Genomic DNA, 106,790 nt, shown 5'->3' with positions numbered 1-106,790 from the left:
GCATTTTAATCGGTGAAAAGCTCAGTACAGTACAGCCACACAGTCTTTTCGCTCCACGTCTGCTCAGTTAACTGGATTACTCCCAGTGTTGCTGCGAGCTGATGAATAGCCGGCGGTAGGTGTTAGGTAACATGTTGGGGGAAAGCGAGTTCTGGGCATCCATCATAATCATCGCCGCCCGGGGAGGTCTGCTCTGGATGCTGATGCTGAGTTGGATGGCATTCAGCTGTGGAGCGAAGGGCTGGCAGAAACAAGCCTTGTGGAGGGGAAAAGTGAACCACCTGTTCTACTCATAAGTTTTGGGGAATGGATTTTTCGTTCCGAAACGCAGTCACTGGTGTTGACTGACAAAATCCATCGACTTTCATGCATTCCTTCTTTTTTTCCAGGGGAGAGCAGTAAATCGTGGATACAAGAAATACTTTGTGTGACAAACTGGCACCCACAAACTTGAAGAAATAAATATTTTTTTAAACAGCGAGAGTCTATTTAAGGTTGAATCTATGAAATACATACGATCCCAAAGTAGAGGACTAGCTATTTTACTAACTTTTCGAAGGGTATTAAAATTGCCTTATGGTATTTTGTCATGATGAGAGTTGTTAGTTTGGGGTCACAAATTAGGGTCTAAATAAGCATTAACTAATCCGTCAATCACCATCCTCTTCACCCTCGTTCCCCAGACAAGTACGGCAAAAAAAAAAATGTATGATCATGTATCCAATAATATTTAACTTTGTTTGATACAAAAAGGACGCCTTACTTTCCACACCATTGGATGTAAATGATGAGTTGCAAATCAATGCTACTTTTTGGTTTGGGTCAGTCTTGTTGTTCATGTCAATCTGGTTTAGAGCAAAAGCAGGGAGGTATTTTTCACTTAGGAGCTCTGATAAATCCACTGTACACTGCATGCTCAGCCACGGAAGACTAGTAAGAACTAGCATTTAGCATTTTCTTAGTCTGGAAACCACACCACTGAGCTGACTCATGTTCATTTTGTCTTGCGGATGGGTCTGGCCTCCCCTCCTATTCAGAACGATTTTAATTTACCCTAACAATGGTCAGAACAATCGCAGGTTTGCTAGAGGAGCCCCTGATGGGAGCACCGTTGTAGCAATTTGTGTAAGCGCCAAGTCTTTTGAGTAATTTCCTTAGTAGTGACGTCTGTGTTTTCACGTGTTTTATAGTCAGACTGCAGAAAAAACATTGTAAGAATGACACAGACAAATGCATAATGTGGTTCTGTATCTTCTGGATATATGTTAACTGGCAACAAATCATTTATAAAAGTGTGTTATCTTTAGTTTGCTGTGGAGCCAAAAGATGATGAATTAATGCAAATATTGTTGAAATGAACTCGTACTGACATACTCACAGGCAACAGACTGAATTAGAGAGTAATCTGATGTATACAATTAATTTATCAATGTGTATCTCAGCCATAAAGGAATGTGAATAAATATTATCCTATAAATTAAACTGTGCAAAAGAACTAACATCAGACTAACACTGGACATGAAACTGTAAGAACATACCAACAAGGAGTAGTTTATATAATATGTGTTACCTTTTGAACTTTTAAGCACTGGTCTGGAGCTTACTTATTATTAGTGATAAGGTGTAGCTGTAAATCTTTGTCTCCAACCTCATGTCATGGCCATAATAACATATCAAATTATTCACCTTCCTCCCGCAGCCCTGACATTGTGTCCGTTCTCACCCATTCCCAGATTTAATAAATCAGATTCCCGGTTCACGTAATGGCGTCGTCTGGCTAATACCTCACCTCTGCAGCGGAAACATGTCCTAGATTCTACACACTAGCCAGCTGGCTCTGGTCTGCTATAATAGCCCCTGATAGATACCATGGAGAATGTGGTCTGCTCAGTGTAAGTCATATTTTAGACACAGTGATCTGTCAAGGCTTTCCCGGAGTTGATGTCAAAACTCGCCAGAGGTGTTTAAGTGTGAAGCAGAGGCAAACTGTCCTCCTGAGTAGTGTGACCTGAAGACGTGAATGAAAACCTATACTTTCTGAGAAGTTTCTAATAAAGTCTGCCACATTTAGCCGGATTCTAGATTAGGTAAATGAAGCATACGGCAGCTTTTCCACATAGGTTCACTTCATTCCACTTCTGCCCCTCTCTCCCCGGGTTACCGTTTTTCTTCTACATCTCATCTCATTTTTGAGGTTTATTTTTAACCAACTATGGCTTGGAATAGCTTGCATCCTGAAATGGAAATTTGGGGATGAACACAATGGGAACTTGGCGGCTTAACTGTCACCCTCAGAGGGAATAAGTGACTCATGTAACTTCAAAAGAATTGACTGCTGCCACACCAAAAGAAGAGAGGACGAAAAAAAGCCAGAAGAAAATGTGAACCAACCAACAAAAACACAGATTTAAACTGACACTTGATGTAAAAACAGCTCACACTGTTTGTACATCTTTGATCTTGCTTTCTTATTTCTTTCTTCATTATGCAATTGTCGTTCCTAGAGTGATGAAAAGCACATGGCCTTTGCTTACATGTTCCTATTATAAAGTAATAACTTCCAAGCGTGGATTGCAGGCCTAATCCAAATTTAGTCAAGGAGCAGGGCTATTAATCAAACGTTACGCCCAAAAGGGTTTTTATATAGCTGTAGAAAGAGAAAATATACCCTATTATAAACACACAACTGTCCACAGTGTTTATATCCAGTCAGGGCTTAGAAATGTAGCATGGCCTCAGTCAAAGTAGAAACAGGTCAGTGTATTTGCAATGGATTAGTGTTTGAAAGGTAACTTTGAAAGGTTGGCTACTATAAGGCCCAGAAAAAAAAAAGAATCAATCAAAGCATGTTTTAGTTCTCCACTGCTCTTTTATGATGGCGGTGTGGAGAAGATTTTGAAAAAAATGCAGAAAATATTGTTTCCCAGAGCAGGCATAGCTCTTCTTATTAATATTGTTGTTTCAAACATGGATGAAATACATGAAAAGAGCTTCTGCATTGTGTGTTGGTTTATGGCCCAAAACGTAACTGTTTCAATTCAGTCTCATGGCTTTTATCAGTGTGACTTATGTTAGAACATCAGAGGGTGAGTAAATATGATGGAATATTTTGCAGCTGCGGAGCCGGACATTTCTCACAATGTGTGGGGCACAAAAAAAGTGAATTGTTCACTATAGGTGACGGAAAGACAAATGATATTGTTAATCATTGTGTCTCTTATAAGCTATAAGATGGTATATGTCTCTGTTGTGTTGTGGCCCAAAAAATGTAAATTAACTTACGTTCATGCATGAACTTGCTGCAGTCTCGTTTCTGGCCTTCAATATCTGTCTGTTTATCTATTCCACTTTCTATTCTATTTCACAGACTTTACTTAGTTGAAGATTGCCGCTAACCTGGTAGTGTAACACGGGTTCAGTTGTCTGCTGCGTCTGGAAATTAAGCTGATTACAACAGTTTGTGGATCGCAAAAAAAATGAGCCACAAAAAGCTGCAAAGTTCAGTAAAAGTGTGAAAACCTGCAGAGTTGAGTGACATAGTGATTTGATTCACTATCGACACAAAATATTGATTTGTGCAGCTTTAAAGCAGAGGCAGAAAGCTGTAGTGTGGTTTTGTCACTCTAAGCAAAAGCTTTTATTCAAGCAAAAATGAAGCACAATTCCAAGTAAGCTCTCAATCTTTTGATGTGAATGCTAATAATACCCCGCTGAGGTTTAGCTGCAAAGACGCTTTCCACTTTGCCTCATTTCCCACAGAACATATAATTCCTCCAATATGCACACATGGCTCAGCGCTGAAGCAGCCCTAAGTGCTACATCCCATCCACATCCCACATTGCAAAAGAACTCTGCAGATAAACAATTCTGAGCCTATGTGGTGAAAACAAAGCAAAGGGTCCCCTGTAGGTATTTCCACTGTTAAGCAGACCAGATTGAAAAATGAGGCGCCGATCCAGAGGAGAGGACACAGGGGCCTTATATAGTCAGAGCAAACTCCTCCTTAGGCTCAGGTAGCGAACAAGTCAGGGATTTTAAGCATCCAGAGCTGATTAGCGGTTTCTGAAGATAAGAGGAAAAATGTCAAGAATCCTGAGCTCAGGGGGGAAAAACCTGGGAATAAACTGAACGACCCTGATGTTTATGTGCACAAAGTTGTGTAAGAGAGAAAGATAATGATCTCTGAAGAGTGAAAAAGAAATCACAAGCACAGGAGACATAGATTAGCGAATACGAAAATAAACATAATCCAAAAAGACAAACTGACCAGACCACAAGCCAGAATCAACTCTCCCCATGGCTGACCCCGGCCAATCACGATAGTCCACTCTCAAAAAGGGGGGTCAAAGCTTGAACTGTCAGGCTCCATCCACCAGTTCCTGGTTCAGCTTCAGTCCACGACTCCTTCGACCCTGTTGGGCTGTTGGTGCAGCACAGTGCCGGACTGTGGGATCCGCGCCGACTTTTTTTGTTCTTAATGATGGCATGTGTTTATTTATGCTAGCCTTTTGTGGGCGGCAACGACGCCATGTGAAAAATCATCTGAGAGGAGGGGTTGTTGAAGTGTGAGAGTTGACACACTCACCCCGGCACTCGTTTTAATAAAGCTGTGCTACTGGAAGAAAAATAGTTCGGACAGATGGAGGGAAAACAAGGCTGACTTGGATCTTTGTGCCAAGGCTTAAAATTCCCCCTTGCGGCAGTGAAACAGTTGTGTTTTATAAAATGCCAGCACCACTTTTATTTCAACGCAGTGTGAAAGACTCACTCAGAAGAAATTACACTCAGATTGTTACATTATAGTCAATTATAGTAACAGGTCTGCTTGAGTAACACACGCACACACACACACACACACACAAACACTTTACAGTCCATTGGTACCACACACAAACTCTTCCTTCCTCTTAAAAAAAGCGCAAAAACTCTCCTCACTACATCACACTCTGTCAGACAGGAAACTTCAACACACACACACACACATATTGGCAAATTCTCTCACTGATGAATGTGGTTGTTTTAAACCAGCAGCCCCCGTCCTTGCTCGAGTACAGTACTCACCCCATGGCGATGGAAAGAAGTCCTTCTGGCAATGCTGAGCGACCTCTGCAGCCTAAGCGCGCACTCCCATGCACATGCACTGATGGATTCTACCAAGGGGGTTTCCTCTCTCCTGGTTTTCTCCAGTTTTTACCCCCCACCCTTCTTTCCCTGACTTCAGCGGTATCCTTTTATGGAGCTAGAGTGGAAAGAGACAATTTAGATAAGAGTGTTAGAAAGGGAAGATGAGACATGATCATAATAATTGCTCCCCGTGCCCCACGCCAGGGACCTCACCAGCCTCCAGCGACACACCACTCTCACCTCCAATCTTCCACCTTCTCCACTCCCTCCTTCTCCTCCCTGTCAGGGACAAGATTTTGTGTACTTACAAGTACATGTACTCTCTTGGCAATTTTGTCTCGAGGTTGAGAATGATATGACGGTGTCGATTTGTCAAACCTCCAGGATCACCAGTCACTGCACTCACCAGCTCACATCCCAGGTGTATAACAGTCTCAAATCAGATGAATAGACTGCAAACAAGCAGGACCCTGGTGGCCGCCTCTTAGGGCCAGGAAAACAAACTGGTTCAATTGGTTATTGGAACAGTTATCTAAAAGTTTCCCTACGCTTTCCGAGGGGAATAAAATCTCTCAAACCATAGACCCCACTACGTTTTGAAAATAAATGTATTCCCCCTCGATAAGTATTGGCTTTCAGGTTGTCATGGCCATGCCTTTGAGTGGTTTGTCTCGTGCATCCAAGAAAGAAAAGCTTTTATTGGAAGTGATTAACCATCTGCTGCCTCCTCCTACATGATTATTCTTATATGATACTGTAGATGTTTCCTCTGGGCTCAATTTGTAGCAAATGTGATATCTCCTATTACTGTTGTGTCTCAATCATTAGCTTTTTCCACCTTACATCCATACTGTTACATTGAAATTGTCCCTGTTGTTGAATGACTTGAAACCTGCTTTTTTTTTTTATATTTTCCTAACAGTAAGTTTTGATTGGCTAAACCACAAGACGATATTTCAATCCTGCCAACACTTAAACTTCACTCAGCTTAGATCCCATAAACATCTGACATCTACAAATCATAGCTGAGTAGTCTGAAAACGAGTGAAACCCTGGGGGGTAACCCAGTGGGCAAAAAATGAGGTCTGTGTAGGGATATGTTTCTAAAGTTTTCTCTCTAAATTAGATTTTCAGTTGTTTATCATGAAGAATTCCTCCGGTGGTTTCTCTTTCTCATTCAAAAGACAAAAGCTTTTGTTAGAATGTACTATACTGTATCTTGTGGAGTTCCCCAAGGGTCCCTCTGAGGTCCATTTCTGTTTCCTCTGTGGAACAGCCAGCAAAGTTGGCCCTCAGTAGCTAAAGAGATGATGAGCTGACCAGATATATTTGTACAGTGCCTTCAAATCCTGCCTGCACACTATTTCTCTTATGCGAAACATTTTATACTACAATAAAGAAGGTAAATTAAAGCTAAAATCTCTTCCCTCAATGCTCAGCACGTAGTGCATTTTTTCATTGCCCTTGCGCGAGAGTCCACCAACGGTGGTAATTCTATTGAAATGAACTAGTTTCACTTTTAAATTTCAGTATGTTGTATACTGGTAAGACCAGGCCTTTATGCTGATGATGCCTATCCTTACCATCTCATAAAACATTTTGATCCCTGCTGCTTCACGTCCCTCCTGAACTGTATTGAGGGTGTTAAATCTTGGATGGTTAAAAACTTACCAAAGATGTTGCATGTTACTGGAGTATTCCACAAGAGGGCACCACAGGGAACAACACAGAGCTCTGAACTTTTGGAATGGCATTCTGTAAATAAAAAAAACATGACAACATTTGAGGAACCTGTGGTGGCCTCTGAGGTCATAGCAGAAAAAGTCATGGCAGCACCATTGTAGATTGGGAGACCCTCAAGTCAACAATGTTGTGACAATGGGGACTGTCTGCCCCTGCAGCGCCCAACCATTTAATCCGCGATGCAGCTATGGTGTGTAACATACTGCATTAAAAACAAGTAAATCTCAGGCCCTAATGTGTATTCAGAGAAAGTGGTTACTGTTAGTGATGAACCCACATGCCACTCAACTCTGCAGTTCCCCTTTGCCCTGCTACTACTTTAAGCATCCTTTATTGTTTACTGTTCAGGTTTACTGGTACAGAGGTTCACTGTTTTTTCAGTGTAAGCAGATCAACTTAATTTCCAACCAGGAAGTGATCAGCGAAAAGGCTCTGAAACACTTGCTCTATAGCCACAGCGTATAGTTACAAGACAGTAAATGCTTAGCATTTAACTGCTGAAACCAAAATGGAGCTAAAAGGAGAGTGATAATGAACTTATACTCATCTGGTGGACAAAAACACCACTTCAAATGAAATTGGTCTAGCTCAGTGTCTGTTGGACGTGTCCGCAACTTACCATGTTCTCCATTACAACTTTATGCATTGAAATATTTAAATGTTGTAATTACAGCTTGTTCTGCTAAAAATGCAGGTTTGAATTTGATCAAAACCACAGTATTTCTATTTAACAAGGACATTTGGTAGCTTCAATCAAGTTTATATTTAAGTTGCCCTTCCGACTGCAGTAATATTCCTTGTGTCAGGGTTATCTGTTTTCTTTCAGTGTTTCCTGTTTTATTTTCTAGTTCTGATCTCAGTTCAATTTACTTCCTGCCTTTGTGTTTACCTCCAGAGTTGATTGTTTATCCCACATTGATTTGTTCCATCTGCTCGGTCTGTTCCTCCTGTTTCCATTTCGTCATTAGTTACGTTTTTTTATATTGGTCAACTCCTCAGTTCTGTCTTTGTCGAGTCCTGATCCTGCCTTGTTTTCATGAACAGTTAGAATTTCGTCTGTTTATTTTCTGCTGTGCGTGCCCCTTACTGTATTTTTCTTATTTTCAAGAAATTCTGTCTTTTAAATGGAATCCAGCCTGCTCTTTTATTTGCAGGTGTTACCTGTGCAGGGACCAGGTTCTAAATTAGGTGTCTTAAAAAATATTTTTACCATCCAAAAAGACCCCCACTTGAGGGGGTAGTTTTAATACAAAAGTAAGGTAACCTTTGTGGTGGGTCTTAAAGTGCGATCAGATGCCTCATTGGTCGAGTACTCCAGCATTTAATTTCAGCTTTATTTATGTGTTTTAAATACACATTGTTTCCTGTCTCTTTTCCTGTCAACAGTAGCACATTGAATCTGAATGTCCTCCATGTTCACTGTTGTAGTGTTGCCCGATTTATATATCATCATCCTCTGCAACACTGCTTTCCAGTGAACTGGAGTGGAACAGCCTGTTGTAGCTCTCTGTTGTTCATATCTCTTAATTTGCCCAATCTTGTTTTTGCCAGCGACGGAAACACAAGTGAATAACTGTCAGCAGGAATCTTTTAGTTCCTTGAAAAAGTTCCTGGGACTAAATCTGACTAAATGTCCTATTGTACTTTAATCTTTAATCATCATTAGTTTGCGTAGACAGTGCTGTTTAGACTGGTTAGAACTGATGACTGTCTTTCCTACTGAAGATGCCTGCATAGCTTACAGTAATTTTATTTGTGTGTGTGTGAATCTGTATTTCTCTGTGTCGATGATGAATCTAGCATACATCTACTTCTAGTCTCGAGTGGTTGTGTGTGTGTGTGTGTGTGTGTGTGTATGTGTGTGTGTGTGTGTGTGTGTGTGGCCACCTGCTCTGTGATGGGTGGGTACACTATGTTTGTTCTCAGCAGATAAAGGCTATTGGAGGGGAGAGGAAGCCCTTTGCTTCAAAGGTCATTGAAGGCTCGAACAGGAAACGCTTTCAGACGAGATGGCAATCGAACCATCAACCACCTCTTTCAGCTCTCGTCCTTTCAGCTTTTAGCTACAAACACTGCTGTGTATCAGTGGGGATGGAACACCTGGTCGCCTTGACCTATTTTAATGCAACAGCAGAGATGTGCTATTTGAAGTGTCCCTCTCATTTGTCTATCCTCTCATCACCATTTCTGATTAACTTAACATCTTCCCTTTATTATCAGATAACATTTTATTAGATGTACAAATTATAAAAAATACTAAGATTATATATAGACTAAGGAAAATGAATTGTCTACTCACAAAATTTGGTGTTCTGTCCTTCATATAAGAGCAAGCCCTACAAATTGCACCACGGAAATATGTTCATGCACTCCGCAGCGACCCATGTGTTACAGTTTTTCTCCATTGCTTTGGATCATTTCACGAAACAGAAATGACATTCTCAGAGCTCTAAGTGCAAATGGCAAAATAGCCCATATGGTTCAGCACAACTACATAGATCACCTTCAAAAGGTCATATCTCACCCAAAACAGTTAACTCAAGTTTCAAAACCAAATCATTTTCTCATATAAATAGTCAGTGCCCCCAAAATGAAAATTTCTTTCTCGATTGCTGTGGCTCATCTCTCAAAATAACATAGATGGTTCAGCAAAACTCCATAGCACACCTGCAAAAGGTCATATCTCTACCAAAACAGACCACTCATCAGTCAAAACTAAATCCTTTTCTCATACAAATAGTCAGTGCCCCCAAAATGAAAAGTCCCTTTGGCATTGTTTAAACACTACAGGTCAGAATGTTTAGATGTTTTGTCAGTATGGCAGTGGACCATAGAAATATCCCTCATGTGCACATTTCAATCTTGGCTCAGTCCTTGAATGGTCACTGAATGGTTACAGTAGATGTTTTTTTTCCAGAATATTATGTGTATCAAACAGAAAAAAGATTAATTCAAGGTTTCACATAAAATATGTTTATTGAACTCATACTGCCATGGAAATTGTTACAGTAATTGCCATACATCGTGCTTACAGTAACAGAAAATGTGTACAGCACAATATACTGTCAAACAATAAGCACATCAAAATTAAAATTTGGTATAGTGAGATATGACCTTTTGAAAGTGATCTATGTAGTTGTGCTGAACCATATGGGCTATTTTGCCAATTGCACTTAGAGCTCTGAGAATATCATTTCTGTTTCGTGAAATGAGCAAAAGCAATGGAGAAAAACTGTAAACTTACTGTGTGACTGGTGATCAGATGTGTGAAACTCAACCTTGATTACTAAAGTTCTAGTTGCACCTGAAAATTAAGCCAATGATCCAAGATATCCTTATTACAGTATATACCATGATGTTTTTCATGGTATTATGTGCCTGTACGATTTTGACAGTAGAGTGAACTATTGTGCAGGTGATGATGTAAACAATGAAATTATGCCAACATGTTCTGCAGAGAACAACCACTTGACTGAGAAGCGACAGTCAGTTTTCACCAGCAATATATATTCAATTGGTAATTGGGCTAACTGAAGGCAATTGTACCTAACCGTTTGCAAAGGTGTTCTAAATCATTTGAAATTTGTGCAAGCTGTTGGAAATTGTACTTGTCATTGCAAGGATGTGCAAATACAATTGCAATTTGATTAAAGGAATGAGATATTCCAATCTGGTGCCCAGTGGTTTGGAGGTTTGCACGCGTTGTTTTGAGAATGTCATTTCTGTTTCGTGAAATGACCCAAAGCAATGGAGAAAAACTGTAACTGAACTGCCCCTCTCTCCTGTTGGAAATAATTTGTCTGTGCCAGTGAGGTTTGAGTATGATCAGGGTTTGTTTGAGAAAAACAAAACTTTTCAAGTCGTGAGGAGCTGCAAAAATGAAGACAAATGTCTGAATGGAGTGATAAAACGGCTCCATAACACAAGGCCTGTAATGTCCAACTGAGCAGATGTGATAGGATGCAAGGAAGTCATGAATAGGTAAATTAGCATCAATAGTGTGCTCACTTTCTTGGCCATGACCAAGCCATGTACCAGGTTTTGACGTTCTTGGTTGTCTTCTATACATATTATGAACCTTTGTATCCTGTTAATTTCTGTATATGGTATGTATTTATATATGTTGTCTGTACTCTTTTACCGTCGTCAAACTACATCCATGCATAACAAACACTTCATCCCTGTAGCACACAGCAGAGCATCCCCTGACGGCATTGTTTACCCAACATGCTGATGACCATGCCGCATGAGAACATAATTTCCCGTTAAGGGATTTGGAATTCTCAGAGAAGCTCTGCCAGTCCAAACACCAGAGTTTACTCTGACTTACAAAGCTCAGTGGGAGATCGTGCTATCAGTGGGACCAGAATGCAGGATGCAGTTCCAAGCAAGCTGAGCTGTGGTTCATCCGGACCACAAGAGATTGGATTTGCTTGAATCTACAGAATTTGGAATGTGACAGGAAATTAGATATACTGGCCGAAAATGAAAATGCAGTCCCTGAAAAGCAGCTGGCACTTCGTCCAAACAAATGAGAGAAAACACCATCTGTATCACAGATCCTTGGCTTTTTGGATACTGTAAATATCAAGTATTCATGAAATCAGATGCATTTTTCTTACAATAACAAAATGGAACATGCCTGCAGTTTTCATTTAGAATCTGAATCAGTCCTAGCGCTAGATTGGCTCACTACAGATTACAAGATAACAGATTCCTTCTCAAATACCAGAGAGGGGTATCCAAGTCTTTATTTCCTATCTTGTTAAAATGTCATCTAACTACTGACTCGATAACCATCTGTCTGTCTTTCTGTCTGTATCTGGAAAGCATATTTCTCGTACCATTTATCTTATCTGCCTCACACTGGGCTTGTGTATTGTTATTGGCCTGGGGGAGTGCAGTGTCAACCTTGTTGTGATTTGGACATGCGATACTCTCAATATTAATATCATTTTAATAAGAAGGTGACCAGTGCTCTGTAGCAGACAGTGGGGTTGGGCAGTGTGCCGTCAGTCTGCGGACTGTGATTGAACACGTCTTCTTCTACATCCTCTGATAAACTACATCAATTGGCAGCCTGCAGCCAATAGTATCTGTCCTGTCTATCATTTTGATTATGTGATTATTTTGATTTCACCATATTGGATTGACAAGGTCATTCATGGGTGGGTGCTAACCTCCGTCATTGCAAAACTATTTATATAATCACTTTAGCAGTTTGTCTGCAAAGTAAAATTATATTTGCTTTGTTGCTGAAATGCTATGTATTGACCTTTTTATTTTGAAAAGCTGTGAACTTGGGACTGAAATCGTGTGAAATAATACATTCAGTGTATGACAAAATATCAGTCAAGTCAATCCTTTAAACCGATGAATTAACCAAAAATGTACAATAAAGGAAATCTTGTTCTTTTTATAAAAAACCTGACAATAAACCAGGTAGGATGAACACAAAGTTTTCTAACTTCATGAAATCAATGTTTATACAAGGTTCGGCACACAACATCAAGCACACAAACAATAAAAAAGTAACACAATGTTATAGAACTGTTTGAGGAGGACTCACTAATGACAGGGAATAATTAATTATTAATAATAAAGTAGCTCCAGATCATTAATAGAGGTCAAGAAAACACAACATTCCAAACACGTAGATTTACAATAGGCACGGCACTAGTATAACTTATAGTGTTTGACAAACATCACATGTTTTTTAACAACTCTTGTTTACGATATCTGCTATTGTCTTCTGTGGCATAAACACATTTTAGAACTCAATTCTGTAGTTGTAACATGATGTGGCTGGAATCTGTTCCCTTGCTTTATTAATTAATATCTAAGATCTTCTCCAAATTATCTGAGATATTTTTTCTGGGTACCATACAAGCATATGGTTTATTCTGGGTGATTCCTGACGTCTCTTTGAAATCTATTAATTTGACTGTTTCCTCATTATCAGCATCAACAAAGCACACTGAGAAAAAACTCACCGAATGTTGCTTTATTTTAATAATGCAGCTACAAAGGAATTTTTCGTAATGATTGTATATGGGTCCACACGTCTGACTTCTTTCATCTGTATAAACATTCCCCCCCCCCCCCCCCCCCCTGTTTTCCATTTTTCTGTGCTCATTTCCATTTCATAGGGAGGAAGTCTGACAGATACGGATATTTCTCTGCCTGCTTAGCATTTGAATCAAACATCAATGTACAGGTTCTTTAAATGCTCCTTTGGCCTCTCACCCCACTCTCTGTCTAAATCTCCTGCTTTCGTTTCACTCAAACTGGCTCTCACAATTGTCGACTTAAACCTGCATTGAGGAACTTTTGTCTCCCCCTTCTGGCAGAGAGAGTATTAACACAGATATTGAGCGATCAAGCGACATACTTTATGTGTCTTCTCTCATTCCTTTCTGTTTGACCTGCTGATCAGCTTAAAAAGCATCGTGTGGACTCCCTATGGTAGTGTTACATTACTGATGTTTAAGCTGCATCAGTAGAATGTTGGCCACTAGGGGGCAGCAGATCAAGCTGTAAACACAACTTCTGGCATAAAGGGTTTTTACTTAAGAAAGTAAATTTCGATTGGCTGCCTCTGTGCTTTTGAAGGGGAGGTTAGGCTTTGGTTGTGGTGATGGGTGTTCTTTAATAAATATAAATTCAGAAAAGGTAATGGAATGCTAAGAAAAAGATAAATAAAAACTTTAATTAAATAGATAAAGCTCTAGAGTTTGCAATCTGAAATATTCTTATTCTCTGCTATGCTCGGGGCTTCAGTGAAGCAGCTCCCCGGACGTGTACCATAGCAATAAATAGACACCTGTACGGATGGCTGTTGTCGACGTAGTTTGAATAAAGAGGCATAACAGGGAGAGGAGAGCAGGGATATGGCCGGGAAAAATCGACATGTCCAAAACACGGGTCTCCACCTAAATCAGCGCTCTTCAAAATAAAAGTGTAAATCAGTCACTATATTCACAGAGAGAAGGAAGTGTTCCTGTGTCTGGTTGTCCTCAGGTTTCAGACTAGATAAACATCACTGAAAGAAGGTGCATGTGTGTGTGTGCGTTCATGTTTGTTTGTTTGTGTGTCACTTATTATGAATTTGGTTTTAACCATCAACACTGAATGTATTCATCACATGGTTCTGGCTGGATTATCTCTATATCTATACACTTTATATGTCAATGTACCAGTATAATAGATTGTTTATGTGTATGTGTGTGTGTGTGCAGGCTCTCACACTTGCAGGAAATGAAAGTCTCGTACACTTAAATGTTGTAATATCAACACAACCTGTTCTGCCATGTTCACTAGACACATAACCACTAAACAGGTTATTGGCAAACTCCAAGAATTATGGGAGATAATAAGGCAGCAGAGTAAACCGTCACAATACTTCTGTCTAGTGAACATACATTATAATTTTTTACATTTGTCATGAAGCAACAACATGAGCAATACTGGCCACTTTATGTTTTTAAAACATAAATGAAATAATCTTAAGTAAAGTTTGAAAGTAATCTGGAATTCAACTCATCCCCTAAAAAACTAAGCTACAGACAATCAGGTAGTGATCAGCAGTTTATAAAATATTTTTCATGAGTTTGATGAGACATGAAACTAAACCAATGCAATGACAGCAGATTCAAGACTTCAACATAGGTAGAAACAATTTGACCCATTAATGGTAATGTTGCTGTCTGCATTAATAGGTTCCTGTTTTTTTTCTCATATATCTGAGTGGTTATATATGACATAAGGCCAAATATTTATATATGCAGCTTTAAGTGGTTCTTTTTACTTAAATCCAAACACGTATGTGACAAGTACAGTATCATGTTACAGACCATTTATAAAAAGCCACCAGATACAGTCACGCACTGTTTTCAATTACTTTTATTGAACATTTATATAACTTTTTATTTTGTATTATTCTTCTACAGTTGTTTAAGGTAAAAATAAAGAAAAGTGCACAGCTTCTGATCTCACAGCTGACACGACTGCATTAATCCTGAGATCACACAGACTGAGCAGCCATCTTCTTAGCTCTGCGAGAAGCTCCGGACTTCCTCTTCCCTTTAGCCTTGTTGAGGGGAAGTTGTGGTAGCTTCTTGCCTCCTTTCTTGGTGTTAGAGCGCTGACTAGCAGGGGGAAAAGCAGACACACATGGTTAGGACGTGCAAATATCTCATGCCTTTGGGAGAGTGATGCACAGGAACCCTCACCTCCTGATCTTGGACACGTCTCTGCGAGGGCAGGCTTTGCGTCTGTGCTGCAGGCTGCCGCAGATGAAGCAGCCCTCGCTTCCTTCGCTCTGGCCACACGGGTGGTCCGGGAGGGCACAGTGACCACACGTCTGACAGTGTTTCCATGCTTTGAGAAAACAAACAAACAATGAAATACACACATTAATATGAGACGGAAGGTAATGACATGAAGCCTTCTGCTTGTTTTGATCCGCAGTGCCTCTGTATAAAACTGAATTTTTCAATATCTGATGTGATTATGTAGACATTTACTTACATGGTTTGACACATTTCTCACAGGCTGAGCAGTGCTTCCATGCGCGACCATCCTGCAGACACGGAAAGGAAAGTTTAATGGACTGCTTTTATTTGAGGTGGCAACGTATAATGTATGCAGAGTGCTGGTTTTGTACCTTGGATGGACAGACGTTGCATTTGTCACAGTGTTTGTTGATGGACAAGACGTATCTCTGACACACAGAGCAAAATCTAATAGGAGGAAGGAGGGATGCATGTTTTAACATGGAAAATACACTGTATGAGCTGCATAATCTTGTAACTTGAGTGATATCCTCGGTGGTGGATAAACTATGCAGCAGGGCCACCATTGCTCTGTTACCGTAAACATATTTCTTCTATTTATGTACCCACATTTCCTTGTTTCTTATTTGGCATATACACTGATCAGCTGATGCTGCAGGCTACAACCACACTGATAGATTTTCAAGTTCAACATATCACTTTTGCTAGGTTTACAAGAAATGTTGCTGGCAACGTTTTAGTCTGAAAACTATTAAAAAAACGTAACTTTGTTAATTTCATTCCCACTGAAAAAATCATTATGGTATTAATACCAACAAAATCCCCGTCGTTCAATCATTATTGAGCAACCCTGCCAGCCACTTCTCCTTCTTTTTCTTCTTCTGTTGGTTAATGCTTTCTCAACCTACTACAATTGATCCAAAGCTCTTAATTATCCAACAAAGTGTTCTGATACCTGTAGCCCTCCTCTTTGGGCAGGACAACATCTTTGGGACAGATGTTGGTGAACAATCTAACAGGAGACTGCTTCCGGCCTGTCTTCCCATGTTTGTACAGAGGATGATTGTCGTAGTCCACCTGTTTAGAAACAAAAAAATCATTGTTCATAGTTCACAGAGACAAAACCTTCTGAACAACCTGTCGAAGGTTTATACTTAATATATAATATCACTAATATCAGAACATAAACAATCTGCAGTAAATCAAGAGAGAACCAGCGACTGAGTATTTGGTTATTTCACTTATTATAAGACTACACAGTATCCAACACTGCAGATGTGATATCAAAATAAAACCCAAAGAGAGTCTCCATGCCTTCTGGGTCAATCTGAAGCTGTTTTAAACCGTCTGCTGATCCCCTTTACCAGTCATTAAAAACAGATTTCCCGTCAGTGTACCTGGTAGTCCAGCATGGTGAGAGTGGGGAGGCACTCTCGGATGCGAGGCTCAAAGAAATACGGGAAGATCCACGTCATTGGCATGTCAGCATCACTGCTCTCTGCACAAAAAAAACACACACATTTGAGTTAAATTCCATTTAAAATAGAATCAATAGGTGAAACTATTTAGTATACTTCCCTGAGATGTGACAGACACTGAATAGGTTGGAACGGGATCTAAAGACTTTACTGCAGAGGGTAAATCTTTTTTTCATGTCAATGGGAAGTTGAATCTGAAAGAAACAGATTCAACCCTGTTGTGAGTTAGATGGATCTGACCCTTCACCAAGCCCGTCCCATTTAGTAACAGCTGCTATGCAAATATGGATCTGTCCCACTGGCTTAATGGTGGCAGATTTCTTTAACATGTCTTCATTGGAGCTTAATTTCAAATGAAGACGAGAGCAGCTTTTCAGCTCTGGAGTTGCTGCTTAAACTGTTACAGGCAGATTTGATCAGCTGTAGCCTGCCAGCCAACCAACAATATCAGCAAGTGCTATACTGAGTGCTTAACAATGGATTCGACTCTGGGGGCAACAGCCACTATTTGGGGCTTTCGGTTTAGACAGCAGATATCCGGGCCAGGACGCCATCCTCCATATGTGTTGGATGGTTTGATTAGGTTCTTACCAAACAGGCTAAATATTTCTCCTCATAAAACACAAACAGTGACACTTTTTGCAGCTGTTTTGGGCCAGAAAACATTTGGACTAATCTCTATTACCAGCTTCCTGCATGAGGATACAGATACATTTAACAAAGCAGATAGACGATGCATGTCGGTCATGTGTTCAGCCTCTTTTGCTCACCACACAGATTGTGTATCTTCAGGTGACCTGAGCCTGCTATAGAAACGGACACCAGAGGCGTCTCTCGCCAGATTCTGCATATTCACATGCAGAGTATGTTTATAGAAACTAAAGTGACACTGACCAGAGCTCTGCAGCTTCTTCCATGTCTGTGAGATCAGAGAGAAGCTATTGGCCAGAGGTTTCACCAGACCACCGAACGGAGGGTCAGCCACCATCACCACTTTCTCCTTGTCACTCTCGTTGAGGAAGGCCTGCAGAACCGCACTGGAGGCCTGATAAGAGACAAAGCTTTAATAAACAGCACTGGGAATGGAAATAACATGGGAAATAAACATGTGTTGAATCTTTACCTCTCCACCAAAGAAGTGATGGTTGAACATGTTATAGTGACAGAACTCATCCCGGCTGTAGAACTGGGCATATCTGAAACAGAGGTGGATGAAATGTTTTGTCAGAATTACATATACTCCTAATGTCCAAAATCATGCACTCAAATTTAGCCAACACCCTCCAGGATCCTGAAGTGTATTAACCCTGATAACAAAAAGGTGTGTGAGTGCAACCTGCAGGCTCAAGCTTGTGACCCAGGGACACGCCCTCTTTGCACTTCTACCGCACACATTCTTTACAGAAACAGACGAGAGACGGACAAGAAGATCTCAGGTAAGAAAAGCTGAAAAAACAACGTACAAATGTGTAGAGTTCAGTCTGCGGGATGGATATAGTACTTTTACAGCATAAGGAACTCTAAAGGTTATTCTGCAGTAAACAACACACTATGTGACTGAATAACTGGTTTTAACAGACTTTTCCAAAACCGAAGGACTGGTTTTCTCTTCAAAACACAGCCAAAGGAAAACTAAGGAAAACTGCTGAAATAAAGTGCAAAATGCCAAAATACTTCAGCTTGACGTTTAATGTACAATTGTTGTTTTGCTCTGCTCTCAGAAATGTCAGAAAAGGAGTTGCTATCAGTCGGTAATGGCCAGTCAACAACGGCTCAGCCAGAGCAGTGTGGTGTCACAGCGCCCACTGCAGGCGCCCGCAGTGTACTGGAGGACGGACTGAGCCTCACTCCGCTGGACTCCAACAGTGACTGGCTAGTTCAGCCGTTCCCACGCTCACCAAAACTTCACAGGAACAAAGGCAAAGCAGGAAAGCCCTCCCAGGTAAACAAGAGAGTGGTGGGGCTGGAAGATTTTGACAGCTCAATTTAGAAAGTGTCTGCATGGAGCCAACATCATAAATTATTCCAAGAATTTCTTGTAATGATGTGAAATAAAACATCTGTGTGATGAGGTTCACATTATCTGAACAAGAGCACAAACCAGGTTGAGCCCTTTTCAGCAGCATAGTCAGTGCTGTTGAGAGAAATGAAATGAACCGAGACAAATGAGAAGGTCTGTGTCCAGACATGCTCAGCTTTGGGTTCAGTAGGTGTCTCCCTGGAAGCTTGCGTTGTGCTCTATACAACTTGCAGTGTATTTGCTTGTGTATTCTTATGTTGCAATGAGGTTATGTTTTTGTGTACATCTTTCTGTATGTTCGCAAGAATACGCAAAGAAGTACAGTGTTTGACAGCTCAACTCAAAATGTGTCTTTTGGGTGAACTTCAGGGGACTCACAAGATGCAAGCTCACATTTAACATTGTTAATGAAGGTGAAGCACATTCATACTCAGTTTACTGAACTCTGCTCTCTACAGGAGCAGCTGTCCAGACAGTTGGAGGAACTACAGGCCGAAAAATCTAAGACTGAAGCCCACATCCAATCTCTGAAAAAACGAAAAAAGGATCTCTCTGTAAGTATAGATCCAGATGCTGACAATACACAAAATAATTTACTAAAAGACATCAGAGTGCGAATAACTTAAATACAGGGTCCGCTCCATGTTCCTCTCTGTAGAGGAGCACAGAGACGATGAAGCAGCAGGTCCGTGAGCACTTTGAGAAACTCCTGGCTGTCCTGAAGCAGGATGAGCAGGCCGTACTGGACTCTCTGGAGCTGGACCTGAGACAGACTAGAAGCAGACTGGACCAGGTTCTGAAGACGTGGAAGCAGCACCAGGACCAGGTGACCAAGATCATGGGCAGCACCCAGAGAGCACTGAGCAAGAGTTCTGCCACAGAGGAAGATGAGGTCTGACTCATGTCTCTCAATACCACAGTTTTTAAAAACATTGTAACTTAAGGTATTTCCATGCCTTTTTAAATTAGTGTTTCTCTTTATTTTTCCTCTCAAGGGTCAGTCTGAGACTCTGAGGTAAAACACTACACCATCAGATGAATCGTTTTCAGCTCCATCTACTCCAGAGCTCAGTTTCTCACCTAGTCTTCACTTTTCTTTGATCACTCCTCCAGTCCTATGAAGCCAGACGCCTCTGAAGAGGAAATCCGACTGAATGAAGAGAGATTCTTAAGGCTTCGTAAAACGTTATACTCTATTTCCAAAAGCCTGAAAGCCCAGCTGCAGAGGAAGACCCTGCTGTTAGGTACTGACCTGATTATATTCTTCATCTACTCATTTTGGGATAGTCAGTCAAGAAGTGGCCTAAACACGTGCAAGGAGTTGTTTTAGATTTTGCCCGGAGCCACAAAAATGTCCACATTCCTCCTTTATCCTCATTGGATAATAGTATTGTTTTTCTATTTGATTTACAGATTCATGCCCTGTGGTGATTGACAGACAGACGTGCCATAGCCAGATCACAGTGGACTCCGAGGGGCGGGCCATGTCCTTGTCAGACTCTGGCCACTCTGCTCCGGAGCATCCTCTCCAGTTTGACAAAGTGTGCTGTGCTCTGGGTTCGTCTCCCGTCACAGTGGGTCAGAATTACTGGGAGGTCGACGTACGCTGCAGCCCTGCCTGGGCTGTGGGCGTAGCCTACACCAGCCTGCAGAGGAAGGGCCGAGACAAGGGAACCAAACTGGGCCGGAACAGGAACTCGTGGTGTGTGGAGCTCCGGAACCGCAGTCTGTCTGCATGGCACAACGACCGGCATGTGGCGTGTCAGGGGGTCGGGCAGACCCAGATCGGAAAGGTGGGTGTGTGGGTCAACTATGGCAAGGGTCAGCTGATATTTTATGACGCAGACACCATGGTCGTCCTGCAGAGGTTCACCGCAGCCATGACGCCGGTGTTCGACAGGGCTCATCACCAGTTCACCGAGCCCCTGTACCCCGCTATACGCTTCCTGAGACCACCGCAGAACCAGATGGGGCCAAACCATCTGGACATCTGTCCCCTCAACAACCTGTGATCGTCTGAGGAGACTTCAGGGAAGGGGCAAAATGGACAGTGATGTTGACTCACCTTGCCAATGATAATGTGCGCTGTCCAGTGTTCAACCTTGTCTGACAACACTTGTTCAAATTAGATTAGACTAGGGTAAGTTGTCTGACTAATCATCTTGGTCATCATGTTGTGATGTCAGAGGTGGAAGAGTCGGATTGTGTTGTTGAGCAGCATTTAATGAGTCATATAGCACAGAAAGCTTCAATATTAACCATGCAATGTAATAGTCAAGCCTTTTTAAGTCTGTAATTTTTGAGTAAATCATTCACATTTTTTTCTTTCTTATCACAGAAAGTATGTTGGTAAAGGAAAATACAGGATTCTGCATCATCATTAGAGTGTGATATCGTCTGCCACAGTGATTATTTTTAGATATTTTTCTTGTTATGGCACATTTGAGGTGTTAACTCCAACGCCTGTTAAATCAGTAGGGAGGGTTGGGAGGTGAAGTTGGGAGGTTTCCAGCAGAAGAAAGACTGGCAGCATAAAGTCAAGACAGGACAGGCCCTGGATTAAGGAGAAATTTGCTCCAAATACTGTCATGAAACCACTGAGACAGAGCAGCTGTCTGTAACAAGAGAAAATAAGATATGACAAACTGACCTGAAATCAATATCCAGCAGCAGACTCTTCATTGGCTCGTGGTTCTGCTCCAGGTTGCGCAGCTTGATCAGCTCCTGGAGTCTGACACAAACAATAACAATCATGAGTAAAAACATATTTCAGTCTTTAAAAACTTTTTACCACATTTTTAAACCAGTCCTGCAACTGTATTTTATGATTACTTACAGAAGCTGAAATTAGTGACTATAAAAAGTATTTAAGGGTTTCCTTGTCTCTGATAAGGAGATGAGACTAGGTTTATTTAATAGCTCTGAAACTGACATTATTGTCTAACACAGTAGTAGTCTTTACTATTAGTTCAGTTCAGTATATTAGTGAGTGTGATTCGAGCAGTGTGCACGAAACTCTAATGGTCGACATCTAAGAGTAATTACTACGTGATAGAGCCCGACTGACAATTTGTATCAATCGTCACACTTATCAAAGATAGATCAGTAGTATTTTCTGTGTCAAAGCATAATTTATCATCTCCACTACAAGTGAACCAACAACCTACCAACCCACCGTGTATATAATATAAAGAATATCAGCCAATATGTCTATATCATCTCATTATTCCATACCATGTCTTTTCTAATCAGAGTTGTAAATATTGTTAGTTTGTTGATGTGCTCGGTTACACTTCTGTCCATCCCGGGAGAGGGATCCCTCACATGGAGCTCTCTAAGAGTTCTACGTTTTTCCCCTGTTAAGAGTTGATATTTGTAGTTGTTCCTCATTCTAGTTGAAGGTTTAGAACAAATGATTGTTGCATCTTGTTAAGATCTATAAGACAAATAGTAGTTTGTGCATATTGGCTATACTAATAAAATGTGATTAATTGACCTCAGAATGTTTTACTGTACTTAGTTTGTATTGGTTGTGTTGGTTTCTCTACTGTCAAATTTTACTACAGGGGAGATGTGTTTGTGTGATTTGGCTGAACATTAAAAACAGGCTGAGCCACCATAACGGAAACACACATGAGGACATGTTCTAAGTGAATGTCCCCCTCACCTGGGTGTGCCCATGCACAGGACCTTCGTGTAGCCCAGACCAGCTAAGGTGTCCAGCAGGAAGTGGGCGCTGCGGTCGGTGAACAGGTACTGGGCGTTGCTCTTCTTGTTGTCCAGGGGACGCAGCAGCACACTGGGCCTCTTCAGCTGGGCTGCGGTGACACCTGTGAGTCTGTGAGAGGCGTGGGCCTCGCGCACTCCTGCCGGGAGCAGAGTCTGACAGTCCTGACAGAACTTCTGCTCATCCGGTCGGAGGGAGGCAAACTTTTTGAACCTGAGGGACGAGGTAAGAGTCGGGGTAAAGAACTTAGTTAAAATGCTCAATTCTGAATTTGGTCAAATTAATTTGACTTTACATATAAGTCAGCCTGGGGAGAGGCGGTGGACTAGTTTGGGACTATCGGAAGAAAGTTACGGACACCAGACTGGAAGGTCCCTGGTTCGACTCCTCGCAGTGACAATAAAAACATACCTGGATGGACAACACCTGCATCTGTGCTAAAGTCCAAAGAGGGTCTCCCTACCCCCACTGTCTAAGTGCTGAGCAAGGCACCTTACTCCCCCAACATCTGCTCCCCGAGGCGCCGTGCATGGCTGCCCACTGCTCTGTGTGTCCTGCTATGTTCACCAGATGGGTCAAAAGCAGAAGACAAATTTCCCTCTTCTGCATGTATTGTGACTGTGCATGTGTGTTTGGGATTAATAAATATATCTTATCTTATATCAAGCTGATAATGTCTTATAGAGAGTGTCCATAGAGTAAATGATTTGTGTGAAATTTAAAAGTCAACAAGTAAATATGTGTTTTATAGTTTCCAGTCAGAGATGGCATGACTGAGTCCTCTGCTTTAGGTTTCTATTGACTGCAATGAAAGTGTTCACACCTAACATTCAAATGTTGAGTATCTCATCTCCCTTCCTCTCTCTATATGAATATTATCATAATTATTTGTGTTTGTGAAGACCAAATGAGTTTTTCACCCAGATGTTTCTGATGACAATGTTTTTTGTGTCGCCACGAGCGAAACAGAGGGTGAAGTTGGGAGGAACTGAAGCAACATATGATGGCACGCAGCTTTGAAGAAAGATTTTACAAATTTAGGAAAAGTATCAATCATGACATAGTGTTTATATTGTGAAAACAAACAAATCATGTATTCTTACAGAGGAGTGTAGAAATGTGTTTAATCTCTAGCGAGTCAGAGGCGTCAGCTGAGTAATCGGTCCTTCATATTTGGCCCAGGACGGATTTGGCTTCACATAGCAAAAAGAATGTCACCACATGAGTTCCCTGACCCCCCTCCAAATGTGTTTAGTTGTGATCGGATCTCAGAACGCATGTGGGCGGGTTCAGATCTTAACGTGGATCTGAACACTTGTGATCCGATCACTAAGGATAAATGTTAATACCAGATCTGAACGGGGAGAGACATAATTTTCTCCATAAGGTTTTTTCCAGCACACATGTGTCTATGCAAGCGTAGTATAGGGCTAACACAAACAGGCATCTACTTCCCTGGAGACCATGACATGCTGCAGTGGACCTCTCACCTGGCACAGTACTCCTTGTGGCTGACCGGAGGTTTCTTTGACTTGTTCTCTGCTTCTCTGGCCAACAGCCTGACTTCCGACACCTTCAGAACAAATATTAACAAAGACTCGTGAATACATGTCCACTGGTTCAGTCAGGGTGTCAGATGTGTCGATATCAGCGACTTGTACCTTGTCGTCCTCCCATTGGAAAAAACTGCAGTCTTTTCTGTCTCTACAGGCTGAGCAGGCATAGAATCTCCGGCCTGTCCCTTCTCCTTTGCTGACCTTCTCAAACAGCAAGGTAGGACCTGACAAAACACATGCAGCATTTATTTGGAAGTTACTTTGTCTGGAACAACCCTTGTATACCGGTATGCTGTGGATGTAGAGAGAGGTGGACTGAAATGAACACGGGTTGATTTCCTTAAATACTTACAGGAAGACACAACCTCAACTATTTTCAATTTTACAGTTAACAAGCAGCATGTACTCAGATAATTGAATATGACTTGAATATGAAGAAATACATTATATAAAAGGGGAAAGTGAACATGAGTATTCCAGTACTGTACAAAGAAAAGGACGCCTCATAATTTGGGTTCTTCACTTATTCCTACATGTATTGGTTATTGCACTGGAGGTGTGGGGCAATGCACTATATATAAAACTAATATTAGACCCTTAAGACTTAGACTGTTTAACTACATGAAACTTAATTAGGTTGATATTATGGAAAATATTATTCGTTATGTATAAAGACAAACACTTACTTCCACCTGATAACCTTACAATGCTATTTGAAAGAATGTTAAATAAAGAGGATCATAGAGGAAAGTATAATCAACATTACTAGGTACTCATAACAATAAACAGGATGTTTGTTTCTGTGTATGTAGTGAGACTGTGGAATTCTCTGGACAGGGATTTAAAATGTTGCACAGATATTATTCAAGAAAGGTTTTAAAGAAAAATATTGAAACGGTATGGAAAAAATCTGTTTGTTATATTATTTATATAACATTATTATTACTATATTTTCCTTCATGGTATATGCACGTGTATTGTTTTGTCTTTAGAAAACTATGAGAAGAACGACATTAACTACTCTAAATCAAATATTAGACACGTGTTTATCTTTTTTCTGCCAGCCTGTTAGCTTGTGTGAAGTAGTTTTCAAGTAAAGCCTCCATTACTATAAAAGCAGTTTAGTGCGGTGTTAACGAGCCGAATTGACTATAATACGTTGTTTGTCCGTAGCATGTCACGAATAACACTATTTAGAGATGGAAAATATATATTAAGATGCGTGAAACTTTAAAACGTCGGATTTTGTGAAGCGGTTACGGTGTGTTTTTAACTCCTGTACTTACCATGCGGGCAACATGGCGCGGGTTTACCTCCCTCTGGAAGAATCACCTCTATCCCGAGGCTGTCGTCGTGGGTCTCGGCCATGTCTTTAATATCTTTCATGTTCCCGAGCCGGTGAGATTTCCTGTACAGTCTCTAACACGAGAGATCAGCCATGCTGCTCCGAGTCGCGCACTTATGACGTATTCAAGTTTTCGTCGCAACAAAAGCTGATTGGCTGGAAACCAAACCGCAGCATTTGTTTTGGGATCAGTCGATAATTTATCTCAATATTATTCATGTCAATAACACTTGACATTTTCCTGAGCTTGGGGTTAAGTATATTAAAAGTAATTAAAGCTCAATACATAATCATTAATTAATAATAGGGCTCTGATCAATCTCCATCTGAGGAGGTATGTGACATGGGGTTGAGAGGTCTTCAAAAAGATGGGAAGAGGACCTTTAGTTGTCATTTTAACTTTATTTTTGGTCAAAAACTATTATTTTCCCATTAAAGCTGGTCATTTTAGACTTAGTCCTTTTGTAATTGCATATTATTGTTTCTTTATTCCGCATTTATATACACATACATTTTACTACAAAGAAAGATATTGTTGGTAAGTTGTGATCAGTTAGTGCCAATGCAGGATATCAAGCAGCAGCAGACAGTCAATATGTCGTAGACAAGAGAATTAGAGAAAGGCAAAAGATATAAATCAAATTTAAAAAAACGATATTAAATACAGAATATGTATATAATATACAGAGGCCTTTCACTACCAGATATTATTCGTATAGAAATGCGCTTGAGCAAAGTTCAGTGTCACAGGATGATAGAATGAGGATGTAAACTGTATTTGTACACTAGTATAATGAGATATTCAAATAGACGTGTCACTATATATGCATGTATAGACTGGTTAAACAAGTCTGGTATTCAAAATGAATATGAATATATAATGGTATTTATATATATATGTGTGTGTGTGTTTGTGTGTGTGTGTGTGTGTGTGTGTGTGTGTGTGTGTGTGTGTGTGTGTGTATGTTTACGGTTAGGAATTCACCATAGTATACTAAGTAACAATATATTTCCTATAGTACCAAAAATATACAGATGACTCATATTTAAATGTACTATATCACACAATCAAGAACTGCGATCACAAATTAATTAAACATGAAATCTAAACTATTAATAAATAAACTTCTATTAGTGTCCCAGTCCCAGTGCCCTTTGTTTACACTGAGTTCAGCTGTAGTCCCAGATCAGCAGCACGCTGCGCATTAGGACAGTTGTTTTCTTTCTGTAGGACTACAACTCCCATGTACCCCTGCCAGTCCGAGCACTGCGTTCATGCCTCATGCTGAGCAGCAGCAATCTGCAACATGCACGCTGTTATCTAACATGAGACAGGAAGCTGTTGGGTTTGACCCTTCAAAATAAAATGATGTCGCCTCTCGGTTGTGAACATTGGGACGAAGAATAAAATGAATCAAAACACATTGATCACATTCGCTATACTGCTCCTTCTTTTTATTAGTGATTGACACTTACTGATCGATGATTTACTCGCTTTACTTTAAACATTCAATTTACATTTTCACATGAATTAGATCAAATTAGTACAAACAAACTCAAATAGGTCTGCTAATTAGTGTTGAGATTAAGATACATTTATTTGTCCCAAACACATGCACACTCATGCAGGTAGGGAAATTTAACCTCTGCTTTTAACCCATCTGGTGAAGGTGAAGGACACACAGAGCAGTGAGCGACCATGTACTGCACGTGGAGTAAGGTGCCTAGCTCAGGGGCACTAGACAGGGAAGGGAGATTCCTCTTGGATTTTTGGACAGATTAATCCAGGTTCGTCTTTTTGTTTTTTCTCCGTGGTCGAACCAGAGACAAACCAGAGACCTTTTCTGCCCATAGTCCAAGTTTCTGCCACTAGTCCACCGCCTCTCCAGGTATATCGGTATGTAGAAGTTGACATGTACTGTTTCTTTTGTAAGTCAGAATTAATTTAATTTCAATTTGTCATAAAGCTAAATAAATCTTATATATCATTTATACTACATAGGATATTTGCGATGGGTTATATTTTATAATGTCCAGCCACGCACTAAACTTATCTTGATACTTAATTTGGGCTGTACATTCTATAGAATATGCACATACACACACACACACACACATATATATATACATATAAATATAAGGTATATATTATATTATATTATATTATATATAAAAACATTCACCCTTGCTCTTGTTGAGGGTTAAGGTTGTTGTGAATGAAGGTTGCTAAGCTCTATGAGACAAATTGGGATTTGTAAACATGGGCTGTACAAATAAAATATAATTGATACACATTTCAGATAATGGATATATGATGTATCAGCTAAACTGTTCCACATTTTGCTGCAACCCTATCAAACCCCTCCTTGGTGCGCTTTAATGAAGGCTTTTACTTTGAAATGCCACACCAGGATGCCTTCAACTCCTCCACCTGACTTGATGCACGTCTCGCTTCTCCACGGTGCGCCCACACCCACCCTGCACTGGCTGCTGTTCGAGGCGGCGCAGCCTCTGCAGTGTCTGCGGGACATTGTCTCCACGGTGCGGCTGTTCTCCAGTACCACTGCGGCCTCAGCGGATCCGAGCACAGCCGGCCTCCCTGCATTGCTCCCCCGCGTCAACAGCTCCATTCATCCCGCTGCCTGGCACTGAGGGCGTGTGCGCTCTGCGGCGGCTGGCATCACCATCCATGTCCTGTCAATGAGGAGAGAGGCTTGTTTACTGTGCATCATCTGAGCCGAGCAGACGTGTGACTGGCACCATGAGCAGCACTGGTAAGAACATGTCTCTTATACACCTCCTCGCCCCTGCAGTTGTTTTGATTCCAGCATAAAGAGCAATTGCTATAATATAGTAACATCTATTCAGGGCTTCTAGCTGTGATGATCACTCAATGCTTTGTCCTCTTATTACACAACCTGCAGTAGCATCCACTATGTGTGGTAAACTATACACTATGCATTTAGAATGTAGAGCCTAATTCCCATTTATCTCCCAGAGATCATCAGCATCAGTTTGCCCCCCTGAAATTTAAAATGTGTCCCTTTAAAAAAAATGAATGTCATGTGTATGAGGTGTAACGCCCACAGTGGGTTTGGTGGCCCTTTGCATCATGTTGCCCTGCGGTCCATCCCGGTGTGAAGAGGCATGGCCGGTGTCCCCAGCAGGCCGGACTCCTGGTGGTCTGCTGTCACGGCCGGCTCCGTCTCTGAGGAAAGACTCAGCCAGTGCACCGAGAAGCCTGGTCCTCATTTGAATCCTGTGTGTGCCGTGGAGTCCCGCAGCAACACTGCACTGTTTGTTTTGCAAATGGAAATGAATGCACACACTTTGCCAGAAGTAGCACATCATAACTTGTGCAGCTGCTTCATATCAGAGACTGTCTGAGCGTGGGGTGTGGCTGTGGATAAATTGTCAAAGGAGAAGATCTAAATTCTACATCAAGGTGCAAGTCATGCTTTGAATATTTTGCTTACTGCTTGGGAATAACTACATTCTTCTTCTCACTCTCATCTGTGAATGAAAATACTTAATGCTTACGTGACATCAGCTGACATTTTGCCAAGGAGCCCCCTTAAAAAAAAAGGAAAATTCCAATCCAATACAATTGAAGTAACTGGTGACAGATTCTTCAAACATAAAAAAAACCACACACCACATAGACAATTTGTGAATTTTCATTTTCGGGTGAACTATCCCTTTAAGGCACTCCACATTGGAAAATAGTTGAAGACAGGATGCTTTCAGGAAATGTCCCCAAGTCAGATATTCTCATTTTGCACAGCATGATGATATTTAAAAGGTTGTCCTTTCAAAACTAATCAACATGACGGGAAAGTTATCTAACGTGCATTTCCTCTTGTGCTTTTCCTGCTCACTGAACTCATTTGGCAGTCATAACAGCGAAACCACAAAAGTGAAAAAAATACCTCTTCACGTCAACCATTCTCAATATTAAGTTACGTTAAGCTATTTAAAAGTAAGGCATATTGTTTATGGGTCCTCTTTTGCATCTAAACCTCCAATCAGTTTTTTTGCTAATTAGAAAGCTAACAGTCTTACCATTAGTTTGCCATTATGGCTGTTCACACCTGCCTCCAGTTCAGGGACAGCTGCAACATGTCCGCCGAAAAGACTGTCAACAAAGGGTCTCAACAAATTGGTGGCAAATAGCTGAACTTTCTTGTGACCGCTGATGACAGTTACAAAGTAAAATGCTGATTCAGTTGAGTCAGGTGAATAAAAGGGGCAATGTATATTTTTTCCAGTTTCACTTGAACAATAATGTAATGATGAGTTATACGTTTTTATCTTGGCATTTGTAGCATGTTCTGTGAGTGCAAGGCGAACAAGGGGTGTTGGAGAAAAGTCCACCAAGTTGAAACAATGACATCTTTCCCTCTAACATCAATATGTCAATGCAGCATTTACATTGGCTTTATAGCAAAGAAGTTCTCCCCCTGACATTCGTATCTTCTCGAAAGCATGGATGACTCTCCGTTTGAATAAGAAGGCCCGTTGATGCTCTTCAGAGCTACTGGTGCTGCTAATGAGTTTGTCTCGAGAGGGGAAATAGTCATTAGCAGACCGCTGTGAGACAAATGGCAAACGAGAGAAACCACTTGTCTGTAACTCTGTCTCCCGTCTTTGTGAGGCCATTGTAGAGGTTCGACTTTTGACTCCACACGAGCAGAGAATGAATGTCAGATCTCTACCTGTTTGTGATGACAGCTGGTCACCACGTGTACGGGGAGGTTGCTCCCGATAAGCAATATCCGCTCGTTGGGTGTGTCTGCGTGAGAGTGAGTGAGATCCAGGTGGATTTGAATATATCTGTCTCGCAAAAATTGAATTTTCATGCGGGCATCAGCCTCTATAGAGGGAGTGTCTGATAAAGAGTAGAGCAACTCTGTTGTTTCACTGTAGGTGTTTTTCTTTGCTTCACAGCCCGGTGATCAACACGTTAGATTTGGGAGTTTGTTTCCTTTTACTTACATTGGGGGTTAAGCGTCTTGGCCAAGGACACTTCTGCATGCAGATGGGGAAGAATGGGATCAATCAGCTGACCTGCTGGTTGGAGGAAGACCTCTCTACCCCTCAGCCACAGCCGCCCCATCTTTTATATAATAAAAGATAGAATGACAGTAGCCTTCCATCCAATGAAATTTCCCCATCTGAGCCTGAAAAGGTTACTACTGTGTCAATATGGGTAATAACAACAATCAGTCACAAACTGCAAACAGTTTATAAGAGTGATCCTGCAGTTTGTACTATGGCAGTGTAATATTGGTTTCTCCATTGTCAAACACAATGTGTCTCTATTACAGTATTTCAAACAATTCAAAGGAGCAGGTCTCAGTTGAATAAAGTTGAGTTTCGAATCAAGAGTCGGTTGAGTAAAGGGCTGATGGATTGAGGACTTGCCGACTAATGCCAGTGTAACTGCATTTAAGTCTATTCGGCAAACCCCCTAGTGGCTAGTATGCTAGTCTTCTGGTTTCTCAACTACTTTCAGAATCATGTGGCATTCCATGGGATTCCTGATAAAATGGAAAGCCTATAGGTACTTTAGATTATCCATCCATCCATTATGTATACCTTTAAAGGTAGAGTGGCGGGTGAACTCTGGACAGATCACCGTGCCACCCTAGTTTGCAATGTTTCTTAAAATCTCACCATACATATCCGAATCATTCGATCCTTACAAGGAAATAATTTCTCTTGGCATCCTGCCAGTCTCATGTGTGACACCCAAATGAGACTTGGATTCGTTGTTCTCTTAAAAAAAAGAGAGAAAGGGGATCTGTATTTACAGATTTCTAAGTCCACCTGCTTGGTGCCACCTTTGTTTGACAGTGTATACCTGGTCAACCCACAGGAGTGGTGCACTCGAGTTTGAGGAAATCTCTCAGAACAGGTGTGGCACGATGTACACGCCCTGAGGGAAAGCTGAGCAGTATAATCCATCTGCAGGCCGGTCTGCATTCTTTCAAAACCAGTAAAAAAATATAACGCACTTTATCTTTAGTGGATCACATCTGCACAGCAGCAGTATGTGCAGCAAAAGCTACAACAGGATGGATTACTAACAGGCCCAATGTTTAGCTCCTCGCTGTCCTTCACTGAGACTGGCAGCAATGAGCCCCTTCATCCCAAGGAATACTTATCAGTGACCAATAAAGGATGGATGACCAGAGGATAGCCCGTTAATTCCAGCTCAGATTACATCCACAGGTCACACAAGGAGATGCCTGATCAATACTGCTCCTCTAGCAGTTTTTTGTCCTGTTGTGTACATCTAATGCAATGAGTACGAACCTACTGACCCTGGGATCAATATAACTTTCATTTAGTCTATCAGTGAAGCCTTATGTCTCTGTAAAACACGTTGTGGTGCAAAGAGTGATGACAACTGTCACCTCAATACTCCTCCCCCTGGTGTCAGGGTCAGCAACAACAGCAGTGGTATAAGGAGATTCAAGGCACCTGCCCAGTCACATGCAGCCATTGGTGAATTGATCCTGATCTGGAGATCTTCACTGGTCTAAAACCCAGCCTGTACCCTTATCTATTTATCTGTCTATCTATCTGTCTATCTATCTATCTATCTATCTATCTATCTATCTATCTATCTATCTATCTATCTATCTATCTATCTATCTATCTATCTGTCTATCTGTCTGTCTGTCTGTCTGTCTGTCTGTCTGTCTGTCTGTCTGTCTCACTATCTATCTATCTATCTATCTATTTATTTATCTATCTATCTACTTAAAGGTCCTGTGAGGAGTATTTATAGGATATTGGCAGAAATGGAATATAACATTTAAAATAATATTTTCACAAGTGTATAATCTATAGAAGAACCAATTTTTTCGTTTCCTCAGAATGATCCCTTCATATTTACATCAGGAGTGGGTCCTCTTTCATGGAGTTCACCATGTTGCAGCACCATGTTTCTACAGTCCTTCCTACAAGTCTTGGCCTTTGACCCTGGGCAACACTGGCTCTACAGAGGGCCTTTACATTTGTTTGTTACCAGTAGGTTCTCCTGCACACTTGGAAAGGCCGGGGTATTTAACTGGTTGCAATCTGCAACCTCACCACTAGACGCTACTAAATCCGACACACTGGTCCTTTAACTCTGTGTTAGGTCACTGTTTAACATTCCAGCATCTTCAATGCAGATAATACCTTGCATAAGATCTAACTATGACACAGTAAATCCTGGTTCAGTACTAGCTAGTGAAAAATTACAGCCACACAAACACACGTGTGTACACACTATATGATTATCTTTCAGCATTTAGGACAGGGTTGCACTAATTCTGGTTCCCTTTGGCTCTGTGTCGTTAAATACTGTCACAAGTCCTGAGGCGCAGCAGGAGGTATGCGCCGAAAGCCACGTGCACTCGGTGTGTGTGTGTGTGTGTGCCTCCTTGTATGTAAGGAATGATGATGTCAACACCTGCTGTTTGCACTCAACATAGTGTTTGTACAGGAGACGATTGGCTGAGAAGAGACAGAAAAGACTGGTACATCTGCATGAATGATAATATGTGTGTGTGTGTGTGAGTGTGTGTGTGTGTGTGTGTGTGTGTGTGTGTGTGTGTGTGTGTTTGTGTGTGTGGCAGGGCAATCAGCAAAACTATGCAACTTTTTTTTAAATGGAATAGAAGCCCAAAATCTGTGAAATTGATTCGAAACCGAAACCGACCAGTGTTTGATATTTTCACACATGGACACGGATATAATAAATGATCAAATCACTTCAATCTTAGTAGTTGTTAGTAACATGATCCCTTAAATTTATTTTCAGAGGCTCTTCTACAGTTTATATTGCAGTCTGAATAATTTCAAAATGTATTTTATTGGTGTGTGAATGCTGCCACTATAGACTGTTTATAAAGACGGACAAAGACGGATAAAATGCAAAATGCCCCTGAATGGACCAACAGTGGACACAACTTGGTTGATCCAGACCGGAGTCAGGCCGACACCACGGAATTTCTTCCTGAGATAAATACTGGCTGACCTCTCTGGTACTGCCCCCCCCCCACCCCCCCCCCCCCCCTTGCGTGCAAACACACACACATGCACACACACACAGCAGTAATCAGAAACGAAATGTGGAGTGGGCTTGTGACATTTCCCTGCAGCCTGCGGTTTTTAAATGGACCTTTGATGAAGGCAGGGATGGTACGTTGTTTATCCTGCGTGACTCCATGGGTTGAATAGTTCATCACAGTATAGCATACTGCCAGTATTAAGTATTTGTATTGTTTTGAGATCTGAAAAGTCAGCACAAAGTGAAGCAACTCCATCAATGGACGCAGCAAAGCTTTTTCTTAGAGTAACACAGCTTATTTGCCGTTCATCACAGGGTCAGATTCTTATGGTACAAAGATATAAGTGTGTTTAGTTTAAAGAATTGATTAAAAGTAAATGAGGGCATCAAACTGCAACAGAAAGGTAAACTTTATTCAAAAGGAAATGAGAAGCCTTCCGTCGCAAATCCTCCGAACATTTCACATCCACCGACTCAAACACTGTATTCATTCCAGTGTGCGGTGTGCATGGAGCTTCCTATTTAATTGAGTCATTTGGGTTGAACATGCTGAGTGTGTGACATTTAGCTGTGGCAGCAGTCGTCGAGGTCGGCCGTCCGTTTACCGCGAGATGCATGGAGCGGTGCACAGGGTTGTGTTACAGGCTGTGTTCAAGCAGCTGTAGCATGTTGATTAAAGCTGCGGCTGAGCTGATAATATAAGGAAACTGTTCATGTGATTCTTTAGAGGATGACAAGGGGGTTACAACTGATACACACACACACAGACACACAAATACAGTGTCATTGTGGTGCGTGAGTGTTGGAGCTCAGTTATACAGCTTGAGTTATTTTATTGCTGGTAGCTGGGTGTGTGTTTGTGATGTGATTTGTCATGGTTTTCTCTCTGCATCCATGTCCTCAGGGAAAACTCCACAAAGAATCTCAATGACCAAATGCTGGGTGTGTTGAAACTGCTGCATTACGGCCACTAGGTGGATGTTTTATGTTCTGGTGAGGTCATTTGACCTTCAGCTGAAACAGACTGCCCCCAACTTTTTGTGGATGTTTGCTGATGTGGGTTTGACAACAGTAAGAGAAAATAACTAGCACTTTGTGAATGACACAGTGTTTTGAAATAAAGTTAACATATCTGTGAAACCAAATTATGGTTTCACAGATATTTCCACAATCTATTCCTACTGAATTCTAACTGATCCTCTATGAATTTATTTATCGTCTACTATTGTATTCTAATTGATCCTATCTTAATTTAGGTTTACACTGGTACAGTGGTTTGCACACTGTGTACAAAGATGTGCAGATTGTGGTTAGTGTAATTGGAGAATCTAAATTGCCCTTAGATATGAATGTGAGCTTTGATGTTATACCTCACCTCTCACCCATTATCAACTTGGAGTGACTCCAGGCCCCAGCAACCCTCAAAGGATAAGCAGTAGCTAATGGATGGATTGTTGAAATCCTAAAGTCTGTCGTCTTCCCAATCCTCATGACCACAGTTAAGGGTTAAAATCTAGAGCAACTGGTCCATTGAGGAATTTGCATCTGGACTCAACACCCTCTTCATCAGTCCAGTCCAGTAAAACACCTGCATGACTCCAGATGTCAAACTAATCCACATTAAGCTTGTACTCCATCTTAACCTCAACCAGGAAGAAGATTCTGAAATACTTGACCTCCAGCTTATTGAACCGCTTCCAGTTTTCAAACTGGAAAACCTTATGGCTTGTCTGGAAAAGTCAACATAGTGATTATTTGAGTTGAACTTATCAGGAGTGGATTACACTTGTGGAGACACAGACTGGGGAAAGGGTATGTTTCCCACATGAAAACACTGAGTGGTATGGAATGGCAAGATATTGAAAATAATGACTTGACTCGAATGGATCTCCCTATTATCCGGTTAGTGGTAGAACCAGTCAGTCAGCTTGGAAAGCCATAATGAATGCGTGTGTCTGCTTTGACTGTCCAGGTTAGCAATACTAACTATTGTCAATCCAGTTGCTCAACCTGAACAACTTTATAGTTTGTTTATCTTTGCGTCACATGAGCTAGCACTCCTACAGCGGCAGGCGCACTTGACCTTCATTGTCATGTAACAGACGTCATCATTCAAAACACACGGTATTGCTGAGGGAAGAATCTGCCTTTGCTTAGGTTTCGGTAAAGATCAGAATATGGTTTAAAATAAAGACTTCCTTGAGGTTAGAGGACCTTTTTTGTCATGGTTATAATAATAAACAAAGTTTTAAAATGGTCAGTTCACACAGGAAACAGCTGTCTCGTCACCTGGCTTCCTCCTTTCATCCCGTCATAATTACTATGGCCACTAGAGGTCAACATATAATTATCGTAACTGTGAGTCATAAGAAGCTGCAGGGTTTTTTTTTTTGGGGGGCGGGGCAGTCTATGATGTTGAAGTCCTTACAATAACGCAACAACTATTTTAAGGTGATAAACTCAAGCTATGTGTAGGGTCTGTCTGAAGGCAGAAGGACATGTTGTCCTTTGTGTTGTTGAAATGCATCATGGGAATGTGTCCAGCTACCTTGAGAGCTAACGCTGCACTTTAAACTTGGGTCAAATTACTGCTACGTGGTGAGAGGGAGATAGAGACACAAAGATCAATGGGCGTCAGTGAATTATTCATCGGTTCACTTTCTCCTGAGTGTTTGTGTGTGTGTGTTTTTTGTGCGGATGTGTGTGTGTTCTTATGCTGTGATTGATCATTTGTGGAGACTGGATGTGGATTTAATATACCTGTGCACGCAGTTGGTATAGTTTCCTTTCCGTTTTTTTTCCCTCTCCTTTTTCTTTACTTACCTTTCCTTACCTTTTCTTAACTTTTCTTACCTTGTCTTGATTTCCTTTCCTTTCCTTCCTTTTCATTTCTCACGTTGCCTTTTATTCTTTTCCATCTCCCATCTCGTTTCCTTTCCTTGCCTTGTTTTGCTTTGCCTTTCGTTTCCTTGCCCTGCCCTGCCTTTCCTTTCTGTTTTACCTCCCCATCTCTCCTTCCTTCCATTCTTTCAACAGCTTCCCGGTAAAAGAACCAATTAGCCAAACTAATGCTTCCAAATGAGGCTGCGTGCCGTGTTTTTTAGACGAGCTTCAAAGTAGGAACCTTAATGTGGGTCAGACTTGTGTGCTTTTTGTGGTGTTAATTCTCTGCTTAAGAGCAGAAGAAAAACGCTGTGAAGACAGATTTACTTCATGTTGTGCTTCTCTGGTGATCACTAATCCTGAACATCAGCTTAAGTGTACAGCACCATTTCTCTCTCAGTGTGGGTTGTGTGGGTTTCTGTACTTGTGAGGTTCAAACGCGGATGGAGAAACGCAAGTTTACAGTAAAGATTGGACTTGGAAAGTTTTTCGATCTGAAAAAAATACTTGATTATTCTGCCTGCAGCTCAGCAGATGGAAATATAAGTCAGTACTTCCTGTATTATACACTAAAAGCCTTTTGCTCAAACGCCATAATCCATCTTTTTCGTCGTAGGCACATCTGCAGGAAGTGGGGGAATTAGTCAATGAGAACATTGTGTCAGTTAAAAAGGAGAAAGTGAGCCACTGAGTTGAGACTATGACATCATACTGATGGAATTAATGTTGTGTGAATGTACATTACACAGAATTTCCCTCCGCCTTTATCGGGAATTTGCCATTGTATGTTATATGATGTTGTGGTCGGCCACAGTCACAGTTACTATTCATGTATTTTGTGCAGCAGGGAAGGGGGAGAATTAGAGAGTGAAGGAAAAGAGGAGGAAGAGGAAAGAGTTAAAGAGGAGGAAGAGAGGTTGGAGAACGTCAGTTTAGGTCACACAGCAGTTACTTGAGAGACCCCTCCTCCCATACGTCCTTGAACTCGTTGCCACTGGATACAGCCTCATCCAGCCTCCTCCTCGCTTCAGCACAAATCTAGTGCTGTGGGTGTGTGTGGATGTTTGGGTGGTTTCTCTCAATGTCAGATATTTAATCTCCATGATGTTCCCCCATGTTTACGTCCATAAATACACCTCAGCCAACACTTGGCCTCCGCACAACACCAGCTCCTCACCACCGCGCAGTTTAAGATATGCGGTATATCTACTGCGCTCTGTCTTTCATGTCAGGGAGGGGGTGGATTCGCAGAACTAAACAGCAAAAATATGCAGTTGCACCCACTTTCTGCCGCCTGTTCATATGAGCAGTGCACACAAATCCATCGGCACACCCACATGTAGACGAGTGAGCCTCCCTCTGGCTGCAGCGAGCATAATCCTGGAAATAGGGACAGCAAGTCTCCGGAGCTCAGTTTCATGACCTCTATTTCAGTGTCTGCTCATCCATTCGGTTTAACAGATCTCGACCGCAGACCTACAAATTACATTAGTGTGGTTGTGCAAAGAAATGTGACCCGACAGCGCTGGGATATGTCGTTTACCATTTCCACCACAGGAAATTATGCTGTGGATGTTTTTGCAAAGTGAGGGCATGTTTGATAGCTTCTTCTGAACAACATGAGTAACGTTTTTTTTTTTTTTTAAAGTTATGCATATACTTAGCGCTTCTCCCCGCCGAGGGCTTTCAGAATTGTCAGTTCCTCATGCATTTGCCCGTCATACAAAATTATCTGTGTTGCAGCTAATTTCTCAAAAATGTGTATATTAGTATACATCATGGGAAAAAAGAAAACTTGTACTGCTCTCTCTGACTTAAAGGTACGGATGGAGCTTTGCAAATGGGGCAGAATAATGTCACATAAAAAAACAATAGTACTACTGCTACTATCATACTACTACTATAAAACAACTACTACTATTACTACTATTACTAAACTACTACTGTACTACTGCCTCTATACTACTTATACATATTCTATACAACAACAACAACCGCTAATACTACTACTACTATGCTACTACTACTACTACTACTACAAGTAATAATCATAATAATGATGATAATAATAATAATGTCATGGTGATGTAATCAGGGTTACCTGAGTAACAAACTACAGGTGTGATGGTCAGTGATTAAAACATGCTTTGTTGCATCATGGGAAATAGTGTGTTTTCGCGACTTCTGCCACTTTAGTTTGTCTCTGGTACTCTTGCGTCCTCCAACTTCATGGTAGGGCCTTCCAAGCAAGTACAACAGCTGTGCTATGATTTATTTCAGATAAGGTGCAAAGGGAATTTCTTTTATCAAGGTTTTGATCAGTTATGATGAGGATTTCCGAGGTTATACTTATATATTCATCTGGAACTGAAGCAGCATTCAGCATCTGTGATCAGCATCACAGCCTGGACATGTGGAGTGACAGAACTTTAAGGAGAAATGAAACATACATTTATCCCAGACCTGTAGTATATTGTAATGAACCAGATGTTTTTTTCTTCTCACTTTGACGGAGACCTATAGTTATCTCATTATAGAATTGGTTCATTGTAGATCTATCAGTTCAAAATATACACTTTTCATTGAAAGAATTACCATTTCATTTCAAACTGTGTCACATCCTCTAACCAGGGGCAATATATTCCTCTCCATGGCAAACCAGTGTGTCCCTGCTTTCCATCAAACTGTGGATATGAGCTGTATGACCCTGTATGCCCTCACTCCTTCAGTGAAAGGAAATAGGTAATATCCTAAAAATTTCACATTTGGATATCTAAATGTTAGCTGGCTTTTCCTCAGTAATAATGGCCCCACCTACAGCTTATATTGTGCTGCTTCAAACTCCGCTTGGACTTGGGATTGGAGTCGATGGTGCATTGCAGAGGCTCACACACACATGTACGCACAGCAACAAAGACTGAGAGAGAGAGAGAGACAGAAAGAGAGAGAAAGAGAGAGAGAGGGACCCACATCCCATTCTTTGAGCCCTCTGTGTGCTTTTGGGGCTCACGCCTCATTCGCTGATCCTATAACCAAGCTGCCAGTATTCCAGTATCCCAGTATTCCCAGTAGAGATATGGTCATCTGGACCTTTTGAAGTGCAGCTTTTTCACGATGGTCTGGTTCACTTTAGCGCTGCAGGATAAATCCTGTATTAACCTGCCATAAAATGATCCAGTGGTTTCCTGTTGGAGTTAGAGCAGAGCGAGGTGTAATTGATGAAGTCTAGAAAGCTTGTGCCTGCGTGAGAGGAATGCCAATGACTGTAGGGGAATGCTGGGAGAGGTGAGAGATATGGATACAATCATATTGGTGTCATTTTTTTATAGTATAAAAAACTTACCATTCAATCGCCAGACTTGTTTTTAGAACATTTCCATAATGCAGCAGTAACTTTGCTGAGAACTCTGCCAGCATAAAAAAAGAATGAAACTAAAAGAATCCGTCAGTCAGCACCCTTTTCATTTACACTGAGAACCCTCTCAAAACTCCGAAAGAGCGGAGCAAATTCTCTGAGTTTACTCAAGTCAAGGCAATTCTTTGGGGTTTTACCATGAAATCGTATAAATATGGGTGCTACATATTAGATTGAATGGGTTACTTTATCTTAGAAGTTATGAAATCAGGCCATTTGTTGATTTGAATCCCTGCACTGAAAGGAAACATGGGAGGTGGGGAGCCAAGATGCCGGATCCAGATAATAAATCACCCAAAGCGTCCAGCTAATCAGGCATGCTCTCTCTGGATGTCTCTCTCTCCTTCCTTGTCTTTTTTTGAGGAAGTTATTAAAGCATGTTCAGGATGACAGATTCTGCTGAAACCAGAATGCTGCAGCCTGCACAAATCTACCCTAACCTCTGCAAAGTACTCTGCACCCGAGGGAAGAGAGAGGAAAGTAAAGGGGTTCTGTTCGTTCTGTGACTGTGAAGATGTTTTCATGCTGAATTGAAAACCTACAGTATGCAGGTATCTATCATAGTGCGGGTTCTACATATGTTCCAGTGCCACATAAGACAGGCTCCTTCCGGGAACATTGCAGAAAGTTGTTGAGAAGCTAAACCCATTGTCATTGATCGCAGCCAGAGGAAAAAAAGCAGCCGAGTCATTGTTTTTCAGTCCGAATTTTTCACTAGAAGAGTGACTTGTTTTTAATTTCCTAAATAACCCAGCATGGCTTCCCAGGACAGAAGTTCAAAGGGGCATTTTATCATCACACTTGGCATTTTCAGCCTCATAAATGTCATTGTGTGGCTGTAGATCGTGTTGTGGTTTCATTATCTTGGCTCGACTAGAAGTGGCAGCGCTCTGTTTTGGTCCCGCGTTTGGATTTGTTGTAGACGCCCCTCGGCAGCGCTGGTGCTGGATGATTTGCAATTCAGATCCTGTGCCTTTTTCTTTCACTCACTCCCACACGCACGCACACACACACACAGACGAGAGATGTCCATGCGGCTGAGTCACACGGCAAAGTCCGCCATGCACCCTGTTTGCCCCTGAAGCATCCTGCTGTTTACTGAGCACTTCCTTTCGTTTGTGTTCCACTGGCGATCCGTCACAGCTTCAGATGACAGGGACAGAAAGGAAAGAGGAGAGGAGGATGTGTGAGAAAAGCAGGGGATGGAGTCAGAGATGAAATGAGGCCATGCGCAGTGCTCAGTCCCACTGGCATGTGTCCGCTCGCTGACCATCAGCCCAGCTCTCATGCTCTTCTCCGGAACATCCTGTCTGTTATTTTTGGTACTTTTTTACTAACCTCCTCAATGGGCCCCTGCTGGGTCTGGCTCGGCGGAGTCGATACTCATTCACCTGCAGTGTCCCGGCTTTGAATGCAGCCATGCTGTGCCTGTCCTCCATCTACCAGTGTTCAAGTGACATCCTTTGTTTCTAGGCCAGTACTGAAATATTCCAAGGCTGAAACATAGTGGTCGGGATGGTGACACAGTATGGAGATGCAGCCATATTTCACTGAATAAATGAAACCACTGATCTGCTGCTGGCCCTGAAGAGTCAGATATAATAACCAAAGGGATATTGGATGACCGCAGCATTCAAAACTGCACATGTGGATTTTATGATGGCACTTCAGGAAGATTCATGGTCTCACTGAGGTGGAGAGGATACATCCTCTGGGAACCATGAATGTCAGTATAAAAAATGTGCCAAAACATTAAATAGATTTTGACATATTCAATTAAACCAAGTCTGAGAAAGGATTAACAGGGCTCCAAACTGTTTCAGGGGAGGCTTATTCAATGGAAGTGACGAAAGCAGAGATTAGCGTGGTTATCAATAGGAGATCATGACAGTATGTGATTTGGTTAAAGAGTTATAGTCAGAGATATAGTTGTAATGTGTATGAGTATAGATCTTTTATCTATTCTAACTTTTGACTGTTTGCCCATTTGCTGAGTGTCTATTGGATCAAACAACATAATCATGGTTACATAGGAACCCAAAAACTGTACCAAATTAGGCAACTTAACTAAGATGGAATGATGCTGCACTTTTTTTCTAGCTTTATCTGGGGGGGGGGGGGGGGGGGGGTCACAGTTGCTGACTTTTAAAATCCCCGCACTAAACAACTGAAAACTTGTTTCCTCATCTGAGAACCACGAATGCCTTTACAAAACACGGACCAAATTGTTATGGCAGATGTCTCACCTGATAAATCCGAACTGCTGGTTGAGCTAGAAGAAATGTCAGATGATTGTGAATCAGAAGGCGCCGTCCTCTATAGGGACCAAGAATCTCTGCACAAAATAGTCAATCCAGTAGATTGCTTTCAGACATGCATTGAACTCTGGAGAACCTCCGTACATTTTCCACAGGGGCTGTATGTGTGAATGCAACGCATTAGTGAGAGCCTCTGGACTTTCTGCGGCCAACCCCTGAGTAAAGACTCCACAGAAAGTCTGGATGAGCAGATGTGAGATCATAGCAGGAAATCCTTCTCAGGATTCACAGCGTGTTAATGACAGACACAAAGATGAAAAGAATATCTTAGGAAGAAAAAGTGGAGCCACACATGTAGGCTTCAGTCTGAACCGCCGTGACATGCAGTGACCGACTGACATCACCGTCCCCAGATCCTTGCTGCTAGCACGACATGACTAAGTGACATCTAGGCTGGTGTCACCACAGGAGTGTTCACTTGTTTCTTATGGCAGAATATTCCCTCTCAGTCATTCGGGTTCAGTCATGTTCTGAATGCTTGGCACTGCGCCTAATGAGTTTCTGCCTAGTTACTGCAACATGGAAGTATCCTTTGTTTTACTGGGGCCCAGAAGGTGGAGACCGTCCAACGCTTAGGGTACCTAAGGTGACCCTGCACCAGCTGAATGAAGAAGGACCTCATTGTTTCTCTACCCGGGTTTTCAGTCACATCACGCAACCATTTATTTTATGCTTTGGTCCTAGAAATCAGCTAGAGGTCAGTTTCTGTGGATTTTGTGAAGTCACGCTACATCGATGTCGTCTTTAACTCAATTTACAATATCTTCACAGAAAACATAAACATGACGAAAATGGTAATAGCACATTTAGTTTGTCCTTAACTCTGTGTGTAGAAAAGTTGTTTGATCACAGTAACAGCGACGACTCCCTATGGCTAAGTGCTGCCTCTCCCTGGATAGTGATTAGATATCAGCTCCGATCAATGGAGATAGTTAGAGCCAGTCTCCAAGTACCAACACACACACAGCGGCTCAATACAAAGTCACCTTGAACATAAATCCGATATCTGAGCAAGTCGCACTAGAACTGCACCTGGCTGAAATGTAGATATGTGTGTAATGACTGTAGAGTAACTGTCGGCTTTCCACTAAGTTCATTGTGTAGCGGCGGCCCGGGAATCCTGTGTTTTGCCGTATTACCCTGCCTGTGCGTTTGTTTGATTTGGAGTAGAGTTTATGAGACACGTATTGAAAAAAGTCGACAGTAGTTCTGATCAGAGACACCAGGACACACTGTAGGTAGCCATCACTCATTATTGACTCCTTGTCCTCCTCAAGAAAGAATCTTATCTTTATAATCCTTGATGTTCTTGGTTGATGTCCTTGTAGTGAACTTGTTACTTAATGTGAACAACTTTCAACCATGACAAGGAATCTGAAAAAATAGGATGTATTCCTCAACAACAACAAGACCTGTGTATCCTCTGGTCCACATCTTAGCTAGCTGCATTTCTCTCAAGGACAGCTGTATCAGGTACGGTATATGCAGATTGTTCTGACACAACGTACCATCATAGAGCGACTAATGACCCTGACCTTTGTCAGTCAGCAGATGAGTGTAAATGAAAGTTTATGTCATTGGTGGAAAGTTATTCTGGTCCCTGAATGTGAGATGTCGTGACGCATCATTATTCACATTCCGCAACACCTATTATTATCCCATCACTTTTCAGAAGTGACCTTCAGAATTTGAGCTGGAAGTGGGCAGAGCCACACACACTGTCAGCCCCCATTAAAATAGTAACCCCTGTCTGCTGGAGGTGATCGTAGGAAGCAGTTAGAATACACATGTCAAAAGAGCAGATTCTTGTCCACAATTAAATAACTGCATTTTACAATCAGCCATTATCCAATGAAATCATTTGCCTTGGAGAAATAATGTCTACTATGCTGTTTTCCCATTTTTATACTTTTGTTGTAAATAAGCAGGCCAAGGGTCTAAAAGCAAACATCCGAGTCAAAAATTCCCTTCTTACATGTTAGGCGACATGAAGCAACATTCAGTTTGAGTCATTATTCTATCTATGTTATAAATGTAACAATAATATTTGCCTGTCTTTAAGTTGACTTTAGTTTTTTAAAACAAGGGTAAAACCCTTTTCCTACCTCTGAATTATTTTTAGTTTTTTCAAAATTTCAGTTTGCTTTATCTCTAACAGAGCAGAGTTCACAGTCTTAAAGGGCACACGGTTTGACAATACCGGAATTTCACTTTAATAAAAAACGCAGCACCTTTATGTCACATGATTATCTTAATTATCCTGTAGAATAAATCATTTTAGAGCTGCATCATCCAACTGCAACAGTAACTCTCTTATAGAATGTGCAATTTGAATCTGTAAAATGCTTTGGAACTGACACTGAAAACAAAGTCAGGATTTATGAACTACACCATGTTCCCTGAATAAATAACCGGGGAGGGAGAGTTTTCTGTCAAACAAGTTTAAAACATATCAAACATATTTAGTGTGGACAGGGAGGACTGGGACACGCCCAGTGACAGATTACCAGGAGGAGGTGTCATTCTCTGGGTGCTGCACATGCTTCTATTTATACCAGATAGCTGCAATAACTCCGAGAGGTAGGAGAGAGAGGGAGAGAGTGAGAGTGTGTGAGAGAGAGACATGGGGAGTCATATGACCTGCCGCTCATTCCAGAGATAGTGACGGACAGAGTGCTCACTCCGTGCTCCAATCTAATAAAACACCAGAGCTGCGCAGCGTGCGGAGGATGTGTCGCAACACCATCAGAGGACTCTGAAAAGACTTGTTTTGGGATATTGACTGAAAGTATTATCACTAAAGGACATACCAATTGATCACATCTGATCCCAGCTGAGTGAAAATGCCGGAGGAAAAAGGTAATGAAGAACCATTAATTACCTCTGATCATCTGTGGTGTGTTCACCTGCCAGAGAGGGAAGAGCAATGGAGAGCCGATCGGTTTCTACTAAGATGTTTATTAAGCTTTAAAGACAATAAGTCAGAATGATAAATTGTATTTATTCTCAAGCTTTGAAAAATGAAATGATTTAAAAGCTGTACAGGTCATATGAGTGTATTATATCTAGGTAAGAAGTACTTTACCCACAGCTAAACTGGCCTCCTATTATGTAACCTCACTCAGAAGCATGTAGTACTTTCTGTTTGAATGTGTTTGTGTGAGTGTGAATGACAACAACAAGCCCGGCTGAATGCTTATGCTGCAGGTTGAAATGCAGCCTCCCTGCAACAAGCCTGGCAGCAACACTGTTGTCCTGGTCCCCTGCCTGGATCTCTGGCACTGGGAGCTCAGCCATTTGGTCTGCTTACAAACGGGTGGAGGCCGGTTTACGAAGAAGAAATCTCGATGTCCTTAAAGTGATTAACGGAGTGTCCTTTTTAAGACTTCATTATTTCATTATTTCTGCTCATATTATTCCCAGAGGAACTTCTTGTTTCCACAAATATGCCAATAGTATTCCCATGACTTGTAGTTTGCAGTGACAGTGAATAAAATAAAATAAAATACAAAATGGGATTTAAAAAAAAATGGGATTTAAAAAGAACAAAATACCAGTATCCAATTTGGCTAATATTCCTGACTGTCCCACTGGTGATCGCACAAGTAAAAATCTTAAAATGTTTGCTTCTAAAATAAAACATTAGCATGATGTACAATGTACCTAACTGTCAAAGGTAAAGGTTCTCATTAAGATGAACGGCTCCTTTCTAAATGTCCTGTATTTTCATAGTACTGGAATTTTATTGCAAAGTGAAATGGTGGCGATCGTAAAAGAAAACACATGCTGCCAGGTGAGTAGCTTTTTATGGGAGCTAGCTTTGGATATGCAAAGATCAATAGGTTCTAATAGCGCCATCTGTGGAAGATATAGATTTATCTTAGTACAAGCTTGGTCAACCCCCGACACATGTTTCACTTTATCCCAAAGACCCATGAAAAACATCTTAAATTACATTTAGCTTTGAATTACGGAAGCTAGTGGCTATAGTGTCAGCAGTTTGGCCCTCTTCCTCTCTTGTAATGGTGAAATTTGACAACTGATATAAAGTTAGTAGGTCACAATATGTTTTGGTCAAAATATTAGTCGTACAAGTATAGCACTAGTAGTAATAATAGCTGTGGCTGTAGCAAAGGTAGCACGTTAAAAAGTAGAATAAATGTATATAGAGATACAAAGTAGCATAAATGGAGAGAAGTCCAAGTACTGGAATACTAAGCTAATATGGAGTAAATATGTTTCCCCACTACTGACCCCCAACCCAGTTGGCTGTAAAAAGGAGCCCCTCTGTTTGTCCCCGTAAACACGCCACACATATTTCCTCTTCTCTCACAGTGTCTTGTCCTCAACTGCCTTGTTAAAGCTGATCCAGATTTAACCGCTTGTTTGTGCCCATGTTTCTCAATGCGGGGCTGTAGCTGTGCAGAGCAGGAGGCATGTGTGACTAAAGTTGTCGAGATTGGTAGGAAGCAAGCACACGCGACACACCCACACAGAAACACATAGGCCATGTGCTAAGACCTATGCAAAGCTTGACATGTTGTACATGTACACGTGGATGCATACACACTTGAAGTTATGTTTAGACACTGAGTAAATAGCCAAGTTCATACAGTCACGCACACACACACACACACACACACACACACACACACACACACACACACACACACACACACACACACACACACACAAATACAGACACACACACGCCACTCTAGGCTGCATCTCAGTTCTAGCCAAGGACAGTGTATCTTGGGTGTGTGATGTAATGCATGGCTTCTTGTCAGCAGTCCCAGCGACGCCTGACATTATTTCAGACCTTCCGGTAAACAAACCATCTGTGTGTCCATCAGTTTGCCCTGCTGTCATTTTGAATTTCTTATAACTCCATCAAAAGGTATTACATTGTCGACATTTACGATTCACTCAAGTCGTAGTTTTTAAGCCTGATCTCGTGCATGTGAAAGGATGAAGATGACTTTTTGTTTATTTCAGTCAACAAATCTCTCAAATCTTTAGATATGAGTCACAACCATATTATTATGGCTCAAAATATCCCAAAACTGTTTGTCATCGTATTGTGACTCCTCGATGAGTAAAACAGGGCATTTGTTAGGGACTATTTTCAGCGGTCGATTAATCCAGATTCAGTTCTCTAGGGAGTATTTAGGATGTGTGCTTGTGTGTGTGTGTGTTTGTGTTTGTGTGTGTGTGTGTGTGTGTGTGTGTGTGTGTATGTGTGTATGTGTGTGTGTATGTGTATGTGTATGCGTGTGTGTGTGTGTGTGTGTGTGTGTGTGTGTGTGTGTGTGTGTGTGCCGGAGTGAGTCTAAATAAATTACCGTGTGTGTACTCATGATAATGAATGACCATGTGCCCCAGTTCAACAGTGTGGCTCATATGTTTTTAATAGTTTTGGACAACAATGGAACTCTATGAGCACATAGGAAAAGATATATCTGGCTTTGAATGCTCTATTCTTTGGAATAAGAAGTGTAAAGCTTATTCTTTAAAGCTGTGACAGAATCTGGAATTTTGTGAGTATACTAGGGAATGTGATGTACAACATATGGTGTTTTATTTTACTAATGAGCATTGGAATACTTGAATAATTTGGTTTAAGATTTATTTCTAAAAATAAATTCCCAAATACTTTAGGCAAACATTTTTTATATCACATGATTGTTTCACTGCTCACACATGTTAGGACATTGCGGGCGCAATATTTAATAATAAAAAAACAACATATAGCAGGTATGTCATTTGGACCGATACCCTCCATCCTTTTACCTCTAGAAAACTCTCTGTCTTTTCAGCTCCTAAATGCTCAACTGTGATCACAAGCTAGTTGCTAAAGTCTGCTGTTTGATGCTGAGTAGGTAGTATGTAGTGGGTGTAGAAATAATAAAGTAATTAAAATAGCAATGAGAATAAAACCTGTGTAGCTGAGGGAAACTGCAGATGTGGTAATAATACCCTGTTCGTTCATTCCGACCATTGACTCGTTTGATTAATGTAAATGGATAAATGCTTTTAGTGCAGCCTTGATGTATTAAATAGCTGAATGAATAAATAATGCACTTTTATTGCATTAACTTGCTACTATTACTCAAGTAGCTGTGAAATAAACCAGAATTCCGAGGGTCACTCTGCTCACTTCATGACTGCATCATGCATCGTTGTATAATTCAAGGTGGCGTAATCCTGTGGATGTTGATAATTGCCCGTGTGTTTGAGTCCAACCGCAGTCGCACTGGCCCTCTCTCCCTGAGGTGCTAAACCTGCTTGGCATATGCCAGTGTTTTTGCACCAGCTCTGCTCAAACAGCTGACACCATGCTTTCTACAGAGAGCCTCTAGTCATGAGTCACGCTGCTTCTTTTCGGGTTGAAATAAATGGCCTGCGGACACACACAGATCCATCGCTGTCTTTAAACTCTTTAACTCATGTTTCACACCAATCATCCTCCCTGCTGAACATGTCATTGGATTATTGAAGAATCCTTCACACACACATTTGCAGTATATCCACACGCACTGTACCATGCTGAGCTGTGCTGGGATTTTCTGCTTCATCATTGTCCGTTATCCAGTCACCTGATCCCTGCTATTATACAGCACTTTCACCAACGCTGGCAAATGAGGCAAGCATCATATCCCCTTTCTCTTTCCTTTTTTTGTCTCTCATCTGAGATGTTTTGCCGTCTCGTTGTCTGAGTCCAAAAATGATTTTAGTCCCCAGGCTCTGTCTGTGTTACCTCTCTCTCTCCTCTTTTTCCTCCTGTTTCTTGTTTCTTTCTCTGTGTGAAAACTAAATAGCTTGGTACTCAACTATCATTATTCAATTTAATTGTATATGTATGGCACCAAATCACAAGATACATTATCTCAAAGCACTTTACATAGTAAGATGGAGGCCGTACAATATTATAAAGAACCCCATCTGGCAGGAGAAAAATATCATCTTAACTGGAAGAAAGCTCTCGAACCAGAATCTGCTTCGTCTGATTTCGGTGAGAGGAGCAAAATGTGATGAAATAGAAAAGGGGACTGATTATCCTGAAATGTTGTAATTGATAAATCAGATATTTAATTTTTAAATCACTAACAACCCTGAAGCCAGAGAAAATTTGGGAGGATTCTTCAATTTTAGCATATGTAAAATCTTTACATACTTTTTACAGGATCTGTGAATTGCAAAGAAAGAAATCGATTGGATTAAATTTAGATAACTATTGAAAAATATCATTGACAAATTAACCAATAATAAAAAGATGATTTTCATCTGCTGTCCTCGGATTATGGAAATTGCAAAGAGGTATAATTTTACAGTGTTTGAGCCTAATTGTGTTTTTGTCTTGAGGAGGCAACTACATTCCAGTAGAGGCAGTCGCAGTAACACGTGGGATCACATCTGTTGTTGGTGATTGTCGTCCACATGGAAGAAGTATTTACTGACTCATCTGTCACAGGAAAAGGCAAGAGTCATGGATTATTATCACACAAAGATCATATTTATAAGACGGCACACTAGTAGCCCTTTCCTGGTTTGCTCTGGGCTACTATTGAGATTTATGCCAGTTCTTTAATGATGCTCTGGTTTCTATTCTGGTTGCTTTTATTATAAATAGCATTACTACAATAAGAAATTGTTTTGGTAGGTGCAGCAATGTCGAAACATGGTTCATTGCACCTCTCTGTTTATATGACATGCTCTTGTCTTTAAAAGGGCCGAGCCAACAAGGCTGCCCAGGTTGCAGGCGTGACTGCGCAGGTGCAGGTCATGCCTTTGAGGAGCGCAGGAAAAAATCGAACTCATAACGTCTAGTCTGTATGTATTTATAGTCATATGTATATCTATAGTCAGAAAGGTACATTCATTTGAGCTGCTAGCTGTTTCTCTGCTCCTGTCTGTACTGTAGGAGTTGTAGTCAGGGCACTTGGCCTAGAGGCTCGCTTCTTGTCTTATACTTGGCGTCTAACAAGAGAGTTTGTTTTCTGTGGGGATGACGGACAGGAAACTCCTAGGCAATGAAGTAATGGCTATGTAGAAGGTAGGCCATGTGTCAGCAGGTGCTTCAGACTCCTCATATGTTGTAAATCACATTATCAGAACTCAAGGCTGTAGAATGAGGCCTGTGTGCAGCCAATAAACATGTTCAGAAGACTTTGTCTAATAGGTCTGAAAAACGTTTATTCTTGGTTCTTGTAGTTTTAAAGGTTCATATATATTTCATGTAATGTATAACAATGTAAGTTACCAGTTAGCAAACACCATGTAGTTGCTAATCTACCAATTACAAATTGAACTTTTTAAATGGAAGTTTTCTGATAGAGAAAACTGGCTGTTTGTCACTGGCATTAGCAACAAGCATATCTGGAACCGTCAAGGTGCAACAGTATTTCATGCATAAAGTTTCTGACGAGCTTATGATCCATACAACAGCTCGGCTTTTGCAATTTGGCTTATCTTTACACTAGCCTATGCCAAAGTGATTATACTATCTTCACGGCTAATGAAAAGTGACATTGTTTTGGAAGTCTTGTTACAGCTTGCTGATTTAACAATTTATAATCAACAATTCTTTATCAGTAATTTCCTTAATTGTCATTAACTAATCATTCAGAAAGAAAGTTAAGCTATCTTAACCGAGCAGGTCTGTGCCTAACTTCTGTGACCATATATCATCCTTTTAAAAATAAAAAAGGGGTAATTTGTATAGAAAACTTCTCTTATCCATAGAGCTCATGAAGGAGCCAGTGTATTTCCACTATGTTCTACACTTACATTTTTGGAGTATGCTCATGTGTTTACTCGCAAGACAGTGAAAGTCCCCAAGGTCAATGGCTTGGCCACCACAAAGTACTCATGCTGTGGTAATGCGAGTATTTTGATCTCCCGCCGCCTCTGCAGATGGTTCGCACCAGGAATGCTGCAGAGCACCATGGGATCCCCTCGAGTTGAGGGAACACTCTATTTTTAGGTGGTGCGGGACCATGGCTTCTTGAAAAGGCATTTCAGATAAAGTTGCCTGTGTGGTCCTTATCACATGTGTGTTTATCCTAAAAGCCTTTTCATGTTGCATCAGTTGTAGCTGGAGACGCTGGAATTCTGTTGCTCCACTGTTGCTGGGATCTTTGCTGAATTCCAGCAGCAATAATGATTTTAGTTTTAGGATGTTTGAGCAAGACAATGAATGTGTACATTCTAATTTACTTTTAGCGACTATGCATGGGAAGTGATGGAATAGCTGTGGGAGTTTTCCTCCCTGATGCATCAGAGAAAGATGCTCTACATCCATGTTTTGTAGCTATATGCCTATGTTTGGGCTGTTGTATAGGGCATGTGTGCAGGCGGTAGGCTGCAAACGTCCATTGGTGGTCAGCGCGTGTCCCAGAGGCTTCCAGTGGTGTGAGTGTATGCATTACAGACACGTAGTGTTGAATTGCTCGGATAGCTGCCTGCCTGGCCGCGAAGTCTGGGACATCAGTAGTGGCCGTCAGCCAGAGAACATACACCAGAGAGGCTGATTGATGATATGGACAACTGTGACTGGAGGTGACGGGCCACTGGCGGCAGAGGGGGGGCTAGGGAGTTTTGAAGCTGCTATGCACAACAGCACAAAACAGTCACTCATTGTCCTTATCATAGAAAAACACAATTTTCCTCTGCTCTTAAATTGCCAATTTTTCTCACTTATTTGCCCTGACTGATCATTTCCCCTAAACCTATCTTTAAAGTTATGAGCACATAAACATTAATGCGTTTAGGTCCTCAACCTCTGAACAACTGACTGTTTGTTCCTTGCGTCAACAGCAATTCATCGGTGCAAAGTATGGCCCTGATAAGTCGGTGTAAACCTTTGTAACGACAGGTGACTTGTGATTCAAGTGTATTCTGAGGGACACATTTGTACCCTGGCTTGAACCCTAACAAGGACACAAGAGGAACCATTTAGCCATAAATTGAACTTAGCACTATTTCATTTTGCAAGCTAAACATATCAACTATAAACTCCTCACCACTCCCTCACTGACAGCTTATTGGAGCCTAATCACAGACCACTGGCAGTCTTACTGTCTGGAGCAACTTTCTGGATACTACATCTGGCCCCAAGGATCATCTCCTGTCTCCTCCTCACCCCCGCCCCTCCTCTTCTATTTGCTGTTTGTAGAGGAAGTAAAGACACGGGATCCCCCCCCCCCCCAACAGGTGCAAGGGTGCAGCATTGCATGCTGGGTCAGATGAGAAGGCAGAACCCCTCCCGGCTCCCCGTGACTACCAATCCCTGCTGCCTACCCCCCTTTTCACACTTTTGGACCGTTGTCTTTTCCAGATGGATGTAATCAACCCAGTTCCAGACCCTTTTTTAACGAGGGCGCAAGACTTTCCCCTCCTAAATTCTTGTCTTTATTGGTTAGCATGCCCACATGTACGCTCAACACGGTAGCTTCAATAAAGCCCCCCCACCCCCTCCAAGAAACTCTAAAATTCCCAGTCTTGTTTTGAATCAATTTGGGAGTCGGCGCATTTTTCGAGTCAGAGCTCAGATTGTAAGCGAGACATATGGACTGAATGAAAGCACCTCTGTGGATTTAAGCATCATCCAAAGAAAACTTCACAAAGAATTTCCTTTCTCTATGTATTTTTATTATTTTTGCTGACCCTACAAACTTTCAGTATCACCAAGAACATTTTGGTCAAATTCTATTTGAATAAAAATCAGATTTTGGGGATTGCAATGTTGACTCTGTGGAATGAGGCCCAGATAAATAGAATAAAAGCAGGTTATCGTAGTAAAGAGATCTAAGAAGGCTTGGGAGGCTGTATTTGTCTTGGAGTCACAGTCGCAAACTCTACAAAGATGAAAAATGGCTCTGCTCCCCCACGGTGGGTGAGAGGGCCTTGTAAAACTGGCTGAAGAATGTGTTGCTCCTGTGGGTCTGCATAGAGTGGTGGCTGTTTCTTCTCTCCTGTCAAGTATCCCCGAGCCAAACAGGTCACAAATAGGAAAATACGTCTTTGTATGAAAGGGAGAGAAGAGACATGAACATATATGATTTTATTCAAACTAGAACTACCACTTCATGGTTTTAAGCCCTCACCAGCCACTCCAGTTTACATCCATGTTTGTCCACAGAAAGTTATTCAGAGTATTTTTTGGTGAGATGGATCCATATCACTGTAGTTCATCCTTGAGTTCATGTGATTGTTTGCACCAAATTGGAAGAAGTTCCCTTAAGGTGCTCTTGAGTTCATAAGGCCAAAAATATGTTGTCACCGTGACCTTGGCGTTTGACTTCTGACCAATATAATCGAATCAGTTCATCTGTGATTCCAAGTGAAAGCTTGTGCGAGATTTAAAGGGATTTCCCTCAAGATGTTGCATGAATTATTGCAAGTGCACGAATGGGACGGATGGACGGCCCGAAAACATAAGGCCTCTAGCCACAGCTGCTCGTGGCATGGAGGCAGAAAGAGGTGTAGCCTCTGATATGCTGACAGACGCCTTTAACTTAATTTCCACTGCGCTCCCTGTTCCAGCATCAATGTGTTAATTTGATTTTGAGAAATGTGATCTAGGTTCAGACGAACTGGGACATAACCGAGAGGCAGAGAAAGACAGATATGACTCCCAGAATCTAAAGTGCTCTGTTTTTTTAATCTTTGGACAGACAGGTTGGCTGTATCCACCTGCCTCCGGTGCTGAGCCCCACTACTGATGTACCTCTGTATTTAACGCAGCTCTGTACTTAATGCACAGACGTGACACTGATGTTTGTTGTTCAGACACAATTTAAAAACATTCCAGAAATATCGGTCAAATCCAACTTAAACGAATAGCTCATCATTATTCAATCATTATTACTTATGATGGGTGAAAGTGGTCAGTCTGAGAAACAGGGAAGTTCCCTTTTCTTATAAATATATGCCCAGTCCACACTAAAGAGGATATTTTCCTCTCTGTTTGAGCCTCTCATCCACACGCAAAGTGTTTAAAGTCAGTTAAACAGATACTTTTACAAATGCCTTCCAAAGTGCATGTTTTAGTGCAGAAACTTTGATTGCAGTGTATCCCGGTGTTTATGTAAAATGGAAAGTTTGGGAAACAATAACATCACAGTTTACTTCATGCCTGCCCACTGTCACTTTGTGTAACGAGAGTAAAAACAACAACAAAATAATGGCGGCTAGGTGCAATAACAAGTTAGCAACTAAATTGAACATTACTGCACCACATTACCATCATTCACAGGCGTCTGCCTCGCCCATTATTACATGGACTAAAGCGCTCTTTCCTGGTATTTGACAGATTGTTGATGTAGACTCTATCGCCACCTAATGGCCTTGCATTTTTGAGCGTCTTAAAAGCGTTAAAAATATCCACAGTGGTGTAGAGAAGGCCTCAGTAACAATCAACCTTAGTCCTCTGAATTCTCCTATCACTACCAAAGGAGAAAAGTATCTGGGTGGCTAAATCTGTTTTTAATTTTTCTGCTTTACTTAATCTTAGTCAAAACATTGTGCCAATGAAACACCCAATAAACCTCCAGTGAATTCAGCAAACCAGAAAGCAGGATAATGCCCACCATGAACAGGTTCTTGGTGAGTCTCCCAAAAGCAGCTCCGTTTGGCCCACAGCTATTATCCTGACACTTCCCACTCTCTCTGCCTCTTTTTCTAAATCAATTCATTTGACGAACTTCCCTCTCCAAGCCCAATTACCGGTAGCCATGGAGGCCCGATGAAACCGGTCTGATGACATGGATGTTTCCCGGGGACACAAAGGGGACTTTTATTCAGCCGATGCTCCGGTCAGGACTAAAAGGCTGATCAGTGTGTGAGAATACTCTGCCGTGGATATGATGAAAGGGTAAGGTGTACTAACGATACTGTTAGGACGGAGACGTCAGCCTCTTACATGGTGGGTTTGGCCTCTTGTCCCTTTGCAGGTGCTTTGTAGATTTGGAATGTTTTCCGTGCCTCCTTCCTGTGTGGAAAACGATTGGGATCCTGACAAAGCTATGACGTTTATCCAGTGTCCGACTTTCTACTATGCGTGTGACATTGTGGGGACTCGGTCACATTGTCGGGAGTTCCTGCCTTTCGGGGACCAGAAGATTATTCCTGCAACAAACGTTAAATAATACTTTTTTAAGCCAATGGTAGGGTCTAGGTCAGTGTTTGGGGGTTACAGTGTGGCTTGTTGTGATTAGCATCAGCAGCAGGGATGGTAAGACAATGCAGTGTCCCCGTAAATATAGAAAACAATTGCATTTTGGTGTGTAAACTGGTTTCATATCCTTGTATGATGTGACAGTCTAAATGACGACTGGGATATTTGGGGATTAAAGGCAGGTTTAATTACAATGACGAAACATGACACAGTAAAAGGCTGGATGTGGAAGCTTGAAGGATAAAAGAGGTATTGCTGAATTGATGCAGATATTTGGGGATTAAAGGCATTCATATGCAGTTGTTTTTTCAGCTTTATGTACATTTTTGCGCCAAACAGTAATGTGACATCCTTCTGGCTGGAATATTCTTTAGATCCTGCATGTGTCAAATGTACATCTACCCTGTACCTTAGTTTTAATAGCTTCAGCTCATAGCATTTGGCAAATTTCCAGTCTTATCGATATGCAGAACTTTTTCTATAATATGATATATATATATGTATACGTATATTCATACACTGTCTGAACTGCAGTTTTGGTGTCAGGATCTTTTCGAATGTCACTTGGCGGCTGTGGCTGAGGGATAGAGCGGTCGTCCTCGAACCTGAAGGTCGGCAGTTCGATCCCCTGTCTTCCCCATCTGCATGCCGAAGTGTCCTTGGGCAAGATGCTGAACCCTGAATTGCCCCTAATAGAACAACAAAGTGCTGCTAATAGATGCACTTAATGAATGTGTGTGTGAATGGGTGAATGTCCAACTTTACTGTAAAGAGCTGTGAGTGGTCATCAAGACTAAAAAAACGCCATATAAATACAAAACCATTTACCTTTTACTTTGAAAATCATGCAGAGCTGGAGATCGAACCGCCGACCTTCTGGTTAGTGGACGACCCTCTCTACTCAGCCTGAGACACAGTCACCCACTTGTCTTTATATGGCCCTCCAAACACAGAAGGGGGCCAGAACAGTGATGGTAGTGGCACAGTTAAACAGGACTCCATGACTCATACACCCCATCAAAACCACAAATCAAGACTGTGGGCGTCTGTTATTCCTCTTGTTTCATATCTGCACACTCTATGCACTTTCCACTATACACTGGAATAAAGTCTAAACTGGTTATCTCCCTCTGTTTCCTGCAGTGTTTCAGCAGCAGGCTGTCCACAGCCCTCTGGAGCAGAAGAAGCAGAAGCATGGCGGAGGAGGAGGGGGACCAATCCCCTGTCAGAACTGTGGGAAGCCCTGCAAAGGGGAGGCACTGCGGGTTCAGAACAAACACTTCCACATCAAGTGCTTCGCCTGTAAAGGTATTTAATCTCCCTTTCCACCTACTGTACCCCTACAACCTGCAGAAACCTTTTTAGAAATGTCTAGCAGGAAATGTAACAATATATAATCCTTTTCAGAGATTTGTCAACTGGATTTTGTCCTGTACTTGTGATCTTTCGGAAATAAATAGTCCTTATAATGGACCTTTTAGGGAAATAACATTAAAATGTCCACTTTATCTAAAAGAAAATACTCTAACAGAGCTATTTTATGTAATAAATATACCAGGCTATTTAAAAGTGTTGGAAGAAAAAGTTTATGATGGATGAATGGGAACAAAAAATATAGAAACCAGTAAGTACGTGAGTATAGCTGACTTTTGATATAAAAGAGAATGTACTAATATGTAGTAGACAAGGCGATAGTTTAGAGCTCTTTGTAGAAGATACTGTAATGGGCCTTTTAAAGGATAAGAGACATTTCTTTGGCTTTTCTGTGGCACCAATGAGAATCTCCTTTCTGTGAAGAAATACTGAAAAGCTAATAATATGGTGCAGGAATGTTGTATTTTCGAGATATGATTAAAGTAAAATAAAAGAGGGGAAAAGCCACTATGAAAGGCCATTCTGAGTAAAATCTCAACACAGGCATAGCATTTATAGCCATGTTCCACTATATTCTGCTGGAGAACAACCAGCACAACATTCAGGGTTTGCAGAGGTCATCCTCCAAATTCTTTTTTTGAATTGACTGAGTGAACTTTGAGTAAAGGACGGCAGTTTTCCCAGTTATACGTATCAGACAGGCAAAACAACAAATGATTTGTTTAATTTTATAATTATCAGAAAATATATTCAAAGTTATTGCTTAAGTGATAACATTTTGTTGGGTTTTAGCTATTAGCACCTACAAGAGACCATTAGGGGCAGCTGTGGCTCAGGGGTAAGAGCGGTCGTCCTTTAACCAGAAGGTCGGCAATCCGATCCCGGTCTGCCCCAATGCCGAATGCAAAAGTGTCCTTGGGTAAGATATTAAACCCCCAATTGCTGCCCATAGATGCCTATACATGCACCGTATGAATGTGAGTGCGAATGTAAAACTGTACTGTAAAGCACTTTGATTGGCCATCAAGACTAGTAAAGCGCTATATAAATACAGACTATTACCATTAAACATACATTGTGACCAATAAGTTCCCGTATTTATATTATTACTAAGGGGAAAGTCAGTATTCATGGTTGGGTCAGGTCGAAGCAATCACAGAGATATATTTGTGTGTGTGTGTGTGTGTGTGTGTGTGTGTGTCTGTGTGTGTGCAAGCGTCACAAACTTGATGCATGATGTATGTTCTATGTGTGAGTGGGTGTGGGTGTACCTTTTTTTTTGTGTGCATGTGACTGTACTGTACACGAGTGTGTGTCGGCGCCCCTCCCAGCCCGAACCCTTTGCATGAGCCTTGTGTCAGAGCGCTGTTGTTGTCAACACACACTCCGGTTGCTAGGCTACCGGAGGGGTCGCTACGGTGTCGGCAGCTTCCCGGAGTTTATCGCCTTTGAATCTTACACCGACCAGCAGACTCCCTGTCTGTGCATTCAGCACCCCCCCCCCCCCCCTCCCCACAAACCCCCTGCTCCATCTATGACTCCATGAATGTGGGTGTGAGCAGGCCCCTGATGAGTTAGTGGTGATTAGACAGCTGCTAATAATGATCATCCTATTTGGGCCTAATCTCAAAGAACAATTTGAATTTACTGGATCTTGTTTTCATAGCTTTGACCATTACTCAGAGAAGTAACAGCATAAATGCGCTCATAAAGTATAATCATGAGGATGTGGGTAGAGTGTGCCATCAACATTACTCTTACTGTTATAATGACAGTATGAAAGCGAACTGGGCCAGAAAGCAACACACAACACTACTGTTAAACAACAATTCATGTTTTACAATGACACAGCATTTACCGCTTAATTGAAGAAAACATAATTTGAGGATGGTTTGGTTAAATAATGGGCAGATAGGAAGCAAATGAGACTATTATTAATTAAGCTGAGTGTTTTGCTACATCAGCTACTGTTTTTGTTCAACCTCAAAAGGGAACAAGCAAATATGAATGATTAAACGCCTCGGGTCTCACACACACACATGTTCATCATATGTTATTACTTGGAAGTCATTATTTTGCCATTACTGGAGGTCATGATTAAAGGCACAGAGAGCATGTTCTCTTCTCTGAAGGGAACGTATTTGGTTTGCTTTCAAAAGCGCTTGATTAGGAAGAGTGGGCCCCACTTATTTATTGTCAGGCCTTTCAGAAGTGGATTAATTTCATGCAGACACAACACTCACAAGAGCCATGTTGGGGCCCTGCTCACTCCACACAGCTCATACAGAAAACGCCTGGCCATGCCTCCAATTCAAAAATCCAAAGCATGACACCATGAATTGAAATACCAACTGGTTTGGGCTAAAAAATGTGCTGATTATCTCAGAATTGCAATGGTCGGGTGGAGATTTGGTTCAGGTGGTTTGCTGCTCAAACCTCCAGATGTGGACTGACAGGGATCTGAAAGAGTCATGGGTGATCAAATAAACCGAAGCAGGTTGAGAGGAGATCTGTTTGCTTCTTCTGCACTTCAAACCTGAACCTCAAAACGGAGAAAAGACGTTGGACTCTGTTTAGCAGTATTCTTTAAAGATAATAAAATCTGGTGAAATATCAGTGTTTATAGACCATAAACACACTCTATGGAGAGCTACCTCCCCTCTGAGCAGCAATCCCTCAAAAGATATCGCAGTTCACCTGGAATAGAATCAAGACCATGACCCCTGACTCTGCTGCTGTATTAGCGCCAATTACAAGCAGCCTGGGTGTTAGCCAGTAGGCTAACGGCGCCAGGTCTGAAGTGAGGAACCATCAGCCATGTGTAATTAACACCGAGCAGAGAGGACCACCGGATTAATATGAGTCAATATTAGCCTCTTTAGCACTGGCTTCATATCAAGGTAGCTCTGGGTTGCTAATAGTAAACACAGCCCCAGTGTTTGTGGCCTCAACAGGGACAGCCAACTGGGCAGTTTCAGCACGGCTGGATTAACATGCTTGAGGGCCCAGGGCAAAAACAAGAAGATGAGCCCCCCTGCTTTACTTAATGGAGGAAATAATGAAGGACCTAAGTTGAACGACGGCATGGCACAGTTTATCAATACTGAGCTGTAGTCAGATACACAATTCGTCTTCTGGCTGCAGCCCACAAACTAACGTTCAGGTTTTACTTCCTATGGTGGGCATGGTTGGGGTTAGGTTGAATGGTGATCCCGAATTGTCAGTAGGTGTAAATGTCAGTGCAAATAGTTTGTTGTCTGTATATGTTTGCTCTGGGATTCGCTGACGACCTGCTTTCCTCTCAACCAATGTCAGCGGGGATTGGCTCCGGCGACCCTAGAAGGATGAGCAGTAAAGATAACGGATGGATGATGGATGATACATATGTCGTACCAAGAGATAACCCTAACAATCATCAATACTTTTTAAGATAATACAATGATTTGGTTGTGTACATTACCATCAGATTACCAGAAATATAATGAATATGGGACCTTCGGTGCACCTAACTAGCTAATTAGTCTAAATTAGTTAATTTGCATAAAAGACATATAATAATTCTTAAATACACGTTTTTAGCACTAAATCGCTACCATTTCGCCTTAGGCAGAGTTTCTACACACATTGATAATAATGCTAATTCAAGTTGTTTACAGACATTGTTGATAGTTAGTACTACTTATGACTAAAGAAGTGATGCAATTATTTAAGACTTCACTTACGTACTTTTAATGGAAGTTACGTTATTAGAAAAGGTACATTTGAGCAGACAAACTAATAGGATGAATCAAACTGCCAAATTACATGTAATTCTTTTATTTATCTGGTTGACCGTTTTGTTGCTCAGTAAAGTTAAATCATTATTTGTCTTGTTTTTAACAAATTTAATTAATTTATGTTCAACTTTATTTAGCTGCTAACACATGATACAAACAAAAAAAAACACTACAGCTGTAAGCGCTGCAGAAGGTGATTTTCACTAATTGCTGTTTTGGTGGTAGCTGGCGTCAACACAAAGCCGTGCGGTTTAGGAAGTGTGTTTTATTTAGGTACCAACTGTGCCTGTCTCTATATATCCTGTTATGTCTGCGTCTCACACCCTTCCATCCCAATCAGTCGAGGAGAGGAAAACATCTCCGACAGACCTTAATCCCGAATCTGTTTCTGCTTTCATGAAGCGCCATCACATCATCCAGAAAGCATCCGAATCCAGCAGGGAATACTCAAGAGTGAAAATATGCTGTCACACCCTAATGTCGGAGAGCCTGCAGGAAAACTGACGAATGTGGATCTGCATTGGTGAAAGATTCCTGATGTCGGCCACTCGTGCCTTTCGTCATTCACACGCCACATTCACGAGCATTTCAGCACACAACACACACTCCCAAACACAGGAGTGGTGTTTTTTACTGCCCTCCACTCGCCTCTGTAAAGCTAAGAACAGATTTATTTGTTCAGTAGGTGTAGCGCGTCGAGCAAGATTGCTTCTCAAGGCAACAGGCACATAATTCAGAAGAAACAACACACACACACACACACACACACACAAATCAAACCCCCCTTTAATTTTTTTCTTACCGACACCTACACCAGACCAGAACAAGCATAAAGACACGATTCTTGGACATCATTGTGTAATGGCTTGTTGTTAAAAGGGCATTACTCATTGTTTGTCGAGTGCAAGTTTTCAGCTGTCTATTATATCACATGGACTTCATCAATCCCGGTGTTTGTGTTTCGCTTGAAACCCACTCAAATGCTCCGAACAATACCAGCGTTAAACAGGAAAACAATGCGATGGGATTGAAAGCGTATCCTGAGTTGGAATCGTTTTGTCAACTGCTATTTCCAAGACCATTAAAGAACCATGAAACCAAACAGAATATTGTTCCTGGCCTATAGGAAACCTAAGGAGAATGTAACGCATGTTTACTGCTGGTTGTGTACATTGCAGCTTCGGCTCCGTTGAGTTTCACGCAGAACTCCTTTGAGGTTCTGAAAGATTTATGGATCGCATTGTTTTTGTCCGAATGCCCCTGGCCCCCGATTGTGTTTCTTCCTGGAAGTCGGCTCGGTGAATAGACGCTGCCGGCCACATGTTGACGTCCTGATGGTCGGTCGGACCGGTGGTGTTATAATAGCAGATGGTTGTGATGTTCTCAGCAGGGTGTTGGCTATTGGATCGCCTCCTTCTTGGAAGCGGGCTGAGCTGAACAGAGCCAGGTGGGGAGTGTGTTCGTTCATCGCTCGGTGTCGACCTTACACACACACAGACACACACACACATGTGGAAGGGCGGGGAGAGTTCAAAGGCAATCTTTAGATACAGCAAATATCACGAAGCAGTCCATACACTAGCTTAGGGAGTTATGACTAGTGATGCTTATAGTTTGAGGCTATTTTCTGTAGCGTTGTAAGATCCTCATTCATATTCACTTCTCTTCTCTCTGAAAATCGTCAGTTGATCTCAGCGACAAGAACGTTATAAGATTAAGTGTAGCCCTGTGATTTAGACAATAAACAGACTGCCCCTGCCTATTACCTTATTAAATTACTGCTTACAGTTTAGTGCAGCGTAGAGGGAGTGTGGATGCATTAGACTTGACACGAGGATCAACCTTGATTTTTTTTCCTTTCAAGTGCAGCCCCACGTCAATGCCAGCCGGCTTATAACTGTACAGCAGGGGTCACAGATCAGACTAGGGAATGACAACGGCCTCCCCTCACACACAAACACACACACACACAAACACGCGTAAGGATGGTGAGTCATCGTAAAACACGAGGTGCAGTCAAGGTCACACATTCATAGCTGAATGTATATTTAACCCTGCTCACTCGCATACAAGCTCACGCACAGGACGAGTTAACGTGAAACATATAGAATCAAGGTCACACTCATGTAAAGACACAGCACCTTAACTGTGTGTGTTGTGTCACTATTTTATGTCTTTGTGGGGCGTAGTGTGATGGACACATTTGCTTAGTCTGTCTGTCCACACACACAGATACACACACACACACACACACACACTGGACAGGCCTCCTCACATGTGTGTTCTCCAAAGCAGGCTCAGGGCTGCTGAATTGGATTAGGCTAAATTACATTTATCGTACATGACAAACCAATTTCATTTGAATTGTAGACTCCTGTATCCTATATTCTCCTCAGCGCAGGACTAGATTTAGCCGTCCACACACACACATGCACTTAGACAAGGCAGCTCTGTATGAATAAGGATTGGCATTATTACTTTGGGCTAGGAGTTTTATGTTTTCATCTGTGCTTTGTTTGTTGGGTCTCGGCAGAGGTATCCACTCCAATGAATGTCTGTCTATAAGCAATATATGCTTCTTCTTATTTGTATAGAATTAATGCATAAAAAAATACAACATTTAAACAGCTACTATTTTCAGCAACAAACAGAAACAAGTAAAAAAAAATATATGTATTAACATTTTTGGACAACCCTTTTAGTTGGTTCAGTCCAATCCATTAACAGTTCCGTGAGAGATGGACAGACAAAAAGCCAAAGATTGAAAAGACGAAGATTTCAGGAATTATGAGCAGGCTACCTTTCTTAAATCTTGTTTTTCCTGGCATCTACAATCTTATTAATCTAGGTGGCTGTTTCTTGACTTAATCCAGGTTTCACGTAGTTTTCTTGTATCATTTTCAATCCACTGACTCCATGTCCTCTTTAGACCTTGAATTTGGGGAAATAGCACAATGCATCCTCCATTGTGGACGGAGCAGATTCCAATGAAAGGCTCTATGAGTACACGCATATTATGTAAGTGGCTTCATAGTGAATGAGATAAGCCCTTAGAGATGGAAGCAATCAGTTTCCTGTGAAGCAATCTGCCTTCCAGCCTTGGAAAATGTTGCAATCATGGTCCCATTGCTGAAGTGGGGTTAAACTGGGAGGAACCATTGCCTGTCGTTATTATGGAGTGGCATTGACATGAGTCTTAGCCTTTCTAGACTTCCCTGGTGCTGAAGTTATATTGAAAACCTGCTGTGTCATGTTGTTGCTGAAAATCACAAGATATCACTGCCCTCAAAGAACGCCCCCCCCAACTAACAACACAAATTTCTTTATACGCACACACAAACGCCGCCCGGCCAGACTGCATGAGGTCGAACCCTCTTGTGGTTGAAGGTTTGTTCTTGCTGCAGGCCCGTAGCCCGACACATTTTGTTCTCGGAGTCTCGGGACAAAACGACTAATTAGCTGCATCATGATCTCATCTGCCAAGGCCCGGGTGCGGGGTGTTCACAAACTTCCACTGTAGTCATGGAGATGGAATGGTTTCAAAATAATGAAACTGCTGCTCGGAATTTAACTCTGCAGTTCTGAATGGAATCAGGTTTAATACTGAGAAATATAAAGTATTTAAATATAAAGTGTGCATTCTAGGTTAAAGAAACCACAATTCATACGATTAAGATGATTACACACCAGTGAAAGCATCACGTGGATTATTTTATATTCAACTTCTGCCAATAGATCCCTTTCACCTAAATCTAACACAATGAACCTTTAAACGAGAGCTAGTTAGTCTGCTTAGCCTTTTCTGCTTACATTTAAAACGGGCTTTTGATAGCTACACATTGTAAAAAGGGGAGGACGTAGCTAGTTTTTTGCTAAATTTCTTCTTTTTGGAAAATTTTTATTTTGTTAGAAGAAGCTATGATACACTACAGAGAGCTGTGTAGAAATATTTGATATATAAGTAAAGAAAAATCTTAGTCATTCTGATGTTGAACTTGTTTCTGTAAGAGCTCTTGTTTCTGTTAGAGTATATTTGACAGTGAACTTCACTCTCTCGATTAAACTCAATTTATTGGCCTCCATCCGGCTCTGCTCCATTTCTCCATTTCTCCAACCTCTCCACTCCTTTTCCCACATGAACGAGGGATTAGGGGATGAGAGGAAGACCAATTTGACGGTTTCCATTAGTGATGAAGGACAAGCTGAAAAGAGCATCCCCTGTCTTCCTCTCACTTATGTAATGCACTCAGACACGCACACTCCCTGATCAGCATTAGATGCTAGTGTGCCAGTACTACTTTACTGCAAATGAAAAGAATAATATAAAATGTTAGGTTTAAACGTAGGTGATGCATTCTGGTTGTCCATAAATGATAGCTCCAACTTTAGCTCATGTGGATCCACTACTTAGCTGCTTAAAGAACTGTAACTTATTATACAGTAAGGAGAGGAGTATATGAGCCAACTGGCAGCACATGTATAAATATACAGGGCCTGAAAGACGAGCTGATGGGAACCTGCACTCAGGACTCTGGGTGAGGATTTCTGGCTCCATATCTTCCTGTCCCTTATTTATCTCTGCCACAGCGTATTCATTCTTTTGGGAGGAGTCTCACCTAAAGTTGAAAGCTTTTCAGAGTAAGCCCCGGCAGTGACAAGTCATCTGAACCAAGTCAAGTCTGTAAGAACTCGTCTAAAGTCACATGAGTCGATTTTAAGTCTTTTCTTAAGTCATTCAGAAAAAGTTCAGGTCAATTCATATAAATACAGTCTCAGGTCTGTCAGGGTACTTCTAAATTCAAGGCTTTAGTCATTCATGACGCGTCTACAGTATAATTTCCAGGTTTTGCATTGTAAGACCACATTAAGTCTCCGGTGTCAAGTCATGTAAGGCAATTTCAAGATCGTCAGAGCAAGACTCAGAAGAAGAGAAGTCAGTGGGACAACTCAATGTCAGATCTAAAATCAAGTTGGAATAAGTTTCATGTCTTAGTTTCTTTAACTCAAGTCTCATGTCGGTAATATTATCGGATTTTATCAAGTCAACACTTGTTACTGGGTTTCTCAACTGTTTAATCCCCAAAACACAGTGTTTAGCATTGCTCGTTCAATCTCAAAATCTTCCTGAAATTGATCCCTTTATTCCGTAGTTTAACTTTTTATTTTGAATCCTCTATTTTGAGTGTATCTCAGCCACCCATCCCTCTCTCCGTCCGTCTATCCACTCAGCTTTTAAATCTGCTCATGATTATGCCATCGTGCATAATTCATGATCTCATTCTAGACAGGTTGCCAAAACATCTGAACCGGATGTAAGGGTACCAGTAGCAACCACTGGAAAGTATGTCGCCCTCTTCCTGAGTAAACATTCCTGCTTGTATTGTTGTGGTTGTTTTATTAGCATGCCGTAACCCCTGGGAGGGGTTGAGAAAAGAAAAAAGTGAAGTGGTTCCCAACGAGGGACAAAGGTTATCCAACATACCGGTCAAAGTTTTCAGAAGTTGATGAAAGGGTGTGAGAGTGGGACTGTTATGCAACCAGTAGGATAAAGGGAAATGCTGAAATTGCAGTTCAGTGTTTGGGAATCTAGACCAAAGAAGAGCATCACAGATATTGTAAATCTTGCATTTAATATGCCGGTGGACGTCTTTTGTCACTTTTGAATTCCCTGTAATCCCTGCAGGCAGGAGCTTTGCATAGTGTGGAATAAAGCAGGAAATTGCTGGTGCAAATGAAAAGCTATGAAACCCACACAATTTAGGCCCAACTTCAGGATTTGTCCTTAATCCTCATCAAAGTAAAGGCACAGATTTATCACAATCAATATATGTTTGTAACGGCCCAGGGTGAACCCTATTATGTGAATGGCGCATGATGATAAAAATACAAAAGGAAGTGGCTGTGACTCTTCAGACGAGCTTCTCAGAGCAGCTATAGCTTGGCTGTGGTGAAGTGTATGGGATATATATAGAAGTTGGGTTGCTATTTGTGTGGCTCAGTATCACTAACATTGATATCTTGTCTTGTCTTATTTGCTATTTGCCTGGTTACTGTAGGGGCTGTACACGTGCTGGATTGGTCTCTCATTGGTTTTAGTGGAATTAAGGCATGGGTTGTGGTTCTGGTTTGCTGGTTTAGGTCTATTTATACATTTAATGTACAATTATACATTTATAATCTTCAGGCCTTAGCGAGAACAGGGAAACCCACAGGCACTGCAGCAGGTGTGTCCGAGCCCACACTCGACACTGTGTGTTATGTCATTCACAATTTGTCACCTCATACCTTCTCACATTCTAGTAAGGATGCACAGTATGTGTCCTTTAAAGCAAATGGTGTATGTTTGTGTGTGTGTGTGTGTGTGTCTGTGTGTGATCTCATCCCCATGTCTCATATCTGTCTTATCTCAAACTTTCACACATCCTTCTCAGTTCGAGATAGAGTGTGTATGTGTGTTAAAAGTTCACTGGGCATTCCCGGGGGACGCGCGCAAACATCTCTCATTTATCTTTCCCGTCGTTTTTTGTTTTTTGTTCATTTCCAATTCCAGGAGAGAAAGAATGGAGGGGAAAGAAAAGAAGGGGTGTTTTGTTTTTACTAAAGGAGTGGAAAAACAGAGCGAGGGTTTCCACAGAGGGCGTGCCCGCTGTGTGATGTCATGCAGTTGCCATGGTTACGGCGTGTGATCATTGTGTGTTCACGAGAGGGAGTTCCTGTCCCACATTGTTAAAGCTGGACAAACAGCCACTATGCAGCCTGTAGACAGCTGAGTGGATGTTAATAGTGAGAGCCGACTATTTAATAAGGCAGTAAAATATGACTACAATAGGCTGTAAAAAGTAAGATGCTGCTTATTCTCGGGAACAAAACATTTATTACGTTCATAAATTTACAAAATACAGTTTTACTGAAGTGTTAGCAAATCTTATTAAAGCAAAGATCGACATTACGGAAAATATACTAATAATTTTTCTTTGCCAAGAATAAAAATTATTGAAGTACGTAAGAAACATTAAGATAAAACGCACAAACACGAAAATATGACACAGCCATGCATGTTTTGGGGATATTGAGCTTAAGATCTCTTATATATGCATCTCACAACAGGCAAAAGCTGAATTAAAAATAAACATAATTAAGATGAAGGAGATACCAAAGCTGTTGTCTGTCTATTTAGCTGCATTTTATACAGTGAAATGTAAAGATATTTTTGATATTGAGTGTGATCTCATTTTTTGCCTCTGTCTCTTTTTGTCTCCTTCCTCTCTGCACCCTTTCACCCACCTGACCACCCAGTGTGTGGAAGTGAGCTGGCCCAGGGGGGCTTCTTCGTGCGGCAGGGCGAGTACATCTGTACCCTGGACTACCAGCGACTGTACGGGACTCGCTGCTTCGGCTGCCAGGACTTCATCGAGGGGGAAGTGGTGTCCGCCCTGGGCAAGACCTACCACCCCCGCTGCTTTGTCTGCGCCTCCTGCAAGTAAGAAGCCTGAACTTTGGATTTGATTCCTTCCAGTAAATTGACAAGTCACAAATCGGTCTTCCATCTCCCTTTTCTATGTTACTGAATATTTAAATTCTCCCTCCAGATGTTTTAATTTCTCCTAAAACTTCTCAGAAAACTACCTAAAGTACCACCATTTCTTTACAGTTGTGCTGTTATAAAATATCAGCTAATATCAATTCTTATCACGATAAATGTCACATTATGATTTTAATAATAAATATTGGGGTTTTAAAATCCTCTTTATGAGCAGAGAATGACAAACACTCGATAAACAGCACAATATTCGATAAATCTGATCATTAAGACCAATTATAGGGTTCGGGTTAGGGTTCAATATATACCAGCAATATACTGGTATATATTGAACTTTTTGATGTGAGGTATATTTAATACTTATTGTTTCATAGTTCTTTGTATAATGCTGCATAAGAATCAAATGAGGACTAGTTTCATTCAAAGGTATTGGAGGACTTACAGGATGTTACATTATATCAAAGTCAGGTTAAGTTTTATATTTTATATTTAGTTTATTACTTCAACAAAGGAGGTTACGATCTTATGCCCGTCCGTTTGTTGGTTGGAAAAATACAAATGAATCAGATCCATTTGGGAAGAGATATCTATAAATAAATTAAATTTGGTGCTGCTTGATGGAATTCAAGGGGGCTGCTGGGCTTAAGCAATGCACCCTACACTCCTTCCAGTCTCATTCAGTGGTGTGTTGGTGCTTTGTAGAAGCACCAATGTGTCTCCAAATTGCTTGTTGAAATGTCTGAAACACGGATTCTGACAAGGTTACACTATCCATTATTCATGCAAAGCTCTTTTTTCATTTATTATAGTGTCTTCAGGGCTTTACAGGTCTCACAACACATTAAATGATACATGTCAGGTACGATAGAAACAGCAAGACACTCTTTCAGAAGTGAATAGACTAACTGTTCTCATAACTCATGCATCGTCATCAGCTGGTTTGCCTGTCACATCCATGTGCTTTTCCCAGGACTAAAAAATCTCCAACTCAGATACTCAGAAACCTATTTTCAAAGGGAAATAATGGCACCAGAATGATATTTGTTTTTTAATGTACATTATTGGCAGCAAAGCAGCAGGTATAGGGGTCATTTACAAGCACATATTACACATGCATGTTTAAATATAGTGACACTCATGAAGGCACCTGTCAGTAAAGGTCACCTGTTTCTATCCATGTGGATGCTTCTACTGACTGTGCTCTGTGTGTGCGTGTACTAGAAAGGTAACGGGAGCCTCTCTCAGGCAAGAATTTCAAGTGTGTGGTCATTCAGAGCGGCCCATTTCCATAGCAAGTGTTTTGTGTGTATGTGTGTGTGTTTGCGTGTGTGTGTGTGTGGGTTCGTCCTGTCATGCCGTGGTGATCCCCGTGCTGAACCTGAGATCAGAATGTTCCAGTGCGGCGTTTGAGGTTTGCAATGTGATCGTGAAACTCCAGAACACCTCCCTAAAACAAATACGGCTTTTGTGACGGCCCGAACACTCAGGTTTATTGTGAGGAATATACATGTGGGGCAGAGATGGAGGAAATGCTGCTGGAGATGAGACTTTAGAGGAGACTCCAGCTCTGAGAGTGTGTGTCTCACAGTCCCAGTGTTGAAGTGATCATCAAGAATTCCATCAAATCTGTCTGTTTTTCACCATCAGTCTGGGTTTCTTTGTGTGTTTCAGACTGGGTGTGTGTGTTTCTTTTGATTTTGGATCTTTCTTCATGCTAATGCCTGAGTGTACTGGGAAAACATTTGTGCAAAAGCAAATAACACATATATCCCTATGAACTCCAATACGGGTCACATGGCTGTTATTGAATTCTGAATATTCTGAATACTGAAGTCGCATTTAAAAAAATCTGAATCTGAAAATCTGAATCTAGAACCACATATGAAAGTGGCCTGAATCTGATTTGGATCAGATTCTATGTGATTTGTGCTGTTCACACTGCCATTAAACAGGGGGGGGGGGGGGGGGGGGGGGGGGGGGGGATATAGATTCGGGCCACACGGGCCTGCTGTGTGAACGTAGTCATATTGTTTGTCCTCTCTGCTACCACAGACCAGGCCTTCTCCACCTGTGCCATGAACTTAAAGCTTGTTCTAAACTTACATGTAAGGTTAGATAGCTGCAAAGACCAATAAACAGTTTTCTTTCATAGAAACAAGAGTTGTATCTCCTCAAAAAAATAAAAACATCATCCAACAAACTACTGGGGGATGGAGAAGATTTATAAGATGTGAGATTTAAGTCTGCTGGTGCAAACTGTTGGGGGCACTTCGTACAGTCCAAGCTGTGCAATTAAGACTCAACATATCAACCCCTAAAAAAATAAACTTTTCAACTGTTTATGCATGAATCACCTATAATCTTGCCTCTCTCAGTTTGCCTGGATGCATTCCTCCCTCAGTGGCTGGCTGTGACAGTGTGACCGCAGCTCTGCTATCACATTTCCGAGCTGTAGGAAGTCGCAGGTGGCAGCCAGTTAAGAGTCTCGCTCTGCCAGGGACTCATTACTCCGTCTGTGCTCAACTCTGAGTTTGAGCAGAGTACCCAGCCAGGAAACATTAACATGTTCTCAATGAGTGTGTAATGTCTCTTAAGGGTTATAATGGTACTTGTCTCTGAGGGGGTGTTTGGTTAGTAATGAACTAAAAGGAAACACCTTACCCAGTTTGAAATTACCTTTGAGGAAGCGATTTATGTCGCGTGACACCCTGAGTCTTGTTTCAGAGGCTCAGAATAAGACTTTTGGGAAAACTGAACCCTTAGGACAAACCATATCATTCAGAGACCTCATCTGATGCTTTATCTGTTTTCCTTTTCTTTTTTTTGCAGACAGCCATTCCCGGCCGGCGACCGAGTGACATTTAACGGGAAGGAGTGTATCTGCCAAAAGTGTACCGAGCCTCTGCCTGCCAACAGCCCTGCACCCATACAGGCTGTCCACAGTCAGTACTCTGTTTATGTCCTTGTCTGTTCCCTGTTTAGTCTTTTTTTCAAACAGATACCATGCCAAGTAAACTTTCTATCCTTGCAACCTGTGTTTTTCAAAGCCAGTTTAGTAATTATTTGTTCCATCCCTTAAATTCGCCCCTTTTCTTACTCAGGATGCTAAAACATGCAATGGTCTTTTGATTCTTTTACTCATTTATATCAAAGTACCGTTGAGAATACCATTCGGTGCAAATCATCTTCAGTATCATTTCTTATCGCGTCTCGTCTCCTTCATCTCTCTTTCCTTTGTGCAGATTGCTGTGGCTGTGGGAAGGAGTTTAAGAACGAACAGTCTCTCGTAGCTCTGGAAAAGCACTGGCACCTGGGCTGCTTCAAGTGTAAAGTCTGCAACAAGGTGCTCAACGCAGAGTACATCAGCAAGTAAGTCAGCTTTGCAAATGAGTCAAGTTTGTTTCTATAGCACATTCCATACGACAAGCATAAGCTACTTTCAGACGCGCCCCTAAACTCCAGGGGATCGGTAAGTGTGAACGCAGACGCCCAAGTGAGAGTCTGCACAGTTTCTCCAGCAAGTCCCTCAGTAAAAAGTCTGAAGGAGCCGATGTGAGAACTGAGCAGAGAATCCTCCACGGGATTCATTGCGAGCATGTGGGTGTGTTGGTGACATTTCTGAAGGCCGGCGCATGCTTCTGCGTTTTCGGACCGCAAGCGCAAGAGCCCTTCCGGGCCCCTTAAGTCCTTATGTATCTCTTCTTACGTGCTTACGTGCGTCGCCCAATTTTTCTAACTATAGGGCAAAGCTCCGCGAGCCTTACGCAGCCCACAAGGGATGTGATTGTTCTGCTAATTAAATCCTTTCCGGAGTCGCGTTTCCGGTTTCATGCCACATAATACTGGCAGAAACATCGGAAGATTTAGAAGAACGAATATGGACCAAATAGAAGAGCGTTTGGCAGAAGAGATCCGGAAGTATGACCACTTGTATAACCCGTCACTGACTGGCGGATTTGCCCGCCAGAAAAAGGCTACAAGGTGCCGCAGTGGCGATGTAAACAAACAATCGACGAAGAAGAAAAAAGGCGTCTCTAAGGTCGTCTTTGACAAAAAACATTACTCTGCCTAGTGTTCTGGCGGGGAATTGCTTTGTAAGACGCACAACGCTTGGGGAAGCATGAATGAGTCTGCGACACAGCTGCGTGAAAAGCCGCCGACGCAGTTGCAGAAGCATGAGCCGCCTTTACACGTGACAGACACAAACAAAATTTAATAAAATTAATATTTAGAGGACACTGACAAAGCTATGAAGAAAGTTGATAAGCTGGTGTCTATATGCACATGTAAACGCATTCGAGCAGACATTCTCCTGCTGCATTGTGCATGTGTGAAAGTCTGGACCCACTTCTCCCGAGTTCCTCTGGAGGTCATGTCTGAAAACAGCGATAGACTCAATGTGCTTCAAGATGAAAAAAGCAAAGATACAAAATAAACACATGAAATGGCCAAAAGGAGGCAGAGATAAACAATATAAGAATACAATGGACAAAATCTTGTTCACTAATGATCTGGTCATTATTTTGTCAGAATACATTGATATTTTTCTCTAGACTTTTAAGCAGCTGCCTGAAATAGAAAACCATGGCACAAACCAGAAGCTGTAGCTTTATACTATGTTCGGTGTAAAACGGCCCCAGTCTAAGTGCTTTCTCTGATCTGTGTCTCACCCTTGGCTCATCCTTTCAGGGATGGCATCCCCTACTGTGAGATGGACTACCACGCCATGTTCGGCATCCAGTGCGAGAGCTGCAAGAATTACATCACCGGAAAAGTCCTGGAGGTAAGTGCTGTGAAGAAATTCTACTTGCCTATAGCTGTTAGCATGCTAGCATGGTGGGCCTCAAACACAACCAGGACGGTCTCTGCAGAAGGACGAGCAGATGAGGTGCGGAATAAGAGCGTAGGAAACAGGTGAATAAATAGAGTAATGATAGATTGATGGAAATATTATATATTATATCATGGAAAGTGCAGGATCCACCAATTTCTTTTACCAACAGATTCCAGTGTTGACTCCATTCAACCAAAGCTGTCTTTAAAATGTCAACAGGTCTTATGTCCTGCTAATGCAGATGCATGAACACCTCTATGCACAAATCTGAGACCAGTTCCTTGTCATGTGTAACTGTAGATTTGTTTTAAAACACTTTGACATCATCCATAAGGAAAGTTTCCCATGAGTGTGAAAGGCGAGAGGGCACAGGGCGGCTTCCTGTCCTGCATCAGTTCCTCTACATCAGTAGGTCCACCGTTTTTTGGGTACATACAGGATAAACATACAGGATAAAACCCAATCAATAATGCTGCTGCATCGAGTTGGCCCATTTCTTTGTAGATCCATTTGTACTCACACTTTATGAAAGTTGAATGCTGAATTATTGGAATAACCGTCTAAACAATACCAACAAAAGCTAGATTCCACTAAAAGACGACCTGAAATTAGTCTTGTGAGTGTAATCAACACAAACCAGAAGCAGCAGAAACTAAATCCTCCAGCTTGGTCAGTCCGATATTACAGCCGGAAGGAAGCAGAGAGATTGACATCAGAGTGTCGGATGAGACTGAGTGAGGCAGTTGTTCTGCAGGGATCGAAGGAGCTGACATGGGATACTCTCCTTGGCCGGAGCAAAGGATGAGAGGAGGAGGAGGAGGAGAGGAAGAAAGCTTTTAGATGAAGGAGGGGACTTGGTAGCTCTCGCCGTGACCTGGGAACAAGGGGGCAGCCTTAAAGGGACAAACAACAATCTGTCTCTCTCACTTCCTCTCTTTTCCTTCATCACACGACTGACTCTCACATTCCCTCCTTTCATAAACACCTTTCGGGTTCCAGTGTCTGGAGAGCGGCAGCAACACAAGAAATGGAATGAGAGAATGTTTCGTTAGTGTGTGTGCGTGTGTGTGTGTGTGTGTGTGTGTGTGTGCGTGTGTCTGAGAATGACATTACCACATCCATAACCTATCGTCTTAATTTCTGTGCCTGTAAACAAGAAAATATCTAAAAGTATAAAAAGATTGATAACACTATTAGGGTTATGACGCCAGTGTGACAGTTTACACAAAGACAATCAAGCCAGTTACAACATGGAAGACAGAAGATTTACGAGCTCAGCATCACCCCAAGGGAACGGGGGGGAGACACTGAGGCTCTTTGGCATCTTGTGTTATCGGCGTTGCACACGGTTGTCTCAGCGTATTGGCTTTAGAGGCCATTTTCAGCCACTCTACCTGAGCTTGGTGCACTTTGAAACATCGACTGAGAGACTGAGCGTTCAAAATGTCGTGACATTTGGATGGGTTCAAAGGGTCTCCTCTTCGGGGACATATTGAGTCAATAGCTGGATCTGGCGGCAGCGGCAGCGGCGGGCAAATCGAGCGTCTCTGTTGCTCGGCTTCTCCTTGCTGTGGCCTTTCGTCACTGCTCTTCTCAGAAATCACCCCTGAGTCAGATAGTGTGAGTCGGTGCTGCGATGCCTCTTTACTTGGATTTGTTTTCAGCTAATTCAGGCTGGTGCGGTGGTTCACACTGTTGTCTCACAGCTAGAAAGTTCCCAGTTCAAATCCTGGTATGGCTTGGGTCCTTCGGGGTCTTTGTTCTCCCTGTCGGTACTTTGGCCTCCTCCCACATTCTGAAGACATGCAGATTGGGGTCAGGGGAGACTCTAAATTTAACTCCCAATTAGAGTGATTCCAGCTCCCCCCGAGACCCTCAAAAGATAAGCTGTATAGATAACGGTGAAAGGATTGGGATATGAAACGGTTGGAACCTGGTGGATGAAGTAAGGATGGATGAATGGGCAGCTGTGGCTGAGGTGGTAGAGGTTGGCAGTTCGATCCCAGTCTTCCCCATACTTCATGGCAAGATACCGAAACCCCAAATTGTCCTTTTTCATAGAGAAAGTGCTTCACATTACATCCACTGTATAAATGTTTGAATGACATCTTTTAACATCTTATCATCCATTGGAAAAGAAGATACATTAAAGTTGTTACCCTGCATTCTGTAAATTCATTAATTACATTAAAATGTGACAAACCAAAAATACTTTATATTTGTTGATGGAAAGGAGGAGAAGAAATATTAGTCTTTTCAACAACAAGCTAGTTGATGCATACTGAGGGCCTGGGTGTGAGTGTGCATAAGAGGACAATGTGCTTTTAAAGATTGAACAGAATAGATTGGATTTCTGCTGGGATGCAAAGAGTAGAGGCACAGACAGATTTAAAATTAGAAAATGAGGTTGATGACCGTGAAAAGAATCCCAGATTTCCTCTGTGTGTGTGTGTGTCATAGTGTGTGTGCGCTCACCAAAATGTATTCTAATCTTCTAAATGGATCACATCCCGTGCCTGACTGGTCCCTGCATTTGTGAGATGAGGGCATGGACAGAGCATTATATACGACGGCTGCTTCAAAACCCTCAAAATCTACCGTTTCAACTATTAACCTTGAACCTGGCTGACCCAGCTTTACCCCCATTTCTTAGAAACAGCCAATCAGCAGCTTTCTCCAATCCATCCTCAACCCTTTCCCTTCCTTGACTTATCAGTCCTGCAGGACATTGAATATGAGGAAGGATTTGATTGCAGGACTATCTCCTTTCCGGCAGGCTCATGCTTTCCATGTCGGAATTTCAATCCAGTTCCAACCTTTTTATCTCCTGGCCTCAGTGGTTCTAAGTCAACTTCCTCCTTTCTGTTCAGTCTCTGTCCATTTATCTGTTTCGGTTCAGTTCGAATATGAGCTTTTGGCATGGCGTCCACAACATGCTGCCAGTTTATCAAGCACCTGACCCTCTTTTTTTCTCCCTATAATACCGGGATCTAGAGTCTCAATTCTGGTCGGTGCATGTCTCTGGTTGCCTTCTCTTTCCATCTGCTGTCCATTTGGTCCAGATAGGCATTAGGCAGGGTGTCATCCAAGAAACAGGGTGTCGACATCCTGTTTTCTGGTATCGTTCTGGGCTGAAATGACGCAGCAAAGTGGAGGGCCCTGCAGAGGGATTGTGCGTATTCAGGCTGCGGTCGAAGCCAGATGTTGCGCCCTTGGGAGCTGGAGATCAGCAGACATCAGATGATTGTTTTGCAAAGAGAGAGAGAAGGAATGATTTCATCCTAAAAAGCTCCCATCTTGAGTAGTTTAACATCGAGTCCATTAATCACCGAAAATCGGCCAACAGTGAGATAATTCCACTTATTTAATAGGGTTTGTGTTGTCATAACACAAAACAATACAGAATGAGGCGATAATGCTGAGAAAATCCTTACTGAGTGTGTGCAGTGGTTTTCAGATTACCCAACAGACTGGAAGACTTGTGGAAATGGGGATATTTATCAGGTTTTATGAGCAATAGTTTGTTAATCTCTGTAAAATGATTCATGTGAATATATATAATCTGTAGGCGAGGGACAAGAATTTGGGGCTGGACGACTTCTGGTTTCCGTTTGACCAATCACGTTTAAGCAAGCTTTGGTTGCCCGCAGCTCAAAAGTGTAGAGTATCACTGTGTTTTTGTGTAGAGTGAAAGAGTCTTGGCCCGGATATTTGCTGTCTGCACTCGAACCCTTATAATATTGGCTGCTGCCCCAGAGGCTCATTTGTCATCAGATGATAGCCAATGGGCTCTGAGATTAATAGTTTGTTAGTTTCAATCCCTGAACCCACTTGGAAAATCTTGTCGGGAAAATAAATAACTCAAGCCACCACTTCTTCTCAAGTGCCCTTGAGCAAAGCAAATGCTTCCAGTAGTCCAACGTTTCAATCAACTCAACTCAATCAGAAATTAATGGTGTCATCCTATATCAAGGGGGTATAGGTTCTGTCGCAGGCATTTAGTGGTCATCAAGACTTGAAAAGCTTGATATAAATACAGACCATTTACCATCTACCATCGTAGGCCCAGCTCAATTTAGGTTGTGGATTAGGTCTCAGTTACTACGAACTAAGTGGACCCCTAAAGACCTCCGTATCCCTGTGCCCTGTGGTTCAACAAGTCCAAAAGCAATCAACACCATAACCGTAATACAATATAACAGGCACATCTGTTCTTACTGTGACAGGCCCCGCCCATCACAGAGCCTTGTGGATTCCTCTCCAAGCTCCGGAGATAACACCTGACCCCCATTAGCCTGTAAATGTCAAGCCAAGTGGTGGCAACTCCATCGTGATCAATGGTTCAAACACTGCAGACTTCTGTATTGTTTCAGTTTATGTTAAAGGACGATTTCACAACTGATGCCAAATCATTGATGAATGAGGATCAGTTAAGTGTATAGGTCTTTTTTTAAGTTGTTTAATTCTCATTGTAGTCTTTTTCGTCTCTCTGCACTGAATGCAGCCGCACCGCTTCTTACTCAAAACAAGTGCTCCACCTTATGGCTAAACAATAAAACACAGTCTTTTCTTTGTCATCCTTTGTAGCTGGTGGCACAGAATCTGAATTACCGTCAGCCTAGCAATGCTTCATCAGCTATTTTAAAGAGCTAAATATATCATTTAAAGTGATTTGGAGATAACGTGCTTATATTTCCATACGCTAACACTAATGTCTGGATCATTTTGTGATTTAGACGATAGATGTTAAGGGTGCGAGCAAGATAACAGAATATTTTCATTTCATTATGAATTCGGACTGATGTGTTTTATCTCTGTTATCCACTGGACTGTAATCTAATGAGTGTTGTATCAATGTCTTCATTCTTACCTCTGTACACGAGCCAAATCATAACCTCATACTACATTATCCTTCATTTTCCAACAACTGCCAAGGTAGTAGATGGGCAAATACTGTGTATCCATCCTGCATGTATTTATGGCGATATTTGCTCAAAGGAAAAACAAGGGATATTCAGAATGATATATAATGTATTGAAATCTGATAAATCATAAGACAATGCCAAATCTAAATCTATTTGTAAGTAAAGATTGACAGTTAAATTATCAATAAAAAAATTAAAATTAAATTACATTAAAAATTACAATAATATCATTTCAAATTGCATTATTTAGATACCTCTCTTGGGAGACACTTTTTCAGTAGGCCTTTGATAATTCCTGTGTAGAGCTCATACCAACAGTATATCCTGCACTGTTCTAACCACGTCTGATTTCTTGCTGGACAGGCTGGAGAGAAGCATTACCACCCCTCGTGTGCCCGCTGTGCCCGCTGCGAGCAGATGTTTGCGGAGGGAGAAGAAATGTATCTGCAAGGTAAACAGTTTCAGACTCAAGGTTCTTCACTGTAGCTCTAAAAGTTCTGAGTAGGTGGATTTTACTGCTTCAGCCCAACCACAAAGCAATCGGCCCTAAACACACGAGTGTCTATTCTTAGACGATAAGAAGCTCCGGAAGTTAATGGCAGAGTGATGACAGACTTTCTTGGTTCACTTTATCTTACCTCTCTTATTCCAGTCTCTCTAAAGCCCCGGCACCTGTCTGCGGTCTCTGTTTCCTCTCACTCACCATCAGCCGAATGTCAGCTTTAACCCAATGCGATACGGGTCTTCTTGATCCTAATGAACTGGGTTAGCAGCTTAGTGAATGAATCACACCAGCACAGTCATTGAGATGCCAGTAGCTGCGGCTGTGATCCTGACACAAAGTAGCAGCTGGTGCAGTTGACTTTCTTCAACTCTTATGGCTCTATGACTTATGACTTTATAATATATTAATTTAGTTGTACCAATAACTTGTCTCACTAACTTCCTTTAAAATTTAGTCAAAGGTTTCCATAATATAAATGGTCAGTAGCATCATTTGTACAAGACAGAGTCACAGCCATGCACTCTGAAGCCAATGGAAATGCCATTACTTACACACCAACCAACCACAATGGCCACCGTTCCTCAAGTATACACTCCTACAATATGAAGGGACAAGTGAAATGCTGCTGATGTCCTATGACGGTTTGTGTCTTTGTCTCTGTGTCCTCAGGATCGGCTATCTGGCATCCCCCATGCAGACAAGCAGCCAAGCTGGAGGAGAAGAGCAAGGTGGGTGGGGGAAACTACAGAGCCACATTTGTACACTTGTCCAAACTGATAAGATGCTTGTTTCATATCTGTGAGCCAAAAATAGATCCACACGAGACAACAGAGCCCAGATTCTTAAAATGTTTAACTTAGGGGTTGCACGGGACATTTTGAGGGTTAGGGATTGTTTTCTTTTAACTCCCTTGATAAACCATGAAACCAATGACATTTTTATATTTGATACTTTATGTAGCTGCTGCGCTAGACATATTTGGTCTTTTTTGCCAAGTAAAGGGCAAAAGATGAATGTCTGCTTAAGTTTGAAGGCTGTAAAATATTTTATAGTAGGCCCTTTACACCTTTACAGACTATTTAGAAAGAAACATCTGGAAAAATGTTGCATATCAACCTCAACTATAAAAAATGGTTATTTTATTATTAGACATTATTTATTGTCCATACTGAATGGATGTATAGATAATTTTGTTGTTTTTGAAATATTCATAATCTTTTATTGATCGATCAGGTGGTAAGCATTGCCAGTGGAATACTCAGTCTGCTTCAGCAAAGCAGTGCAATTTGCCACATCTCATTGTGAATTTCAGACAATTGGCCGTGTAACTATCTGAAGTTTTTTGAAGTTCAAAGTACACAGGCTGCTCTAAATTTCCATCACAAAAACCCACTTTAACTCTACCAGAAATACCTTGAGGCTTATCAGGTGCAACTCGGAGGCTGCAAACTTCACAACAAACAGGAGGAGGAGTTGACTCAGTTCCGGACAAACTGACATTATTTTTCGATATTACATCATCAGCCTTGCATCGAGTATATGCCCTTCCCCCATCTCCCATCCTCATTCCTTATCATAACCCTTCTCCTTCCCAGAAGCAGGTGCGGATACAGCTCAATGACATCCCTGAGCAGCAGGTCGGTGCTCCTGTGCGTCCCTGCACCCACCCCCACCCCCACTCAACCCCCTCCTTTCCCCAACCACAAACATCTGCTGCATGTGTTGATTATAACTGTTGACACTGAGTGCTACATTCATACACACTCATGGGCCATGAATTCTAAAGACACCACATGCTTCATTCCTTTTCTCGTGTGAGGCGGAGCAGACGGACGTGATTGGTTGGTGACTGATGATGCTTTATGCGGGTGCGCATGTACAGGGACGGTTTGATGAATGAGCAGTGATGACTGATGTGGAAAGATACCTGCACCTTCAGGATACACCTTCTGTATCTGTAGACGGTATCGAACAACTTGAACAGAGAGAGTGGACATATCTGACTTGTGGAAGGAGGACCTCTCTTATTTTAGAGTTAGCATTTGTGTTTCCTGATAGCAGATGTTTTACATCTCAGTTTAGAATTTTGCAGATTTCTTACATGTATAGTTATTAACAGGGGAAGCATTTTTATACATGGATTGTGACAGAGGCTAAATTGAGCTGCTGAATAAGAGACCATTGGAGATGAGTTTTATTTTGTTGTTTTGTTTAATCAAGCTACTTTACGGAAATTCCTGAATACAAACATATAGAGTTGGAAAAGAGCAGAAAGATGTAGGTCTCCTTTCAGGATGAAACTTTTATCATAAATTCAAATTTTTATTTGTTTTCAGGGGGAACGTTAACCTGCTCTCTTCAAGTTGTGCGCTTTGACAATAACGCCCACAGCCAACACAGTTTCACTAATAGATCTACAGTGAGCATCTATGTTCTTAAGAGAGAGAGAGAGAGAGAGAGAGAGAGAGAGAGAGAGAGAGAGAGAGAGAGAGAGAGAGAGAGAGAGAGAGAGATTTAGGTGTTAATCTACCTTTTTCTCGACAGTTGAGAGCACACAAGTAGGTTTGAACCTTTTGAGGCCGATGATGTTCCTTGTTATTCAGCCCCATCTGCACATTCATATTTGTGACCTCCTATGTGAACGTACAGTACAGTGGTCTGTTCTGAGGTTATTAGGATACTTATTTCTCTGAGTTTTTAAAGGCTCGTCATTTTCAAAGACTACATCCTGAGGCTGGTTACCACTTAGTAGCATGTTGACAGAATCCTTAGTTGCATGGAATTGTCCAAAATACTAATTTATCATATGAAAAATAAAAAATAAAACGCACATTTACAAACAGCAGTGCTCCTCATCACCCTTTTGAGAATGGGTTGTTAATTGAATATTTTGTGGTTTGAGTGTTGGTGAGATGAAACAATTTCATAACAGGTTTGACTTCAAAATCCAAACTAAATGTCTGTTCACACAAAGCATGAGCTTGGGTGGATGAGCGATAAATAAACACATTATTATTCTCTGTCGTCTCCATCAGCTTGTGATTAAAAAGCAGTCGTGTGTGTTACAGGTGACCCGGACTTCATCTGAGAGCATCACCTCAGTCCCAGCATCCAGCGCCTCGGGCTCTCCCAGCAGAGTCATATATGTAAGACTTCACCAGCAGGGGGCAGCAGCCATAGCTCAGTACTACATCTGAAGCATTTGTTTATGCTCTGAGTAAATGCTGTGAAATACCAGTGAGTGGTTATACTTGAGTGTTTTTCTTTCTGCTTCCAGGCTAAACTAGGAGAGGAGACGCTCGACTACAAGGACCTGGCTGCTCTTCCAAAGACCAAGGCCATTTATAACATAGACAGGCCTGACATGCTGTCCTACTCTCCATATGTCAGCTACCCATCTGAGGAGAGGCACTACGGAGAGGTAGACCAGCTTCTCACCGTTCTCTGCGTTGATTTTTTTATCACTTCTCTCTCTATTCCAGTGATGACTAGAATGGCAATGCATAACTCTGCCAACATCCAACAGTTCCCTTGAACTAATCAAGCTACAAATCAGCTAAATATGAAAATCCAATTAGTAGCACTACATAAATATGATAATTTTTGTTTCCATGAAGCATTCACTCGCAAATCAATTACAATGTCCCAAAACGCCCTATCCCCGTAAATTCAAAAAAGTTATAGAAAATTCCTGGATCTGCCTCCGGATCTGTATCAGCACCAACAGTTTATGGGTTCTTCCCTAACTCATACCACATCCTTCCACAAAGTTTCATGGTTGATGAATTTAGTAGTTTTTTTGTAAACTTTATTACAATCAACAATATCACAGTAAAATTAGCCATCAGTGATGCTAGCTGCGATTACTCTTTAAATATAGTTTTTAAATATCAGACCTTGCAATGAAGTCCTTTTACATCATGGTAGTATGTTTACTTCAGTTAAGAATACTACTCCACTCTCTTCTTTCCTTGAAGAAGACAGTACCTATTGTTATTATTATTATTATATTATTTTCCTTCAATATCAACTGCTGTTGGTGAATTGGAAATTGAAAGATGCTTGAATGCAGAATGAATAGTTTATCAGTGAGCTTCAGCTAAGACACTGAGAAGTCAATGACCCTTTACTGACTAAAGACTTGGCTGTTTTTCAGAACAGTGGTACTTATCAATTGTGTTGTCCATAATAATGGCGTTGAAATTGAATGTGTATTACTAAATGATTTGTTCACCAGTTATACATTTACATCAATCTCCAATTTAGAGTTACCTTTCGAGAGTTTTTTTTTTTTTAATGAAGTAAAAAAAACTTGGAATCATAAACACAGCAGATTGCTGTAGTTTTGTGTAAACTTCCTTTTCCTGCCTCTGTGTTACCTTTTCATTTTTCACTCTGCTATCCATCCATCGTCCTCCCTCACTCATTCATCAATGCCATGCTCCATTCTCTCTCACCTCACACAACCACTCCTGTGCACTGCAGTCACAGCCCTGAGCATGTAAAGCCAACAGTGGATGCTGGACCCACTTCATTTAATTTCATCCATCCATCAGGAATGTCCTCACACTGGCATTGAATGATCACTCTCATGGTTGGATGGCTAACTCATATAACCTCACATATGAGTTCGTCCTAATCATTGGCTCTCTCCCCCTCTTCATTTGCAGTCCCCCCAGCTACTTTCTCCTACTCCTACTGAGGTAATATAAAGTATCCCTGTGCATGACACAACCTCGAATCAGTGTGATGTCTGGGTGTTTGTGTGTGCAGTGGAGTTTTATTACTATACTTGGGAAGTAAACCAGTGTAAACACAATAGAGGGCAGAATGAATGAAGGGAAACAAAACAGTGTGCAAGTCAGTTGTAAACAGACTTCAGCAATTAACTCGAACCCACTGTTTGTTAAAATGAGGACTAATGGTTAAAACAAGTAACGCAAAATTCAGTTTACAATCGAAAGGAATAATTCTTAATGTTTCAGCATTTTTTAGGCAAATTTACAATATCCTAGAAATTTCATTTAAAACAAATACACCAAGAAATAATCGTTGGTCTATTGTAATTCATCCCAAGTATAGAAATAAAACTATGTCATTAATTTGCATATTTTTCAAAACAAAGACGGTGAAAAAATGAAAAAAAATGAAGTGATGAAATGAAGAAGTGACTTCAGTGGTCAGTTTGCTCAGCTGACTGTTATGTTATGTATGTCACTGAAACTGATCTCCAATAGGAACATTCACATCTTATTTGTAGCTTTGCAGATGCTTTTAAATGAATTTATCTAATCTTATCTGCCCTTGAACTTAACAATAACAATGTTTCCATTGCCAACTGTGTTACTGGGAGGTTACCACGGTGACCAGGCTTCCGTGATCTTTTGTGTGCTTTGTTCAATATGATAGATCCATTTCATTAAGAATTTACCAGTGATGCAGTCTTGCCCCTATTTCCTGTCTGATATTGTGATGGAGGAGTGATTGTGTTTCTAAGTAGAAAACACTAATTTCTTACTTGCTTTCGTGCATGTAGGGTGATGGGGAGAAGTCCCCCCGTCAGAGGAGGCCCTCCAGCCCCAGCTCCACCAGCTCCCTGGGAGGCTACGGACGCTACACCCCATCCCGTTCCCCCCAAAACTACAGCCGACCAGGTATCAACCCCATACACGTGTATGACAGGAACACCATAACCCCATATTATGCTGTTGACTTATGAAAACATCCAAATTACAGTATACATTTCATTACTTTTATCTTAGGATACTTACTTGATTGATCATTACCAAAACCAGAAATTAAATGACGTGCTCCATTCTGGGTTGAATCAAATCTGCAACCCTTTATATTTTGTCAACTAAAAGTGTTGCCTATGTATTTCCTGATTTAAAAAAGTCACCTTGCAGATGTTTGTTATACAGACAAGACCAGACGTATTTGGAGTGTTACACATTTTTGGTTTCTCAGTGACTGAGCTTGAGCACATCCAAACAATGTCCTCAAGTTTGAGTGTTACTTTTAAAATATAAATCAACTAGAACAGCATTTCTGTCTCAAATACAAGTTTTTGTTTTTTAAATGACTATTAAGGAAATGTTCCCTTTCACAAATTGATCTTGTAACTCAACATGTTTCCTGTAATCTGATTGGACACTCAGGGCCAGAGTTATACCTCGCCGGTAAATACAGCAACCAGGCCCGTGACTCCAGTTCTCTTCCTTTGCCCCAAAACCTCATGGGGGGCATTAAGTACCCTTCCACTTTGGCCAGGGACTCATCCTCCCTCCCTGTGCACCATTTTGGTGGGGCGGAAGGGAGTGGAGGTGGTGGTGGTGGCCAGTACTCACCCACACCAGCAGGTGGCAGTGCAGGCTTGTCTTTACACCTAAACCCAACCACCCTGGCCATGCTACAGCAGCACAACTTCATCCCGTTCTTCAGAGGTATAAAAGTACACAGAGACCAAGACTTGGTCCAATACAGACAATGGTTGTTGAAATCCTTGCTGCTGTTTGACATAAATTAAATCTTTTAAGAAGTAAAAAGGCTAATAGTTGAAAGGGGATTTAAAGTGCTCCAAAAGCAAGGATTCCCAGGTTGAATTATTGTCACAGCCCTTGGATTTAGGAACAGCAGCAAGTATTATTCTGTATTTGACTGAGATCAGAGGTTCTTCAGAATGGAGTGCTGTGATTCAACCAATGAATTGAGTTGAGTTGGCATGAATTGTGGTTAAGCACTAAAATGACCATGTTATCTAAACCCTCACTCTGGGTCTTTGGGTGTCTTGGTTCAACTTAGACTAGTTAGTCATCGTGGGAAAGAGAATATCCGACCTGGTGTGTGCTGCATTTGGATCTGTTATTTTCTTTAAACTGAAGCCGTGAACCTGCTAATACGAGTCACGATACCACACATCACTGAAATCAACATCACAAACCAGTGCTGTGCACATCCCCCTTGCACGCTGTTACCCCTGCGTATACCAACCTCCTCCCTTTGCTTTATCTTCTCCCCATACCCTGATCTCGCTCATCCCCAGGGTTCAAACAGGACACCGTGCCTGACCCTAAACCTAGGACAGCCCTGCATCTCAGTTTACCTCCTCCCAACGGTAAAAACACCAGTAGTCTTTCTCTTCTTTGTGTCTCCCCTCCCCTGGTAGAGTGGTTAGCAGGTTTTGTGATGTTGTCCGGTATCGTGGTGTTGTCAGGTTTCATGGAGTGCATCAAGGTACATTCGTAGGCCCGCATAGTTTTATCATTCTGCTTGCCCTTTTCACCTGTGTCTGTGGACGTGGTTGTTGTCGTGCATGGTTAACTTGATGTAGACCCGAGTGCTACCCTGGTGCATTTGGCATTATCACTTGGATGAATATTAAGGGTGATTTTTGTTGTGGTGTATCTGTGTTCAGATTGTTGTCCCGATTGTTTGCCTGATCTATCGTTTTGCTTTTCATGAATGGTCCCTCGTTCATTGTCACGTGTCAGACATTATCCCTTTGATGTTACTTGCTTTTGTCCAAGTTCTGAATTCTTAAGAAAGTGCTGTTGTATTGTGTTTAAGGATTTATACAAGGCACATTGAGGTTTGCAGGCAGGGTAACACGTATCCAAACCAAAGCATCGTGCCACAAAAAACATTTTAACTGCAAGTCAAGGAGATGTTGAGTTTTCAAGAGCAGATCGATTTTAGCGTAGAGTATAAAGACACGAGCAAACAAAGGTTTATAAGGTTTTTTTTCAGATATTAAATTGTTTCCACAGCACCATTAAGTCCTCATTTTCACCTATAGGGAACCTTGCCTGAAAAAGAATGACGTTTTTACACAGAATTCTTTGAATCGCATTCTGACATAGCGTGCACGGACTTTGAAATAGCCTGATTAAAAGGAGGAGGTCGAGAGCTTCCACTGAAACATTTTTTTGCACAGAAAATCACAAACACGCGGTCCAGGGGTTTCGGCGGTTTTTCCATGACAGGGTGGAGAGGCTGGGAGGGGAGTGCTCCGACAGGGAAGATGAAAGAGAGGAGGGGGAACGGAGGAATGAAAGAGCCCGAGCGGGCCGAGCTGTAATTTGGGGTCCGGTTGCCAGCTGCAGTGGCATGCAACACAGCGCTCCGTTGGCCTCGATCAGGCCCTAGCGGTTCTTAACATGCCATGAAAGAGGGCCATTTGTTTTCATGCAACAGTCTCGTGTTTTAATGTGCAGGCTGCCTCATAGCAGTCACTCTGGGAGAAAGACTTTAGCAACATGATGGAGATTGAAGCAGAGCTGAGGGAAGGACCTTGCAAGGATGAATAATGCATGATTTTGTTTTGATCACTTAATGACCCCGAAACCATTGTTGATATCTTGTTACTGTGGAACTGGTTTCTGATTAATGATTGGAGTCTTTTTGTCAAATGTATAATCTGTTCAGATAAATCTGCATCTCCTTCCAAACTCCCTTAACTCCAGATGTTTGTACGCAGGCTCTGCCCCACAATCAGACCTGCACTAACAGTACTCCAGCGTGTGTGTGTGTGTTTGTGTTTACAGGCATGTGTGTGATTGTGTGTATTTGAAGGAGATCACTCGGACAAGCTCGAACAGCGCTGCCATGTGTGTCAGTGATCTCATCCACTTGCATCCAGATCTCTGTCTGTGGTTCCTCTCTGCCTGAGGGTAGAAGAGTGTGTGTTCAATATGCTAAAACTCTCCCTGACACACACACACACACACACACACACACACAAAAAAAAATCTCTCTCCCTCTGTTCCCTCCCCAAAGCTCTGGATGCACAGTGTTTATGGTTTTGGCCTCAAAGGTGCCAGTGACTCCATCACCCAGCCTGCTTATGACAACACATTGGGGTTGTCCCTGGTGGTGATCTCAGATACACAACACGCAAACAATCGTCATTCAGTTTGTTACAAAAAATATATAATATACCCAGCGATTAGGAAAAATGCATTATGTGTCGCTGTCAATGCAGTCATTACTTGGAAACTACAAATTAAGTTAGACTTAAACAAGTCACAGAGGTGATTTTCTATTGATAACTGTTATGTGATTAACAAAAAGTCACTCAGATCTTCCCTTCAGGTCCCATCCAAGTTGCATCATTGCTCTGGTGCTAACGCTAACAGGTTTAGTGCAATCAGACCTAGCATTTATCTTCACAGTGAAGTAGGTAGTAGCTGCTGAGTGAGCATTTTAATGAGCGAAGTAAAACTCCTATTTTTCTCTGAATAGAGATTTTGATTATGAACCAAACTATCAAAGATAGATTTATCACAAGCAAGATTGTTGAACAATGTTATGTGTTCCTGCATAAGCCACAAGCCCGTAGGATATCAACCTTATACCCTCTACTGCAGCTTTTCCCAGGTGTTAAGACAGGCTCGGTTTCAAGAAGTGGTAGTGACAGGATTAAATCAGATAGATGAAGACAAAGCTTTGAATAACTTTTGTTGCCATTGTTGGAAAACGTTATTGTTGAAGTAGCATGTGGTCCCAATGGAGGAAAAGTTAACCTCAGGTGGTTCACCCGTAACACAGGCAGGAGAGAAATCCTCTGTGCAGCAGAGACAGAAAGGTAAACCTGATCTTGATTTTCCGCATGAATACAGACTGTGAAAAAGGCATCTCAGAGGGGTTTCATGCAGGTGTCAGGGAATTTATAACACAGTTACCTTGAGCTCATGGTGGCCAAGGAGTTCCTGGATCACGTTGCTGGTAAAACGTGAATTGGGCTGAGGGACTGTATGCTAAAGTGGTAGCACCAAAACGACTACAGGATGATTTTAGTCTCATAACTTAACAGTTCAGTCGGGATTCACTGCCAGAAATTCTCTGACGACAGAACAGTTAATCTAATTAGACAGTAAACGGCTGGGTTATCAAGTCACCTGCATCAGTGTATTAACTACAGCTTCTTGTTTGAGCTTTATCAGTCTGCTTATCTTAACGCTGCCTTTTTGCCCCCCGATGTCCTTTGTTTCCTCCCCGACCCTTCCCCTTCCCCTTCTGCCTTTCATATCCAATGCCCACCCACCTTCATCCCAAACTGGAGGTAGTGAAAGTGGTCGGAGTACCCCCAGCTTATCCACCTATTCTGATGGCAAATCTCCCTCATCCACTTCTACATACATGGCTGCTCCCCGGCATTTCCACATACCAGGTAGGCCATAACCGCCGTGCTTGGCTCGCAACTGAACCTTACACTTTTCCTACATCCACACACGTTCAATGGAGTAGACCGCCATTAGTGACGTACAAGTGGATTTCCAGGTAAGCTACGAATTTGAGAAAATTACTGGCTCTGTTACTGCTACTAACACTGATACCAATGTTGTTTTACAAACTCATAATTCTTCATTGTTCCACGGACGTCCTGTGGTTGAAACTTTTACATTTACAACATGTAGCAGTGTCAGTGTTTGTACTTCAGATCAGGAAAATCCTTTGTATACAAGATCGTCCATAAATTCCCTTTGAATTTGGACACCGCTCATGAATAATCACAAAAGTCTTGGGGAAATAATCAAAAAACAATAATTTAACGAATTATTTCAACTTCAGTAAATTCGTGGTGATGAGATAAACTGGTGGTAAACCTCTTTCATCCAGCAACGTCATCATCAGCCTGGTAAGACCAAACTGTCTTGAAATATTTGGACTGGAAGCAAATATTGAATAAGTTTGGGAAGAAAGAAGGCATCTGTGAGATCACAGGCCCGACCCGCCGCCAGAGAATGGATGGAAGAAACCATGTTTTCTACTTTTCCCCTTCTCATTTGAAGAGGGAGTTCCTTGGAGCTAAATTCTCCATCATCTGGTTCTTTGATTGTAATAATTTGCACAAAAGATGTCAACACTATTCACACGATACTTTCTCACATTGTTGTGTAGTTTATTTGTGCTGGATTAATGCAAAAAGTCAGCCAAACGGGTGTTTATCCCACTTGGGAGAACATTTGATTCTCTGTACTCTACATGACTTGTATGACAGGTTTAGACTGCTGCCAAAAATTAAGTTCTATTATGAATGCCATCATTTCCCTGTTTGTATTAGTAGAACTTGCATGAGGCCCAGCATCTTTACCTTGAAGAGTTGATTTCCTCCTTGGCTTAAGGATTGCACTCTGTAAATCTCTATGACTTGTTCAATCCCACAAAGCCATTTCTTTGTGACGCAGCTAAAATCTGGCAGGAGATCTAATCCCGTAAGATTAAAGTTCTAATATGCTCGGATAGGAGTTGATGCTCAACAGTGAATCCTTTGATCTATCGCTTTTAAATATCTCGCAGAGGAAAATCCATTTGATCCAGCATATTGTTCCCATTCAACGTTACAATGTCAGTCATCCAGAGGAAACAAAAAACCTCCCAAGTTGGAAGCAAGTTAAGTGGAAAAAACAGCCAACGATTATCCACTTAATGGCTTTCATAGTCATCGTCCTTATTGCTTTTATATGGATGATGCTTCAGATGCTGGCAGGCACTGGAACAAGCCAGAGAAATGACCCATATGTGCTGTTTTATTGTGAGTCATGTTCACGTCGCGGCTTAATGTGTGACAGTTGTTACTAAGCATCTCTGTTAGAGGCCTCTCTGGATCCTCTGATACTAAGATGGATTCGATTGGCCTCAGGGAAACATACTGTCTCCATTATCCTCCAGAGGCAGTTCACCTAACAACGTACACTTACAATTTCTAGTATTAATTTAGGTAAATGGTTTAATTTGAAATTCTAGAAAAGAACACTATTGCTTTACACTCTCTGACACATGTGGACCATGTGTGGTTTGTGATATTATTCTTTGAATATCTTTGAATTGTTCTGTGTCAAATAACCTCAGACTCCCCTCCTCTGACAAATACCAATCCATTGATCTATTTTAAACATATTGCATGAATAATTATTAAAAGTATTGATTTTTCTGATGTGCAATAATACAAATGACAAATATGTTAAATCAAGCTCTTTTTGCACCCTCCTTTTGCTTCTTCAAAATATCTCATCCCTCAATAACTGATGACTCATGCTTCTTTTTCTCCATTCTCTCTTCCTTTCTCTCCCTCCCTCCCATGTTGGCTTCTTCCATTTTTTTCCCTCTGCATCTGATCCCATCTTCAGAGACTATGGTCAAAGATAATATCTATAGAAAACCCCCCATCTACAGACAGCATGGTACAGTCGACTTCCTCTTTAACACTCCTCTGGTCTGGTCTCTGCACGATGTGTTGCACGTCGCCTGTCATTCATCTCGTCACCTGTTTATCCCGGTTCTCCTCCCTTTCTCTCTAAAGCTCGTCCTCGTCTAGTAGACTCCACGGATGTACATGCATAGGGCTGGTGTAAGAGTGATCCACCCATTCCACGTTAAAAAATCAACTTAATATACAAATGCCGAATCTATCAAGATCAACCATTTAGATGGGGGGGCAATGTGATAAGAAAATAAATGAAATCACCATTGGATTTTGCCTCCTGGCGGTTTTGAAGAAAGAAATACATGATGGTACCTAAGACCCTGTTCTGTACGACAAAGTATTAATGCTTATTAATGAGAAATGTGTTGTAAATAACGACTTCCTTCTAATAAATTTACAACTTTTTTCTCGTAATATAACAAGAATAAACTAGGTGGCTCTCATACCACAGGTAGCAACGCTCCAATACAGCTGATGTTATCAACCTAACTGTGTGTTCAGACCATATTAGGAATTGTGCCAAAAATAACTGAAAGGTCAGATTTGGTGCAGGCTTGTTAATCCCAAAAAGTCTGTTTGAATAACCAATTCCAGACACAGAAAAACAACACTATCAGTCCAGCATCCCTGGAAATAACAGTCATGCCGTACATTCTATTTATCTTTAAAGCCAAGTTTCTGTGTCAACGCAGGAAGCTCTGTGTCCTTTAAAAGTAAGGAAGGGTGTAACACATTCAAATTTCATGATGGAGACTGCTTTTTGTGTTCCATGAGAATTCAATATTAAATCCCGCAATCACAAACTTCCCTGAACTTAAATTATCCAAAGGCACCAATATCCATCAAATGAAGTCCTTGTTGGGTCAACATTTTCTGCAATCTCGGAAACAGACAATCCCTAAAGGTGAGAATGTAAGAGTTCAGACCATCAGTTTCATGCCTTTAAGGAGCGACTGAGAATAAAATCTAGTTTGTTTGAAGAATATTGAAACAATAAGCCATAACTACAATCTGTCCCTGTGCTTTATCATACTGTAACTGCTATGGACACAACGACAATGAACACAATCCTGGGTTTAGTCAATCATTGTTTATCAACCTGCTGTCTGGAGATAGCAATGGCACAGTGGTTAATACAACTATGAGAGCATTTAATAATTAGGGCACTGAGGATTTCATCCAAGATGACGTTAACAAGTTCCAAAATATAATGATAAAACCTTTTTTTTGTCCTTGCTCTCCCAGTTTCTCTGAGCTAAAACAGAAAGTTAAATGCTGTTCAACCCCTAGGGGGTAGTGCAGCAGCAGTTGTTGATATTAAAATCAACTACAGGGAAGTGAAAGTTCGTGGCTCGGGGTCTAGCGGTAACATCATGTTGAGGAGACTGATGTTGATATTACAAATGAATTGGGTTTTACCCGTACTATAAACATTGCCCTAGTTTCCATTGTTAATTTTGACATTGCAACACAGTTACACACTGATTATCCAGCTCATTGGGGACTGAAGCTGATTGTCAGTGGGGCCCTTGGGTGTTAATTTGCTCAACCTCGTTCTTGCATGTTTGCATTCATCTCACCAGCTCATTTGTTGTTTTAAGTGTTGATGCAGTGACTGTGTGTTCACTGTGAACAGTTGGGTGTGTGAATCACTTTGTATGGTGGCATTAGTGTTGTACCAATCACCGATTCAATCACTGTGTCTCACCCCTAACCATTGTTTGTGTGTCTTAATTATGGTGTATTTAAATTTTTTTTAACTACACTTCCCTTCTAGCTATATGTGCACATCACGCAGAGCACACATAGGAGTCCGAGAAGCCTGTTTGCACCTCCATCACAAAAGGAGATATTCATCTTGATAAAAAAATGCAAAGTACATCAGCTGCATATGGCATAGTCCTACAGATTTATGAGCTGAGTGTCTGTGTTTATTGTAGATCATTGTCCTTCAGGCAGATGTAAAAAAAAAAACAGAAACAAGAAAATCTAAACCTCCATTCTGTCAAAGATTTCTGTATAATAACCGTGTAAAGTGATAATACGTTTAAGCTATGTATTCTCTGTGGGAATTTGGCCTATTGCTCATGTTATCTGATACCAGGGTTGTAATTTACTTGAAAACATTTGTCCAGTGTAGTACCAATGCTTAAGTATGCAGTCTATTAAGCAGTCGTATGTGTTTGGCATACACTTGGAGAAAGGAAATGCTGTAATGTGTGAGCACGGATGACTAGTGACTAAATGACAGTTACCTCATTTTTGCCCTTGGGTTATTATTACATGCACATAAATTACCATAACATACGTTGACATAAACAATAGCTTAGACATGTAAATAACCCCAATCCTACATACTGTAGAGGGATAGGGTCTGAAACAAAAAAATTGTTAAATCCTCCTCATCATTTTGGACAGTTTAGTCTATGTGACTGATAGCAGTTAAGCCTTAAATTGTTTGTGAGCTGCTGGCTCTTGGGTTTAATGCGGTTGTTTGTATCCCTGACATTAAAACACAATTAAGGAAAGTGAGCAGTTGAACATTCTAATTGTGTACATGATTTATTGATATCGCAGGACATTTAATTGATTGCACTACTAAGCTTGCACAGCATAGCACAGACTAGACATCATAGCAGAATGTGAAGAGCTACAAGTCATTTAACAAAAAGGATTAGAGTGGAAGTTGTGGGCAGATGGTGTAAAAAAAAAAAATTTGAAACTAGAAAATAATGGTTTATCCTCAGGGGATCATGATTATTTACTGGAAATGTATTTGGACTTTGGTATTTGTCCCTGCATTTTACGTATTTGTCGTTATATGTTTGACCAAGCCAAGGTTTAATTATTTGTCAGTCATGGGACCATTAACAACCTAGGCAAATTTTATCGTGATCATTGCTGTATCATTTTGCTCTGATGTCCAATGGGCCAAACTACCAAAATGTTCAGCGTAGCCTCTTTAAAAACATTGTTAAAACAAGCATCAGTGATTTTCTATCCAACCCTGTTTGAAAGTAAACGTACACAGAGAGCTCCCTGTAGATGCCGTCTGCAACTGATGATGTCACAGGGATGGTTTTCACTGTGTAGAGTGCGTGGAGAAGTTAAGTGGAGCGGAGGGGCAGATGATCTCCAGCACGTTTACTGTGACACCCTGTAACATGTGACTGTTTTACAGCTTCTAGAACATCCTGGCAGGATGGGGAGGATGGCAAGGTGGGTCCGTGTGAATGTGTGTCTTTATCCGTCTGTCCATATCTGCGTCCTTTCAAGTCATTTTCTCAAACTTTACAAATGCTGTACATCCATTTACTAATTCACTAACTCAATCTTTGCCATTCTCCATCACTTCTTTTCCATCTTTCTGTCTCTCGCTCTTTTTCTTTCTCGATCTCCCTTGCTCCCTGTAGAGGACCAGCTGGATGATCCTGAAGAGTGAGATCGATGGACACATGGGTCCAGAAGACCTGGACCCCAGTAAGTCCACCAGCAGCCTGCCCACTGACACCTCCCAGCCAAGTGAGTAGCCAATCACGAGCTCAGCCTGGTTTGGCCAATTTGATAGTGAACAGTATAAATAGAGATTTGTTTCTTTACAGATTTCCCCTACAATAAGTCTGCATCTTTACCCGGATATGGAAGGAACGGCATTTACAAGGTGAGCTGTGTATTTTGTGAAGCAAGGATCTCCTATGACTGCTTTCAAACAGTCGAGGAAATGTTGCAAATTTCCAACACGCCAAAAACTTTTACAAATAATAAGTTACCTAAACTTGAGTAAATCCTAAAGTGAGTGGTTGACAACTATGGTCAAACCTGAACCAGAACCAGGTTTGACTTTGAGGGATGTTTACAATAGACAGTTATGGTTAATAATTTTACTGTTCAAATTTGACCTGATTCAGATTTTAATCTAAACACTTGACTGTCCCACCTGGCACAAAGAAATCAGTTTTTCAAGCTAATATCACACAAAAACATATGTGGAGTCTACTTGTCGACAAACCAAGTGCACCCGGAGATTAGAGGACCTTTAATCTTGCTCTCAGGCTTTCGCTGCTTCAAAATCTGGCTCAGTTGTTGGGAGGATCAGACAGCTTTAGCCTTTCGTACCACTGGGCGGTGCTGTTTCTGTTCTAACCGTGCAGCGTCACAGTACTCAAATAAAACTCCATCCACAGTTTACATCAAGATTTGCATCAAATCAGCACCTCCACATTGCCACCCACTCTCTGCCATCATCACTGGAGTGCTCGGTGTAGCATTCAAGAGGGTTTAAAAGTTTTCCTCTGTTGTTAGAAATCAACCTCCCCTCGAGCCCCTCTCTCACAGCTTTGGTATCAGATTACACAGAGGTCGATCTGTACCACTCACTCCACACAGGCAGGGCCCGGTTTATTATGAAGACGTTTGGGATATTTAGTCTATCATCCCCTGGTGTGATATTGCTGCTCTCCCACTTTGATTGTTGATGGATCGTAGACAGGCAGCCAAAACAGAACCGAGGAGGAAATGAAAGCTCGGGAGCCGCGACGGATTCATGGCCCAAAGTATTCTTCATTATTTTTCCCTTGCTGACATTACTGCTTAGGGCTGTTGACATGGTGGATTGAGTGTGTTGGAAGTAGATTTTTCTTCTATTCAATAAGAACACTGTGTACTACTATCCTGATGTAACATTGTGTAATTACACCCTCATACAGAATGGAATTGTGTTCAGTCTCCATTCATAGTTGAAGATAAATCGGATTGCACTTACTTTTTCTGCTGCAGCAAACGCACAATAATTATAAATTACAGCCGTGTAAGCAGCTTTGTGGTGCAGAGTGGTGCTTTGAGCTAAATAAAATAAAAATAAACGCACAGTGTCATCCTTAGACTGCAAATAAATATGGACGACGTGTCTCCAGTTCCTCCCAGTATCCAGAAATGAAGCCATATTATTTGTAGCGTTCCGGCCTTTACACATGCTCGACCAATCACATTAGTCTCAGCTGTCAATGGTGATGTTTCACCAAATTGATACATCATCAAATTAGTCATCAAAACCAAACTTACCAGAAACCAGAGCACTTGAAAAAACATCAGTGTGATTAGAACTACCTGATATGGTTTATCTCTGAAAAAGGTTTTCTAGCAGGAGCATGCCTTGTGTCACACTTTAAACTTTTTGAATGAACTAATGGAAACGCTGAGCTGATGTTACACTCCAGGCAAAAACCTACAATACATATGTACAGATTAATTGATTTAGATGCTAAATGGTGTGAGTCATGACAGTTTAACATCAATGCTAACAAAACACCTTCTAAAGCTTCTACTGCACAGTTAGCAGTGAACTTTGTTTAAATTGTATCTGGATGCCCCTGCCTAATCAAAGACAGCAGCAGCCCACACACTTAGCGACTAAAGGAGAAAATGGGATTTTAGTTGGCCTCCGTGACAAAAAGTTCAAAGCTGTTGTTAATAACTCTTTTGAAGTTTTTTTCTAATATTCACCCTCGATTAGCTCTATAAGTGGACAAACAAAGGTTCTTCTGACGTGATTGCCTCCCTCTCCCCTTAGCTGGCTTTAAGTCGCTCCAAGCTGATGTCATCTCGCCATCATCAATGCATCACACTCACTTCATAATGGTCACCATGAAAGAATGTGTGCAAATCAAGGGCAGAGTCGGTGGCTGAAAGGCCTCCGATCAACCCTAGACCCCGTGATAAAGACCAGCCATGTTCTTTTCCTGCAGGCTGCTGAGATGGTGGAGGATGAAGTGGACCCGGACTCCCACAGCTGGGGAGGCATGAGAGGTAAGACTGAAAAATCTACTTTAAGCCATTTATCTTCAGCTCTTCTTTGCTCTGGCTAATGTTCTTGGTTTGCAGGCATTTTCTTTTTTTTATGTGCTGTAGTGTTCAATTTCACATTTCATGTTTCAGAGTAATATTGGGTTAGCAGTAAACACCTTGTAGCCCTTTTATTTGACATTTAATTGATTTTAAACATAAGGCAGCCTGGGGCAGACAGCTGAAACTAGCCAACCCTGACTACAAAAGGCTGCAGCCAAATGTTGAATATGAATTATTCCATTCTATAATATGAGGTCAAGTTGTTCATATCTATGCCCTAAAATGAGATGTTCCTGTATAAGACACATAAACAGTGATGTATTCAACTGTCAGTTGGCACTTGCAATTCACATTTGCAGGTCAAATAATATTATTACAATTATCTGTTCCGAATCTAGACAATTAAGCAATGATGAAGTTGCAGTCCAGGTGTGAAGACTTAAAAATAAAATTGAACTCACCATTTAAACTACAGCCAGAGAATTGTAAAGTTTCTATTTCTGGAAGTATGTTTCCATCCAAATACCAATTTGAAACCAGTTTCACTTCAGACCGCATCATTGCTTAGAGATTGCACTGATAATAAAGTTAAACGACGTTCATCTGGAAAACTAATTCAGGGAAAACATCAGCACTGTATGGCAGACCGTGACCATAAAATAAACCTCGGCAGTTTGGAAAACCCTAGTGCAACCCTCTGATATTTTAGATCTTATTTTGAAGTCTGAGGCTGTTGTGATTGATGTTGACCACCATGACCTGTGGAGTACCCCTGGGTCCACTTCTAGGTCCCCTACAGTGTTATTCAATTTGTTTGTGTTCCCTCTGGGCTCAATCTAAGAAGACAAAACGGCTTCACCATTTTGACTGGGAAACAAATCACAAGTATCATAGTTACTTAATTCAAATTAACTTTTAAACTGTTTTGTCTTGAGCTTCCTCTTATCGTTTCAAATGCAACCTGCAGAAGTTAACTTCCCCTGTCTGGTTTCCATTTGAAGTCATTTTACTTTTAAATCAAAGAACCAGACATTTTCATCACAGCTGCTCATCTTTTGTACTGATGATTCAAGCAGGAGAGATTTGCATCAATCTAAGTTTCAGACGTGCTCAAAAGTCAGTGACCCCTGTCTATGCAGAACAACCTGAATTCACGTTGCAGTCCAAATGAACTCTCTCTTCAGAAAATAGCATCAGCTACAATCTTGATCTATGAAATGTGGAAAAAGCCCCTATCATCTTTTCTCTGAAAGCTGATCTGAGGTCAGTTTATAATCCCTGACCATGAATGCAGAGCCCTGCCGCTCTGGCTCCAGATCAGTGGCAGATAGGTGAGGTCATTTTTCCAGCTGCACAATTATTGCTGTGTGTTTACAAGTGTGTGTTCGTACAGTCCTGGTTGTATCTGAGGCTCTAGTGAAGAGGGAGTTGACAGGATGCCAAGATCATTATTGTGTGTGTGTGTGTTTCTGTGTGTGTGTTTGTGTGTGCGCCTGCTTTTGACGCCTTTGAAACCCAATGTTATTGAGAGGATTTGGGTCCAGAGTCAGGCTCTATTATGGTAGTTTTCATAATAGGTCTACAATTCAAATAAAAAGTCATTGTTCCACCAGATTAATTCTCTGTTTTCTCTCTCTCTCTCTCTCTGTTCCCTTGCAGAGTACAAGGTAAGAGTTTGTTTATACTTAACAAATATACCTTAATATTCTTGGCATCTGCTTTGGACACTGGATTAAAATCGTATCCTTCAGTAAATCTCCAACAATGCTTACTTTGTGTGTGCCAGGTCTACCCTTATGAAATCCTGGCAGTGACGCATAGAGTGAAAGTGAAGCTTCCCAGAGACGTCGATCGCACCAGACTGGAGGTGAGCTCTAATCTTCCTCTCCCCGCTCTGTCATTCCCCCTCCTCTAACCACAGCTCATTGAGGAGCCTGAGAGAACCTGACACTTTGGCCAGTTGAGCCATTTGGGACAAAGGTAACAGCCAAAGCTTAAAGACGTGCCAGCTCCAATTTTTGTAAAGGTAGACAAATGATAGCAAGTTTTCAGCTTTTCTTTCATATACTGATCGGCCAAAAGTATTTGGAGGGAAGTGTGTTCTCTCGTCGTCTGGTCTCGGATTTTACTCAACGACTTCACAGATAAGCGTCTTGAAATATGAAATAACAACACAAAACAAGTGGAGCAGTGCAGAGAAAGTTGACGACGACTTTTTTAGCTGAGTGCTCTGTTCTTTGCTTCCTTTTAATTCCAGCAAATTTGTGGGAGAATATTGAACTTGAGCAAAAACATAGATTAGACTTTTTGAATTGCTCTACATAAAATGTGTAATAGGGAGAAATGCATCTTCCATCCTCTAGCAGTGTCTGTAGCTGTGCACAATCAGGCTTCATATGTCCCAGGAACCTCCATCGGGAATCTCTTGGTACTGATGCCTTTAGCTCCGGAGAAGCGAGATGCTGCAGCATTAAATTATTTTGTAGACCACAGTGGTCTCCCTACTTTTTGTCAGAGGTGGGAAGTAACGAAGTACCAATACTTTGCTACTGTACTACATCAGAACACAAATATCTGTACTATCTTATCATTATATTCTCAAAACTGGCTCGTTGCTTGACCAGCGTTGGTTGGCGCACCTCTCGCTTGCCCCCTCCCTCAGGAGATCCCAAAATCCTGTGGGGAGACTGAAACTATATATACCTGTGTCCACATACCTTTGGCCATATTGTTTTGTTTGCTTTAAGAAAAATCTTTGAAGTTGAAGCTGTGAATTGCAACATCATTCAGTGAACTGTGAGATTGCATTGAGAAATGTGAGTATAATTGGTGGTAGCATTATTTCTTCCACCCTGGGTCACAGCAAGTTTAGCCCACAAGCATGTCTTATAATAAAACATTTAGCATAATTGGACTTAATGTCGCAAAATAACTGATTTCCTGCTGCTGTTATTCCAACACTACCCATTTAAAGATTCCGAACTTTCATTAACTTTGTGCAGTAGAAAACAGGAAATGTCTAAGGCTCAAAATAACCAAACAAATTTGTGGTCCTTTTGCACTCAGAAGAAGTTTCATGAACCCTTTTTCCCCCAAAACAACCTTTTAAAATATTTAAACCTTATTACCCAAAGAGAACTCGGTGAGCCTTCGGCTTAATTGGATTCAGAACCATCGGAGTAGAGATTTGACACCGACTCAAGATGTCCGTCTGTGGTTGGGAACATTAGATTGAAGTCGTACTGTCATTAGTGTGAATGCTCGTATGAGAGAATTACCCCAACCTCTCTGTTATCCATCACTTCTCCTGATCCTTGACCCCAAAGTGCTGCTGGTTTACCCAAAGTAATAAGCAGCTACAGTCCAAACTCAAACCAAGAGCCAAGATGGACACAGTTTCCCATGAGGGATTGCAAGCAAATCAGTGTTTTGACCTGCGACTAGCTGTGTGTGTGTTGATGAGAGGAGTTTGTAGTTAAGCATCAGCCAGCAAGCTTTTATGTGCTGAGAGTTAGATGAGGAGATCGATATCTCATATCTCCATGTTACAGGGCTGGAGTCAGGACATGGTTAGCCTAGCATGAAGACTAGAAACCTTTATTATCTGAGAGATTAGGGTTTTCAATGTCATTTGTCTGTTTGTAGGACTGCAAGACTACTTATTCAATATCCTTGAAACGATGTGGAAGGATAGGGGATGGGCTAAGCAAGAACCCATTCGATTTTGGAGTCGATCCAGATAAGAGGCATATTCAGGGCACTGATTAGGGTTGGGCGATGTATTCGAGTTGTCCAATCAGCCATCAGCAGATGCAACCAGGAAGCTGAAGGTCTTATGTGTTCCTGGCAAATGTGTAGCGCGGCAAAAGATCCTAACACTAGAAATCTCCCCACTCTTTATACTGATAATCATGACCATTATTTGTGTTCAAGAGGACCAAATGGTGTGTAGCCCAGGATTGGGCAGTGTTTTCTTGGCACCATTACTTAGACAGTGTTTTTATTGGAGCTTGGACAGAAAAATGCTGCTATATAAAACACTTGTTTATGGGATGTGTGGCCCAATCCTTGCTTATGGTCTGAATAAGCTGCGTAAACTGTAGAATATTAGAAACTATGGCCAAGGAGCCAAAACTATATCCAGGTCTCTGCAGCTGACATGCAAGTTCCAAGGTTCAGTCTTCATGTTGTTCTTTAAGCTAGTTTTACATACAGTATGTGTGCCATTGTAACCACACTAAATAACTCAAGTGCTACTGTTCAGGTACAGTCCTTGGATCCAAACTCCTAAATGCACATATGGCCATTCCCTGTAGTCAGTGATGTCACAGCATGTGTTCTACTACAGCAAACTAAGAAGGCAGAATCAGGGACATAACCGATTGGTGTTTTTCTCCAGATGTGTCACAGTGGTGAGGCTCTGGAGGAAAAACAGTTATTGTTGATCTACCCTTTGAAGAATGGAGGTAGAAAGTTACATATTCCAATGAAATGGATCAAATTGGTGATAATAGAGATTCTACTCTCTCAATGTACTCATCGTGATTCATGTCCCGACAGCATGAAAAACAAAGGGTTTGGATGTTTTGGTTCGGGGTGAAAAAGCCGACCCCTCCCTTGGTTGGCTGGTATGGCGACCAGGTGATTGGCGATCGCGCAGCAGCCGCCCGCCTCTAATTTACTTTCACTGTCATCGCAGAAACACGCACGTTGGCTGAGCAGAGTGCAGCCAAAGTTTTACAATAAAGTAGCGTGTACTTTTTGGGGGTTCTGGGTCTAAATCAGAACCACGCGTGTTTTCGTTCCATGCTATATTTCTGAAGTTTACAGGGGAGGTGGTGAGTGTTTGCCGCGGGAGCCAAAGCTGGGGTTTGGATGGCAGCTTAGCCTGGATCAACTTCAGACGCACGGAATTGAATTTGTTGTGTTAAACCTCAATACAGAAGGCAATGTAACGCTTGCTTATGTGGTAAGCACAAATACGGTTTTAGGGCTGCATCAAAGTCTCATATGCGAGTCCAGTGCGAGAGTATAAAGCTGTTACTGATTTGCTGAACAGCAGAGCCCCCCTCAGCCAAGCTGGCCTGGAGGCAGAACTTATGTTGTTGGTTCAGGTAAAAGACGAATTGGGCCAGAGAACAACGTGTTTTTCTGACTTAGAAGAACATCTGGTTCATCATGAAGCCCAGTGAAGATGCAGCAGGCTAGAGAGAAGCTAGCCTCAAGGCTACGTGCATTCTGCTGGTATGTTAATGAGTTACAATTAGCTGAGGCTAATGTGGTTTACAAAAGGTTTGCAATAAGAGTTGTTGAAACAGTTTCATTACACTCACTCGCAATTAGTCAAGCATGTGTGTCCATCACCAGTGATACCGCAGCTCCGTCCCTCAATCGCTACTGCGCAGACATTTCATTTCAGCACAGTGGGAGGAAGTAGGAGCAGGACCAGGGGCGTCAGCTCACCCAATACCATACAGGGGCACAATAGGGCACCGGAAAAAAAATGTGAGCGCGCGAAGCGCGCGAGCTAAAAAAATTTTGGGCAATTATTTATTTAAAAAAAGCATGGGCACAGATAATTAATGCAAGCACGCAAGCAAATATTTTATAGCACTTATTTATTATCATAAAGCGTATCTTCATCAAACATGAATAAATATCTGTCAGCAAACATGAACTTGAAAACTGAAAACTTGAAATGTGCAACTGTAAAAGGAAAAACAAAAAAACACCTCTACATACATACATGTCTGTGTTTATCATTTCTATTTCAGACCATCCTATGTGTGATGGTGATGATCCTATGAGGTGTGTATATCATGGCCAGAAAGATAGGGGAGCTGTTCATTTTTTTAACAGTAAACGGTAGCGCCTCTGCTTCATTTTTGCGAAGCTGTCGATCAATTGTGACTGGCTTAATTTGGAGAGTTCTCCTCGCTCAACCGACATGATGGCAAGATGATGAAGCCTATCTTGCCCCATTGTGCTCCTCAACCAAGTGTGAAGGCGTCTCAGTACGCTGAATGTCCTTTCACAACTGCAGCTGGACACAGGAATGGTCAGACATATTTTAATGACCTGTGTCAGTGTAGGGAACATGACATTATCGAGTAAACCGAAAAGACATTGCATGTCAGTAATTGGCAGGCTCTCCTGCTTTCTGTCCAGGTAATGTTTCGCTACCCACACCTCCTCTTGTTTAAGATCAACATTGTAGTGATCTGCGAGACCTCTGAGGTCCTCCTCTTTGAGAAAGGTGCTCGAGCCTGGGTTACAGGCCTGAACACCCTTCAGAACAACGCTGTTCAGAGATGAAAAGCGTTGCTCCAGCAACATAGCCTACTAGTACAACATACTTCTTCCATAACTCTCTACATACCTGACACACCAAAAAAACGAATAGTAAAAACAGGACATTCGTCTATATGCATGCTATGAATGATACCTATCAATTGTTTGTTTTTTCTACATTATGTTTCTACTGTCTTGAAAGTAACCACCTGTATGTCATCATGCCCCCTTAATGTCTGTGCTTTTGTCTGTAGGCCTACTCGAGCAGAAAACACCAGAATGAGAATAATTTCAGAATCATTCATTTTCAACTTTGAGACCAACGTGTGCTTGAGCTGCTTAAGCCAGCCTGCTTATTTAAGCATGCACTGGGCTATTTTTAAAAGCAACAGCGTACAAAACAGCTTCCACCTCCGAGTGTTGTATTCTGTTATAAATTGCGCTAGTATAACATCGGTGCCATTGGTTCCAGGCAACTTGAGAAGATGTCTTATACAGTATGCCGATAGCTAGCTAACTAAGCTGACAAGACAACTTGGATACCCCATCACGGGATCATCACCCCCTGAAAACATGAACGTAAAGAATCGAGAAACACCATAAGATGGCATGTAGTGTGAACCCGACATTTGTGATCTTTCTCCGATCAACAGGTCCAGCTTAAACAGTTATCGCTACAGTTTAATATATTAGCGAACTGTCTGGCTACTATAGCATAACGACAGACGTGACCACATTAGCTAATAACACCACTTCAGAGACGCCCCTTCACCTTATTTGATGAAAGGCATACACATTTGTTAGACATTCTATGCTTCCAGAGGATAAAAATGTAACGCTTACTGTTTACTTCACTTCACGCCGGCCGGAGTGAATGGTCGCTGACGCTGTGCTGGACAACTCCTGGCTCTGTGTTACAGGCAACTCTCCGGCTGCAACATGCTCCGAGTGGCCGCAAGTGGATTCTAATTACTCTGTCCGTATGTCGGACTTAAATTCTAACGAAAGTGGTAGTCTATAGGCCTATTTTAAGAAAAAAAAATGCTAGCATGCATTCTGTAGATTGCCAGATGAGTCAGACTTAAATAAAAAAAAATTAAAGGTATAAATAAATTAATTAATTAAAAAATCAGTGCCCCAGGCATACCCAGGCACCGCAGATCCACAACGGGGCACGTGCCCCGGTGAAAAGGGTCTGCCGACGCCGATGAGCAGGACCCTCCTGGACCCGTTCACGTATGACCTCACACATTCAACTCACAGGCCACTCACTGGCTTATTTTGTGTTTATGTGAGCCATGCTGATGTAATAGCTTGTTCGCTTTCAGCAGTGACATTAATTTGAGGTGAAGGGGTCAAAGGTGGAGTCGCAGGCTTTGACAATAAAACAAATGCTGAGCAATCATTGGATTCCACGCCAACTGGGCTCAGGTTCGGTGTATCCGTGAATTGATATAAATAAACTAGTCTGTGGCTTACCCATTAGGTAACTGACCCAGTGCAGGACTCTAATGTAAACTCAGACTCAAATGCAAACTCCCACTGATCCACCATGGAGACTTTCCTATACCGCTATCATAGAAACCTAATGGTCATCATTTGCATTGACTCCTAGAGCCTCGGAATCTCTGCTAAAGCTGCACTAAAGCCGTCTTGGAGGATTGTCATGGAAAAGCACCTCACTATGACGCTTTGAGTTGGTTTTAACTTCAGCTGGTTTGCTTTTGAGCTGTTGATAACATTGCTGAACTTCTCCATGTACCATAGTGGTCTACTAAGTCAGCATAGTTGAGGTTCAGATATTAGGCATCTATTTAAATGGAATGAGCTGCAATCTGTCCTTCAACTTTATTTCTGCATTCCACTTGGTGGTTTTAAATCTTTGTTATCTATATTCTCAAGATTGTTTTGATCAATGCTTTGTTGTGTTGTATTTATTTGCTGATGTCTCTTGTCCTCAGGTTTTTCTGGACAAAGAGATTGACACGGGGTGGTCTGCTTGAATAAATTAATACAAATATCTTCCTCTGTGTTTCTGCTCTCCAGAGACACCTTTCTCCAGAGGACTTCCAGCAGGTTTTCGGGATGACCCTGGATCAGTTCGACCGCATGGCCCTGTGGAAGAAGAACGACCTGAAGAAGAGGGCACGCCTTTTTTAGACAGACACACGATTAAAAAAGAAAAGGAAATAAAAAAATACGCCAAGCAACATCTCAACAGCCAACCGTCCTGTCTGGAAGGAAGCAGAAAAAGGATAAAAAAAAAAACCCATTTGAAATATCTATATATGCACCGCCATGATGCTCCGACTGTCCACCTGTAAAACACCATGCCATTTGCCTGTGACGCCACTGAGAGGCTCGTCTTACATTGACGCAGCGTCTATAGCTTTTTGTATGCGATGTGGTCTGAATGTTTGACTGACAGCCCCGCGGACGAGGACGAGGAGCTGCGTTTGCATGGCCTGTGTTGATGCTCCTCGCCTCCCAGGTGGTTTCTGCATCCCCCCCACCACACACCCTCTCCTGGCGATCCCGATGCTTTCATACACCCTGGCAAAAATAACAGCTTTTTCTAATTCTTGTGCAGACCTTCCTCCAGGTTTTCCGTGGTTCTGACTGTTTTATGTGCGCCTTCTCCTGACTCTGTCCGTCTTGACTTATCTCCCTGTTTTCATCTAGAGTTTTTCCTCCACAGCGCGTTTGTTTTTCCCAACGTGAGGGTTTATCATCTTGTCTGTGTGTGTATCTTCTGTCTTTTCTCTCTCGCTGTCTCTCCATCATTTTAAGTCGTTATCCCTGCACTGACTGACTGTTACCTTGTCAAGCCAGTTCATCTCAACACCCTCACCATCACTTCAGGACCATGAGGACTGACAGACTTGTGCATGCTCACTATTTGAGCATGTCAAGGCCAAAGCCAGGGATAAGAAACAACTTTGGCTTCTCTTTCTGTTTTTATCTTATCATCAGCTTTTGTTTTTCATCTCCCTTCATGTTGCATTCAGTCAGAGAAGTTGGGAAAGCCTGGTCGGGTAGTTTTGATATGTGTGCCCTGATCCGTTTGAATGCGGCCCCATATCTTACGTAAGCCTCTCGTAAATCAGCGGTGATAGCGAGAGCCAGGGCGGGAGAGGGGCCACAACATGGCAGTAAATCACAGATAGAAGGGGGCGGGAGTGAAAAGAGGAGGAGAAAAACTACAGTATAGGAAGATTCAGGCGATACAAAGGTGTCAAACATGCAGCATCGCCAGAGTGGCATGCATTCACATAAAAGACAAAAAGAAATTATTTTTATAAGCTATTTTTGACTTCTGGAAAGGATCATGAGATACAGCTGAGAGAAATCATGATTTTGTTACAAGGAAAAGAAGAAAAAAAAGAAAAAGGCCACGCTGACTTTGTTAAGCTTCACCGACCTGCAGCAGCATTTACGCAAAACAAGTGTGGTCTTGCTTGAATTAAAACTCAATATTATAACTGTGTTATATCTCCTCAGATAGAGAGCTAACTCTTTATATGTTTGTCGTTTGAAAGCATTGTTGCGTACAGTAAAACAACGCTACACATGTAAAAGCTGAAGTCTGTCGGCTTTGCTTGATTTTTCTGGACCATAAATCGATCGATTTGCCAACTGACATACTGTAAAATGTATGTGAACATGTACTGGACATATACCAGATATATTTGTCTGTATGCAATCCATGGTGTATAACTCTTCAAGGCATGCATGAGAATGCGGAAAATAGTTTTTTTTTCCGCTGATAAGATAAGAAACGTGTGAAAACATTGTCATCAATGTGGTTTGAGTGATTGATTATTTTCTGGTTAAACTATGTCAGATGAAATGCCAGGGTCAGTTGCTTACATTAGCTCGTGTTATAGGTATTTATTAAATTGCCATTTTTAAGGAAGGGATTTTATTTTTTAAATCGTGAGAGTGTCGTGTCGAATGAGTAGCATCACCGAGGAGAACGCTTTCGAAGAGAAACATATCAGACTATGAGTTTGATTTTAAAAGAGTGTCAAATCAAATTTTACTTTGCTCCTGTAAGTAACACACTAACTTGTTGTCATAAAGCATCATGTCCTCTTTCTAATATTCATCTGCTATTAAAGTGCTTTATCCAAAAGTCACCGTTGGACTGGAGAGTTTGAGTTTGTTCAGTTATGTGTCAACAATCTACTAAACTGTGATAAACATGAGCAGTATATGAATTTGTGGATGTTTTTCCGGAACAATGTCCAACTTCAGCTTCAGTGTCGTACCTTATGAAGTAACCTTAAGGGAGCCTGGCTCCTTAACTTATAATCACATATGAATGACAGATATGAAGATGCACGAC

At 41.6% G+C, this 106,790-nt stretch overlaps 3 protein-coding genes across 3 annotated transcripts; 2 read left to right on the top strand and 1 right to left on the bottom strand.

Moving 5' to 3' along the window:
• Positions 1–14,751: 14,751 nt before the first annotated feature.
• Positions 14,752–25,402, bottom strand: zcchc4 (zinc finger, CCHC domain containing 4). The gene is made up of 13 exons (XM_053416776.1): positions 25,229–25,402; positions 24,048–24,166; positions 23,877–23,959; positions 22,327–22,599; positions 21,310–21,390; positions 17,763–17,835; positions 17,534–17,684; positions 16,559–16,659; positions 16,117–16,238; positions 15,533–15,608; positions 15,397–15,448; positions 15,099–15,246; positions 14,752–15,014 (listed from the first exon to the last, which is right to left on the bottom strand). Exons 1-13 carry the CDS (start codon positions 25,326–25,328, stop codon positions 14,891–14,893), a joined length of 1,503 nt encoding a protein of 500 aa, XP_053272751.1. The 5' UTR covers positions 25,329–25,402; the 3' UTR covers positions 14,752–14,890.
• Positions 19,687–22,162, top strand: si:dkey-219e21.4 (tripartite motif-containing protein 14). The gene is made up of 2 exons (XM_053416777.1): positions 19,687–19,903; positions 20,073–22,162. Exons 1-2 carry the CDS (start codon positions 19,777–19,779, stop codon positions 20,669–20,671), a joined length of 726 nt encoding a protein of 241 aa, XP_053272752.1. The 5' UTR covers positions 19,687–19,776; the 3' UTR covers positions 20,672–22,162.
• Positions 25,403–44,537: 19,135 nt separating the features above from the next.
• On the top strand, positions 44,538–106,581 carry ablim2 (actin binding LIM protein family, member 2). The gene is made up of 23 exons (XM_053416775.1): positions 44,538–44,827; positions 56,292–56,456; positions 67,595–67,778; positions 70,668–70,780; positions 71,081–71,207; positions 72,528–72,621; positions 77,961–78,048; positions 78,772–78,830; positions 81,171–81,248; positions 81,380–81,523; positions 82,773–82,805; positions 83,639–83,754; positions 84,250–84,545; positions 85,145–85,216; positions 88,163–88,270; positions 90,231–90,284; positions 93,489–93,526; positions 93,721–93,829; positions 93,910–93,968; positions 96,052–96,112; positions 97,811–97,818; positions 97,938–98,018; positions 104,489–106,581. Exons 1-23 carry the CDS (start codon positions 44,812–44,814, stop codon positions 104,600–104,602), a joined length of 2,217 nt encoding a protein of 738 aa, XP_053272750.1. The 5' UTR covers positions 44,538–44,811; the 3' UTR covers positions 104,603–106,581.
• The last annotated feature ends 209 nt before the right edge of the window (positions 106,582–106,790 follow it).

This window comes from Pleuronectes platessa, chromosome 23 (genome assembly GCF_947347685.1).
Source record: "Pleuronectes platessa chromosome 23, fPlePla1.1, whole genome shotgun sequence".
Taxonomy (NCBI): domain Eukaryota; kingdom Metazoa; phylum Chordata; class Actinopteri; order Pleuronectiformes; family Pleuronectidae; genus Pleuronectes; species Pleuronectes platessa.
The sequence above is the reverse complement of the archived record's forward strand: the minus strand, read 5'-3'. Positions and strand labels throughout refer to the sequence as shown.

Coding starts and splice junctions, on each gene's coding strand:
- ablim2 (XM_053416775.1), top strand. Junction 83,755..84,249: donor CCCCAAAACTACAGCCGACC/AGGTATCAACCC, acceptor CTGTAATCTGAT/TGGACACTCAGGGCCAGAGT. Junction 98,019..104,488: donor TCGATCGCACCAGACTGGAG/GTGAGCTCTAAT, acceptor TCTGCTCTCCAG/AGACACCTTTCTCCAGAGGA.
- zcchc4 (XM_053416776.1), bottom strand. CDS start 25,328: ATGAAAGATATTAAAGACATGGCCGAGACCCACGACGACAGCCTCGGG. Junction 17,836..21,309: donor CTGCTGGATATTGATTTCAG/GTCAGTTTGTCA, acceptor CCTCTGTTTCAG/ATATGCCCAGTTCTACAGCC. Junction 16,660..17,533: donor GAAGAAGCTGCAGAGCTCTG/GTCAGTGTCACT, acceptor TTTTTTGTGCAG/AGAGCAGTGATGCTGACATG.
- si:dkey-219e21.4 (XM_053416777.1), top strand. CDS start 19,777: ATGAAGCCAGACGCCTCTGAAGAGGAAATCCGACTGAATGAAGAGAGA. Junction 19,904..20,072: donor GAGGAAGACCCTGCTGTTAG/GTACTGACCTGA, acceptor TTTGATTTACAG/ATTCATGCCCTGTGGTGATT.